Raw genomic sequence first — 144,179 nt, 5'->3', positions numbered from 1 at the left:
CTGTTGCTGCTGTTGGACGTCATGCTGCTGCCGATGTCGGACCTCCGTGCGCCACCAGGTGGGTGGCTAGGGTTGTTTAGTGAACATACAAAGTGTGTATTTCTCTATGAATGGGTGTTGTGTGAGGGTTTGTTTAGCCGGAAAATGAGAACAGCCACCACCACCACCGTTAGGTGGTGGCTGCCGCCAAGCGCCACCGCCGGCCACCATGGTGTGGCTGTGTGTGTGTTAGTTAGTGTGTGTTAGTGAGTGTGTGTGTGTTATTTTGGATAAAAGCCTTGTAATTGTAATTAGCATGGAATAATGAAAATAATAATAGTAACCACCACCGTAAGGTTGTGGGCGCCGTCGTGTGCCGCAGATTGACCACCGCTACCCGAGGTGATAGTGGGTGGTGCCCCACAAGCAAAACCCTAACGGACCTAGCCAAAACCCTAAATGGGCTTAAAGATTAATTTGGGCCTATTGGGCCATCTTTGAGTGGAAACCCTAATTAGGGTTTAGAAAACCCTAATTGTGAGTAATTGGGCCTTAGACTTATCGGACCCACTTTTGGGCTATTGATATTGGATTGTGTAGTAAGCCCAATTTCTCCATATCATTGGTCTAGTAGAGTAAAGGACTTAATGGATTAAGTCCTTAATGGGTTAAGTAAGAAACACTTAACCCTAATCATCATTTTATGTGAAACCCTAGTTTCGCTTGGGCCTTGAGTTGGGCCTTTCGATTGGGTTTTGGTAATTGGTTTATTAATGGGCCATCCAAGAATAATCAAATGGACTAGAGTAATTAGTTGGGCTTTAGGGTAAGGCCCATATGAAGGATTGGGCCCAATTTGGAAAATTGGGCCATTGATGGGCCATAGTTTAGGCCTAGATGGTTGTATGATATTGGGCCCCTAGAATGAGACATGTTGGACTGGACTGAGCAATTGGGCCTTAAGGGAAGTCCATGTAGAGGTTTGGGTCCAAGTTGGAAAATTGGGCCATATGTTGGGCTTTGATCCCTAGTTGACTTTGGGCCTGTGGATTGGGCCTTGGGCTTGGGTAAACCAAGCTAGGGGTAATGTAGTAATTATCCAAAGTATGCATTTATAGTTATGTGTTAGAACCCAATTATTAATTGGGTGTTATTTTGATATTGACAGATCGGGAATCTGTCATCGAGCAGCTATGGTTCTGTCAGCGGGACCTCAACAGTGTGAGGTGAGTTTTCTTCCAGTAGGAACGGGTCTACAGCCACAATGCCGACCCGTTTAGATGTTAGTAGTTCCGGACTTTGGTCTGATGCCGGGGTTAGCCCGATGCAGTTTATATGTTTCCTGACTTTGGTCCGATGTCGGGGTGGTCCCGAGAAGTAATGTGTATGCTTGATGTCTTTGTGATTCATGCATGTTGATGTTATGTGCCTTGTGTTCCGGACTTTGGTCTGATGCAGTAGTTATATGTTTATGTTACAAGTTTGTGTATATGATATGTTCAGTTATTCCGGACTCCGGTCCGATGCAGTGGGCAAGGCCCAAGTTAGTCCGGGCTGCGGTCCGATGCAGTATGTAGTATATGTGTTTATGTTATATGTTATGATTATGTTATGCTATTTTCAGTTAGTTCCGGACTTCGGTCCGATTCAGTGGGCAAGGCCCTAGTTAGTTCCGGACTTCGGTCCGATGCAGTGGGCATGACCCTAGTCAGTTCCGGACTTCGGTCCGATGTAGTGGGCAAGGCCCTAGTTAGTTCTGAACTTCGGTCTGATGCAGTGGGCATGGCCCTAGTTAGTTCCGGACTTCGCTTCGATGCAGTGGGCGAGGCCCAAGTCAGTTCCGGACTTTGGTCTGATGCAGTGGGCAAGGCCCAGTATGTGCTTTATATGTTATTGTATGGTATGTGGTAGTTTGGGGGAGCTCACTAAGCTTTGTGCTTACAGTTTTCAGTTTTGGTTTCAGGTATTTAGTTTTCAAAAGAGGAGCTCGGGAAGATTGCAGTGCACACACCATTTGTTCAGCATGGGATGTTTATACTCTGATATACTTGACATTTGTTATAATATTTTGAGATACATTGCTTATGATTTTTATATGAGGTTTATCGACTATGGTTTTTATTATTAAATTAAACGAAATTTTCAGACTGTGTTTTTGGGATGTTACAAGTTGGTATCAGAGCCTTGGTTTGAGGGATTCGGGCACACTTTCGGGTGTGTCTGAACTCAAACTAAGGAAGTGGTATAAAGTTTTCAAGAGAAAAACCATGTTTACAAAAGGATTATGAGAAAAGAAAACAATTTTAGAAAAAGTATAAAGAAAAGAGTTTTAGAAAAAGCGAAAAGAATTTTGAAAAGAAAAAAAGGGTGTGGTGCATGCAATCAGCCGAGCTCAAGTAAGTACTCCCAAATTACCCATACAAATTCATGTTATGATATGAGTATCAGCTTTATGAGAACTGCATGCTAGATTAGGACTAAGGATCTAGGAAGGATGCCTTATGTGCCTATTGTATGTGTATCAACTTTATAAGAACTGCATGCTAGTTTAGGGCTAACGATCTAGGAAGGATGCCTTATTTGCCTGTTATATGTGTACCAGCTTATTGAGAACTGCATGCTAGTACATATTAGTCAGTATGATAGCCAGAGTAGTATATGCTTGATTATGTGTACTCAATGCCCGAATGCTGCTTGCTTTGTGCTTTTAGGAGTTCTAGTTGTCTTTCACTAACTAGTAAACGAATATGTTAAGTTACATATTGCAAGGACTAAATAATTTCAGAAGGTTAGGTCTAGCTCTATTTAGCAGCTCTTGTTTGAGTCCAACCGTTGTAGGGTAGGATCTCTCATTCGAAGAATTATCTAGTCTGAGTAATATGTAATAGTATTCGCGAGCTAGTTAGGGGAAGAAGGCAGGGACTTCTTATGCAGCTGATGGTGGAGAGTGGGTTGGTGATTACCCTAGGGCAAGCCTAGGATGAGATTAGCATGAGATCAGCAGTATTAGTAGAAGGGACTTGGTGGAGTCGAGGCAGTACTTGAGGAAAGTACGAATAGATGTGGAAGGTAGTATGGGCCCGTACTACTGAAAGCAGAGGATCCGTACTCGAATCAAGGAAGGCTGAGATGAACCCAGGGAACTTGTAGTGTGTGAGATCCCTCGAGTTTGGATGAGTATTGTGATGTTAGTGATGGTATGTTGTTGAGTATAGTGACGCTACGTGGTAGACCAGATGGTAGTTCGGGTGTCGACGAGGGATCGGGCGCGGACTCTGGAGCCGGGCAAATTGATGATCAGATGAGGGAGTTCATTCCATCTGAGAATTTCACGAAATATCATTAACCAGACTCCTATGATCCTCAGTGTGATCAAGGAGGGCACGATAGAGATTTGTGATGAGAGGCCGAGTGCATTTTGCACTGAGATAGCAGTCGTGATTGAGACCCGTACGTTGATGTTTCGGGAGTTCAGAGTTTGTGAGGCTTCAGATTGTCATGGGGGTTAGGGATCCCATTGTTAGCAGCAGATGGTTGGCAGATGTCACCACCACTTTTCATACCAGACGTTGTCTCGAAAGGAGACAAGATCTGACTTACTTCCTGTCTCCTGAGGGATAGAGCACGAGATTGATAGGAAGAGGTTGGTAGTGAGTTGAGTGATGATGTGCTATGTCATGGGATGACTTTTAGACCAGATTTTGGGCAGAGTGTGCCCAGGCGATTGAGGCACAGCAGTTGGTGCAATAGTTGTTAGATCTCCACCAGACGACTGCGACTGTGGCAGAGATCACTGCCAAGTCTCGGGAAGGAGCTTATATGGTACCACAGTATGCAACAGATGAGGAAATGAAGAAGGTAAGTTATCAGAACATACTGTAGAATGATAGCAGGGAGATCGTGAGTATCTCGGGGTGGAAGACCCTGAATGATATGACTTCTAGAGTTTGAGAACGAGATATGGACTTGGAGCACATTGGTAAGAGGGAATTAGATCAGTTGCTTATATTGAGGCGTCTTGGGAGGAGACCGTAGATTTCAGATCAGCTTCTGAGAGGCCAGCGGGGTCAGATTCTGTCACACCCCAAAACCGGAACGGCAGAAACGTTCGGGGGTGGAGGACATCATGTACAGTATCACAACAAAGTATAGTAGTAAACAAGCAACAACATCATCCATTGCATTAATAATATAATTTCATAGAAGTGTGTTCTGTAAAGTTTATAAGACACCAAAAATGTAAATCAAAATAAAAGATGAGTCTTGAACGAGCTCCATCTTCTCAAAACCTGGCATCGGTACCTGTCTACTGATGACCTGAGAATACAAGTTATTTTGAAAGACTTCATCAGCTTTAAAGCTGGTGAGATCATAAGTATTTTAGTGTCATTGTTTGTATGAAAATGTTTGTAAGTGTTTGATGTATAAGTTTGTAAATGTTTGTAGTAAATGTTTGTATCTCCTAGAAAATCCTATATATTTTCTACTAAACGTAGCCTTCTACCAAGGCATCAAATGTCCTGTATGTTTGTTTCTTGTGAAAGAGTGTATTTTCCCGAGCATGACTATCATTAACCAAAAATATAGTTTTACATTACCTTTTATGTGAAAAGATCACCATGTGAATGAAATGGGGAAATAATAAAGTACTGTAGTGTTGTATTATAGTAACTACTGCTGTACTAATTACCTTAAATCAATTGTTATTTAAAGTAACATGTGATATGCCTGTACCATACTACCGACCAAAAACACGACGATGAAAGATGTAAGAAGAAATGACATTTGGCACCCGTAGACTTGCAAGTTCCACTGTAGCGAGCAGCAAGGTGTAGGATAGTCAATCTAGTATAGATCTATACACAAATTCAACGCTCTCCTTCTAGGAGACTTCTGGATACAAAACGAGCTATGACAGGTGATGCCATGCCTCGTTACGTGGCTCACATTTCTGTTGTAATGTTCTTGTATATGTATTGTATGTACTAGTGTAATGTATGTTCTCTCTGTCTAGTATGTTCTGTTCGTTTCTCATCATAGTATGTTATGTTTGTTTCTCCTCATAGTATGTTATGTTTGTTTCTCATCATAGTATATTATGTTTGTTTCTCATCATAGTATTCTCTATCTGTTTCTCGTTATAGTATGTATTGAATCATGTATGAACTGACTCATTGTATGTTTCCTTGTTCTAGTAATAGTATTAGTAACTTCCCAAAACTATACCTATTATAGTTTACTAGTAATGTTGGTTGTATATATGAACATGTTGGTGTACCTTTGCTACTCAAAGGCACCGAACTGAATGAAGGAACTTTTATATCTATACACATACACATAATATATAACTAAGATTCAAAAGACCTTCGGACAAATAACCGATACCCTAAGTCCACAACCAAACAAGGAACAGGAAGCAAGGCGAGCTATCAGTCCTAAGTCCATTCAATCCAACTTATATAACTGTATCTATATAGATATGCATTTGACAAAATATAAGTTTAAAAGAGTTTGAATAGAAAGTATTTTGTAACATCCCAAAATTTAGAAGTATGATTGAAGGACTTAAGTGCAAATTGAAGAAGGTACTCGACGAGTAGGTACACTTACTCGTCGAGTCGGAGCGGGCTCTGGGCGCGAGTTAAGTGACCAACTCACCGAGTCGGCAGCTAGACTCGACGAGTTGGTGCTGAAAAGAGAAAACCCTAATCTTAAGGGTTGCACCCTATTTAAAGGACCATATGTCCTCCCTTCAGCCTCCTTATTGCCCTTGAAAGTCAGTAAACCCTAAACTCGTGTGTGTGAGGCCTTTGGAGGGAGATTGAAGCTTTGGAAGTCGTCTTTTGTGGAAGAAACTTGAAGATCAAAAAGGGCTTGCATCAAGGGAGTGGTGTAGATCCAAAATCTACTTCAGTTTGGGCACATCTTGGAGGTAATAAGCTGTTACCTTCACTCTTTTGCATCTAGATCTATCCATGAAAGAGATTTGGGGCCATTTTGATATGTTTGAGATCTATTTCGGGTTTGGAGTTTAGATCTGAGGTTGCTACTTCAGATCTAGACTTGTGTTGGTCCAGACTGTCATAAAGCATCAGTCAATGAGGTGTTGGTGAAGCCCCTTTGTCTTAAACCCAAGCACTAGAGTGATTTGGACCTTTAACTCCTTGGTTTCACGTAAAGTTTGCAACTTTACGTAGGGGTTATGCCCTAGAAGAGTGGATCTACAGTTTGGAGCCCCTGCATGGTTCGAAAAGCCTCTGTATGGATGAAGGATTGAAGGGACTCGGCGAGTCACAAGGGTGGACTCGGCGAGTCATATGAAGATGGGCATGTACTCGACCAGTGGGAAGAACAACTCTGCGAGTATGTTGAAGATTGCCTTGGACTCGGCGAGTCTGTTCTTGGACTCGGCGAGTCAGGTCGCGGAACCCCAACCTCTTTTGGTTAAGCTTCGGATCAGTGAGTCGGTTGGCGACTCAGTGAGTTGGACAGGATGGAATTCAGAGATCGTTGAACTCGACGAGTCTTGGGGCGACTCGGTGAGTCGAGTCGTGATACAAGAGTTTTCTGAAGTTTGGGAACTCGGCGAGTCAGCGGGTTGACTCGACGAGTAGGGTCAATCAGGAAGATTGACTTTGGCCAGGACTTTGACTTTGACCCACTTGACCTTCAAGGGTATTATGGTAAGTTGGATATTCATGTCATTGGATCTTTGATGGCTCTAGGTGTTGGAGTTTGGGGCAGTGCTTCGGGATTGTGCTTTCGTGGTTCGGTTCGGCAGTTGCAAGGTGAGTTATCCTCACTATACCCAAGGGTCTAAGGCACCAAGGCCGGCCCTTTGATTTGTTATTTGAGTTAGATAGGATAGCTTTATGATGGTATGTTCTGTTAGTTGGCATCCTGGTAGATAGGATGGCTTTATGATGGTATGTTCTGTTAGTTGGCATCCTGATAGATAGGATGGCTATATGATGGTATGCTCTGCAAGATCGGTATTCTGGTAGATTGGATGTGGCTATGCTTAGTGACCTGTAGTTGGTTTGACTGTCTATATGCTGGTAGGAGATTATCTGTTATATGTGCACGCGTTGAGCAATAGTAGAGGGTATTCCATCCCGGTAGGATGATAGGGCCCTAGTATGTTGTTTTGTAGACTGTTATATGGTTATTTGATAGGTGTACATGTTTGTTAGTATGTGGGAATTCCAACACGATGGTTGAGGGCCAGGAGTATTCCATCCCGGTAGGATGATTGGACTCATAGTAGGTGGGCATTCCAACCTGAAGGTTGAGGGCCTGGGGCATTCCATCCCGAGGGATGATTGGACCCATAGTAGTTATTTGTATGTATAGTCGGTGGGCATTCCAACCCGATGGCTGAGGGCCAGGAGTATTTCATCCTGGTAGGATGATTGGACTCATAGTAGGTGGGCATTCCAACCTAAAGGTTGAGGGCCTGGGGTATTCCATTCCGAGGGATGATTGGACCCATAGTAGTTATTTTTATGTATAGGTGTGGGCATTCCAACCCGATGGTTGTGGGCCGAGAGTATTCCATCCCGAGGATGATTGTACTCGTAGTATGCTGGCATTCCAACCCTATGGTTGACGACCTGGGGAATTCCAACCTGCCGGTTGATTGGACCCATAGTATGCTGTTCATTGCTGTATTTGTATGATTATGTGTGTACGGGTATTTTCGGGGAATTCACTAAGCTTTCGAGCTTACGGTTTCAGTTTGTTGTTTCAGGTACATCAGGTGATCGTGGCAAGGCAAAGGCGTGATCGTAGCGCTCCTCATATTTCATGATTTTGTGATTTGGTTCTGGGGATACTCTGATGTTTAAACTATTTTGAAAACAAGTTGTAATAACTTAATGGTTTTTGAATGGGTTAAAATATTTTAAATTGGCGTGAATTTTATGGGTGTTACAAGTTGGTATCAGAGCCTTGGTTTGAGTGAATTGGAGGAACATTCGTGTGAATCCAGTCTCAAATCAAGGAAAGATTTTTAAATGATTTTCAAATGGTTTTCAAAATAAGTAAAGGAGGATGCAGAGGGTACGATCAGCCGGAGCCAGTAAGTAGACCGCAAAATACCATACAGTTAATTGATTTTGTGATATGTTAGAACATCATGCTAGTGCTAGGCTAGGGATCTTCAGGAATTGCATGGTAGAATTGTCTGATTGCATGATGCCTGTTAGCCTAGGGTTTTCCTTATATGAAATTGACATCGTTATTGTAGTTACTTGTGTATGCATCACAGTTGTATATATTTAAGATCTTATAGCCTGAGAATGTTTGATCTGGCCTTATGTTCTGTTCTTATTGAATAGGGCTTAGGGTAGGAATGGATATTCGAAATTCTATAGGGTCCATCGTTATGTATGGCTAGCATACACTAGTGCTGCAGGGGTTGATGGAGGTTTCATGGATGAGTGGGTTGTGTGAGGCCGGGAGGCCAGTATGAGATATTTAGCATTCCTCTAGGAGTGGGGATTTAATGCTCGCTATGTTTATGTATATTGTTAGGGTGTTGTGGTGATACTAGAGACAAATATGGGTAGGTGTGGAAGGTAGTATGGGCCCGTACTACTGAAAGCACAGGACCCATACGCGTAGCAAGGAAGTCACAACCCCTAGGGTTTAGAAGGGAGTTGGTGCCCGGTTATCTAGGCGGATTGTTTGATATCTTCCTATTCTATTTCAGTATGGTGGTTACGAGGCGTGTCGTGACTGGATCCGGATCGGGATCAAGACAGGGTGAGCAGGAGGCCCCACTGGCACCTGAGATTATCGGCCAGGGGGAAACAGTGTTGACAGAGGATCGGGTCAGGGAGATCATCCGTGAGGAGGTGGTCGAGATTGTCCGAGGTCAGATCCCGGAGTTGTTTGGGACTATTAAGTCCGCTATGAGGGAGTACTTCGATGATCATTATGCAGCTCTTACTGAGACGGCTGCCACGACAGCTACAGTGGCTGTAACAGTGGCAGTGGGAGGAGCTGGTCGGGGCTTTCAGTGTCGGGACTTTGATAATACGAAGCCCCCTACCTTTGACGGAGTTCAGGATCCGATTGTTGCAATGAGATGGTTGTCGGACGTGGAGGGATGTTTCTTCACGTGTTCGTGCCCTGCTGAGCAGAGGGTGAGGTGTGCTCTGAACCTTTTGAGGCTCGGGGCGAAGGATTGGTGGAGGTTGACTACAAGATCATATTCTGACGCGCAGCGGGCTGTGGTTACTTGGGATCAGTTCTGAGACATGTTCAGTACCCGTTTTTTTCTGCGGGTTGAGCGGGAGAGATTGGCTCAGGAGTTTTTGGAGCTTAGACAGGATTCAGAGTCGGTGACGGATATCACCAGGATGTTTACAGAAAGGGCGATGTTCTGCCCTGAGTTTGCTTCGGAGCAGGCGCAGATGACCCGGTATCTGAGCTTGCTCAAGAGGGACATCAGACAGTTTGTATCCACGCAGAGATGTGATACTTTGTTGGAGTTGCAGGAGGCCGCCAGGCGACGCGAGTTAGAGATTGAGGTCCAGCTAAGGGAGCAGAGGCAGGCCCCGATGCAGTCGCAGCCTGCGCCAAAACGGATGAGGGCCGCTGATTATCGTCAGGGAAGTCAGAGGAGTCGCACTTGTGGGAAGTGCGGTAAGGTACATGATGGAGTTTGTCGATCTTCTTCTGGGTGTCACAAGTGTGGCAAGGAGGGCCACATAGCCAGGGATTGCAGACAGCAGGCTCCAGCTTCCGGAGTCCGACTTTGTTATCATTGTGATCAGGTGGGCCATATGAAGGCCCAGTGCCCTCTCTTGGCTGCGAGGCCAGTGCAAGTCCCAGCACCAGCCACTTTGAGACTTACTGACGGGGGTCAGGGTCGAGAAGAGCCTCCGAAGGCTCCAGGGCGTGCTTATCAGCTTGTGGCCGAGGAGATTGGGACAGCGCCAGAGGTGACAGCGGGTATGTCTTTTCTTCTAATCTTGTTCATGTTATTATGAGTTCTTTGTTTCCTGCATAAGTTATTAGAGCATAGTAGATGATAGTGAGAAGTTATTATTATGAAATTATAGAGGGGTAGTATCTGGTGATGCATTCAAGAGAGAGGAAGGTCAAGATCCAGAGATTCAGAATCATCAGCGGGACTCGGAGCCCTTGAAGTTCGTTATCTCGGGTTGGGACAATTGAGTCGCGTACCAGCTTCGCCGCCGGTAGACAGTAGCTAGTGTTCTAAGTGGGGGAGAATTGGAAATTCTCGGACGGGGCTTGGTTTGGAAGGAAGTCGCCTGACGCAGTTTGGATGTCGGTTACGGGAAGGGGTGCGATGAGGCGTTCAAGTTATGGTAAGAACCCCATATGTATGGTGGATCTTTGAGCGAGCAGTGAGGATACTGCTATGCTATGACAATCAATGGGGTTGTTCCCAAGTGTCAAAAATGTTGAGGAACATGCGGAAGACTCTTCATGGATTGTAGGTTGTGCAATCAGTTTCTGAGTATATATGTATGTGTTATGGGATAGCGACGTGCTCCGCAAGTGCACGATGTAGAGTGAGGTTCCGACATTTCGGCACCAACTGATGATACGAAGTCATGGTTCAGGTCTCCTTGGAAGAGGAGAAGGTGAGTAGCTCCAGATTGGAGATGTGGACAGAGTAGCTAGAGATAGCGGAGTTGGTAGACTCGGGAGCAGTCTAGACCGGCGCTGAGAACCGTGTGAGGATATTCCAGTCGAAGGTCGTGGACCTGGAGATCACGAGAGTAATGTTCCCTATCATGGTACGTTTGGAGTAGACATGATGTCGAGATTTGGGTGAGTTACACTCGGTTGTGTCGAATCAGAATAGATTGAGGGAGCTGCAAGGTTGGATCCTTGGGCTTCAAGTATGGTTGTAGGCATGGGTTACGTGAGTAGTGGTATTCCAATCTAGGGTATTCCATCATGAGGATGACCGGACCCGATGATTGATTGGACCAGGTATGTTTGGTATTCCAACCCGAGGGTTGATGGGGCCAAACATGCGTGAGAATGCGAGGGTATACCATCCTTGGGATGACTGCACCCGTTATAGGCGTACCTGGTATTCCAGCCCGAGGCTGATTGGGCTAGCACAAATGGTTATGTGATATAGCTGGTTGATTCATGGGAGTTGCTAGAAGCTGAAGGATGTAGTATCATGTCATTGTAAAAAGGGGAATAGATTCGGGTGAGAACAAGATTCGTTCCCTATTGCAGGTTATCCGGGTTATCGCCAATTTTGGGCGGAGGAAAGGTGGACTAGTGTTATAGCAGAGCTGAGTGGATTATTGTGGTGTCTAACTTTCACAAGTCTCGAAGGTGAGTTCATGTCAGGAAGGTGGAAGTATCATCGGGTGATACTGGATTGATGTGTTCTGACATTAAGTAGAAAAGGCCGATGGTCGGCCGGGAGTATTGGCAAGGATACCACGCGAGAAGAAATTATTTTAAAAGGGGTACAGTGGTAGGGTCTGGAAGGACCTGAGTTGATTGGGAAAATCGGAGTCTGCAGTGCAAGAGGAATATTCAGAATCGTACACCGCAGTAAGCTTCGAGGACGAAGCCTAATTTAAGTGGGGGAGAGTTGTACCATCCCAAAATCTAGAAGTATGATTGAAGGACTTAAGTGCAAATTGAAGAAGGTACTCGACGAGTAGGTACGCTTACTCGTCAAGTCGGAGCGGGCTCTGGGCGCGAGTTAAGTGACCAACTCGCCGAGTCGGCAACTAGACTCGACGAGTTGGTGCTGAAAAGAGAAAACCCTAATCTTAAGGGTTGGACCCTATTTAATGGACCATATGTCCTCCCTTCAGCCTCCTTATTGCCCTTGAAAGTCAGTAAACCCTAAACTTGTGTGTGTGAGGCCTTTGGAGGGAGATTGAAGCTTTGGAAGTCGTCTTTTGTGGAAGAAACTTGAAGATCAAAAAGGGCTTGCATCAAGGGAGTGGTGTAGATCCAGAATCTACTTTAGTTTGGGCACATCTTGGAGGTAATAAGTTGTTACCTTCACTCTTTTGCATCTAGATCTATTCATGAAAGAGATTTGGGGCCATTTTGATATGTTTGAGATCTATTTCGGGTTTGGAGTTTAGATCTGAGGTTGCTACTTCAGATCTAGACTTGTGTTGGTCCAGAATGTCATAAAGCATCAGTCAATGAGTCGTTGGTGAAGCCCCTTTGTCTTAAACCCAAGCCCTAGAGTGATTTGGACCTTTAACTCCTTGGTTTCACGTAAAGTTTGCAAATTTACGTAGGGGTTATGCCCTAGAAGAGTGGATCTACAGTTTGGAGCCCCTGCATGGCTCGAAAAGCCTCTGTATGGATGAAGGATTGAAGGGACTCGGCGCGTCACATGGGTGGACTCGGCGAGTCATATGAAGATGGGCATAGACTCGAAGAGTGAGAAGAACAACTCGGCGAGTCTGTTCTTGGACTCGGCGAGTCAGGTCGCGGAACCCCAACCTCTTTTGGTTAAGCTTCAGATCAGTGAGTCGGTTGGCGACTCAGTGAGTTCGACAGGATGGAATTCAGAGATCGTTGAACTCGACGGGTCTTGGGGCGACTTGGCGAGTTGAGTCGTGATACAAGAGTTTTCTGAAGTTTGGGAACTCGGCGAGTCAGCGGGTTGACTCGGTGAGTAGGGTCAATTAGGAAGATTGACTTTGGCCAGGACTTTGACTTTGACCAGTTTAACCTTTAAGGGTATTATGGTAAGTTGGATATTCATGTCATTGGATCTTTGATGGCTCTTGGTGTTGGCATTTGGGGCAGTGCTTCGGGATTGTGATTTTGTGGTTCGGTTCGGCAGTTGCAAGGTGAGTTATCCTCACTATACCCAAGGGTCTAAGGCACCAAGGCCGGCCCTTTGATTTGTTATTTGAGTTAGTTACTGTTGTGATATGTTAGTTGGCATCCTGGTAGATAGGATGGCTTTATGATGGTATGTTCTGTTAGTTGGCATCCTGGTAGATAGGATGGCTTTATGATGGTATATTCTGTTAGTTGGCATCCTGGTAGATAGGATGGTTATATGATGGTATGCTCTGCTAGATCGGTATTCTGGTAGTTTGGATGTGGCTATGCTTAGTGACCTGTAGTTGGTCTGACTGTCTGTATGCTGGTAGGAGATTATCTGTTATATATGCCCACGTTGAGCAGTAGTAGAGGGTATTCCATTCCGGTTGGATGATAGGGCCCTAGTATGTTGTTTTGTAGACTGTTATATGGTTATTTGATAGGTGTACATGTTTGCTAGTATGTGGGCATTCCAACCCGATGGTTGAGGGCCAGGAGTATTCCATCCCGGTAGGATGATTGGACTCATAGTAGGTGGGCATTCCAACCTGAAGGTTGAGGGCCTGGGGTATTCCATCCTGAGGGATGATTGGACCCATAATAGTTATTTGTATGTATAGTAGGTGGGCATTCCAACCCGATGGTTGAGGGCCAGGAGTATTCCATCCCGGTAGGATGATTGGACTCATAGTAGGTGGACATTCCAACCTGAAGGTTGAGGGCCTGGGGTATTCCATCCCGAGGGATGATTGGACCCATAGTAGTTATTTGTATGTATAGGAGTGAGCATTCCAACCCGATGGTTGTGGGCCGAGAGTATTCCATCCCGAGGATGATTGGACTCGTAGTATGTTGGCATTCCAACCCGATGGTTGAGGGTCTGGGGAATTCCAACCTGACGGTTGATTGGACCCATAGTATGCTGTTCATTGCTGTATTTGTATGATTATGTCTGTACGGGTATTTTGGGGGAACTCACTAAGCTTTCGAGCTTACGGTTTCAGTTTGTTGTTTCAGGTACAGTAGGTGATCGTGGCAAGGCAAAGGCGTGATCGTACCGCTCCTCATATTTCATGATTTTGTGATTTAGTTCTGGGGATACTCTGATGTTTAAACTATTTTGAAAACAAGTTGTAATAACTTAATGGTTTTTGAGTGGGTTAAAATGTTTTAAATTGGCATGAATTTTATGGGTGTTACATATTTAACATGTAAAAGTCTTTGATAAAAACATTTTGAAGTAGTTTTGTTTGATAAAACAGCTATTTGAATAGCAAATCCTTTGTTTGATAGTTATTAATCACATGTGATTGATATAATAACTATAATGTTTCAACTTTTATTCCCCCCCATAAAAGCATTTAAAATTATTTAAAAGATAGATTAAGGGGTATGAACTCACCTGTAGTGAGTGGTTTGGATGAACGGATGGTATAGGATGCTAAGTGTCAGAAGAAGACTTGAGCACAACGGATCCTAATGAGCATATATTGGCATATATATGAATATAATTACTCTATATACCACTAATCATGAAAGGAAAACACCCTAGGACTTAGAAAACACTTATATTAAAGTGTTAGAAGCATCAAAAGTCTTTTGAAGTGGGTGTACGGCCGTACAGGGTAGTGTGCGGCCACCTGGTGTGCTGCCCATTGGGTGTGCGGCCAGGTGTGTGCGGTCAGGGAGTGTGCGGCCGCACAATCATAGGGAAAATGGTCAAAAACATGTTTTTAAGGTTATATCTTGTATCCCTTAAGTGTGTTTGATCGTTTGCTAGCATACTAGTTGAGTTTGAGGCCTTAAAGCACTAAAAGAAGGGGTGCACGGCCACATGAATGTGTGCGGCCGCACACTCCTTGAAGATCGAGTTCTGGACTTTTAACAAGGCTCAAATATAGCTAAACACATGCAGGAGTAGGGTACTTACAGTGTATAAGTGTATGAGGGTGTTTGGATCTCAAGTACTTAGTAGGTGTTCTTGGTGTTCTTGGTGTTTTTGAAGAACACTTGAAGATCTAAACAAAAGGAGTAATTTCATGGATGAAATCATGTATTGTTACTTAGGAAGTGTATTGAATCAACTTAACATAAGGAGAAACACTTACCACTTGAAGATCTATAAGAAAATTCGGATGATAGTTGAGAGAGAAGTGTGTTCTTGGATTAGGAGTCTGAAAAGAGTCTAAGGAAGGATGAGTTCTTACCTTATACACTCGCGTGTGCTGCCTGAGGGTGTGTGCGGCCGCACACCCAAGTGTGCGGCCGTACACTCCTAATGTGGGAGTGTTTGGCCACTTTTTGCGTATGGTGAACTTGCGGAACACAAATCCAAACTTCTAACTTGCATCTACTAGGTTTAGAACACCCAAATGACTCAAAACAAAGTTAGAAAATAGCAAAAACGAGTCTAACTTTAATTGATTTGAATAATAGCACTAGATGAAAATTTTGGGTTGTCACATCATCCCTCCGTTAGAGAGAATTTCGTCCCGAAATTAGAGTTTAACAAATAAGCTATATAAACACTAAACGAAAGGATGAGGATATTTCAGTTTCATTCTATCCTCGCGCTCCCAAGTGAATTTAGGTCCTCGATTGGCGTTCCAGCGAACCTTCACTATCGGGATACGACTTTGCTTCGTTTGCTTGACCTCTCGGTCCATGATCTCTACAGGTTCTTCCACGAAGTTGAGGCTCTCGTTGATCTCGATCTCGTCGAGTGAGATTACAAGAGTCTCGTTGGACACACACTTTTTCAAGTTTGAGACGTGGAAAGTAGAATGCACGTTACTAAGCTCGCGGGGTAAATTGAGTTTGTAAGCTACAGGGTCGATTCTGGCGAGAATCTTGAAAGGCCCTACGTATCTTCGATTGAGCTTCCCACACTTTCCGAAGCGTATCAAACCCTTCCAGGGTGAGACTTTCAAAAGAACGCGGTCTCCCACCTGGAATTCCAAAGGTTTCCTTCGTTTGTCTGCGTAGCTTTTCTGTCGGTCTCTAGAGGCTTTCAATCGTTCACGAATCTGAACGATCTTCTCTGTCGTTTCCTGAATGATTTTCGGATCTGTGAGAGTGCTGTCAGGAACTCGTCCTTTAGCTAACTGCGTGTCGCCCACTTCAGCCCAGCACAGAGGGGATATGCACTTACGGCCATAGAGGGCTTCAAATGGAGCAGCCTTTATGCTCGTATGATAACTGGTGTTGTAGGAAAACTTGACAAGGGGCAAATGAGTATCCCATGCCTTTCCAAAGTTGATCAAACAGGCTCGCAACATATCCTCCAAGGTTTGGATAGTCCTCTCACTTTGTCCGTCGGTCTGTGGATGGTAGGCTGTACTCATGTCCAGCCTAGTTCCTAGGGAACTTTGTAGCGACTGCCAGAACCTCGAAGTGAATCTACTATCTCTATCAAAGATAATGGATATGGGAACACCGTGCAGTCGTACAATCTCCCGAATGTAAGTTCTTGTTAGCTTCTCCATCTTGTCTGTTTCTTTGATCGGCAGGAAGTGTGCGGACTTGGTTAACCTGTCTACGATCACCCAAACGGTATCGAGACCACCCGTAGTCTTGGGCAACTTGGTTATGAGTCCATCGTGATCCGCTCCCACTTCCATTCAGGTATCTCCAGTTGCTGGAGTAATCCTGACGGTTTCTGGTATTCGACCTTCACCTTGGCGCAAGTAGGGCATTTACTTACGAAGGTAGCAATCTCTGCTTTCATGTTAGGCCACCAGTATAGCTTTTTATGATCCAGATACATCTTATTTGAACCTGGGTGAACGGAATAACGAGTGTTGTGCGCTTCAGCCATGACCAAGTCTCTGAAACCACCGTGTTTCGGTGTCCAGATCCGATCCATGAGATATAAGGCTCCCCACCCTTGACTTCCAATTTCTTATTTATCCCTCTCAGGGATTCACCCGCCACATTTTCAGGTTTCAAGGATTCGAGCTGAGCTTCCTTGATTTGTGTGGACAAGTGTGAATGGATAGTCTTAGTCAAAGATTTGACTCTACGACCACAGTATTCTTTCCGACTTAGGGCGTCAGCTACTACGTTGGCCTTGCCGGGATGATAACGAATTTCGAATTCATAATCACTGAGTAGCTCGACCCACCGTCGTTGTCTCATGTTGAGCTCCTTCTGGTCGAATATATGTTGTAGGCTTTTGTGGTCTGTAAAGATAGTGCTTTTTGTACCATACAGGTAGTGTCTCCAGATCTTCAGAGCAAACACAACTGCTCTTAGCTCAAGATCCTGTGTGGTGTAGTTGACCTCGTGTGTCTTCAGTTGTCTTGAGGCATAGGCGATGACCTTACCTCGTTGCATTAGAACACATCCGAGCCCTTGATTGGATGGATCGCAGTAGACCACAAAGTCTTCTATTCCTTCTGGAAGGGATAGTATTGGTGCGGTGCATAAGGCTCGTTTCAGCGTTTGGAAATCTTTCTCTTGCTTCTCTTCCCAGTCAAAGGCCACGCCCTTCTGGGTCAAAGTCGTAAGAGGTTTCGCAATTCGCGAGAAGTTCGGAATGAACCTACGATAGTCGCCAGTGAGGCCTAGAAATTGGCGAATTTCTGTAGGCGTCTTTGGTGCTGACCAGTTCTCAATGGCTTTGATTTTGGATGGGTCCACGTGGATTCCTTCTTCGCTAACCACATGCCCTAAGAATTCTACCCTTCAGATCCAAAATTCGCATTTCGAGAACTTCGCATAGAGCTTCTCCGATCGTAATGTTTCCAAGACCTGTCGAAGATGTTGACTATGCTCCTCCTTACTACGAGAGTAGATAAGTATGTCATCGATGAACACGATGACGAACTGATCCAAGTAAGGATGACACACCCTATTCATTAAATCCATGAATATTGCGGGCGCGTTGGTTAATCCGAACGACATCACTACGAATTCGTAGTGTCCATAACGAGTTCGGAAGGCTGTCTTCGGAATATCCTCCCCTAACACTCGTAACTGGTGAGACCCGGATCTCAGGTCTATTTTTGAAAAGAAGTTCGCCCCTTGAAGTTGGTCAAACAAGTCGTCAATGCGAGGTAGAGGGTAACGATTCTTGACGGTTAGTTTGTTGAGCTCCCTGTAGTCGATGCACATACGAAACGATCCGTCTTTCTTCTTGACGAACAAGAGCGGAGCTCCCCATGGTGAGAAGCTCGGTCTTATAAAGCCCTTGCTGAGCAGTTCGTTAAGTTGACCGGATAGTTCTCGTATCTCTGCAGGTGCTAGACGATAGGGCGATTTGGCTACTGGGGTAGCCCCTGGAACTAAGTCGATTCTGAACTCGACTTGACGTTGCGGAGGTAATCCTGGGAGTTCTTCTGGAAAGATGTTGGGAAAATCGCGTACTACTTGGATGTTCTTTATGTCCTTCTTTTCTTGGCTCACATCGACAACATGAGCAAGGAATGCGCGACATTCCTTTCGCAAGAATTTTTGGGCTTGAATGCTCGAGATGAGGCGAAGGTTAGTGCCGGGTTTGTCGCCGTTGATTACCAGAGTTTCGCTAGACGGCAGATTAAGGCGAACTGCCTTTTCATAACACATGATGTCGGCACGATGTAGACTCAACCAATCCATGCCGATAATGACGTCCAAACTTTTAATTGAGACTGGCATGAGGTCGATTGAAAATGAATGGCTATCTAGAGTTAGAGTACATCCTATGTATATACTACTAGTGTTCTCAGTCTTTCCGTTAGCCATTTCTACAGTGAACGGTTCCTTAAGTGCTCGTGATTTTTGCTTAAGTAAGTGAGCAAACTTTTGATTCATGAAACTCCTCTCCGCTCCACTATCAAACAGAATGCATGCATAAGAGTTATCGAGGAGAAACGTACCAGTGACCACGGTGGGGTCAGCAACTGCTTCCTCGTGGCCTATAGCCAAAACTCTTCCTACTCTGCCGGCATTCCCTGCCTTCGGGCAGTTCCTTTTGTAGTTGCCCACCACGCCACAACCGTAGCAAGCTTGGCCCACACCTGCGCCGGGGACTTGGTTGAGCGACCTTGCCGGCGCTTTGCAGAAACGAGCAGTGTGCCCCTTCCTGTTGCAGTTTGAACACTGCATTTCCCGGCAGGCTCCTGTGTGGTGGAAGTTGCATTTGTTGCACTTGGGCAAACTTCCAGCGTACTGCTTTACCGGAGCAGCAGAGGCAGTTGCTATCGCAGCATTAACCGCCACGACGTGCTGCTTCTTGGCAACCTTCTTCTTCTTCTTGTGATCCCAGAACTTCCGCTTGGTATCAGCAGTTTTGGAGGGTTCTGAGATGGCTAGGGTTGTTGTTGTTGACGGGGTACGGACCCCATGGTCAATGAGCCGCTGTGCCAACCGCTTGGCACTATCGAATGTAGTGGGGTTTGAAGCCAAGACATTCCCTTGAAATGGAGGCACCAGCCCCCAGATGTATCTCTCTATTTTCTTTCCCTCCGTGTGAACCATGTTGGGACAGAGGGCCACCAGCTCGCAAAATCTGGCGGTGTAGGAAACTATGTCGAAGCCCTTCATGGTTAGGCTCCATAGTTCTTACTCTAGTTTCTGGATTTCGCCCCTCGGGAAGTATTCTTCAATCATGAGCTCTCTCAGAGCTTCCCAGCCCATGGCATTTTCCACTATTAGAGATAGTGACTTGACATGGCTATTCCACCATTTCAGGGCTTTTGCCTCGAAGGTGCACGCATCAAATTTGACTTTGCTCCCTTCCCGGCATGAGCAGATCTCGAAGATTGACTCTGTCTATTCGAACCATTGCGAGAGGGCAATGACTCCGCCAGTCCCTTTAAAGGGGAGTGGCTTGTAGTTGGTGAAGTCCTTGTAGGAGCACTCTCTCGAGCGCACGGGGGCTTCACCGTGAGTAGAATAAACAGGTGTTCCACCTTCGGTGGCACTTGAAGAATGCTATTGAGCCATGGCTATTGCCACAGCCGCAGCTACTGCAACATTTAGAGCTGCCGTATTGATTTGAGGAGTAGGTGGTGTCGAAGTTACCAGAGGATTGCGTCTCGTTGATCGGCGCGGAGGCATATTTTAACTATAAGTTTACAAAGATGAAGATATTGATAAGCATTTAATAGAGAGAAATGGTGAGAATGACTCATGGACTAACTCTCCATAGCCCAACAACACAATTGAATAGTATGATTGAATGTAGATCTAGTACTAAAAGATGATAGTATTTGGATAATAATTTTCCTGAGATTAGATATCTGTCAATAATACTGGTATTACAGATGTAACAAGTTCAGGAAAAATGACCTAGAAGTAGGTCTTACATCAAACCAATATGGGAAAATTTTGACAGAACTAAGACCAAATCATGACTTAACTGGTCTAAGGTCTTCGTAAAGATAGGAAATTAAACTAGAGTTTTTACATAAACTAAGTTATATCCAAAAGAGAAAGTCGAGGAGACTCTATCTGCGACGAGAACTACTAGAGTGTGTTCTTGATTCTGACAGAAGGCGTTCTATGTCCCTTATGCGCCTTTCGGATCTTACTTGTCGAGCTCGAAGTTTCATGACTTCGGCTTGGGTTGCAGTAAGTTCTCTCTGCAGGGCTGCGTTCTGGTTCTGAGTTCTTGCATGCGTAGACTCCAGCTGGTGAATGCGGACAGTGTTGACTCCAGTGTTGGCGTCAATTTCCACGACTCGGTCGATGGCTGCTCGACCTTGCTCGGTGTTCCGAGCAATCCTACGGACCCGGATGGGCAGGACTCGGTCAGCTAAACCTCCCTCGCTTAGATTGTAAAAGCTTCGGTCCCCATTGTAGGGCATGGGTTGACCCTGTTCCTGACTCCATCTGTTCAAGTTTGTTGCCCACAGAGGTGTGAGTCCTTGAAATGCTGGACGAGGGTTCGGGTTTGGAGCTACTGGGGGTAGGTTGTTAACCTCTGGTTCGGAGTCAGAACCATCAGAAAAGCCTTCAGCATGGTGATCATCCAAAGGGATTGGATGATCATCTTCTGGCTCTTCTCCAAGCCATCCAACATTGCCTTCGTTTGGGAAGTATGGATCTCCGGGGAGATGGAATCCAGCCATGATATCTACGCGAGAAAAGGGGTAATGAAATAATTAATAGTTGTACTAATTAGATAATTATAAGATGATCTTTATCAGTTACTTCAACATTTGCGTAGTGCATAACAGTCATATGTAACCAAGACAGGATAGACCTTCGAATAAGTGACCCTAACTCTAAGCCCACAACCAAACAAGGAACAGGAAGTAAAGCAAAGATCACAGATTCTAAGTCTATGACATCCTAGTTACATATAACCTTAGCGTATCCACTCTGCAACTATTGACATACTAATAAAGACATTTTTTAGTTTGCACATAAGTAATTATAGTAACACAAAATACTCCTATAGTGTTTTAAGTTTTTGTTCTGTTCTAATGTTTTCATTGTAGTATTGTTGGTAAGTTTTTAGACTTGTTGCAACCTCACAACCACTCTTAGGCACATGCTAGTCACTCCTCCGAAAATATAGTTGATCAGGCTATATCCTTCCCAGGTTTCACTATACGTCTCTAAGTCTAATCGTGTTGCCCAACAATCGTAATACTTTTGTTCTGTCCTAGTGACACTGATTTTAGTATGAATGCAGGTATGTATACTTGGTTAAATATTTTATTATTTAAAAGTATAAACTCTTGGTCAGAGTATTTTAATCCCGTTGTGTTTATAGTTTGTATATCTTTTATGGGTTGATATACTTGATTCACTATAAACAATGCTCTGATACCATTCTGTCACACCCCAAAACCGTAACGGCGGAAACGTTCGGGGGTGGAGGACGTCATGTACAGTATCACAACAATGTATAGTAGTAAACAAGCAACAACATCATCCATTGCATTAATAATATAATTTCATACAAGTGTGTTCTGTAAAGTTTATAAGACACCAAAAATGTAAATCAAAATAAAAGATGAGTCTTGAACGAGCTCCATCTTCTCAAAACCTGGCATCGGTACCTGTCTATTGATGACCTAAGAATACAAGTTATTTTGAAAGAGTTTATCAGCTTTAAAGCTGGTGAGATCATAAGTATTTTAGTGTCATTGTTTGTATGAAAATGTTTGTAAGTGTTTGGTGTACAAGTTTGTAAATGTTTGTAGTAAATGTTTGTATCTCCTAGAAAATCCTATATTTTCTACTAAACGTAACCTTCTACCAAGGCATCAAATGTCATGTATGTTTGTTTCTTGTGAAAGAGTGTATTTTCCCAAGCATGACTATCATTAACCAAAAATATAGTTTTACATTACCTTTTATGTGAAAAGATCACAATGTAAATGAAATGGGGAAATAATAAATTACTGTAGTGTTGTATTATAGTAACTACTGCTATACTAATTACCTTAAATCAATTGTTATTTAAAGTTACATGTGATATGCATGTACCATACTACCGACTAAAAACACGACGATGAAAGACGTCGGAAGAAATGACATTTGGCACCCGTAGACTTGCAAGTCCCACTGTAGCGAGCAACAAGTTGTAGGATAGTCAATCCAGTATAGATCTATACACAAATTCAACGCTCTCCTTCTAGGAGACTTCTGGATACAAAACGAGCCATGACAGGTGATGCCATGCCCCGTTACATGGCTCACATTTCTGTTGTAATGTTCTTGTATATGTATTGTATGTACTAGTGTAATGTATGTTCTCTCTGTCTAGTATGTTCTGTTTGTTTCTCATCATAGTATGTTATGTTTGTTTCTCCTTCATAGTATGTTATGTTTGTTTCTCATCATAGTATGTTATGTTTGTTTCTCATCATAGTATGTTATGTTTGTTTCTCATCATAGTATGTTATGTTTGTTTCTCATCATAGTATTCTCTATCTGTTTCTCGTTATAGTATGTATTGACTCATGTATGAACTGACTCATTGTATGTTTCCTTGTTCTAGTAATAGTATTAGTAACTTCCCAAAACTATACCTATTATAGTTTACTAGTAATGTTGGTCGTATATATGAACATGTTGGTGTACCTTTGCTACTCAAAGGCACCGAACTGAATGAAGGAACTTTTATATCTATACACATACACATAATATATAACTAAGATTCAAACGACCTTCGAACAAATAACCGATACCCTAAGTCTACAACCAAACAAGGAACAGGAAGCAAGGCGAGCTATCAGTCCTAAGTCCTTTCAATCCTACTTATATAACTGTATCTATATAGATATGCATTTGACAAAATATAAGTTTAAAAGAGTTTGAATAGAAAGTATTTAACATGTAAAAGTCTTTGATAAAAACATTTTGAAGTAGTTTTGTTTGATAAAACAGTTATTTGAATAGCAAATCCTATGTTTGATAGTTATTAATCACATGTCATTGATATAATAACTATAATGTTTCAACTTGTATTCCCCCCATAAAAGCATTTAAAATCATGTAAAAGATAGATTAAGGGGTATGAACTCACCTGTAGTGAGTGGTTTGGATGAACAGATGGTATAGGATGCTCAGTGTCAAGTGAAGACTTGAGCACAACGGATCCTAATGAGCATATATTGGCGTATATATGAATATAATTAGTCTATATACCACTAATAATGAAAGGAAACACCCTAGGACTTAGAAAACACTTAGATTAAAGTGTTAGAAGCATCAAAAGTCTTCTGAAGTGGGTGTACGGCCGTACAGGGTCGGGTGCGGCCACCTGGTGTGCTGCCCATTGGGTGTACGGCCAGGTGTGTGCGGTCAGGGAGTGTGCGGCCGTACACTCCTAGGGAAAATGGTCAAAAACATGTTTTTAAGGTTATATCTTGTATCCCTTAAGTGTGTTTGATCGTTTGCTAGCATACTAGTTGAGTTTGAGGCCTTAAAGCACTAAAATAAGGGGTGTACGGCCACATGAATGTGTGCAGCCGCACACTCCTTGAAGATCGAGTTTTGGACTTTTAACAAGGCTCAAATATAGCTAAACACATGCAGGAGTAGGGTACTCACAATGTATAAGTGTATGGGGGTGTTTGGAGCTCAAGAAGTTAGTAGGTGTTCTTGGTGTTTTTTAAGAACACTTGAAGATCTATACAAAAGGAGTAATTTCATGGATGAAATCATGTATTGTTAATTAGGAAGTGTATTGAATCAACTTAACATAAGGAGAAACACTTACCACTTGAAGATCTATAAGAAAATTCGGATGATAGTTGAGAGAGAAGTCTGTTCTTGGATTAGGAGTGTGAAAAGAGTCTAAGGAAGGATGAGTTCTTACCTTATACACTCGTGTGTGCTGCTAGGAGGGTGTGTGCGGCCGCACACACAAGTGTGCGGACGTACACTCCTAATGTGGGAGTGTTTGGCCACTTTTTGCGTATGGTGAACTTGCGGAACACAAATCCAAACTTCTAACTTGCATCTACTAGGTTTAGAACACCCAAATGACTCAAAACAAAGCTAGAAAATAGCAAAAACGAGTCTAACTTTAATTGAGTTGAATAATAGCACTAGATGAAAATTTCGGGTTGTCACAGATTCGGTGCAGCAGTTGCGAGAAACTGCACAAGGGAGCCTTTTGTTCCATGGGTTGAGTAAGTGTAACCCTGAGTTATCCTCCGTTTGTGTCTGAATTATATTTTCAAGAGATGTCATATGCTAATTGCATGATGAGAAGCATTAGCGAATAGTGATAGAACAATTCTCGAGATTACAGGATTGGGAAAGTACAACGTCAACTTGGTTTATTCCAAGACTGAGGAGCAGCACGAGAAGCACCTGAGGGAGGTGCTAGAGACTTTGAGGAGGGATAGAATTTTCGCAAGGTTCTCCAATTGTGAGTTTTAGTTGCGCGGGGTGCAATTCCTTGGGCACCCTGTCAACCAGAAGGGTGTACTAGTCGATCAGGCCAAGATAGAGGCCGTGATGCAGTGGGAAAATCCGAGGTCTCCAATTGAGATTCGGAGCTTCCTGGGTCTAGCGGGTTATTACCAGAGATTTATTCAGATTTTTAGAAGTTGTATGATCTTTTGGATTAGCTGGTGTTGAAAACACTAGCAATGGTAAGCGTGGTTTCTAGCAGATTGGTCATGGGTGGTGAGAAGGATTGGGAATTCTTCCAGTTTTGTGTGCTGTAAGGCATTAGCTGAATCAAAGTGGGGGAGAATCATCCAAGGATTCAAAAGTAGGAGCAGTTTTGAAACTGGGATAAGTTTCGCATCCTTGTCAGGAAGAAAGACAGCCCAAGCGGCTATATGGTTTGAGGATAATAGGAGATGGAAGTTTGGAAAAACTTGCCAATAAGGAGATCGCGTTCCCGTAATGTTTGCCAGCAAGCCTTAGGGAATCAGGTTGAGGATTCCAGTCAGGACATGAGTTCAGTTGAGTGCGGGTCAAGCGTGTGTTCGATCCAATATAGTGTTAGAGTGTTGTAAGTCTGCGGGTGTAGCCGTAGCATTCACTAACAGCCAGATATTGTTAGAGTGTTGTAAGTCTACGGGTGTAGCCGTAGCATTCAATAGCAGCCAGATAGTGTTAGAGTGTTGTAAGTCTGCGGATGTAGCCGTAGCATTCACTAGCAGCCAGATAGTATTAGAGTGTTGTAAGTCTGCGGGAGTAGTCGTAGAATTCACTAGCAGTCAGATAGTGATAGAGTGTTGTAAGTCTGCGGGTGTAGCCGTAGCATTCACTAGGTTGGTAGATGGCATGAACGTGTTGTTAGGGCGCGAAAAGAACAGTAGTACCCACCAGTTCGGGTGTAGCAGTGAGGATCTGGAAATCCACGGATTGGATTTCGGAATTACCCAGACGGATTAGACCTAGTTAAGCCAGTGTTAAGACGGTAGAAGCGCCACTATAGTTGTGGGATTAGAAAAGCAATGGACCATGTGAGGTCGTTTGTGATTTAAGGCTACCAATCAGTTATATTAGAAGGCCGTTAGGGTCACAGTGACAAGATAGCTACTAGCAACTAGTTCCAGAGAAGGATTTCGTTCAGAAGTCGTGTGAGGCGACTAAGTATGGTGTCCTTTGGCTCCGCAGTAGGGCTGGAACCCGGTATTTCAGATGACTGACGAATGAATTGGGACCAGGAAGGTCTCGATAGATTTTGGAAAGCAGCCCTGTAGCAGCATAATGTTTCAAGCAGTTCAGTGTCTCACGCAGTTTAGTGTTTCAGGCAGTCAGTGTTTCAGGTAGTTCAGTGTTTCAGGCAGTTAGTGTTTCAGGCAGTTCTGTGTTTTCAGGCAGATCAGTGTTCCAGACAGTTTCGGGTCTCCAGGAGTAATGGTATTTGAGGATCTCATGTTATGGTAAGCGTAATAGATTGCTGAGTAATGCTAAGTCACCCCCCGCGGGGTTCATCTATAATGATTTAGTATGAGTGGTCTGTCGTGGATTCAGACCACCTCGAGACAACATATTTCAGACGGAGTAGATGGGATCTTGTTGCCAGGAATTCGTTCACATGCAGAATTTAGGGCCTTGCGAAGGATGGTCACGGTTACCCTGGGAACGACTAGGGTGTGCTCAGGATGGTGACCATTTTAGTAGAGTGGGTGGGCGTGTAAGGAATGGTAAGGAATCATTTTGAGGACAAAATCTAATTTAAATGGTGGAGAGTTGTAACGCCCCGTTTATTTAAATAAATTAATAAATGTAAGTCTCAGACTAATTTGTGAAGAATTTTAGAAGTTGAGGGTTGAAAGTGTAAGTTCCAGATTAGTATTGTAATTATTTATGAAGGCAAGGGCTAAATGGTAATTAGTGGGACTTATTTTGAAAAGATTTTAGAGGCGAACGGGCTGTTTGGTATGTTTTGGACTTCTTTTGAAGAGATTTTAAATGGCTGGGGGTTAAAGGGTAACTTATGGACATATTTTGTAAGAAAGAGAAGTTGGAAGGGCTAGTTTCGCTATTATGGGAAAGTGTTAAAGGAGGCGGGTATTTAAGGAATCCCGTAACCGTAACCCTAGCTGAAGAGTAGCAGCCGTCACCTTCTATCCCCCCTTATACATCCCATCTCCGACGTCACCTCCTTCTCATCTCCCCAGCCGCCGCCGTTGAAACCCAAGACCACCGTGCTGCTGTTTCTGCTGCCGCCTAAGACAGCAACCGTGGTCCGACGTGCGAGTAAGGAAGATTGGAGCGCAAAGTCGACTGCCGCCTCCTTCTTCGTCGTTCTTCGGATCGTGCAAGTCAGAGCCGACCGCCACCCTTCCACCTGCTGTGTCTACGTCGCAACATCACCATTACTACCCTACTGTCGGGCGTAGTGGGTCGCCGGAATAGCCACCGAGCCGTAACGCCACCAGCCAACATCGGGGCCGCTGTGCCTCTACCCTTCTACGACGGCTGTTAGGTTTGTTATCCGAGGAAGGACCTGCTGGCGTGTGGGTTTTCTGGTGAGGAGTCGTGAACCGGCATGGGCGGCTGCCAAACGCCATGACCGCCGCCGTGCCGCTGTTGCTGCTGTTGGACGTCATGCTGCTGCCGATGACGGACCTCCGTGCACCACCAGGTGGGTAGCTAGGGTTGTTTAGTGAACAGACATAGTGTGTATTTTTCTATGAATGGGTGTTGTGTGAGGGTTTGTTTAGCCGGAAAATGAGAATAGCCACCACCACCACCGTGAGGTGGTGGCTGCCGCCAAGCGCCACCGTCGGCCACCATGGTGTGGCTGCCGCCAAGCGCCACCGCCGGCCACCATGGTGTGGCTGTGTGTGTGTGCGTGTTAGTTAGTGTGTGTTAGTGAGTGTGTGTGTTATTTTGGATAAAAGCCTTGTAATTGTAATTAGCATGGAATAATGAAAATAATAATAGTAACCACCATCGTAAGGTGGTGGCCGCCGCCATGTGCCGCCGATTGACCACCGCTACCCGAGGTGGTAGTGGGTGGTGCCCCACAAGCAAAATCCTAATGGACCTAGCCAAAACCCTAAATGGGCTTAAAGATTAATTTGGGCCTATTGGGCCATGTTTGAGTGGAAACCCTAATTAGGGTTTAGAAAACCCTAATTGTGAGTAATTGAGCCTTAGACTTAGCGGACCCACTTTTGGGCTATTGAGATTGGATTGTGTATTAAGCCCAATTTCTCCATATCATTGATCTAGTAGAGTAAAGGACTTAATGGATTAAGTCCTTAATGGGTTAAGTAAGAAACACTTAACCCTAATCATCATTTTATGTGAAACCCTAGTTTCGCTTGGGCCTAGAGTTGGGCCTTTCGATTGGGTTTTGGTAATTGGTTTATTAATGGGCCATCCAAGAATAATCAAATGGACTAGAGTAATTAGTTGGGCTTTAGGGTAAGGCCCATATGAAGGATTGGGCCCAATTTGGAAAATTGGGCCATTGATGGGCCATAGTTTGGGCCTAGATGGTTGTATGATATTGGGCCCCTAGAATGAGACATGTTGGACTGGACTGAGCAATTGGGCCTTAAGGGAAGTCCATGTAGAGGTTTGGGCCCAAGTTGGAAAATTGGGCCATATGTTGGGCTTTGATCCCTAGTTGACTTTGGGCCTATGGATTGGGCCTTAGGCTTGGTTAAACCAAGCTAGGGGTAATGTAGTAATTATCCAAAGTATGCATTTATAGTTATGTGTTAGAACCCAATTATTAATTGGGTGTTATTTTGATATTGACAGATCGGGAATCTGTCATCGAGCAACTATGGTTCTGTCAGCGGGACTTCAGCAGTGTGAGGTGAGTTTCCTTCCAGTAGGAACGGGTCTAGGGCCACAATGCCAGCCTGTTTAGATGTTAGTAGTTCCGGACTTTGGTCTGATGCCAGGGTTAGCCCGATGCAGTTTATATGTTTCCTGACTTCGGTCCGATGCCGGGGTGGTCCCGAGAAGTAGTGTGTATGCTTGATGTCTTTGTGATTCATGCATGTTTATGTTATGTGCCTTGTGTTCCGAACTTTGGTCCGATGCAGTAGTTATATGTTTATGTTACAAGTTTATGTATATGATATGTTCAGTTATTCCGGACTCCGGTCCGATGCAGTGGGCAAGGCCCAAGTTAGTCCGGGCTGCGGTCCGATGCAGTATGTAGTATATGTGTTTATGTTATATGTTATGATTATGTTATGCTATTTTCAGTTAGTTCCAGACTTCGGTCTCATGCAGTGGGCAAGGCCCTAGTTAGTTCCGGACTTCGGTCAAATGCAGTGGGCATGGCCCTAGTCAGTTCCGGACTTCGGTCCGATGCAGTGGACAAGGCCCTAGTTAGTTCCGGAATTCGGTCCGATGCAGTGGGCATGGCCCTAGTTAGTTCCGGACTTCGGTCCGAAGCAGTAGGCAAGGCCCAAGTCAGTTCCGGACTTTGGTCCGATGCAGTGGACAAGGCCCAGTATGTGCTTTATATGTTATTGTATGGTATGTGGTAGTTTGGGGGAGCTCACTAAGCTTTGTGCTTACAGCTTTCAGTTTTGGTTTCAGGTATTCAGTTTTCAAAAGAGGAGCTCGGGAAGATTGCAGTGCACACAACATTTGTTCAGCCTGAGATGTTTATACTCTGATATACTTGACAGTTGTTATAATATTTTGAGATACATTGCTTATGATTTTTATATGAGGTTTATCGACTATGGTTTTTATTATTAAATTAAACGAAATTTTCAGACTGTGTTTTTGGGATATTAAAGAAATTGTTTACCGGATAAAAAAATGACAAATCTACAATCCACAAACGAACAAATTAAAATACATAATAGCCCCTCACAATAGTAATATTTTTTGAACGCTCACTTCAACTTTATGTAAATGACCTTCAATGTAAATCTTATTCTTCCTGTACCTTGTGATATAATCAGAATCCTCCAAAGTTATCTCAAATTTAGATTTACATATATTAAACTCTGAAAACAAAATCTTACCAATATATTTCTTCCTCAGATATGTTAATTGCAAGTTTTGACTTGTACACTCACGTAATACAATCACAATCAAGTTTATCTTTCTTATTCGAATTTTTTGGAAGGGAAATCACTTCATCTTTTTACTAGACCCTGCACATAAAAAAAAATAAAGTCAACTATTCAATAACATCTAACAAATAAGCTAATAATCAACCATTTTATAACTTCAAACAAATAATCAAATTGCATCAGATTCATAATAATTGCATCAGATCCAATTCGAAGATAAAGTACTTCAAATTACAAATAGAAACTAAAGTACAAAACTAAAAAGCTAAAACATATAGATTTTGCATAACGACTAGGAAAATTTGTATAAACTATGGAGCTTTGTTGCTTAAATAGATGCGTTATGCATAATAGAACACAAATCAACAATGAACACTAAAATATGATTTGCCTGCTAAAACAAACAACATTAAAGAAAATATTCAACAATACATAGCTAAATTACTTGAAATAACAAACAAAACAAATAAATGTTGAACCCTAAATTCAACATCATGCAAATGAATTTCAATGTAAATCTTTTTATTTTTGTAAGTTTTCAACAATTCAAAGTAGTCCAAAGTTGTCAAAAAGTTAGGCATACACAAACTAAAGTAAGAAAACAATATCTTACCAACAAAATGTTTCTTATATAAGTTGTGGTTTTCTGTTCATCTGACTTGCATTCAAAATCATCATCACGATTATCATTTCCACCAAAAATTTAAATTTCCATATGATTCCTTAGAAACAAACCACAATTTATATACTCATTGAGTATATATAGCACTCATTAAGTCTAAAATCATTGATTCTTATCACAACATAAAGTAATGACACAAACACTATTTTAAAATTTAAATATATCTATCATTTTGTCTAAAAAGTTAACTTAAAGAAAAACCATTTATTATTATTATAAAAGAACTACATCAATACTTATCACATAAAAAAATGAAAACAACAAGAAAATCTTTAAGAATTCAAAATTTCCAATGTGTGATTTCTTTGAAAGATTAAATCGAACACTTTGCAAGCATCCTTATATTCAACATCACTTTGATGCTTTTATCAAATTTCTCCATTGAAATATCTTTCATTTATAAACCGAAACATAGATTTAGCTAACAATAATTTTCAACAATTGTCTTTAAACTTAAATAACAACAAAAGATCAAACAAAAATTAAAAAAACAAGTACACTTTTAAAAATAAAATAAGTAGTAAAATCATGTTTACATGATTCCATTAACTTAAAATTGAACAAACAAAGGTTTAACTACTGTTGTCAACTTACAAGTGAACAAAAGGAAGTTAAAAACAGTTAAAATTATGTAACGCTTGGTTTAGGTATTGGTCAGTTTTCAACATTTTATGATTTTTGGGTTGGGACTCGACGAGTTGGGGAGCTCCAACTCGTTGAGTAGAGATGACAATGGACGCGAGATGAAGGATCTACTCGACGAGTTGGAAGGCACCAACTCGACGAGTAGGAGCTGGAAAAGGAAACCCTAATTTTCAGGGTTTTTACGCTATTTAAAGGCCTTAAGCCTCACTTGTAGCCTCCCTTATCACCCCCTTTGTCCAAAGAAACCCTAAATCGTGTCTCATCTCCCATTTTGTGTGTATGTAAGCTTGGAAAGTGATTCTTGGTGCACTTTTGGAAGGAACCTGAAGCTTGAAGAGGTTGGATTGAGTGGAAGGCAGTAGATCCGGGATATCCTACAGTATGGTAACCATTTTAAGGCATAAAGTCGAAACATGGACCTTCCATTGCTTAGATCTCCTTCTATGAAATTTATGGCCATTATTAGCCCAGTTTGGTACTATTCTTGGTATTGAGCATGATATGAAGATATGGCTATAGATCTGGTCATCTCAGGGCCTTTGGGGACTTAAAGTTGCCCACTTTATCAAGTCTTGGCCCTTCTTCATGCTCTAAGTCCTTTGACAAGCTTTGGTTAAGTGTTTTTAGCCTTTAATGTCTTGCATGGATGTAAAGTTAGCAATTTTACGTGGTATCTCAACCCTAGGGGGTTGGATATGAAGTTTGGGACCTTGAATCCCACTGGAAAGGACTGGACACAAAAAGGACTGAAGGAACTCGTCGAGTCCCTTAGTCGACTCGACGAGTCGGGTAGGGTTTACCCGTTTTCGAGGTTCTGAATGAGTGTAATGAAGGGTTATAGTTTGGAATGCATGAACTTTTGGTCCTTTAGTCATTTGATGAGCTCGACGAGTCACTTAGGTGACTCGGTGAGTTGACGAATTACTCAGGTGACTCAACGAGTTGCTAGATGCACTCGACAAGTTGGGTCAACATGGACTGTTGACCTTGACCGTTAACTTTGACTTGACCAGGAGTTGACTAGGGTTGACCATTTAGTATTTTAGGCATTTCTGGTACTGGGCCTTCGCAGATTAGGTCCATTGATGTATTTATGGACATTATAGTATTGGGCTATTGTTTGGGCTTAGGCCTCAATCTTGGATCATACTGGGCCAAGGGTAGAATGGTCATCTTAACCTATGTATGGATTTGGGATTATAGTATGAAACCTAATTGCTAATTGGGTATATTGATTGGTATTGATAGCTCAGGAAGTCGGCAGGGCAACAGCTAAGGATGTCATTCGGGAAGCTTCTACATTCGAGGTGAGTCTCCTCACCATACCAATGGGTCTAAGGCACCAAGGCCGGCCTATTCAGTTAATTGTAGTGTTATTGTGGATTCACTACTGATATATATTATATACATGTATATGTGGATGTGCTCGTATGTTATTGACTAGATATGTGAAGACCCCGGGGGGAGCCCGTGGCAGTTGGTTATTAGTGATGGGTTTAGAGCAAATGAACAATCCCATGCCCTCATGCAAAACCCTAAAGCTTGGATCTAGGTTTCTCTATTGAACATACAACTCATCCAAGACTTGAATACCCTAATCTAGCATACTACAAAACTTGAGATCTATATAAATAACCAAGTAAGAATATTACCTCTTGATTGTAGTATGGAACTTGAATCTTCAAAGCTTACAAGAACCAAGCACCTAAAATGTGATGCCTCTAATGGCTTACAAACACCAAGGCAAGATGATGATGTTTAAGAGAGAGGATGAGAGGCAAGAAATCGGCTCCAAGCTTCCAGGGGATCAAGTGGCCGATTTCCAATGGCTTAGGGGTCCTTTTATACTTGAGCTGCTAGGGTTTTAGCTAAAACCCTAATTGGATAACTTAGGCCTTAAGCAGTCCACAAAACCTTCCAGAATAAGGCCTCCTTGCAGTTCCAGTCCCCTTTATTTAATCAATCTCTATTAGTTACAATAATTAATTCTTAATTAATTATTTAACTAATATTAATTAAATAAATATGATTTCTCTTTTAATATATTATTCTTATAATATATTAATAAACCACAATATCCTCTTTCTTTATAAATCATCATATCCAGTTGCTTTGGTGAAGGCAACACAAAAGGACCATGCACAACCGGGTCAAGTACATACCAAATATAGTTATGGACTTAGACACTAATCCACCAGTCTCCCACTTGGATAAATCTAATAACTAAATTTGCAAGTACGACTTCAGGATCCGATTAGCAAACGTAGCTCTTATAAGCTACTGTCAACTCTGATCTTACCAGTAACCCGTCCTTTAGATAAGGGATCGTATAATCCTCCGTTCTAGATATCGTGCAGACAAATACATGGAACATAGTCATACTTATTGTCCATCAGTTTGTTTATCAATATCTGAACTGTCTGACATAGAAGTTAATTGAACACATCAATTCAGTCCTGACCGGGCCCGACATATAAGTCAAACCAAATCATCGAGGGGCCCAAATATCGGTTTTACCCTCTTAGGATAAAAGGAACAGATAAACTTCGACTTATATGCATTTACCATGCACTCATCAAATCATGCACAACAATGCGTTTTATAACATCAAGTTACTGATGCGTTTATGCATTATCAATGTATAACCAACTTGCAAACAATAAAACCATATATATAGGTTTAAAGACTATATGATATTATCGTCTTGCGATCACTCGTGATAAATTCCATGAAGCGATACCAGCAAGCGTGGGTTTAATCCAATGATCAAATCTTAGTTCATAAGCACACATGAACGTTGTAGAAAAATTTTGCTATGTCTAATACACTTTAGACAGTCTACAAACAATTTCATGACAGTCTTCATTCGTACCTACTTCCAAAGTATGAGCGACTGTGGACTGTTCAAATAATCTTATTATTCAGGAAGTCAAAACATGCAAAGTGAAACAATAGGTAAATGATTAACACAACACAATAACTTTACTTATAAATAATACACCTTTATTTAATCATCAAATGTTAATTATAATTTATCTATTACACGTTTCGAAGCTATCTAATCTAAACTAATATCGTCCTTCAGCCCAATGCTCCTAGCATGCTGCAAGTGCTTAACCCTACTCAGTCCCTTTATAAGGGGATGTGCTAGGTTATCCTTTGACGATACCCTCTTCACTACAAGGAGTCCCTCTTCTACTCGATGTATAATAAAGTGATATTTCCTGTCGATATGTCGAGATCTGCCATGATCCCTCGTTTCCCTGGTCAAGGCAACCGCTCCTTCATTATCGCAAAATATCTCCATAGGATCCTTTATGGCTGGTACAACTCCAAGGTCTCCAATGAAGTTCTTCAACCATTTCGCCTCCTTTGACGCTTCGTTCGCCGCTATATACTCTAATTCGCACGTTGAATCAACTACGGTCTACTGCTTGGAATTTTTCCAAGTCACGGCTCCTCCATTTAGGGTAAAGACGCAGCCTGAATGAGAATGGTAGTTGTCCCGGTCGGTCTGAAAACTGGCGTTACTATACCCTCGCACCCTTAAGTCATCGCTCCCACCGAGGACTAGAAACCATTCCTTGGTCCTCCGAAGGTAGTTAAGAATATTCTTGACTGCGGTCCAATGTGCTCTGCCAGGTTCCCCTGATATCTGCTGACCATGCTTAAAGCGAAGGCCACATCAGGGCGAGTACAAGTCATAGCATACATGATTAAGACAATTGCGGAAGCGTAAGGTATTCGGCTCATCTCTGCTATCTCGGTCTCTGTACTCGGGCTCTGAGTCTTACTCAGGTTGGCTTTACTCTGGATTGGTAACTCCCCTTTTGTTAGAATTCTCCATACTAAAACGTTTTAGTACTTTATCCAAGTAAGTATTCTGACTAAGTCCTATCAGTCTCTTACTCCTATTTCTCACTATCCTTATTCTCATAATCTAGGCAGCCTCTCCGAGGTCCTTCATAGCGAAACACATCCCAAGCCAGGACTTAACTTCCTTCAGGGTCGGGATGTCGTTTCCTATGAGTAGTATGTCATCGACATACAATATGAGGAAGCTAACTATACTCCCACTGGCCTTGACATATACACATGATTCATCCTCGCTTCGTAGGAAGCCAAACTCTTTGATTTTCTTATCGAAACAAAGATTCCATCTGCGAGATGCTTGTTTCAATCCATTAATGGATTTCTCAAGCTTACACACTCTATTAGGATGCTTCACATCGACAAAACCCTTTGGGTGACTCATATAAACATCCTCATCCAACTTCCCATTAAGGAAAGCGGTTTTGACATCCATTTGCCATATTTCATAGTCATGAGATGCAGCAATGCCTAGCATCACCCTAATAGACTTTATCTTCGCAACTGGTGACAAGGTCTCATCATAGTCAACTCCTGGAGTTTAAGTAAAGCCCTTCGCAACCAATAGCACTTTATATGTGTGTACCTTCCCATCCATGTTGGTCTCCATTTGCACCCGACCGTCTTACGACCTGGAACGTTGTCAGCCAAATCCCCGACTTGGTTGTCATACATAGACTGAATCTTGCTGTCCATAGCCTCTTTTCATTTCATAGACTCCAGGCCTGCCATGGCTTCCTTGTAGCTGTTAGGCTCATCCAAATTTATTAGTGTACTGTCACTAATAAACGTATCACCTTCACTTGTTATATGAAAACCATATAACACAAGTGGAACACTAACTCTACTGGAACGTCTAAGAGGTAAGGACTCGTCAATCGGTTCAACAAGAGTTTCCTCCTCGGGTTGAGCGCTAGTGTTAGAGGTTCCTTCATCGTTCGATTATTGAATCTCTTCAAGATCGTTTTGCCTCCCACTGTCTCCTTGGCTTATGAGTTCTCGCTCTTGGAAAATCCCTCTCCTCGCAATGAAGACAACATTGTCACTCGGTCTATAGAAGAGATATCCAAAGGAGATCTGTGGGTAGCCGATGAAAATACGTCGCTCACTACAAGGTTCGAGCTTGTCGTGAGTCTCTCGTCTTACGAAAGCCTCGCAACCCCAAACCTTGATATGTGCCAACGAGGGAGCTTTCCTTGTCCACATCTCGTGAGGTGTTTTGGAAACCTTCTTTGTAGGAACTAGGTTAAGGATATGGGCAGCAGTTTCTAAGTCATACCCCCAGAATGAGATAGGTAGCGAATCACGACTCATCATGGAATGAACCATGTCTAGCAAAGTTCGATTACACCTCTCAGCTACACCATTCAACTGCGGTGTCCTAGGTGGCGTCAATTGCGAAACAATTCCGCATTCCTTGAGGTAGTTGTGGAATTCAAGACTAAGGTACTCTCCACCTCGATTAAATCGAAGCATCTTGATTTTCCTGCCCAACTGATTCTCCACTTCCTGCTTAAACTCTTTGAACTTTTCAAAGGTTTCTGACTTGTGTTTGATTAAGTAGATATAGCCATATCTGTTATAATCATCAGTGAAAGTCACATAGAAGCAGCTCGCATCCCTTGTGGTGGATCTAAAGGGCCCACATACATCCGTATGTATGAGATCCAATAAACCCTCACCCCTTTCACAAGTACCAGTGAAGGGTGACTTGGTCATTTTTCCAAGTAAACAAGACTGGCACACGTCACCATTCCTAAGGTTGAATGACTCCAACACTCCATCCTTTTGGAGTTGGGCTATGCATTTCTTATTGACATGTCCAAGACGACAATGCCACAAGCATGCTTTGTCCAAATCATTGGAAGAATCGATGTACAACACATCATTTCCTAAATTGTTTACAACCATCACAGTTTCATATATTCCATTACAAGGCAATGCTTCAAAATAGAAAACACCATTAAGAAACGCATTAATAGAACCTTTTTCATTTTCAAACGAAAATCTAAATCCTTGTTTATATAAACCATGAAAAGAAATGATGTTTCTTGCCATTTCTAGCGAATAGCAACAATTATTCAACTCTAGTCCTAACCCACTACTAAGCACTAAAGAGTAGACTCCAATCTTGGTGACAGGCGACGATCTTCTGTTTCCTATGACCAGGTTTATCTTCCCAAGCTCCACATCCCTATTTCTTCTTAGGCCCTGCAAATCAAAACTAATGTGAAAACCAAATCCTTTATCAAGAACCCAAGAAATAACATGCGATGAGTTATTAGATTGAATAGTATAAGTACCTGCGTAGGATGGTTTTATCTTTCCATCCTTGATGTCTTGCAGATACTTTGGGTGTCTTCGTTTCCAATGCCCCTTTTTGTGGCAGTCGTAGCACTCTGCATCCTTTGTGTTGGAGGTGGGTGTAGTGGTGCTAACCTTGGTTCCACTAGAAGAGGTGCCATCATGAGACTTTCCCTTATGGTGGCTCTTAGAAGGAGCCTTCCTCTTCTTACCCTTCCCTTGCCCAATAGCCAAGATGTGGGCAGCGGTAGTGGGAGTTGATGCAACAAATTTATCCTTGAGGTTGCTCTCAGCAGTCCTCAATAAGCCTTGAAGCTTGCTCAAGCTGACCTCCTCTTTGTTCATGTGGTAGGTCATGTGAAACTGGTTGAAGCAGGGTGGCAGTGAGTGAAGAATAATATCAATCGCCAGCTCTTCATCGAAGTTAACATTTAACTTCAGCAGGCAGTCGACATATCTCTGCATTTTCTATAGATAAGCAGTGACTGACTCTCCATCTCTCATCTTGGTCATGATCATCGAAGTGATGATCTCGTATCTTTCCTGCCTGGCAATCTGGTGGTACCTGTCCAGTAAATCCTGATGCATCTCATAGGGATAGTAGTCCTCGTAGGTCTTTTGGAGTTCTGCAGTCATAGTCGCGAGCATGATGCAATGGACTTTCGTAGCATCTCGCTCGTGGGCCTCAAAGGCCACAATCTCCTCTGGAGTAGTAGTGTTGACATTCACCTCCTTCAGTTCCTTGTCGAGGACATATTCCTTGTCCTTGTAGCGGATGACCATTCAAATGTTGCAGATCCAATCATTAAAATTGGTCCCATCGAAAATCACACACCCACACAAATTCATGAGTGAGAATGAACCTGAAGAGGTAGAGCCTGAAGCGTTGTTGGTGTTCGAGTTCGACATTTGAAAAGAAAAGAGACAAAGTTTGATTAGATAAGAATCCCCAATTAAACACCCAAATGAGAAATTAGGGCTAGGATCCAAGAACATTATTTGTAATTTATAAGAGGGATGCCGTAATCTAAGCAACAAATAATTTAAAGATAAGTGAATGACGATTCACTAATTTCCACCATGAAAAACGAAAAAGAAATTAAGTTTTAAATGCATTGAAAACTCATAGATATTTTGAGATTCATTGAACTTTTCAATGGCATGTTTAAATATTGATATGCCCTTCAAGTTTGTGACTGGGATACCGAGGATCACAAACAAGGTGTGAATAACCATGTGAATGTACTTGGTGCCCTCGATGTATAGTCACCTAATCAATGTGTCGGTTAGCCACACACGCTCCATTGATCTATGACAAACAACGAGTCACCCTTTGCCACCTTTGCTTAGAGCCAAACTAGTGTGCCAGTTTTCCACACACGCTCCACTAACGTCTTAGCAAGGGTACAAAGTGTAATTCCATGGAATAACATCGAATTCACATTTTTCCTAAAGTAACTAAGAATGAGAATTTTAAAAAACATTTAGTTACTTTGTATAATCATTATACTTTTAATGAGGAATTGGTTTCCCTATCTTACCCGTTCGGCTAACGACCGTCCACTTGTCAAAGGTGCGGTGGGTAAGAGGGGATACCCAATGGCGGTCATTTTACAAGCCGCTTCCTTAAACACCACTTATAGACCAGCTTCGTGAATGAGGCCTACTAACGGTAAGACTAGCATTTATCTTATACATATATAATAATTTATTCTTATAATATTATAATAGTATAGGGTGAATTTTAAACTTGTAAAATTCTAGGGTTTAGAATTTAAATATTTCAAAATTAAAACTTTTAATCCAAATATTCAAATTCAAAACTTGAGGGAAAGTTTTGAAACATTTCAAAACTATCTAGATCAAAATTTAAATAATACAAAATAAACAATTAATTTGGTGATTATCTAATTTTGACCTAATCCAGTTTCATGCAAGATAATTATCAAATAATTCAAATAATTAAGATTTATCAAATAAGGTAATAATTATCTAATTAAATGATCAAAATCTTTTATTTTGACAAACATAATCATCTAGAATCAATAAAATTCGAATTTTATCAATTAGAAACACTTATGGCAATTATCCCAAGTCAAAATAAGCAAAATCCCGAAATTCCCTCTGTCTGACTGCCTGACTCGCCGAGTCCCTTACTGGGCTCGTCGATTTCATCCTACTCAGCGAGTCCTCTTTGGGACTCGACGAGTCTGTCAGAAAGAAGGCCAAAAAATCGAATTCAAGCAATGAACAATCATACAATGCATCAAATACAATAGAAACCAAACCCGACTCTGATACCACTAATGGGTTTAGAGCAAAAGAACAATCGTATGTGCTCATGCAAAACCCTAAAGCTTGGATCTAGGTTTCACTATTGAACATGCAATTCATCCAAGACTTGAATACCCTAATTTAGCAGACTACAAAACTTGAGATCTATATAAATAACCAAGTGAGAATAATACCTCTTGATTGCAGATGGAACTTGAATCTTTAAAGCTTACGAAAACCAAGCACCTCAAATGCGATGCCTTTAATGGCTTACAAACACCAAGGCAAGAGGATGATGTTTAAGAGAGAGGATGAGAGGCAATAAATCGGCTCCAAGCTTCCAAGGGATCAAGTGGCCGATTTCCAATGGCTTAGGGGTCCTTTTATACTTGAGCTGCTAGGGTTTCAGCTAAAACCCTAATTGGATAACTTAGGCCTTAACCAGTCCACAAAACCTTCCAAAATAAGGCCTCCTTGGACGAATTCAAGATGGACTCCACCTTAATTTCGTCCATGCCCTAATCCATAAGGATTCTCAGCCCAAAATCAATTATCTTAAAATTGCAGTTCCAGTCCCCTTTATTTAATCAATCTCTCTTAGTTACAATAATTAATTCTTAATTAATTATTTAACTAATATTAATTAAATAAATATGATTTCTATTTTAATATATTATTCTTATATTATATTAATAAACCACAATATCCTCTTTCTTTATAAAGCATCATGTCCAGTTGCTTTGGTGAAGACAACCCAAAAGGACCATGCACAACCGGGTCAAGTACATACCAAATATAGTTATGGACTTAGACACTAATCCAAAAATTAGGCCATGGGGGGGAGCCCATGGCATACCAGGTAAATACCATGGGCGGAGCCCATGGCAAATAGCTAAGACCATGTGGGGGAGCCCATGACACATAGGTATAAGACCCTGGAAGAAGTCCACGACATCCTCATATGTTTATATATATATATATATATACATATATATATATATATATATATATATATATATATATATATATATATATATGTATATATATATATATATATATATATATATATATATATATATATATATATATATATATATATATATGTGTGTGTGTGTGTGTGTGTGTGTGTGCGTGTTATGTAGTAGGATAGTTATGTTCCGTGATATGTAGTATGCTTGTGACTCTGTGTCATTTACATGGAAGACCCCGGGAGGAGCCCGTGGTAGTTGGATATCAGACCATGGGGGGAACCCATGACATTCCAGGTAAAGACCATGGGGGGGAGCCCATGACACGAAGGTATAAGACCCTGGGGGGAGCCCATGACATCTTGCAGTAAGACCCTAGGAGGAGCCCACGGCATTCCTATATGTTATTATGCATAGCTTACGTGATTGATATGGTTATGTATCTTATATAGCTATTATGTATTATGTGGTTATGTGGTTTGTGTGGGGTATGCTCTGGGGAACTCACTAAGCTTCGTGCTTACAGTTTTGTTTATTGTTTCAGGTATCATCGGTTTGGAAAGGAAGGGCTCGGATTGATCGCAGTGTACACACCCATGTTTTCTGCAATGCATCATTTTGGGATGAACTCTGATAAATGTTTTAATTAACGATGTTTTGGATGTTTTGAATAAACAATATCTAAGTTTTGACTATATTAAAAATGAAATTTTTACCCTCGATTTTTGGGTCGTTACAAGTTGGTATTAGAGCCTTGGTTTGAGGGATTCAGACATACTTCCCGGTGTATCTGAACTCAAACTGAGGATTTGTAAAGTTTTCAAAAGAAAAATGTTTTCATGGAAAAAGTTTTCTAAAACAAGAAAGGGTGTGGTGCATGTAATCAGCCGAGCTCAAGTATGTTTCCCCAGAATACCCATATATGTTATCTGTTATGAATTGGTTTATGAATATGAGAATCACATGCTATTTAGGGTTAGGAGACATGCCTTTATATGTTGTATCAGCTGGTAGACTTGCATACTAGTGTTGATTAGTCAAGGATAGATTGGCCTGATATGTGATAGATGTAGCCTTGGAGATACTGTATGCCATGCTAGAATGAGAATGATTATTGTTATTGATAACTGCTAAGTGTATGTTTTAAAAATTGTATACGGTTAGGATCTTATAGCCTTAGCATGACTGGTTTGGCTCGTTCCTGTTCTGTATACAATTTGCATGCATAAGGCAGCCGACAATGAGGATAGGTGGAGGTGGATATCATGGGTAGTGGTACGAGGAGTGAATTTCTGATGATAGTTTCACAGGTTGGGTAGTACCGTAGGGAGAGCCTAGGATGAGATTAGTGACAGGTGTTACCTGCTTGCGGATTGTACGTGTGGATAGACTGACTTGTCTAGTGTACGCTGGTTAGATTTACCGTTACCTAAATGTTGCTTGCTTTGTGCTTTGTAGGACTCTTATTAATGTGAGCTTGCTACTAAGTGAATATGCTAAGTCACATGTGGCACATGTTGGATAATCTCAGGGTGATGGACTTGACCCTATTGCGCAGCTCTTGTATGAGTTCAACCGTTCTAGGGTTGAGACTTTTACTCGAAGGATTATCTGATATCTGTTGCATGTGGATATATTCATGAGGTAGCTAGTTGACATTAATGGTAATACTTCAGCAGCTGAGGGCAGGGTGAGGTTGGGAACCTACGGGGAGCCTAGGAGGTGCTACGGTAGATGTCGTGTTGCTGTTTAGCAAACATTTAGTATACCAGTGGAGTAAGTGACTTAGAGGATTCAGGAGGATTGCTGAGGAAAGTATGGATAGGTGTGGAAGGTAGTATTGGGCCCGTACTACTGAAAGTACAGGATCCATACTCGAATCGGTGAGAGTCCTGGAGAATCTAAGAAGCGTATAGGAAGGAGAATTCTTGGTTATGCTCTGATAGTGGGGATAGCTTCTTTGCCAAGATGAGGATGAGCACGCATGAGGAAGGACTAGGGTTTGGTCCCGGCTCCGGTGGTGAGCCAGTTAGCGGAACGACTGCCAGGATTTCGAGTTCGCCTTGGACCTCTCGTATCAGGCGACAAGGGTTGATTGTGCGATTTATTGCGCTTTGGGATGAGAGACTATGTTTTGGGATTAGTTTGTAGCCGGTTTAGAGTAGAGGGTACTGCAGCTATTGCAGTTCAGCCGTTGACGATTGAGCTGGTGAGTGTGTCAGGGTGCGGGAGCCCGAATGATATGGATCCTAAATTCGAGGACGGAAGATTGATTAGGAGTACCTCGATGAGATAGGTTCAGGTCAGGTGAATTTAATGGAGAATCTCGGGCGAAGACCCAAGAGTTTGGATCAGATTTTGAGAGGCCCACAAGGTTAGATTCGGTGAAATGCTTGCGGAAACTTCATTATGGAGTTTCGTTCCAGGGGTTTGGATTATCGTTGGGAACGGAAGGAAGTGTTACACCATGTCCTCAGGATGGTCGAGGTAACACATGAGGAAGTGGTCAGGATTCCTTCAGATGTTTGCAGATATGCTATATTCTGCGACTTCAGGTGGATGTCGGGAAATTACACTGCTTTGGAATTGTGACAAGTTAGATCTCGGGTCGGTTCTCTGCTATTTTCTAAGTTAGAAAGGATTGTCAGATGCTATTCTGCATTCTAGGGAATTTTTGAGAAATCTTCAGACGGACATACCTCGTGGAGCGGGCCCCGCGTGTACCGTGATTGTTCTAAGTCTTTGTCGTAGTTTGTTCAGGGGTCTGGATTGCTACAGGTGTAGAAGGTTTGGTCACATCCGCAGGGATTGCCCACATGGGGCAAGCCCGCTATATTTACGTTGTGATCAGGTGGGCGACAAGGAGGTCAACTGTCTAATGATTAGAGAGGAGCAGTGACTGCACCTGATCCAGTTATTTTGGGGAATGACTGACGAACGAGAGGGTAAGGAAGGAGCCCCAAAAAAGAGGGGCCACACTTCGCAGTACCAGACATGGGAGATCGGAACTTCAGCAGGTGAGGGTACGGGGTACATACCCATTTGCCGTCCTTCCAACCTTACCTGTATTTGCAGCGGTAATCTTGCATCAGCGTGACGTGAGCGTGAGGGGGTTGTTATCTCTGTTGGTGGTTGAGTTAATTATATTCAAGAAGGGTTATATTCCATCTGCATACCATGAATCTTTAGTGGAATAGTACGAGGTTGTACCCTTATAAGTAGCAGATTCCTAGTGTTCGAATGTCATCTTGGATAGTCGGGGTTGGATCAAGGGCTTGTACGAGGGAATTATGATTAGTTTTCAGTAGCCTTAGTATTTGTGCTTGGAAGAGTAATCAGGATTGCCGAAGGAAGAGAGAGTCGTTGCTAAGGTTTTGGTTAGACTATCTGTCCGTTGGACTCCAAGATCTGAGCATGATATCACTTTTAAGCGTCCGGAGTCATTGATAGTGTTGGGATTCAAGAAGTGTTAGCTGGTTTTCAGGAGTTGTGCTGTTTTGGGAAGGGTTACTTAGGGTGCACTCGTTGGTAGGCACCGGTCGTCACTAGATTGATCATTGGAACGTAAGAAGGATTGGGAATCCTTCAATTTTCATGTGCCAAGCGGATTTAGTTGAATCTAAGTCGGCAGGTGTAGCAGTAGCATTCACAAGGTTGTCGGATACTGTTGGAAGTGTTTTAAGTCTGCGGGTGTAGCTGTAGCATTCACAAGGTTGTCAGATAGTGTTGGAAGTTTTGTAAGTCTGTAGGTGTAGCCGTAGCATTCACGGATCCATTCAGATGATTTAGGCCAGGGAAGGCCAGTTTGCAAGGTTGTGGGTAGGCCGCAACTTAATTACAATCAGGACCAGAAGGATTGTTTGATCAGTTATCCGTGGGCGAGCCCGAATGGTAATGTGAATTTTTGTTGGAACCGGTAGAGATTGTTGAGCCAAGGGTTGGATCTTGAGTTGCAGGATCATGTGGAGGAGTAGTGCATGTCACAGTAGGGCTACGACTGAGTAGCCATGATATTTGATCTCTTGGGAACCTGGTGGTTGGACCGGGTGCGAGACTGGTAGTCTCGGGGACCGGCTAAAGGTATTTATTAATCGATCAAGTAAGGGATGTTAGAAATTATGGTGCATTATGCGAATGCAGATTCGTGGATCTCGAGGTAGGAGTGAAGTATCGATTCGTTTTGGGAAAGATCCCAAATTGGAGTTCGTGAGTGTGTAGTACAGGATTTTGTTTCAGTAAGATGAGATTTGGAAGCATCTATATGCTTAGGACATCAAATGCAGGATTCCAGGGTAATGAAGGGGTTTGGTTCGATGGTAGCTTAAGCCACCGTGATGTGTTTCAGGCTGGTTCTATCTGTAATAGAGCCATGACATGTTGGAATCAAGAAACAGAAGATTGAAGGATACCGAGAATGAGGTAAGGCTACCGTTATTCTGGTAGCGCACACGTTTGCATTGAATTCAGTGGTGACAGGTGGTCAGGTTATGATGATTGGATGTGTTAGAAAGATTGATGGAGCCATGAGTGGAGGTATAGCTAGGATAGTTATTTCTAGACGAGGTCTCCTTTGGAGGTTGCGTGGGGCGAGTGTGAGGTTGCTAGTTGGCTCAGCAACCACACAGGAATCCGGTATTTCGAATATAGGCGTTCGACTCCCGAGTATGGTAAGTGAATCCAGTCAGTTAGTAATGTCGAGATAATCAGGATCGGAGAGAGCCTTGTGTGGTTGAGTCCTTTTTGCCTTATTAAACGGTCATGGAATGATCGTGGTTACGACTGTGTCCCTCGGGATGTTGGGTGTCGGTATTCGTTGGGTTCAGAATGGGTTGCTGATTATTGGTAAGAGTTGGATACTCAAGTTTCATCATGGTTGAAGTGCTCTCAAGGCTTCACTCTAAAGGAGTGACACCCGATACAGGAAGCAGGGTTGAAGGCCATGTATAGTGAGTCAATCAGGATTTGGCCTTGATAGGGAAAGGGGCGCATCATGAAAGATTGCGGAGGAAGCATTATCCAAACTTTTGCATCAGCAGACTTCGAGGACGAATTCTAGTTCAAGTGGTGGAGATTTGTAACGCTTGGTTTAGTTATTGGTCTGTTTTCAACATTTTTAGAGTTTTGGGTTGGGACTCGACGAGTTGGGGAGCTCCAACTCTCCGAGTAGAGATCACATTGGACGCGGGATGAAGGATCTACTCAACGAGTTGGAAGGCACCAAATCGACGAGTAGGAGCTGGAAAGGGAACCCCTAATTTTTAGGGTTTGTACCCTATTTAAAGGACTTAAGCCTCACTTGTAGCCTCCCTTATCACTCCCTTTGTCCAGAGAAACCCTAAATCGTGTCTCATCTCCCATTTTGTGTGTATGTGAGCTTGGAAAGTGATTCTTGGTGCTCTTTTGGATGAAACTTGAAGCTTGAAGAGGTTGGATTGAGTGGAAGGCAGTAGATCCGGGATTTCCTTCAGTATGGCAACCATTTTAAGGTATAAAGTCGAAACCTTGACCTTCCATTTCTTAGATCTCCTTCTATGAAAGCTTATGGCCATTATTAGCCTAGTTGGTACCATTCTTTGTTTTGAGCATGATATGAAGATATGGCTTAAGATCTGGTCATCTCAGGGCCTTTGGGGACTTAAAGTTGCCAACTTTATCAAGTATTGGCCCTCCTTCATGCTCTAAGTCCTTTGAAAAGCTTTGATTAAGTGTTTTTAGCCTTTAATGCCTTCCATGGATGTAAAGTTAGCAACTTTACATGGTATCTCAACCCTAGGGGGTTGGATCTGAAGTTTGGGACCTTGGATCCCACTGGAAATGACTGGACACAAAAAGGATTGAAGGAACTCGTCACGTCCCTTAGTTGACTCGATGAGTTGGGTAGGGTTTACCCGTTTTCGAGATTCTGAATGAGTGGAGTGAAGGATTAGGGTTTTGGCCTGCATGAACTTTTGGTCCTCTAGTCATTTGATGAGCTTGACGAGTCACTTAGGTGACTCGGCGAGTTGACTCGGGATTCAGTGGAATGGACTCGGGAGTAACTCGACGAGTTACATATGTAACTTGGCGAGTTGACGAATTACTCAGGTGACTCGATGAGTTGCTAGATGCACTCGACGAGTTGGGTCAACATGGACTGTCGACCTTGACCGTTGACTTTGACTTGACCAGGAGTTGACTAGGGTTGAGCATTCAGATTGGGCCTTCGCGGATCAGGTCCATTGATGGATTTATGGACATTATAGTGTTGGGCTTTTGTTTAGTCTTGGGCCCGAGTCTTGGATCATACTGGGCCAAGGGTAGATAGGTCATCTTACCCCATGTATGGATTAGGGATTATAGTATGAAAGCCAATTGCGAATTGGGTATATTGATTGGTATTGATAGCTCGGGAAGTCGGCGGGGTAGCAGCTAAGGATGTCATTCGGGAAGCTTCTACATTCGAGGTGAGTCTCCTCACCATACCAATGGGTCTAAGGCACTAAGGCTGTCCCATTCAGTTAGTTGTAGTGTTATTGTGGATTCATTACTGATATGTCTGATATGCATGTATATGTGGATGTGCTAGTATGTTATTGACTAGAGATGTGAAGACCCCGGGGGATCCCGTGGCACTTGGTTATTTGACCATGGGGGGAGCCCATGGCATACCAGGTAAAGACCATGGGGTGAGCCCACGACAAATAGCTAAGACCATGTGGGGGAGCCCATGGCACATAGGTATAAGAACCCGGAAGAAGTCCACAACATCCTCATATGTTATATATATATATATATATATATATATATATATATATATATATATATATATATATATATATATGTTATGTAGTAGGATAGTTATGTTCTGTGATATGTAGTATGCTTGTGAGTCTGTGTCATTTACATGGAAGACCGCGGGGGGGAGCCCGTGCGAGTTGGATATCAGACCATGGGGGGAGCCCATGGCATTCCAAGTAAATACCATGTGGAGAGTGTTGGATTAGTGTCTAAGCCCATAACTATAATTGGTATGTACTTGACCCGACTTGGCATGGTCCATTTGGGTTGCACTTTACCGGAACAATTTATATGGATAGTCTTTTGAGAGTAGTATGTTTAGGATTTATATTAATATATTATAAGTTCTAATATATTAATATGGAATCATATTATTTAATTAGTATTAATCAAGAATTAATTTAGAATTAATTTAGTGATAAAAAAGGAACTAATTAAATATGGACTCTTTTGTATATATATATATATATATATATATATATATATATATATATATATATATATATATATATATATATATATATATATATATATATATATATATATGGAATAGGCCAAGTTCATTTAGGTTGGGCTAAGCTTGCATGGATAGTCCATAGTGTGTTTAACCCATGGATCCTATGGAAATGAAAGGTCATGGGTATTAGGGTTTATATGAATGTAACCCTAATCCTCCATACTATATAAAGAGGTCTTTGGCACATGAAATGGCACTAGTGTGTGAGGATACAAAAGTGGGCCGATTTCTAGTGTGCATTCTATTCTCTCAAGCTTTCCAAGGTGTTTTTGGTGATTTGTGATTCCACTTGAGGCTTCCACACTATTGGGGCTAAGCTCTTAAAGGTTCAAGACTTCAAGCTCCGTCAAAAGGTATGTCATTCTACTAGATTCTTGTATTGTATATACTTCTTATTATGCTAGTTAGGATGAAACCTTGGAATATTGAATATTTGCATGTATAATAGAGAAAACATATATCCAAGGTTTATAGGGTTGCATGTACACCATAGGAGTGTTAGAATTCTCTAAACCTATCAGAGAGCCCATGGCACGAAGGTATAATACCCTGGGGGGAGCCCACGACATCCTAGAGTAAGACCCTGGGAGGATCCCACGACATCCCTATATGTTATTATGCATGGCTTGCATGATTGATATGGTTATGTAGCTGATATAGCTATTATGGATTATGTGGTTATGTGGATTGTGTGAGGTATACTCTGGGGAACTCATTAAGCTTCGTGCTTACAATTTTGTTTATTGTTTCAGGTATCATCGGTTTGGAAAGGAAGGGCTCGGATTGATCGTAGTGCATACACCCATGTTTTCCGCAATGAATGATTTTGGAATGAACTCTGATAAATGTTTTAATTAACGATGTTTTGGATGTTTGGAATAAACGATATCTAAGTTTTGACTATATTAAAAATGAAATTTTTACCCTCGATTTTTGGGTCGTTACAAATTAAAATCATTGTTTACCTACTTTAGTAACTTCAAATCTAACCAACCTAAAGCTAAAACACAGAAGAATCAAACATGATTAGGGGAATCTATAAAACAATTTAAAAGTGCACGAATCGATTCATACTTAAATGATAATCGAAAATGGAGAACGAGGATTTTCACAAAACTCGGTGACTATTGAACGAAATTGAAGACAAATAACAAAAAATTCAAATATTAAAGTCAATTTTTGTAGTTTATAGCATGATCCAATGACGATTACAACATCTCAGAAGATTTTTATAGAAAGATGGAAGGAAGAAGAAGGAAGAAATAAGAGGAGAATAAGAGGTGCTCGATTTAGATGAAGTCAGGGGTTTAGATATGAAATTTGACCACTGTACCCTCAAATATTTTGCCCTTAGAAAGAAAAACACAAACATTTTCACTTAATTGCAAAAATGCCACCGCCAATTTAATTAAAAAAATATAATATAATAGCAACAAAAGTAACAAAGATGAATGGAATATACTCGATGGGACACCTGTTTTTCATAATAGTTATTAATACGATAGATGCAACATGTTGATAGGACAAGAGGAATGCAATGTAACACAATACTAAAGAGAATGGTAGATGTAAGTTGATGAAAATAATTTAAGAAAATGAGGGAAATGTACTTTAGGTTTACGACGCGGTTGAGAAGAGATCACGATGTGGTTAAGAAGTAGGTTGCTATACTCAAAAGACTAATTAGAACTCGCGACACGAGCTTAAACATTGTCGCGATGCGGTGACACACTATGATAGAAATACATGGAGAGAACGGATGAAACATGGCGAAAAAAATGAGAATTCTAGTGAAATCGCGACACACTTTTCAGAGGCCACGACGCGGTTTGTGCAATGACACTTATCTTGCATGCTAACACATATGGACATATGGCTGCCTCTAGATAAGCCTTATTGGTTGCGATGTGACCATAAAGGTCTGTGATGTGGTTTTGAGTATGTTGATCAGGAAATTAGAGAAAAGTTCAAGAAAACATTTTACAAAGTTTGTGTCGAGAAGATCGACACTTATGTATGTTAGGACAAATACCGAACAAATTGAGGTATTTAGTTATCTTTTATTATGTCATAGTGTTTACTTTTCGACATGAAGAAGGGTTCTTAGAACCCAAAATAGATATTTGTGTTTATAATACAGAGCTATTATGAACACAATAGTAGGCTTAATGAGTTTAGCTACATAAATTAATATAATTTGTTAAAAGGAAATGTTGAGTCGAACACATAAAATAATTATACCATGTGTTGTGATATTCTAGAGTTTGTGTTATTTGAAAACACATGTGACGAGGGCTCTCATGAGATTTCTAGAGTTGGAATCTCATACATCTTGTGACAACCCGAAATTTCAACCTTGTACAAACCACTCTATCCAATCAAAGTTAGACTCATTCCTACAAACGTTTAGCACTAACTAGAGTCTGTTTGAGCATTCCGAGCTTAGTACATCCAAGGAATAAGTGAATGGAAGTGCTAATAAGAGTTGTAAACCATCAACCTTGCCAAAAACCCTCAAAAGAGGAGTTTACGGCCAAGGGTCATGGGTTTACGGTCGTAAACACATGTTGGCCGTAAACTCCCTCCTATATATACAACCCTTAGTCATTTTTCAGCCATTCTTCACTTTTCCAAGCCTAGAACTCGAATTCTCTCTCAAGGATCTTGAAGTTTTTGCTCCAAATCTTCAAACCGGTAAGTGAATCCTTCCATAAACGAGTTAATACATCTTTTCTCCTTGATTGACCCTTGATTTCATCCATGCAATCTCTTCTTTTGGGTAGATCTTCAAGTGTTCTTCATTTCACCAAGACCACCAAGAACACACACTAGTGTTTTTGGGCTCTAACCACTATCTCAAGCTTCGACTACGTAAGTACACTACCCTTGGCTTGTTATATACTAGAATCATCCTTTAAACACCAAGAAATCATGTACAGAAGGGAGTTTACGGCCAAGGCAATCTCCCTTGGCATTAAACCCTAATGTTGGGTGCATATGGCCCCTAACTCCTTCCTAAGGCTTGGTCTTTAGCCTAGAACCCTTCCTGGAAACTTGTAGGACCATAAAACACACGAAATGGATCAAGATGACATGATTTTACTGCCGTAAACACCATGGGCCGTAAACCCATGGGCCGTAAACACCATGGTCCGTAAACCCATGGGCCGTAAACTCATGGGCCTTACCATTTGGGCCGTAAACTCTAATGTGAGGCCCTACAACCCCTAGATGCAACCCTATGTGCTTCTCACACTTGAATCAAAGTGTTTTCCATGTGCTAGGGTGTCCTTACTTGCTTAATTAGTTGTCTAAACACTAATTAGATACATATATGTGTCATTATATGTTAAATAGGATCCATGTGTGTGCTCAAGTCTTCACTTGACACTTAGCATCCTACCCAACACTTCAATCCAAACCACTCACTGCAGGTGAGTTCATACCCCTTAATTAACCTTTTAAATGATTTTAAATGCTTTTATGGGGGGGGGGGAATACAAGTTGAAACATTCTAGTTATTGCATTAATCACATGTGATTAATGACTAGAACAAACAGAAAGATTTATTATTACTTTCAAGTTGCTATCAAACTTATGGATTTCAAGCATTTCAAAACCTTTTATTAAACTATATTAGATTCTAAAACTGTTTCCAAACCCCTTTTAAACTTACATAATTGTCAAACAACATTACTATTTAACTATAACAGGTATAGTTAAGGGATTACTACTCACTATTACCATTACAACGACACATACAAGATTCAGTATAGTTACGAGTCTTTACATACATAATATAACGAGAAACAACACATACTATACACTATACAAGATTACTTACTATACACTATACAAGAGATCACATTATATACTATACAAGAGTACATATTATACATCAGCAACAGAGAAAATATTACTACACTATGGTTTACTACACAAACATTTGAATACTATAAATAGAATGTGCCATACTACTTCTCGATACGACACTTCATTGTGGTATCACTTTGTAACCAGAGGCTCCTGGAGGGAGAGCGGGCATTGTGTGTATAGATCTATACGGGACAGACACTCCCACACCCCGACTGCTAGCTACAGTCCCAGCCGATAAGGCCAAGGGGTGACAGAATGTTACCTCACTACATATGACACCGGAGGGTCATCAGTTATTCAGCCGTCGATCAGCATGGTTACATACGAGTTCACATTCAAACCTTTAATTAACTAACTAAGAATTAAAGGTAAACGAACTCCCCGAGGTGTATTGTACATTTAATACTACATGGAGTCTGCATTTTAATCACATTTAGCCGGCAGCGATACTGTTGGGGTAAAACATTATTTTCCCCTATTACATTTACTTTGTAATCATCTCGCATCAGTGAGGCCTTAAAACTATATCTTCATAATGATAGTTTCACTGGGGAAAACTCTTACACTACAAAAGAACAAACATACAAACAGTCGGGTCTTGGTAGAAGGCTACAATTCAGTAGAAAATATAGGATTTTCTAGAGAGTTCCACTATTTACAAACATTTACAGACAGTTATGAACATTTACACTACGTTATTACAAATATTTTTATACAAGCGATGACACTAAATACTTATGAACTCACCAGTGTTATGCTGATAAACTCTTTCAAAATAACTTGTATTGTCAGGTCATCAGTAGACAGGTACCGATGAAGCTTTTGAGAAGATGGAGCACATACAAGACTCATCTTTTATTTTGATCATTCATTTTTGGTGTCTTACAAACTATACAGAACACGCTTGTATTAAAATTATTCTATTAATGCAATGGATGTTGTGGCTTGTTTACTATTATGCTTTGTTGTGATACTGTACATGACGTCCTCCACTCCAGAACGTTTCCGCCGTTCCGGTTTTGGGGTGTGACACATCTAATATATGCCGTGTGAGTAACCCTACCCTTCTCTAGATGATTGATATGTAGATACATGATATTTTTGTGTATGCTTAGAGTAGAGTATAATATATGAACTATTATTTATTAATATCGTACAAGTTGAGTATTTGTTGTATTACTTTATTATTATTACGAGTGAATAGAATTACCAAAAAAGTTATATTACTTTATTATTATTACGAGTGAATAGAATTACCAAAAAAGAGTATTAAAGGATTCGTTAATAAGCGACTAAGATACACACACGCACACACACATACACATATATATATATATATATATATATATATATATATATATATATATATATATATATATATATATATATATAACAATAAGTGTTCAGGACCGAGTGTTATGAAGATATATAATAGAGAATTGCTATAAAGGATAATGAGTTAGCATAATTGAGATTTAAAGAGTAGAGTAGAGGGAGAGAGAGAGAGTATAAGTGTAAAGAGAGTGCATGTGTAAAGAGAGAATATAAGTATAGCGATAGAGAGAGGTATATACAGTGTGAGTATATATATATATATATATATATATATATATATATATATATATATATATATATATATATATATATATATATATATATATATATAAAGAGAGAGAGAGAGAGTATGAGTGTAGAGATAGATAGATAGATAGAGAGTGTAAGTATAAAAAGAGTGCGAGTATATAGATAGAGAGATAAATAGAGTGTGAGTAAAGAGATACAGAGATAGAGAGAGATTATAAGTATAGAGATAAAGTGAGAAAGAGAGTATGCAAGTGTGTGTGTGTATATATATATATATATATATATATATATATATATATATATATATATATATATATATATATGTATATACAGAGAGAGAGAGAGAGTAAGAGTACAAAGAAAGAGGGATTGAGAACATGAGTATATAGGGTGTGCAATATCCCAAAACCCATTGTAAAATTTTCAATTTTAAAAGACGTTTTCATAAAAACCATAAGTCATCCAATTCGTTGTATCAAAACATAATTATAAAATCAGAGTATCAAATAACATCTATCAAACATAAATCCACAGGATGATGTGTACAATCATGCCTTTGCCTTCCCCCAATCCTCTTAAGTACCTGAAAACTATAAGCCAAAGCTTAGTGAGTTCCCCCAAAATACCCCACACGACAATACACAAACAAATGCATGCGCACATGAGCCTACAGTCCGACTGGACCATCTCGCAAGGCCTATAGTACAGCTGGACCGTTTTCTTGAGCCTACAACATATATCTTCACCGCTCTCTTGAGCCTACAACATATATCTTCACCGCTCTCTTGAGCCTACATCGCATGGATGGACCGCTCGCCTTGGGCCTATGTAACGCACACGTTCCAGGCTAAACATTAGTTTAATGATGTAGTAGTGTGGGTCAACAATTGTAACATATTTTGAAGTAATAAAGAAGAAATATTTGAGTATTATGTGATTTATGTGATTTATGTGCAACATATGTTCTTATAACGACATAATAAAATAAAAATAAAAATATGCGTCAAAAATAAAATAATAGATAGACCCAATATCGATGAAGAAATTCGAAGTAGTCGTAACAAGGATTCCGGGGATATAAAGAATGCCGAAATCCGACATATAACGAAGAAGTTATGACCCGTCGAAGTTTTACGACAAAACCGGCACGACGCCGCATATCGTAAAAAGTGAATTTTTGGTAAACTACTTTTTAACCTTAGCGATCAAAACGAAAGTCATAGTATACATTAAACCGAGAACGTGCATAAAAAGAACGTCCAAATCTGACTTCGTTTGAGGAAGTTATGATTTTTCTAAGATTTAGCCTAGGAGTGCACAACCCGGAAATCGAACTTTAGATCATTCGATTTTTAGCCGACACAACCTAAATGAAAATTGAAGATCTCATTAAAAGGAGTTCAACGATATAAATACAGTCGAAAACGGATGTCGGATGACAAAGTTATGAATTTTTAACGGACTTTAACTCTCTAAGCCTGTTAAAATATAACTTTATAAATAAATTAAAAATTATCCGACGGAGTCTAATCGAAAGTTGTAGATCACATCACTAGCTACGCGTGGATATAAAGAACGTCAAAAATGAACCTCGTATGCGAAAGTTACAGAATTTAGATGATAATTAATTTTGGGGTTAAGTTCTGGAGGTGACACGTGGCACCATCTTAGCCACAACTTCCTCCCCATGCCTTACCACCATATGGTGACACTTGGCACCCCAAAACGTCGTGTAGGGCTCAGAACACTCCGTGTTGGTCAGTTTCCCAACCTATAAATAGAGGTGCAAATCTCCCATTTTCTTCACACCTTTCCAATTCTCTTTTCCCAATTACTCCCAAACCTTCTAAGTTTTTTCCTAGCACTTCCTGTGTGTTAGAGGTGAATCCCGGAGTGCTAGAAGGCTCCAAAAAGAAGAGCTTTCAACTCAGAAGTTCTGCCCACGCAGAGCCCTGTTCCTCGCTAAACCCTCTTGTAAGTGTGTTTTGCTTACCCTACTTTAAGTATAACTTATGTTTAAATTCGTTATCGTTATTATGAACCTATAAACAAGATTTATCAGTGATTCAAAGTCGTTATACTGATTGATCTACTTACGGGGATGATGTATAGGCTGTGATTTTATGAGGTGTTTAAAGTGGGATTTCCAAACAGTATACTTCGTATACCAAACGGACCCTACCTCCGATATGATCCTACATGGTTGTCCCTTACTTGATAGATCAAGAAAGTAGACTTTGAGTTAATGATGAATCTAGACTAATAATTAGTCTCAATAAATATTAGACTAAAATCTAGTAATAATGATACTATGTTTCGTCAAAGGAAAAGACGATTGTTAGAAGCGAAGCGCTGCCCGAATGTCGAGTCATAACTTTAACAAGTGAGTGCATAGTTACTTTCATCTTATACATAGATATGAAGTATTTAATATAAATTACGTGCTATACGTGTATATTATCTGTGTTCTTGATATCTATGATGGATGAACGATGTATACATGTTTTTACTTGATTTAAACTGTATATGTATTTTATACCTATCAATATGTTGGGGAAAGATGGGTAGATGAAATAGACGATGAATGATGAAATAAAATGACGAGAGGCCTCGATGTTGAAAGCTGACCCACTCACCTAGCGGAGTATAGATGACGACCACAGACTATTCTAGATAGTCTAGTGGAACGCTAGCAGGCTCACAACCTGTAGGTGTTTGTGAACGATGTGTTCACCCGGTGTACTCTATCCCCTCATGGTTGCCTTACTGACATATATTGCTGATGAATCCATTAAGCATTATTGTCTTCCCGATGATGATCCTTAGGATAGGTCTCTTAAATTAGATGCTTTAGGGATAGAAAGTGAGGATAACGGGAATGGGTAATCGGATTGAATGATTTGATGAAATTAAAGAACTTAATTATTGTGGGTTGAAAACCCTATCTGCTCACCAGGCTCCCAAGCCTGACCCACTCAGTTTCTTGAATTATAGGTAGTGGCTAAAAAGCATAGGAATGATGATCTGATGAGAGATCGATGGATTATAGGCCATTAGAATAATAGATGTTTGTAAGTCCTGTACTATTTCTGTTTATGCTTATGTACTGTATTGACAATGACATCCCAAAGTTTTTAATATATTTAAACTCATTTCTTCGGAAATGCTTTGATAAAATCTTTATCATATTTTTTGGAACAAATTCCGCAACATTATTCTTCAAAAGGATACTCTGATTTTTTATTTGAATAAAGCATAAACAAATCAGTCTTTTCTGGCCGTGAAATTGGGGATGACACAACCTATAATATCAACTAGTCCACCCCCGGTATCTTACCTTCATCACAGAACAAGACCGCCTCAACCCAACCACAATATCTCACATATGCATATAACAACAAACAATAACCAAGAAACACATGTAATCATAACAGATCTACTGAACTAACAGATTACTACAACAAAATAACATCCCAGACACAAGGATACATACTGCAATATAAAAGTATATTGATAAAACTCACCTCATAGGCTAGCAAACAACAACACAACTCTCACGAAACAAAGACGGGTGCCACAAGCGACCTATACAAAAGTTAGAGGTATATCCTCAATATATAGTATAAAAACCCTCAGGTTGACCAAAAGTTAACTTGGTAAAAAAGTCAATAGTTAACGGTCAAAGTTAATAGTAAAAACCAACTCAGTTCGCCACCATGTTGTGGCCAAGCATCTGCTATGATATGGCAGCTTCACGACAAAACAATCGCGAGAAAACCCCTTCACCATGACGTGGGGACCATGTCGCAATGTCATGCGAACTGCTCTTGTACAACTTAATGGATTAAGTTCTTAACCCGTTAAGCTATTCACTTATCTCTTCCAAAAGACTTCCTTACACCCAAATATCTTATAAAAATCCTTACTTTATGGACATGGATGGAAAATGCATATCTTGAACCCTAGCTAGGTCAAAGATGGAGAAAATGAGGTCAAAACCTCATCTATGGGACCAAAACTATACAAAACTTCGGATCTGAAACATGCAACCACAAATGGTCCTCAAGGATCCATAAAACTGCCAACTTTATGGAATCCGTCCACTCAAACAACCTTAAACATGATGAAAAGTGAATATAAGCTTAGATCTAGAAGGATGGGGCATAAAGGTAGGAGCTTCAGGACTTACAAGAGTCCAAAATGTATGTAAGAAGGAGGTGAGGATATTTTCTTGTTGAATCTAAGCACCAAGGACACCTTCTTCTTCTTCAAAATCACAAAAGCCACCAAAAAGCTTCAAGAGGCCAACAATGGAGGCTAGGGTTGCTTTTAGGTCAAAAAGGAGGTAATGATGGCTGAGGGTGAGCAAACCCTTGTTGGATTAATGTCTAAGTCCATAACTATAATTGGTAAGACTTGACCCGACACGGCATGGTCCATTTGGGTTGCATGGCATCGGGACAATTGGATAGACAAGATGAGGAAAAAGGATACTATTGATTTATATTAATATATTATAAGTTCTAATATATTAATATATAATCATATTATTTAATTATTATTGATCAAGAATTAATCTATAATTAATTAAGTGATCAAAAGGAACTAATTAAATATGGACTCTAAGATATATGTGTGTGATGGGCCAAGTTCATTTAGGTTGGGCTAAGCTTTCATGGATAGTCCATGGAGTGTTTAACCCATGGATCATATGAAATGAAAGGTCATGGGTATTAGGGTTTAACCCTAATCTCCACACTATATAAATATGTCCTTGGTTGGTGAAATTGGGACTAGTGTGTGTACACAAAAGGGCAAGGCTGATTTCACTAGAGAGAACCAAAGTATCCTTATTCTCAAGGTTATTCCAAGTGTTCATGGCGTTGTGTGAACCATTTGAGGTGTCACACTTGGGGCACTAGGCACTCAAGCTTCATGAAGACAAGTTACATAAAAAAAGGTATGTATTATATCTATTTTATTACCCAAGTATATGATATTTGTATGCTAGTATAGGGTAATATCTTGGAAACTTCATATTTGCATGTATAATAGAGAAAACATAGATCCAAGGTATTTAGGGTTGTATGTGCACCATAGGATGTTGTAGTATACTAAAACCCAACAGTGCTATCAGAGCCATGGGTTGTTTTCTGTTATATTCATGCAAATGTTTGATTTTCAAAGTTGAAAAAGAAAAAAAAAAAACATTAAGTTTGTCAAATTTTAAGATAATTACTTGTTTTGTGAAAAACTAATTATTTGTAAAATTTGAATCATTTTCTATATGAGTTGAATTAGGTGAAATTTAGTAAAAGATAAAATGATATGATTATTTTATTAGTTTTAAAAGTTTGATCTAAATGTTTTAAGGAGTTACAAATTTTGTCATAAAATTTGCGAGCTCAAAAGTTTTTTTTTAAATTTGTGATCTTATGTGTTTTGAAACCTCCATAAGTTATGGATATGAAAAGGTTTTAAAAAAAATTGATTCAAAGTTTTATGGAGTTACAAAATTTGGTGCTAATGTTTTAAAGAATTCCATAACTTATTCTTAAGTTATGGAAAATGAAAAGTTTCATCATAAAACAAGTATTTAACTCCATAGGTTATGGATTACCAAAAGTTCTATGTTTCCTTGATTTATGAGTTAGTTTAGATTAATGGAATTTTTTTTTTTGTGTTTTAGTTGTTTTCAATCCTAATTAATCTAAAAGTTGTTCATAAAATGTGTTTTTTTGTAACTTGTCCTCAAGTTATATGAAAAGTCATATTTATGAATCTTAAAAACTCATAAATATGCCTTAGGTTACAAAAAAAATGAAGAGTCTTTTCTTATAAATAGTTTTTATGGCTCCATAACTTGTCATCAAGTTATGGATGTCCAAGAGTCTCTTCATTAAAAGTTTTAAAGCTTTACTTAAAACTCATAAGTTATGAAAATCCAAGAGTTTTGAATAGTTTCAAAACTTGCCCTCAAGTTTTGGAATTTGAAAAGTTTTCTCTAATGAATACTTTAATTCCAAGTTAAGCCCTTAGAATTTTAAAAGTTAAAATTCAACCCTTATACTTTATAATATTATAAGTTAATAATATATATATATATATATATATATATATATATATATATATATAAAAGAGCAAGTCAATCTTACCATTAGTAGGCCTCATTCACGAAGCCGGTCTATAAGGGGGGTATAAGGTTGTTGCCTATAAAATGGCAGCTTAATGGGTGTCCACTCTCACCCACCGCTTCCTTGACTGGTGGAGGGTCGTTAGCCGAACGGGTAGGACAAGGACTATAATTCTCCCTTCATTAAAAGTATTAATGATAAATACTAAGTAACTAAACCTTTTATTAATTCCCAATCTTAGTTACTTAGGAAAATGTGAATAAGGTGCTAATCCATGAAATTACACTTTGCACTTTGTTTAAACCGTTAGTGGAGCGTGTGTGGTTAACCGGCACACTAACCTGGATTTAACAAGGTAGGCAAAGGGTATCTTAATATTTATCATAGTATCGGTGGAGCTCGTGTGGTTAACCGGCACATCGATTGAGGGGTAACTATTAAGGATACCAAGTATATTTGCATGGTTACTTCACACCTTGTTTTGTGATCCTCGGCATCCCAGTCACAAAACCTGAAGGGAACACTCGAGATTGAAACATGCCATTGAAAAGTTCAATGAATCTCAAAAGATCTAGGAGTTTCAAATCCAATTAAAACTTAATTATATTTTGTTTTTCATGGTGGAAATTGGTAAATCGTCATTTACCTACCTTCAACTATTTTATAACTCGGATTACGGCATCCCTCTTCCAGTTATAAATAGGTTGTTGGATCCTAGCCTTAATATTTCATATTGGGTGTTATATTAAGGACTTTAGATCAACTATATTGAATATCTCCCAAAAGATGTCTAGTTCAGACATCTATGATCTTCCCAAATCTCTTGGAAGTTCAATGAAGGGCCAAAAGTGTAAATAAAAGAAGGGACTCGACGAGTAGGTCCGCTTACTCGCCGAGTCGGAGCGGGATTTTGTCGCAGGTTTAAGTGGCCAACTCGCCGAGTCGGCGGCTAGGACTCGACAAGTTGGTGCTGAAGAGAGAAAACCCTAATCTTAGGGTTTGCACCCTATATAAAGAACATTATATCCTTCCCTCAGCCCCCTTGCTACCCTGAGAGTTCTAGCAAACCCTAGTTCGTATGAAACACCATTGATTGAGGAGATTGGAGCTTGGAAGAAGATTTTGGTGTAAAAGGCTTGAGGAATTAGAGGCTAGCATCAAGGGGCTTGTGTAGATCTGGAATCTACATTAGTTTGGGCACATCTCAGAGGTAAGAAGCCTTTATCCTAAGCTATTTCCTTTTTGGATTCATCCATGGTGATTGATTTGGGGTCCCTTAGCTTGTTTGAGATCTATTTTGGGTTTAGAGGCTAGATTTGAGGTTGCAACTTCGGATCTAGGTTAGTTTTGAGCTATGAGAGCATAAAGCATCATCCTTTGGGTTTGTTTGAAAGGATCCTTGTCTCAAACCCAAGCCCTAGAGTGATTTGGACCTTTAAACCTTTGGTTTCACGTAAAGTTTGCAACTTTATGTGAGGGTTAGATTGTAGAAGGGTGGATCTATGGATTGGAACCCATGCATGGCTCGAAAAGCCTCTGAATGGATTGAGAACTGGAGAGACTCGGCGAGTCACATGGGTGTACTCGACGAGTTGTATGAACATGTGCATGGACTCGGCGAGTTGAAAGAACAACTCGGCGAGTCTGTTGAAGATTGTCTTGGACTCGGCGAGTCTGTTCTGGACTCGGTGAGTCTGGCTGCAGAACCCCAATCTTTCTGGTTAAACCTCGAAGCGGTGAGTCGGGAGGTGACTCGGTGAGATGAGCAGGATGGGACTCGGAGATCGTTGGACTCGACGAGTCTTGGGGTGACTCGGCGAGTTGAGTCGTGTTCTAAGAGTTTTCAGAGCATAAAGACTCGACGAGTCAACGGGTTGACTCGGCGAGTAGAGTCAGTTATGAAGGTTGACTTTGACTGAGGACTTTGACTTTGACCAAGAGTTGACCAGTTTGATTTCCAAGGGTACTTTGGTAATATTGGTATTTATGGAATTGGTTCTTTGGTAGTCTTCTGTGGTGAAGATCGTGTCGGTGGTCGGAGCAGCTTGGTCTTATCTTTTCAGTCGGCAATTGCAGGTGAGTTATCCTCACTATATCGACAGGGTCTACGGCACCAAGGCCGGCCCTTTATCGGATGGAAATGCGGGTATTGTTTGTTATGTTATTGCTTTGCTAGATCTGCATCCTGGTATTTAGGATGTTGTTATGTTAGTGACCTGGTTAAGGTTGGTACCCGGGATATAGGGTAATGATATGCTAGTGACCGGTTAGGTCGGAATCCTGGTTAGGATGTTGATATTCTATGTGATCTGTTAGACTGTTTGTCTGGTTAAGGATTGTTATGTGATTAGTTGTTTTATGTGCACATGGTTGTTTGACGGGGGTTGGGTTGAGGCGGGTCCTGCTTTGTGTTGTAGGCCAACATACCCAGGGCGGACCGGATATTACGAAGGCCCAACGAGCGGTTCGGATAGGCTAAAGGCCCCAAGAGGGCGGACCAGACGTGCCGAGGCTCGGAGAGTGGACCAGGCCGACTGAAGGCCTGGTGTGGGCGGACCGGTCATACTGTAGATTTAGAGAGTGGACGAGGTGGATTGAAGGCCCGGTGCGGGCGAACCAATCACACTGTAGACTCGATGTGCATGGCTAGACTCGGAGGGTGGACCAGGTGGACTGAAGGCCTGGTGCGGGCGGACCAGTCACACAGTAGACCTGATGTGCATGGATGTTCTATTTGTGATATGTTATGAGTATGTTTATGTGTGGTTGGTATTTTGGGGGTAACTCACTAAGCTTTCGGGCTTACAGTTCAATGTATTGTTTCAGGTACTTCAGGAGATCGTGGCAAGGCGAAGGCGTGATCGTACCGCTCCTCATGTTTTTTGATTTATGTGATGTGGTTCTGGGGGATACTCTGATGTTTAAACTATTTTGAAAACAAGGTGTATGAACTTAATGGTTTTTGAATGAAATAAAATGTTTTAATTGGCTCAAATTTTATGGGTGTTACAGTGTTTACGGCCGTAAACCTATTTACGACCAAGTCTTTTCCCCTATATATAGGAAGTGTCTGAGTCTGTTAGTTGTTGGTGATGGTCCTTTGTGTTTACGGTCATTGTGTCCAAGTTTTACTAGACGTTTTTCTGATATAAACGTGTGCAAGATTTGGTTTAATCTTCTTCTACTCCATTCTTATCTTGTTTGATTGTTAGATTGTTTGATCACTGGTTAAGATCCTATTTCTAGGACCTTAAAATTGGTATCAGAGCAAATCCGGTGTCAAATCATCTTTCAATCATGTTCTCGGTCAAAGGAGCTTAGTTTCATCACTGTTCGAGACTTTATTTGGTGTTTTAGTGGCAAAAGGGGATCAGATCTGCTCAAAATTCGTGTTTTCATCAAGATCTGGGCATTTACGGTCAAGAGTTTACGGCCGTAAACTCCTATTCATGGCCGTAATCTAGCAATCTTCAGTGACCGTAAACAGTGTATCTTCAATAACCGTAATCAGGAAATCTTCAAAGACCGTAAAATCCCCAATCGTGAACTCAACCGTAAACTCCTCAACTGTGAACTCAACCGTAAACTCCTCAACCGTGAACTCAACCGGAAACCCTGACCGAAAACCTCAACCGTAAACAGACAATATTGACCGGAAACTTCAACCGATAATCTGACCGTAAACTCCTGTTTACGGCCATAATCGTGTGACCGCAAACTTTTGTTTAACATTTTTGTTTATTTTTCAAATCTTTTAAAAAAAATGGATTCTCAAGGCCAAGCAATTCATCAAGAATTGGATTCAATAATGGGAACAACCACTTGCATTCCACGCTTGCTATCTGCAGAAGGGTTCCCGGACTGGAAATACCGGATCGAGAAATACATTAAGATGAAAGACTTTAAGGTTTGGCGAAGCATTTTAAGAGGACCAATTTGTATCACCACATCACTCGAAGATGAAACAGTCGTTGACAAGAAAATTGAAAACTACACCGATGCTGACTTTGAAAAAATTGAAGAGCAAGAAAAGGCACTGGCTATACTCACAAGGATTTAGAGAATACACTTCAGCCAAGGCATTGTGGGAAGCTCTAATTCAGGTCTATGAGGGTAATGAAGATATGAAACAGATTCGCCAAGACATATTAAGACAAAAATTCAATATGTTTAATTGTGTTCTTGGAGAAACTCTAGAAGCCCAGTTGCAGCGTTTTACCACACTCACCACTGAAATGAGTTCAGCTGGGATTTACGTGACTAAGTCAGAGGTAAACAAAAAAGCTGCTGAATTCACTTCCTAAGGCATGGGATATGAACATGGTTGTCATCAAGAAGACGAAAGATCTCAATCCTCTAAGTCTTGCTTAAACTATGGCAATCATTAAAGCCTGTGATCTTGATGATAAGCAAAGAGAGATCAATCATGTGAATTCCTACTCGACTGCAAATCTTGGGATTTCTTCAAATAATGCTTTTTCATCGTTTACCTCCTCTACAAGTCAAGCTTTTGCCGTTCAACAACCTCATAATCAAACCTTTGTTGCTCCATCAGGTGCACCATTTATTGCTTCATTATCTATGTTTAATCCACAAAGTCAGTCTTTTGTTGTTCCACAAGTCGTTTCCTCCTCCAAAGCACCAGTTATAGTTCCTGCTTCCAATCCCAAAGAAAGCGATGAAAACTTAGCTCTTGCCACTGGACTTGTCAATTGCTACATTTCATTTGTAGCTGGAGAGCTTCCACCTCAACTCTCATTTGCTGATCTAGATCAAATTCATCCAGAAGATGTGGAAGAAATGGATATTACTTGGCAGATAGCAATGGCAGTGATAAGGACAAAGCAATTTGCAAAGAAGACGGGAAAGAACAACTGGGGGATGAATGCTGACAAGAAGGTATGGTTTAACAAGGGAAAGTTGTGTTTTACAATTGCCACGAGCCAGGTCATTTTGCTCGTGAGTTTCCAAAGCCAGACAGAAGGGAAAGCAGTGATAGAACAATGGTTCCAGTGGGAAATAGTCGTGGAAGTGCTGCTATCAATAGTGAGACTGCTAATCTGGCAATGGTAGCTCAGTCATTTGACTGGGAGGATCAAATTCAGGCCCTGAAAATGCTCATTTTGCCCTGATCAATGACCTTGCTGAAAAGGAAGCTGAAGTTGACCCAGACGCAGAAATGATGGACATCCAATTTGCATTTATGGTCCAAACTACGCCAGAGCCTGCAAAACCGGAGGTTAGTGAAAATGGTTGTTCTTAATCTTGCATTAAAACTATCAAATTTTTGCATGACTAAATCGAGTTGATTAAAAGAGAAAACGAGGACCTAAAATACGAAGGCTATCAACTCAGAAAAGGACAAAAACCATTAAAAGAAAAATTAGAAGCCAAAACAAATGATTTTAGGAAACTGCAAGAAGATTACAGCAACAAGTGTGAAAATTATGATCACATTAAAAACAAACTTGTTGTTGTAACCAAAGAACCTGACACATTGAAAATTCGTTTTGAAAATGCTGATTTTAATTTTAAAAAATTCGATGGGTCAAGTGAATTGGTTGCAAAAATAATTGAAGAAAAAATGCAGTGGAGAGACCAAAAAAAAGTAGGTATAGGATATGAGAGAGTCCCTCCTCCTTTTAATCATTCATACTATGTTACTCCTTTAACAAAAGAAGAGATCGACAGAGAACCTTATATGGTTTATGGCAAACCTGCTGCTGAACAGGCTACAGGACCTAGTGCTAGGGTTTTGGATACTAACATTTCTACTTCAAATGCAGACGTGTCAGTAAACCAAGGAAAGCAAGGGGATGAGAATTTTGAGTCTAATAATTTAGGTGGTGTTTGTTTTTTGTCTGCAGATCTGTGTGGCCTCTTCTGTCTGCGCGCGCAGACCACGCGCAGACATTAGCCTTCGCAGACTGTTTGTTTTTTTGAAGACTGCATACCAAAAAATGTATGCGCACCCTCTTCTTGGCGCAGATGTGGACCAGAGTCTTCTAACATCTTCAGACATCTTCTAGCCTAAAAAAACACATATATCTTTATGTTTTTAAAGTATTTTTTAATTAATATTTTTTCCAACTTTATTAATGATAAACAATTTGAAAAAAAAATTACAAAACTTAAAAAATTACAAATTTATAAATAAATATTTATTAGAATAATAGTCGTTGAAGTTGTTTATATAAATATGAAAAAAAAAATCATAATATAAATTCTTATATTTTCTTGCCAAATTTTGTAAAACATTATTTAATACAGTATCGTCAATTTGTCGAGAAAATATTTATAGTACGTTTTTAATGGATTTAATTGAAAAAATCTAAGTTTATTTCCATGCATTTATGTATCAAATTCTTTGATTCTAAATTATAATGTTTAGTAATAACTTTGCAACCAAAGTTGTTGGTTTTTATCAAATATATACGTTAATTCATACTATTTTTATTTTTATTTTTTATACGATAATACATAAAAGTTGATCTAGATTTGTTAATTATTTATAACAAAGTCATAAAAATATTAAAAAATTACTTTGAAGTTTAAAAAAATCAGTTTCTTTAGATTTCAGTTTATTTTAGTAGCCCGTAGATGTTAAAAAAACAAACAGTCTTCTTTTCTCAGACTACAGACGTTTGGTCCACCTTTTCTACTGCAGATGTTTACAGATGTGGTCCGCAGACTGCAGACATATTGCCTCAGAAAAAACAAACAGCACCTTAGTGTCTAAGTTTGGTGTACCCATTTGTGATGAGTTTGTGTCTGATGTTAAACCTGATGTTTTTACTTGTGAGAAAATGATGTCAAACTTAAATGCTTCTGATGTTTCTGATGATGTTTTTGTAAAATCCACTGAATCTGGTGCTAACACATCCACTTCACCAAGCACACAACATGGTTCACCCTCATCAATCACACAATCTGATTCTTGCACATGTTCTTGTGGGAAAAGTATGGGTGTCAGTAAAGAAAGTAAATTAGAGAAAGGCAGTACCAGTTACAATAATAATAAGCAAATTTATTTAAACTGTGGTACTGCCGGTCACATCGCTAGGAATTGTCCTAATAGGGCATTCATGCATTTTTCGTCTCAAAGAGGAGAGAACGAATCTCGAGGAAGGTCGTTAACTAGAAACTCCTCGAGATCTCGCCCTCGAGATGATGATTGGAAGGCTAATCAAAACAAGAAAAGGGCAGTTTTCCAAAAGAACAAACAAATTTTCAATAATAAAGTCACAAATAGTTTGCCCAAATCGAACAAGGCTAAGCCATGGTCGGTTTCGTCAAAAAGCAGATCTGGATCTTCAAGCACTTCTGGTAGAAAATCCAAATGCTCAAAGCAAACGGGAAATAAATTTTTTTCAAAATCACATGTGAGTTTTCAAAAACCTAAATACCAGTGGGTGCCCAAATTAACCTCGAACCAATCATTATCATCCTCTCAGAGTATTTTAAATAATGATTCAAAATCAAATGGTTCAAAAGATAAATTTGTGATCGTAAAGGGTCAACCCAGGAAAGTAATGACCTGGGTTCCCAAATCTAAATGATCCCGCTCATTTTGCAGGGACAGTTACAGAGGAATGTCGTCATACCTTGGTATGTCGACAGCGGCTGCTCTCGGCATATGACAGGAGACATCTCCCAATTGAACGACATTCAGGGGATTCGTTTGCTTTGCATGCGGAGAAGGTGGAAAAATCACTCAGAGAGGAACTGTGACAAATAGAGTGCTGAGTTTCGAGAACGTCAACTATGCTCCTGAGTTAAAGCACAGCTTGTTGAGCGTCTCTCAGATTTGCGACGAGGGTTATTCAATGCATTTTACTAATAAAGAGTGTCTGATCTTAAAGCCAGGCATTGTCATCCCGGATGAGTGGAGAGCTTAAGGGTATGAAACCCAAGGTGTTCTAGAGAGAGAAACTAGAGATAAGAGCTAGTGTGTGTGAACTATGTGTGTGGAGCATCATTCTATTCATTGAATACGTCATAGATTCACTTATTCTTCTTCTCCTTCTCTTCTATTTTGATCTGGCGTCTTCCATTTGATTGAGATTTCGCACCATTAAACGGATTTGATTGACACACAAGCAGATTGGGGGCTTACAAGTGGTATCAGAGCCAACGGTGAACCGTTTGGACAGGGTATGTAAGGAAATGTTTACCAGTTTTCTTTTGGGCTGAGGCGATCAAAACTGCTTGCTATGTTCAGAATCGTGTTTTGATCAACAAAGCCCAGACGAAGACTCCGTACGAAATTCTATATGGTCACAAGCCATCTGTCAGCCATTTCCGCGTATTTGGCTGCCCTTGTACCCTTCTTCACCTGGAGTCCAAGCCGAAGTTCAATGCCAAAGCTGATGACTGCTATTTTGTGGGGTATGCTGCTCGCACTGCGTACAGGGTCTACAACAAAAGAACAAAGCAAATTGTAGAATCCTTCGATGTGAGCTGGTTGGAGGAGAATGAAACGGATGCTACAGTGGGTCCTGATTGGCTGTTGGATTACACATCTTTGTTCAAATCGTTCAAGGTGTGTTCAGATAGTTTATCTGGTTCTACTTCTGGTTTGATGACTGTACCTGAAGATGAAGACGAAGAAGTTGTTTACAGACCGCCGATAGTGTCTTCTACAATTCCTACGGTGGATTCACCTGTTCCAATTAATTTTCCAGAATCTCCAAGTCATCAACATGCTCCAAATGCTGATGTAAGTCCTCTTACTCCTGATGAAAGAGAGTTCATGTCCCGAGATGCTTCCGCTGTTACTCAAACTTTTATGGAACTTCTCTTTCCTGAGCAAATTGCAAATGAGTTTGTGGCAGATCCTACTAATGAGACAGGTTCGTCTGAAGTGGATCATTCGGCAAATGATGGAATTATCAACATTCACAATCTTCCTGTTTCACTCAATGACATTAGCCAGGAGATACCTTCATGCATTCAACGCGATCATCCGATCGACAATGTCATTGGCCAACTGGGTGATGGTGTTAGAACAAGAAGCCAGAGTGGAGATGTGAATACATGTCTCTATTCTTGCTTTATCTCTCAAATAGAGCCAAAGAACGTTGAAATGGCTTTGAATGAGCCCAGCTGGGTAGATGCTATGCACGAAGAGTTAAATTTATTTGAAAAACTTGGGGTTTGGACGCTGGTTGAACTTCCTAAGGGCAAAAAGTCTCTTGACACACGCTGGGTATACCGTAATAAGTAGGATGATTCCGGAGTCATAGTGCGCAATAAGGCGAGATTGGTGGTTCGTGGGTTTAGACAGATCGAGGGTCTTGACTACACCGAGGTTTATGCTCCGGTGGCTCGCTTCGAGGCTATATGTATCTTCCTTGCATACGCTTCCTACATGAACTTCACTGTTTATCAGATGGATGTCAAGACAACCTTATTGTATGGAAAAGTGAAGGAAGAAATCTACGTTGATCAACCCCCTTGGTTTGTTAACTCGAAGTTTCCCAATCATGTGTACAAGTTGAACAAGGCGTTGTATGGGTTACATCAAGCACCTCGAGCGTGGTATGCAACTCTCACAAAGCACTTGCTCGAACATGGATATTCTCGCGGCACTATCGATCAAACTTTGTTCATCAAGCATGTGGGTAATGATCATATTCTAGTGTAGATCTATGTTGACAACATTATCTTCGGGTCTACAAATCCACAGTTTTGCATAGAGTTCGAAGAAGTGATGAAAAAGAGGTTCGAGATGAGTTCGTTAGGCGAAATAACCATGTTTTTGGGGCTTCAGGTCCAACAAAGATCAACTGGAATCCTGCTCCATCAAGCAAAGTATGTGGAGGATATACTTGAGAAGTTCGGGTTTCAAGACGCAAAACCTGCTTTGACGCCAATGGCCGAGAGACCCCTGCTGACTCCAGATACTGATGGCGAATCCGTAGATCAAACTCACTACAAATCAATGATCGGTTCGTTGATGTATCTAACTGCAAGCCGACCATACATCATGTTTGCAGTTTGTCAATGCGCACGGTATCAGGCTAATCCTAAACTATCACATCTTATTGCTGTCAAAAGAATCTTTCGCTACCTCAAAGGCAGCCCAAAATTGGGTCTTTGGTATCCGATAAATTCTGAATTTGATTTATATGCATTTGCTGACAGTAATTATGGAGGCTGTGAGCTTGACAGGAAATCTACGTCCGGAGGGTGTCAATTCCTTGGTGACCGGATAGTGTCTTGGCAGTGCAAGAAACAACACATCGTCTCAACCTCAACAGCAGAAGTGGAATATGTTGCTGCCTCTGCTTGTTGCTCTCAAGTTATATGGATCCAACATCAGCTGTTGGATTACGGTTTGAATTATTTAGAAACCCCTATATTTTGTGATAATGAGGCTGCAATTCAAATTGCCAAAAATCCAGTCCAACACTCAAAAACCAAACACACTGACATCAAAATTCATTTCATCAGAGATTGTTATGAGCGTTCGCTCATTCGGCTTGAAAAGTTTCCTACTGCTAATAATGTAGCAGATCTGTTCACAAAGTTGTTTAACAAAGCTCGATTCGATGTGCTTGTGAGCTTTTTGAAAATGCTACGTTTTGAGGACTAATTTTTGCTTTAGGTTAGTTTAAATTTGCGCATTTTAATTTCATTCTCACCCATGCACAAATTTAGGGGGAGAAATAAACAAAAACAAAACAAAAATTAGAAAATTAAAAATCCAAAAATAGTGTTATTTCTGTTTTATTTTCAGAAAATATTCCAAAAACATTAGAAAATCAGAAAATCAAAAATATGTTGCTGACAGTTTCTGTTTGTAGGTGATGTGCAGGGAAGTGATATAATCATGTGATAACAGACAATCTAAATCTGTGTAAGGTGCCAAAGTTGAATTGCCTAAGCTCTTTGTTCGATGCGCCGGTAGGCACGAAAGTTTTAAAATGGACTTAACTAGGATGAGATGAACTTAAGGAATCTAGAGACCTGATAAATCTTGACCTAGATAGTTCCATTTGGTCTGAGAATACGATGCTTGGGTGGGTTGAGCAAAGAGATATACATGAGATCTGCGGACACATTAAATGATTTGTATCTAGAACTGTGGATTAACTTTTCCTCGATGTGCGGACTTTTTCCTTAATTCCGGCATTGACGGGGCAGCTGGGGAATTCCCATAAATTAGGTCTGTAGAAAATTATTTTCTTTCTTTCTATCTGTTAGTCATATGTTGCTTCCTCTGCTGATTGGAAGAGATCCGACCTGGAATGCAACATATGCATCTCTATCTCTCTGCATCTTCTTCTATGCTATTCTTCCTACCTGTTAGCCATATGCTGTCTCCTTTGCGTGATTAACAATCCGACCTGGTACACAGCATATGCAACCTTCTACTTCTTAATCCCTCCAAACTCTAGTTAGTCATATGTTTCACTCTCTGCGTCATTGGAAGAGATCCGACCTGAGTGTACAACATATGCATTCTAAATCTAACTTCTTCCTTAATAATTGTCTGATCATCTGAAGTAAGGAGTATTCTGGAAGACCTTGATTATTGGGGTATATCAGGAAGAGGGAAACACGGTCTAATACAATAAAAATTGAACTTTATAGGTTGTCTGTAAATCTCGCTGCTCAATTTAGGTGGACAACAATACCTTTGGTCGTCGTCAGCTGAATGGTCTTTTAGGAATATTATCTATGTTCATAAGATCTAATGACTTGTCACTTATAGTGTGTACAAAAATTTATCAAAACCTTTCGTGTTTAAGTGGACCACAATACCGGCGATCAACCAGACATGGACATGAAGACAGAAGTATCGATAATTGGATTAAGGTTGTCTAACAACTTTGATCACAATATCACAAAATTATTATTAGTATTAGAAAGAGGTGAAATTAGTTTAAATTCCAGTTAAATTTTAATTTCATTTCAATTTTACTTTTATTTTTATTTTTATTTTTATTTTTATTTTTTATTTTTATTTTTATTTTTATTTTTATTTTCTTATTTTATTTTTATCCTCAAAATGTTTTATTTTCTTTTTGGGTATTGGACTTTATTTTTCCAAGCCTTTATGAGTTGCAGCCCAATTTTTTGTACAGGGTATATAAGGAAATGTGTACAGCCGGAAACCATTTTACTCCTCATTTTCTTATTCTCGGCCGCAAACTCCAAAATTCTCTCTCTCTCTAAATTTTTTTTTCATGAAATTGATCTGTTAACTTTGAAGGTACACGGATTCCGATCAAGGATATGTTATTTTCACATCAAATCAACGTGTTTTGTGGGTTTAATCGGTGGAAAATCATTATCGGCGTTTACGGCCATGAGTTTACGGCCAGCCGTTTACGGCCGGCATTCACGACCATGAGTTTACGACCAGTCGTTTAAGGCCGGGGTTCACGACCATGAGTTTACGGCCATAAACTCCTCCTTGACCGTAAACCCATTTTTGGTCAACTTGATTTTGACTTTTCAATCTTTGGTTCATCTAAAAGCCTAATTAAATTGTAAAATGAGAAAAACATCAATTTTAAATGATTTAATAAATTGTTTTCTCACTTGGCTTGTTTCAGTGCAGATTGAAATGCCAAAACTCAAATTCGCTGACAGTCACAACCTGGCTATTCTCTTGGCTGATCCTTCTGCTGCTCACGGAGAATTCAAATCAATGATGCATGGACTGCGAGAATGTTGCATGTCTACTGCTCTGACTGTTAATCCAACAATCTATGAAGGCTTGATCAAGGAATTCTGGAGGACAACAGATGTGAAGAAAGGAAGTGATGGATCTGTTATTGTTGAAGCTACAGTCAAAAATTGCAAAATCATCATCACAGAACAGTTCATCAGGGATGTTCTCAAAATTGACGATCAATCAACCTTCCCCTCGGAGATCGAGATATCTCAAGTTGAAGAATTTCTTATCAAAATGGGATATGAAGGTGTTTTCCCTCCAACTTTGAAAAAGTTGCAGCCACCGTTCTGGAGGTTCTTAGCTCATGTCTTTGTGAGCTGCATATTCGAAAGAAAATCTGGTGCAGATGAAATTTCTCTGAGAAACACTGGTGCCATCATCTCTCTGGCTGCGGGACTGAACTACAAAATCTCCAAGTTTATTCTCGATGAACTGATTGCAAACATCAAAGGAAAGACTAGGGACAAGTTCTTGTTGTACCCTAGGTTTATTCAAGTGTTTATTAATGAACAATTTCCCGAAATGGCTAAAGTTGGAGAAACCCTCGACATGAAGTCTCTTGGGCCGAACACCGTCGGGTTAATGAAGCAAAACCAAAAGCGAAAAATTACTTTTCAAGGAAAGTATCCCTTAGTGAAGTTTGGCTTGTTTGCCGATTCATGGGAGGCATCTGAGTCTCATGTATCATCTGACCACGTGACCTCTGAAGATGATATCTTTTCTGAAGATGATGTTATTCCGGTTTCCGATCATGAAGATGATGAAGCTACACCTGCTGCTATTGTGGCTGAAGAGCATGACTTGCATTCTGTAAATGTTGAGAGTGATTACAACAAGGGAATGACACAGGATGCGACAGAGAACGAAGGAAATGATGCTGATTCTTTTAATGATTTGGATATTACAGGTTTTGACAAGGATTATATTTCCTTGAATCTTGGAGGCAATGTTAATTACTTGTCCAATGAAGACCTTGACACGTTTTTTGACACTATCCGTGATGTTGCTCATCCAGCAACGGAGGTAAGGGATTCAGAAGACGTTCTTGAAACAACGCCTCCTACTCCAAATGAATTGGGCTGACACTTCAACTCCTACGGAGACAACTTCAAGGATTCCTCCCCTTGAGGATGTTATTCCTACTATTGAGCCAACAGTGAGTGAACCGTTGACGACTCAGACCTCCTCGCCTACATTGAAGAGGAGAAGACTTGATCCAAGACCGGGAGTATTTGTTCCAGAACTATCTCAAGGCCTTCCGACTCAACCAATAACTACTTCTTTTGCTACTTCACCTACTCCATCCCATGAATGACCGAGCACCTTTTATGAAGCTGGTGGTTCATTAGTTCCCTCGGGATCATCTCCTATTAGGCCTTATAATGATGTTGCCTCTAAGAGGCTTGCTCTACATCTGGCCCACGAATAAAGCTCAGTGCCTTCCTCCCGATCTAAGGGAATTTTTATTGAGGAAGGCCACTCAGGAGAGGATGATCCCACCAATCTTGGACTTCAAAAGGAGATTAGCGTGCTTAACCAGAATAATATTGAACTTGATATCCGTGTGGCTTATCTTGAAGCTGAAAAGGCCCAACTTAAAATTCATGTTGCAGATCTTGATGTGGATAAAACTCTGAAATCTCAGCAAATTTCTGATCTGCAAACCCATCTGGGATCCTTAACTGCAAGTTACTTTGACCTGAAGAAGAAACTGGCAGAGGAATTTGGTGACAAGTTCAAGTCATCAGTTGAACAATTCAATGCTGGCCAGTCATCTCAAGATCCTCCTGTTGACCCGCCCACTCAAAGAAGAACTCGGATCGTTGATCGCTTTGAAAAGGAACCAGTTCAAGCGCCCAACGTTGATGCATTAAAACGTGCCAAATTAGCAGCATCCGACAAGAAAAAGAAACTACTATTCAAAAAGAGATCAGATCAAAACACTCCTGAAGGTCAACCACAAATCACTGTCACTGATCTTGAAAAGAGAAAATTTGGGCACATGTACGGTGATAGAACATGATTTATGTCATGGGGCTTTCATGACAGGCTAAACATGTGGATAGTGAGACGCAAAAGCAAAAATGTGGAGTATTACAATGAATTCCATGATTTCAGTTCATGGACAAGGGTTGATCTTTCTGAATTATCAAATGCTCCATTTGTAAATCCATCAGGTGATCCACGGGCAACTCACTTCAAGCTATTCTTGGAGGACCAAGTAAAGAAGGGATTTCCTGGCATGAAGACAGCTGAGTCTTTCATTAAAAGTTTCCCCAAAGTACTGGATCCCAAGACAAATGAGCTCTTCCAGACTGTCATGTGGCCGCCAACCAATCAAGTTAGACAAATTCCAGTGCTGCAGACCTTCAGTGATGGATCTCTTGCAAACATGCTTTAATGGGTCTATGATGAAACCACTGCGACTGCTATCATTAAGTTCCAAGATGGTTGCTTTCACTTGTTCGACAAAAAGGACCTACTTCAATTTGGAAAGTGGGATATTCATCATTTGGCCCTATATCAGATCAAGGTGGTTGAAGAGATTTTCGAGTCTCCTGCTAAAGAGTACACAACAATGGTTGCCGAGATTATTGGAAAATAGATGTGGGAAGGGGAAATGGGAAGGTCCGATGTGCTTATAATTGAAAAGGATTGAGTCACGGCTAGCCTCAAACCAAGGGGGATATTGAAGGGTCTAGTTTATGGTTTGGGCTAGGCTAATGGATGTATAGGTCTTATTGTGTTTTGAGTCTTGTAATTGAAGTGTTTTGGTGAGTTTACGGCCATAGTGTGTTTACGACCGTAAACAGGTTTACGGCCATAAACCTGTTTACGGCCAAGTCTTTTCCCCTATATATAGGAAGTGTCTGAGTATGTTAGTTGTTGTTGATGGTCCTTTGTGTTGTGTCCAAGTTGTACTAGACGTTTTTCTGATATAAACGTGTGCAAGATTTGGTTTAATCTTCTTCTACTCCATTCTTATCTTGTTTGATTGTTAGATTAGTTGATCACTGGTTAACATGAAGTTTCTAGGACCTTACATAAAGGATCTCACAATCATAATCCTTGGCCATGTAAAGCCACCTTTGTTTCCTTATATTCAGATTTGGCTGGTGCATAAGATATCTCAAACTCTTGTGATCTGTGTAAATAGTACAATGGAGCTCATAAAGGTAATGTCGCCAAATCTTGAGGGCAAACACCACTGCGCCTAACCCTAAATCATGTGTGGGATACCTAGCCTGGTGAGGCTTCAACTATCTAGAAGCGTAGGCAATAACCCTACCCCGCTGCACGAGCACTGCCCCCAAATCAGTGATCAAAGCGTCATACTACACCACAAAACCCTCAAATCCCTCAGGAAGGGTCAAAATCGGGGCCTCACATAGCTTTTGCCTCAGAATCTCAACTGTCGCCTGCTGCTCCGACCCGCAGTGAAAGTCTACACTCTTCATTGTCAAGCGGGTAAGAGGAACAACAATCTTGGAGAAATCCCGAATAAACCTCCTGTAGTAACCTACTAGCCCAAGAAAAGTTCAGATATCAAATGGAGGCTTCAGGATCTCCCTCCGCATAACCGCCTTGATCTTGTCCGGATCAACCAAAATCCCATTCTGATTGACGTGGTGTCCTAAGAACTGGACCTCTCGTAATCAAAACTCACACTTGGAGAACTTGGCATACAACCTCTCCTTCCTCAACACTACAAGTAACTCCTGCAACTTATCCTCATGTTGTTCTCATGTCTTGTAGTAGAACAGAATATCATCAATAAACACAATAACCGACCGATCAAGCATCGAACTACATAGCCTATTCATCAGATCCATGAAAATTGCACGTTCATTGCGGAGCACAAATGGGATCACCACGAACTCACAACGACCATAACGAGTTCGTAAAACCGTCTTCTCGATATCTTCCTATCTGACTCTCATCTGGTGGTATCCTAACCTCAAATTAATCTTGGAAAACCAAGATGCACCCTATAGCTGATCGAAAAGGTCATCAATCCTCGGAAATCGATAACGGTTCTTCACTATCATCTTATTCAACACCTGGTAATCAACTGATATCCTATAAGAACCATCCTTCTTTTTTGACGAAAAGGATAGGCGCTCCCCAAAGCGAGCTACTCGGCTGAATGCAGTTCTTGCCCAACAGCTCCTTAAGCTGAGAGGACAAATCCCGCATCTCAAGTGCTGTGAGGCACTACAACTGTTGGATTAGGTGTCTAATCCCATAACTATAATTGTTATGTACTCGACCCGAGAGTAGCATGGTCCATTTGGGTTGCATTCACCAGAACAATCTGATAGGATGAATATTTGACAAAGAGGTTATTTATGATTTATTAATATATTATAAGTATAATATATTAATTGTGAAATCATATTATTTAATTAGTATTGATCAAGAATTAATTTGGAATTAATTTAGTGATCAAAAGAGACTAATTAAATTAACGGGGACTGATTATGTAAATCAGTGATATATATATATATATATATATATATATATATATATATATATATATATATATATATATATTGTTTGGGCTATTGATCCATGTTGGGATAAGTTTGTGTAAGTATCCATGAAGAGTTAGCCCACATGAGATATGAATCATAACCTAAGTGTATGGATTAGGGTTTACCCATGACTCTTGGAATCCTACACTATATATAAGTTATCCCTTAGCCAAAATCGATTTCCCTAAGTATTCTAAGATCTATTACCAATTTTAGTGTGCTCCATACTCTCTCTCAAAGTCCTCCTTTGTTCATGGTGTTTGTGAACCATTTGAGGCATCACACTTGAGGTGCTAAGCTCTTGAAGGCCTAAACTGTAAGCTACAATAAAGAGGTATTCTTCTAAATTGATTTTATGATTCATGTACCAGAATTGTATGCTAGTTGTAGGCTTCATGCTTTTGAATTTTATTTCATGTATAACTAGAGAAAACTTAGATCCAAAGCTATTAGGGTTGTATGTGCACCATAGGAGTGTTATAGTACACAAAACCCAACAGTGGTATCAGAGCCAGGTTAGTTTTCTATTATATAGTTGCATTGTTCATTGTTCAAAGTTGAAGCAAACTGAAAAAGGCCTTCTGCCAGGCTGAACTCGCCGAGTCCATAGATGAACTCGACGAGTCCAAACCCTGGCTCGACGAGTCCAAACCCTGGTTCGACGAGTTTGCACTGGCAGATGACAAATTTTCGGGTTTTTTTGGCCTATTTTGGATTAGGATCACTACCACAAACTTTTTTGTATCATAAAATCTGTTTTTTTCTGATACTTGTAAATTGTTGATTTGATATTATCTTGCTTTATGAGTTTAGTTAGATCAATCTTGAATTATATGATATTTTTATTTGTTGAAATTGATCTAAATGTTTTTAATGACTTCTATAAATTGTCGTCAAGTTATGGAACATGAAAAGTCTCATCCATTAAAAAAACATTAAACTCATAAGTTATGGAAATGAATGGTTTTGAAAAGTTTCAAAACTTGCTCTCAAGTTTTGGAATTTGAAAAGTTTAATTAAAAAGTTTTAATTTGACATATTGAATTCTAAAACATCTAGTTATTGAAAGGTTTCAAAAGATGCAACTCTTGGCTTCATAACTTAAAAATTAATTAAATAGTTTTAATTTTGAATTTTTAATAACCTAGATGCTTTGAATAGTTCAATTACACCTTATGGACTTTATTAAATTGATTAAAGTGTTTAATTAAAAGAGAATTAATAATTCCATTATGACATGGTTTAAGTTTAATTAAATTAAGAGTATAATTTATTAATAGATTAAACCATCTAGTATTTTAAAAGTTTAAAATACACCATTATACTACATAAAATTAAAAGTTTCATATATTATATATGTATAAGTAAAAGGTCAGTCTTACCGTTAGTAGGCCTCATTCATGAAGCCGGTCTATAAGGGGGTATAAGGTTACTGCCTATAAAATGGTGGTTTAATGGGTGTCCACTCTCACCCACCTCTTCTTTGACTGGTGGAGGGTCGTTAGCCGAACGGGTAGGATAGGACATTAATTCTCATTAATATTATAATGAAATACCAAGTAACTAAACACTTATAAATTCCCAATCTTAGTTACTTAGCAAAAATGTGAATTTGGTGCTAACCCATGAAATTGCACTTTGTACCTTGTTAAGTCGTTAGTGGAGCGTGTGTGGTTAACCGACACACTAATTTGGGATTGACAATATGTGGCAAAGGGTAGTTTGGTGTTAATCATGGACCAATGGAGCGTGTGTGGTTAACCGACACATTGATTGGATGATTTGTAACATTAAGTGTACCAAGCTAATTTGCATGGTTATTCACACCTTGTTTGTGATCCTCGGCATCCCAGTCAAAAACTTGAAGGCCATAATCGAGATTTAAACATGCCGTTGAAAAGTTCAATGAATCTCAAAGAATCTAGAAATTTCAATTCATTTAAAACCTAAAATTCATTTTCGTTTTTCATTGTGGAAATTGGTAAATCGCCATTTACCTACCTTCAAATATTTTCCAATTGGATTATGGCATCCCTCTTCCGAATTGTAAAATATTGCGTTGAGTCCTAGACTTACTATTTCATGTTGGGTGTTATATTAAGGACTTAAATCAACTAACTTGAATTTCTCCCATGTAGATGTGTAGTTCAAACAACTATGGTCTTCCCGAATCTTTTGGAAAAGCTTTCCACATGAAGATGATAGTCTTCAATATCATACATCACTTCCTCCACCTCTTCCAATAATTCTCCCTAACCCACAAGTTCAAAGACTTGAAAAGTTCAAGGCCACTCAAGCCCTATTGGCTAGCAAACACCAAGATGGAAGGTCTGTGTGTGCACATGTCTTGGAGATGAAGTCACACATTGACAGGCTGGGAATGTTAGGAGTCGTTGTGTCGAGGAAGTTGGTTGTTGACTTGGTTCTTAAATCACTTCCTAAGTGATATAGTGAGTTCATTAAAGATTACTATATGACAGACCGCGACATGTCCCTTATCGATATTACCTATTTGCTAATTGTTGCTGAATCAACAATGATTTGGCGCATTCGTAATGCAAATTTGATTGGAAGATCTACTTCCCAAACTTCCATGGACATTGAAAATGGAAACATTGGAAGTCCATAAAAGATTTCTCTTTCCAAGGGAAAGGGAAAGGCTAAGTCTGAGATTGTCCCATGTACCATTCCAAAAGAGTCTGTTTGTTTCTATTGCCAAGAGAAGGGGCATTGGTTTCGAAGCCGCCCTGACTACCTGAGAGATCTAAGATATGGTAAAGACAAAATGTATGACTCTGCTTCAGGTAAGTTCACTATCTAACTCTATTAATTTCCTATTTGGAGATTGTTAATACATGATGTAATGTAATTACATTTTGATGTTTTGTAGGATCGAAGAAAAGAAAGGAAGCTTAAAGGAAGAGTAAGCTGATTCTGATCGTGAAGAGATGGATTTCGATCGCATGGTTCGATGATCAGAATTTTGAGCCGCTGCTTACGAGTAATGATAGATTGCTTAGAAATATATAGCAACATAGTTTTCATTTCTAATTGCACTGTAAGGACAAATTTATCCACATTTTATAAATAAAGATAAATTTTGAGTTTTAGCTTGTTTTATATTTCCTTGCAATGACATTTGTGAAAATTGGTGTTTATATATTGTTAGCACTATTGACTTGATTCTTTCGTTTGTGGTAGTGTCATAATTTACCAAATAAGGAAAGATTCTCATCACCCAAGTTTCAACTGGACAGAAACTTGAAATCATGCAACTTGTATTGTATGATGAATGAGAACTTTCATCTTTGGGAAATTAAAACTAATTCCTTGTTCACATGTATATGTGAGTCGAGTGAAGGACTAGGGGATCAGATACACTTGGTTGTGCGCTGGTCAGGTCCACTACAAAGAACGATAAGACTATTCGTCATGATTTACTAAAGTTTAGTAAATATGGTTATGCTTACATGATTAAGTATAATTCTGAGTCATTGGAAAAGTTTCAATGTATAGCAGAACGAATAAGAAGAATAAATTAGGCAGAAAGATAAAAGTTTCTCCAATCTGAAAGGAAGGGAGAGTACTTTAGTATCGTGTTTTGTGATCATCCTTATGATTATGGAACCATATCACAATTGATCCTCTAAGGACAACTTAGTGAACTTGTATGGCTAAGAAGAGGAATCGTGAATTGTTGAAATGCTTAAATCAATTAAGGTGAGTCATACTTTGTTCCAAAATCAAGTTTTAGAGTTATACTCTAAGATTGTTCCTTGAGTGACATATCTTAAGTAGGTTTATTACACATTCAAATTGGTAGCTATGATGTTTTGGCTAAAACAAAGACCAACTAAGACCAATTATATGAAGTACTTATCTTGATAAGAATCCGCACTAACTCTTGAATATTTTTTTGTCAAGTAATGTTTCTTGACAAAGAGAGTCTTATATATTAAGAGGTCGGTGAGAGTCTTAAGGATCTTGAAACTTTCAAGAACTAATCAAGAGTAAACATATTGTTAATTACTAGCACATGACTTGAGGTTTGTAACCTAACGTGTTGACATATTTTTATTTTTTGTGCCCTTTCCAGTTGGTTGAATATGCATGTGAGTTCTATGAGTTCTCAATTGTATGCATAAGGAAAATCACCTTGATCAGTGAAAGTTCACTAATCAGTAAGGGTAAGCTGCTTAAAAACTTGGAAGGAATGGTAGGCCCTTGGGCTGCTAGGTCAAGAAATTAAGATTGAAAAAGTGCAGTCCATATGAGTTTGGATTTGGCACTAACCTTGTCTTTTGATTATGGTTATGACAAATTCACATGGATAGGAACACATACACCATAAAATCTAAGTGTCATAAGGTTTCTCTCCAATTCATGAAAATGATTGTGAGGAAAGTGCTTTCACAAAGTAGATTTTAAGGAGATAGCATTTGTGATATTTGCATTCTCAAATTTGAGAATTATTGTTGTAAGTTCTAAAATTGTTTAGACACACATGTGAGCTATCTAAGGAAAGGTGTATGAGTTTGAGAAGATAAAGTCTTATCGAAGCATCTTGTACCAGATATCTGAATTTTGGTAAGAAAGTCAACAAGTATTGATTTCTAGAAGTCCAATTTATTTCTGGGTACATGTCAAAGCTAGTGGGAGCATAAGTGTTATGCTATTAAGATAAGAATTATAATTCTAGTGGGAGCATAATTATTATGGTAAGTGTTGCGAGTTAGTAATGTTAATTATAGAAAACAAAGGTTTCAATTCGCGAAGTTGCAGGGTTTGAAAAGATGTTTTCCTATAATTAAGGGAGAGAAACTTATACTTCATTTCAATTCTAAAAGTTTAGATTGAGATTTCAATCAAATTTAGTCAAGGACATATATGAATGTTATGTTGAAAAGATTCGACATAAGGAAATTCTATATATGGAAATGTTATAGAAAGAGACTGGTAAAGTATCTGGTCTGTATATAAGACATTATGAATCGTGTCCCATATGTTTCAGATATAGGATCGATTGCATGTGCTATAATATTATCATGTTCTAATTTTCCAAATGCCTAGGGCATTAAGAGGGAAAAGGACTAGAATCGGATATGACAAAAGTTATTAAACAACTATCAAGGATTTTATTAAGAATGATTGGTTGCTTGTGGAGAGTTGGAAGTATAGGAATGGATGGACCATATTGATATAATTCTGAATAGATAGGATTCTATTAAGATTAGATAGTCATATGGCAATTATGGAAAAGTTTCCATAATGGGAGTTGGATATCAAGAATCTATGAGTAAGTTAGAAACTTTTATGCAATAAGGATGTTCAAAGGAATGTGCTTTGAATGTGAGACTTTGTATCTATGGAATTGTTTTGTAACAATCTCCAATGGAAAGTTTTGTAATTGGAAAAGTCTCTTGACTTGTGTACAGAGTCATTACAAAAGGATCACTGCATATAAGCTTAGAATCTAACAGATTATAGTAAGTGACACGAACTTGGTATTCTCACACTTACGATAAGGATTCGGAATTGTGAAATGAGTGTCATTGGAAATGTTTACAATTGATCTATTTCACAAAGTAAGGACCATAGCTAAACATAGTGTGCATGCTTGGAGCATGGGATGACTATTGTTTCAATTCAAGTATTAAGTTGATTAATCGAAACATTATACAATGAATAATGTGTAATCAATATGGTGATTAAATAAAAGGTGTTTTATTTATATTCAAAAGTTTTGAGACCATATTGGATTCGATTATTCTTGTGTTTCACTTTGCATGTTTTGACTTCCCAAATAACTAGGTTATTCAAACTATACACAATCGATCATACTTTGGAAGTAGGTATTGAAGCTAGACTGTCATGAATCCGTCTGTAGATTGTCTAAAGTGTTATACATAGCACAAGTTTGTTGCGGTATTCATGAGTAATCCTGTAATAAGATTTGAGTATTGGATTAAACCCATGCTCATCTGAATCACTTCATGGATTTTATCACGAGTGATTGTGAGACGATAATATCTTATATTCTTGAAACGCAGAGATATGAGTTGCAGTTTACAAGTCGGTTGCACATTGATAATATGAAAACGCACCAGTAACTTGGTGTTATAAAAGATATTTTTCTGTGTGATTTGATGAGTATATAGAGCAAGCATATGAGTCGAAGTTTATCCGTTCCTTTTACCCTAAGAGGGATAAAAGCGATATATGTGGGCCCCTCGTTGATTTCGTGATGACAACCCTAAGCGCTTGGCCAAGCCTGCACTGATTTGATTTGTTCAATTAGTCGATCATCATAAATCAGAAATCGGGAAACACACATGAACAGAGATGATGATTATAATCCATGTCTCAGTTCATACAATATCTAGAATGGAGGAATATATGATCCCTTATCTAATGGACGCGTCATTGACTAGGTCAGAGTTCGACATCGGCTTTTAATAGCTACGATTGCTAGTCGGGATTTTGGAGTCGTACTTGCAACAATAGTTATTAGCCTTATCCAAGTGGGAGACTGCTGGATTAGCTGTCTAAGCCGATAGTTGTAATTGGTATGTACTCGACCCGAGAGTAGCATGCTCCATTTGGGTTGCCTTCGCCAGAACAATCTGATAGGATGGATATTTAAGAAAGATGTTATTTATGATTTATTAATATATTACAACTATAATATATTAATTGTGAAATCATATTATTTAATTAGTATTGATCAAAAATTAATTTGAAATTAATTTAATGATCAAAAGAGTAATTAAATTAACAGGGACTGATTATGTAAATCGGTGATATATATATTGTTTGGGCTATTGATCCACGTTGGGCAAAGTTTGTGTAAGTATCCATGAAGAGTTAGCCCACATGAGATATGGATCATAACCTAAGTGAATGGATTAGGGTTTACCCATGACTCTTGGAATCCTACACTATATATGAGTTATCCCTTAGCCAAAATCGGTTGCCCTAAGTATTCTAAGAGCTATAACCGATTTTAGTGTGCTCCATACTCTCTCTCAAAGTCCTCCTTTGTTCATGGTGTTTGTGAACCAAATGAGGCATCACACTTGAGGTGCTAATCTCTTGAAGGAGAAAACTACAAGCTACAATGAAGAGGTATTCTTCTAACTTGATTTTATGATTCATGTACCAAAATTGGATGCTAGTTGTAGGTTTCATGCTTTGGAATTTTATTGCATGTATAACTAGAGAAAACTTAGATCTAAAGCTATTAGGGTTGTATGTGCACCATAGGAGTGTTATAGTACACTACACCCAACAACACGCCTTAGCAATCAGAGCCGCACCAGGGATCAGATCGATCCTGAATTCCACCTGCCTCACAAGACGCACACCTGGTAAATTTTCTGGGAAGACATATGGAAACTCAATAACCACTGGCACATCATAAAATGACTTATTCCCTTCAACCCGAGTGTCTAGTACATATGCCTAATAACTTATACATCCATGCTGAAGATGCTGCCTAACCCTGGTAGCAGAACAAAAAGCCCAACCAAACCTGGTACCCTCTCCATAAATGGTCAGTTCTCACCCACTTAGGGTTCGAACCACTATTATCTGCCTCTTGCAAACAAGCATAGCTCCAAATCTTCTGAGCCAGTCCATCCCCACAATCATGCACACATTCCCCAGAGGGATGTGAATCAGATCAATCTGGCAAGGTACCCTGAATATATCCAAGATACAGTAACGGAAGATGCTCAAAGAAAAAACCTTGTGTTCATTGGCGGTGGAAACTTGCAACGGACACTTCAACTCCCCAAGAGCCATACCGAGACTCTTATCAAAGGACTTAAATACAAAGGGCCGACTCGCAACCGAGTCAAAAAGCACTAGAGCAGGTAATGAATTCACTAAAAAGGCACGTAACCTAAACATAAATATAATCACACAAAAAATAACTTGACAAAATTATAAATGAATACATACCAGTAACGACATCGGGTGCCGCCCATGCCTCCTGTGCAGTCAACTGAAAGGCTTGACCTCTGGTCTTCGGGGCATCAGTCCTCCGGTGATGGATATCTATGATCCAAAGAGTTGTAGGGTCCAGTACCTGCACAAGTGTGGCAATTGATAAAGTTGATCCTAAATCGCTGATCGCAACAAGTATGAAAGACTTATAAAGCAATAGTTAGAAAAATGTAATATTTCGGGCTCCAAAACGTAAGAAAAACTAGTCCAAACATATAAAAACTTTAAAAATAAGTGCGCAAGAAGTTGCGTCGATTCATATAAAGATTAATATAGCCCGAGAGTACGCGTCACCACATTTCTAAAAATATAAATTTCATAAAAATCTGACTCCATAGGAATTAGATATAATTTTTATAAAACATAAAAATCAGTTGCGATAAAAAGTTGTAACGTTAAAAATCTACGAAGAGAACGGATGACGTTTGGATAAAGTCACCAAGAGGATAATCGTACGACTTCTCAGAACAAGAAATAAGAGACAAAGAAGGTCAAAAATGTAGTCCGTACGAGAGAGATATGATTTTTTCAAAATCATTCAGGATTATAAAAATATAGGCTAAAAATAAAGTCGAAATTAGCCAATACAACCTAAAGGAAAGTTGTAGTATTTGACGATAGCTACGCATATAAAGAAAAATGAAAACAAAATTCATATGAAGGAGATACTAATTTCAAATAAACGTTTTCATGCGCGCGTCATGCGTGACGCACACTTCGCTGAGATACGGGAAACGTAGGCGAACAAGAGAGTGACACGTATCCAATGTTGGATGGAGCCAACGTGCATATGCACTCCGCGTATATGAAGTTGCGCCGCATGCACACCAAAACCGGGCACTATAAAAAAAGACCCTTGATGGAGAATAATGCCCATATCCATAACAAGCCCAATAATATTACTATAAATAGAAGTGTCCTTTTAGGTTACATGCAAGAAAAAAATAAAGCAGAACTGAAAAGATATTTATTTTAGGGACTTGTTTTGTTAATTGATTAATAAATTAATTAATTAAGTAGAAAACATGGAGAATATGGAATATTCTAGAATGGTTTGATTCTTGGATAATTACAAAAAGCCCAGATAACTACTAATAGATTTGGTTATTATCTTTAGGGTTTGAAACCACCTCCCTATATATAATGGGGTCTAATCACGGTTTTGGATGGATGAAAACTTAGCCTTCTTACCCCAAAAGTCAGAACCCATAGGAAAACCCTAGAAAACCCGAAGCCTTGATCTCACGATATGACAGCTTTTCTGTCACGTCGTGACGATGAACAATATCAACATTTTTTAGCTTGTTTCGTGGTGGTTTGTTGAGATCTGTTGTCGTTTTGCGTCTTGGGTACGATTACAAGAGAGGAACTCTACTTTGGGTTCTCTAGTCCAATTAACTGGCTCGTCAAAAAAAGGATTCTACGAGTAAGTAAAAATTATGTTTTTCGTTCCATTGAGTTCTAAATATGTTGCATAGATTAGTTGAGTTTAGATCCGTTTCTTTCGAGTGTTAGATCAGATTTGTTTATCATTTCCTCTGCGTTTTTTGTTTGATCTAATGAACCTCAAAACCCATTGATAAATTTTCCTTGATTGAAATTGAATTTCGTAATGCATAAAAATTAACGGTTAAGGCGTTTTGCCTTTTCGCCACGACGTGACTGGTCCTCCATCACGTTGTGGTATCTTCCTAGATCACGATTGACTTCGTCGCGATGAAGTGATAATCTCATGTTCACGTCGTGACTGGCTGCTGAAAACTGAAAATAATAATTTAATAAAATCATGTATTTTCTTTGTGTCATGACGTCACAGATCTTTCCCCACGTCATGAAACCTAAAGTTCCGGATTCTTTGAAATTTGTTTTTTATTTTTGGTTGCTCATCGTTTTCAATCTTAACACATACAAACTAGCCTTTATACTAAAAGATAAAGTTACATTTAGTTTAATCATAAGATTAATTAAAAGTCAAATGATTAGAACTCATATAATATAATTATTGACTTTTTAGTCAATAGAATTAAAAGACATATAACACACACACACACACACACACATATATATATATATATATATATATATATATATATATATATATATATATATATATATATATACTTAGTAAAATAGTATTTATATGTATAACATTAAAATAAACATCAGTTCTCGCATGTTTCTTAAATATGCATTGTTAGTGTTACCTCGACTAGGCTCATCTACTTTTTTGTTATAGGGGAGGTTTAAGGAAGGTCTCTTTGATTCCTAATGAGGTCAGCTTGTATGAGGCATTTATTGCTCCCCGCCCTCACTGCCTTCTTGCGTTATGAAGTAGAGTTACCGAAAAGGTTTAATAGAACTTTTTTGCAAAGTTAAAAGTATTAACTTAATAAGTAATAAAAATATATTGTTTTATATTAATAATGTGAATCTTATGCTTCCCATGGAAACTACACCTTGTCGTATATTCTTATTGGTGTTATGCGAGAGTGGTTTACCGACACGTCAAATAAGAATATTATCGAAGTAAGGTATATGGTAATCGAGATTTTCAAGTGTTACTTGAGCCGAATATCATATAGCTTCGCATTGTCGATTCACCATTTGGATTCATGATCCTCGGCTAATCCAGTTGTGAATGCTAAATGAGCATAAGAAGAGAATAACATGCTATTGACACAATGTCAATAAATCTTTTTTTTGAGGCAACGCCTGCAGCAAATGCATTAAAAAGAAATTGTAGAACAAATACAATACAAGTTAGAAGGAAAGGACGACTAGCAAAGAGTTAGTCCAGTTGTTGGACCCCAAACCGCGACATAAGTAAGAAAATTACAAAGAAAAATACTGATACTCATAAAGCCCACAAGCCATAAGATTAGACCGTCGGGAATAAACCACGACCCCTTAGCCAAATTAAGTACCATGACCATTTTCATTGATTGGCGGCCAATTGCTAGGCCTAGGAATTTTCCATCTTTTGTACACCTCTTCCATAGGAGCCGACCATTTGAAAGGAAGACCACAAAACCGAGTTTTCAGAGAGTTGAGAACTTGATTCAGCAGTTTTGCTTGGGAAGCAGTGTTTCCATTGTGATGGCAAGAGTTCCTTTCTCTCCAAATGAAATAGATCGTGGCAGGCAAAGCAAGTTTCTCAATTTCTGCTTGTATGTGATTGCTTTGAAGGCGGGGAATTTGGTACTCGATTATTTGTTTCAACCTGAAATCCGGGAATTGGATATTACACATATCACACACTTTAGTACAAACCTCATGCGAATACTGACATTCAAAGAATAAGTGGGTCGTCGAGTCAGGCACCATCTTACAAAACATACACTTGAGGTTCGCCGAGTTTTGCCATATTTGCATTCGTTCCTGTGTCATCAATCTATCATGAATGGCAAGCCAAACAATGAAAGCATGGCTTGGAATGTTGAGCTTAAACCAAACCACCTTATACCAAGGAACGACCGAGCTAGCTATCCTGATATCCTTCCATACTTGAGTAGGGGAAAACTCAACACTCTTTCCCTCCAAGTCCCGCCAATAAAGCCCATCATCTTTATTTATTTCGAGATTAGGAAGACCCTGGAGTTGGATATTAGGGAACCAAACTCCCCATTCCCAAGGCCACCCTGAGCTATGATTACTACAAAACTGGTGCACCGTGAGGTCGTTGGGCTGCCCATGAAGATTTCTTTCATCTTTCGTTATGATATTGATCAATGGGAGCATACTAGACCACGAAAAACCTTCAAGATCCTTGCTTTTAACCTCCCAAAAGGTTTGTTTTCTAAGATGATGGATTTTAACCCAATCAACCTATAGAGAGTTTATTGCAGTAAAAAGTCTCCAAATTTGACGGGAAAGAAGAGCTTCATTCCAAGTCTGTAAGTTACGTATTCCCAATCCTCCTTCTTCTTTAGGTCGACACACCATTTTCCACGCAATCTTAGCGCTTCCTTTCTTTAAGTCGCCACCATTCCATAAGAAACCCTTAAAGACTTTTTCTAAGTCTTTTATAGTTGTTTTCGGAAGGAGAAGAACCGAGCACCAGTAAACCTGTAGGGATTGGAGCACAGAATTTATCAGTTGAAGTCTACCATCAAATGACAGAGCTCTATGCTTCCAGTTCTGAATTCATGATTTAACTTCCTCCACCAGTTTGTTGTAGTGTTTCACAAGCATTCTAGTCCCAATCAAAGGAATACCAAGATAACGAACATGGAGTTTTGCTTCCTCAAAACCCAAAATATTCGAGATTTGGGCTTTTAAAGCATCATTGATCTTGCCATAAAAAATCGAGCTTTTTTGAGGGTTAGGGGTCAAGCCCTATATTACTTGAAACTCCTTTAAAGAATCTTTGACCACCTGGATTGCTTGAATGGTCCCATGGCTGAAGATTAACAGATTATCTGCAAAACAAAGATGGGTTAGTTTTTGCTTCTCGCACCTCCAGTGATACTTGTGCTTCGGTTCTGTTGTATACGCCTTGTCTTGGCCCCCTTTTCCCCATGAAATACCCTTTATTTTCTCCATTAATGCTGATAGAGTAAGAAGTGGTCGAAACACACTTCATTATCCATTGGATTATTCTATGGTGAAAGCCGAAACCCCATAGAGTTTGCTCCAGAAAATTCCAGTTCATCGTATCATACGCTTTTTGAATATCCACTTTAAGAGCACATCTGGGGCTGCCATGTTTACGGGTGTAACCACGCATCAGTTCTTGAGACAGAAGGATGTTATCAGTTATATTTCTTCTCGGGATGAAGGCAGATTGGTTCACATCAACCAGTTTATGGAGAGACGGAGCAATCTTGGTCACGATGATTTTTGTAATGCATTTATAAATGACATTGCAACAAGATATAGGGCGAAAGTCCTTCATAGTATTAGGAACTTCCACCTTAGGGAGCAGGGCCAAGATCGTATGGTTGACAGCCTGTAAAAGCTGACCATTGAGGAAAAATTCTTTTACTGCTTTGCTCACTTCAGTGCCCACAATGTGCCAGGCCTTTTTAAAGAAGGTAAAAGTATACCCATCGGGACCTGGAGCTTTGTCGTTCCCTATATCGAATAAGGACTGTCTGATTTCCTCATCTTCAATTGGCTTAATCATCTAGTTTGCATCCTCATTCGTTAAAGTATTTCTGAAAAGGTCATTAGGAGATATTATAGGTTCGACAACTCTAGCCTTTCCAAGGAAATCAGAGAAGTGTGCAATGGCAATATCAGCGACCTTATCAACTCCATGCACCACACCTTCACCATCCATGATGGAGTTAATCTTATTTCTACTTTGTCTTTCTTTGATGACTTTGTGGTAAAATTTGGTATTCCTGTCTCCTTCTTTGAGCCAAATAAGTTTCGCTTTTTGTCTAAGGAGACTTTCTTCTTCACATAAGGCTTTAGTGAACTCTTCCATGTACACCGCATGTTCCAAACTAATCTCTTCATTCTCTGGATCACGATCAAGCTCAGTTCTCAAAGCTTCCACCTTGCAAGATGGGTTTCCCAGTTGTTGACCAAGCTTAAGTATGGGGGGTTTGAGCTCCTTTAGTTTTTGAAAAACCGAGTACATGGTGTGACCTTCAACCCTATTGTCGCAAATTGCTTCAACAGTATCATGAAATTTGGGATGATTGGTAATATTATTAACAAACTTGAAATCATAATATTTTTTCGGTTTGCCAATAGGAAAGCTTATAAGAGCAGGGGAGTGCTCTGAAATACCATACAGTTTGTACATAACATGAAGTATGGGAAACATAGATAAGATATTGGTATTACCCATAGTTCTATCAAGTTTCCTTAGGAGCCCACCACTCCCACGAGGATTCTGGTTCCAGGTATAGTAGAGGCCCGTGGCGTTAATATCAGCTATATTGATATCATCAATACATCGCTGGTACTCAGTCATTAAACAATCATAAGAGCTTGATATTGTAGATTCACTTGGTTTAAGAACATGGTTAAAGTCACCCGCAATTAACCATGGCTGGTCTTTGACCAGTGAGTGATGAATACTTAAGCAGTCCCAGAGTCTTCTTCTATCTCTGTAGTCATTTTCAGCATAAACGAAGGATATGAAGAAGGTGTGGTTAGAGTTTTTAGGATGAACTCTACAGTGCACAATTTGATCATAGCTATGAATAACATAAACATCCCAAACTCCTGAATCCCAGCCAATAGCAATTCTAGTACCTCTACTACATAAGCTAGCATTCGAGCACCATTTCCAACTACTTTTCATCCTCTGGTAGATTTTGTTAATACGAGAAATATGAACTCTAGTTTCCAAGAGAGCACACATCGAGACCCCATTTCTATCCATCATTGACACCACTTTTTGTTGAGTAGAGGAGTTACACAATCCTCTAACATTCCAAACCATGGATTTCATCATTGAGAAGTTGGATTGATTTTGACAACATTCACCATGATTGCCTCATGATTTACCCGTTGTGTGTGTTCTACTATTTTTCCTCCCATACGGTTCTCATGTGTTTCATCCCTTTGAATCTCGGTATCATCATCAGGTACAAGAGAAGCAAACATGTTTGTACTATGGAGTTTCTCCATCATGTCACAGTCATTCTCCAAGACTTCTGATTCCACTTCATTCTCAGTAGGTTCGATATTCATCCCGTCTTCATAAGTAACATTATTTACTAGTTTGAAACCATTTGTGCCCTCTTCGGATGCCACTGATTTATCTTGTTCTGATACTGGTTCGTTCCTGCTCTCGGTATTATTCTCCAAATTGGATGCCATGTGTTGAGTATCATTTTCTTTAGGATTAGGGTTGTTATTAACAGCTTTTTGTGGCCCTCTGCTTCTTCCTCTTGTTCTGTCTGTGTTTCTTTTTCTTTTAGTGACCAATATGAATCCATCTGTGTCAGCTTTAGCACCAAAGATTGGAGTGGGAATACTTGTTGTGGCTTGTGTAGCTATATGATTCTCCTTGATTTGTAGAGGGAATATGCTTTTGGAGTGGTCATAAACTTTGCATTTGTCACATTTTGTTGGAACCCAGGAGTATTCTAATTGTAACGAGTGGTTGACTCCAGTTTTAGTAGTCAGGTCCCATGTTTGAACTTCTATGTATTCCTCTCACGGTTTGTTAGCTGAGATTTCAATAAGAACCCTAGCATAGGCACATCTCCCCTTACCTTCCACGAACATATCTTTAGTGTAAGTATCCATGTCTAAGGGAATTCCGATTCTACTAGCAATTCTCCCTATCCCTTCCACACTCCATGCTTCAAGAGGAATGTCATGGATTTTGACCCATACATGTACTTTGTCATGTTTAGCTTTAGTTAGACAAGTGCCCGGTTGAAATCTTTGAATGAAGATTGGGATTTCCTTAATCATCCAGTAGTCACTTTGTAGAACATTCATCATTCCATGCTCAGTGTTGAACTTGAATAAGTAGAAGCCCTTTCCATTTCCTTTTATATCAGTAATCCATGTCTAAGGGAATTCCGATTCTACTAGCAATTCTCCCTATCCCTTCCACACTCCATGCTTCAAGAGGAATGTCATGGATTTTGACCCATACATGTACTTTGTCATGTTTAGCTTTAGTTAGACAAGTGCCCGGTTGAAATCTTTGAATGAAGATTGGGATTTCTTTAATCATCCAGTGGTCACTTTGTAGAACATTCATCATTCCATGCTCAGTGTTGAACTTGAATAAGTAGAAGCCCTTTCCATTTCCTTTTATATCAGTAATACCACATGCTGCCCACTTCTCTTTCACATGATCTCGCACTATATTGAACGAGGGGTTTGCTCCTATAAAATAACCAAATAACGTGTTGGCATGCTTTTCTTTTGCTTGTTCACATAGTTGTATCGGAATTACCACAGGGCTCGTATCATTTTCACTCGATGAGGGTGGGAAGTATTGTGGTTTTGCTTTCGATCTTCGAGATACAGTGGATGTAACATTAGCATAGGATCGATAGTTTTTGTAAAGGTTGGGGTCATGGTGGTTTGTTGTAAGCATAAGACTGGTCTGTGTATTTGGGTGGGAGATGTTATCAGTATTGGTGGCGGGTTTAGCATGGGTTACTGCATCCTTTATGATCCCACTATAGAGTAGGTTTCCTGTGTTCATTGAGTTTATAGGGTCTAACTCAAACCATATTCCATCTGAAGCTTCATTATCATTCATGACTGTTGATTGGGTAGTGTTTAACGGGCACTTATGATTAGGATTAGCCATAAAAGGAGCATGTGTTACCTGTTGTTCAATAGAGCAGGGTACAATTCCAGGTTTCATTGGGGGATGTATTTGTGGTGTAGTTTTATTTCTTGTATCTGTTTCATTGTCGGCTTGTAAGGATGGTTCAGGGTTCTTAAGCAATCCTCTGGAATCAAGTATTTCAATCAACGAGGGGGTAATATTGTTTGTTTCTTGGTTTCCATTGTTGTGGTACACTCTGGCAGACACGACGGGTCATTGGTCTCGTGCATGTGGACTTGTCGATCGTCTTTTTCGTTGCATCATAGAAGTTTTTGGGATTCACGATGATAGTTGAACGTTTGGGTCCGGAGGTTTCCTTGGTTGCAGAACTTTCCTTGATGGCGGTTCAGCCGGCATAGGATTGTCGAAGGTTGAACAAAATGAATGGAAACGAAGGTCGGCTACGGCGGCGGTAGAGAGAAAAACCCTTCAATGTCAATAAATCTTGAAATATCTAGGAATATGATAAAGATTGAGATTGGTAATTTTTTTGTCTACCGAGATAGCTTCTTGGTGTGATTTTCAGAAAATACACTTCTCATCCTGGAGTAAAATATGGATCCTAGCTTTGTGTGAAATAATTTGGTAATTAGGTAATTATTCATTAAGGATCAATAAAACAAACTAGGTCTAATCAATAATTGAATGATGTCTTAAAAGTATCCACTAAATGTTTAGCTATAAAGCCTTTAAAAGGACAAGCTATAAGGGTTGATCAATCTTGTTCGTGCTTTGAGAATAGTTCTCTTAATTGAAAAGAAAGATCATGTAAAAACCCATTCTTTTGAGTCAACAAGAGTCAATGAAATGCCCACTAGTTCAATTAAAGCTTGCATTAGATCAAACTAAGAGTTACATCTATTCATATCTAAGTTTAATAATTAGCTTAATTCATATTACATCATAGTATAATTATGATTATTCCAAAGATTCTTACATGAAAGCTATACCCTTGAAATCATGTAAAAGCTTAAAACAAGTCAATTGTGTACTAGTGCAAGTTAAAGGGGTTAAACTTAACATTTAAAGGAACTTGTGACATATATTAATGTGTGTGAATATATATATATATACATATATATATATGTATATATATATATATATATATATGTATATATATTGAAATCGGTTTTTGGAATCAAATTAAAGTGCCAAAACCGAACACCCCTTTAAGAAAAGAAAGTCAAAACCGAATTCACATATTAAAGTGCCAAAACCGATTACTTTGTTCTCCTTGACTTGAAACCGAATTCATTGAGTACTTTGACCAAGAAACCAAATTCCCTTCATTTTATCCCACTTTAGGAGCGAACACAAGGGAAATTCGGTCATGAAGGACCGAATTCACAAAGATAAGGACCAAAAACTTCAATGGTGATCTCTTAGACACACTTTCCTAAGCTTACACTGCCTTACAAGTTCCTTCATACTTAAGGAACAAATGAATACATTTAACACTTACAGTAAACAAACTTCAATTCATATGCTCTCAAGTATCATCCCAGTTGAACTTCAAACACTCAAGAACACAACGTACATCTGCATACATATTTTCCTTCACTATTAGTAAGTATTGTCTTATAAAGTATTGATTTGTTATAATAGTTTACTTAATATTTGATTATCAATCAACATTACGTATATAATATTATTAGGATACGTTTGTGAACACGTATACTATACCGCGAATCGTCACCACCACCTCGTTATCACCCAAGAACACACATACTAGGTAAGTTCATACCCCTGCATTTTTTACTATTTTTACTGTTTTAGGGGGGGGGGGGTTACAAGTTTAACACAAGAATATTGTGTTTACAATCAAATGATTTCTAAATATTTCTAAAACGATTTTTAAACTACTGAAACTCTTTTAAATATTGACAAACTTTTTTAAAGGTTTTATAAACTATTTTTAAATTTATATTTTGCCAAAATCATATTTATATAAAAATTTATATAAATAAGATTTAAAGGGCTTAGGACTAATAATTCGTTTTATTTCCCTTTTCCTTGTTTGAATGTGAGCTCAGGGTAGAATTATTTGTCCGAATGTCGTTTCAATTTTAATTATATATATATATATATATATATATATATATATATATATATATATATATATATATATATATATATATATATATATATATATATGCATATAAACGTTAATTCAATCAGATTCATATACCCTTTGTAACATGTCGAGTAAAGGGGATACTTTCATGAATATTACATATCAAACAGAAAACATATATTAATTTTAATAGGTATAATTTAAGGAACTCTCAAACTATTTTCACGAACTAGTTATACAAATTTTAACAGATTACACTTGTACAAATACTTTACATTCAAGAATACTAGAGAAAGATCATACTATCAGTTTATCATTTGTTTAAAAATGACTTTTAGTCATTTGTTATATATACGTAATCATCAATATGCTTTTTGTGAGACAATGTTTAGTTGCTTATTCATCTAGGCAATACAGTTAAAGTCTTGATATTATAACCAGAATCTACGGTTAGAGAGGGAGACAAATGTGTATAGATCTATACGGGATTGACAATCCCGCACTCCGACTGTTAGCTACAGCCATGCATGCATTCCTATGAATGACAAATGCCGTTAACAGTTCTGACGTCTACAAAGCATCATAGCAGGCCAACTAGTCATAGTATTGTTATAATAACTCACCAAAAAGATATCAACAAATACGATTAGTATATAATTAATTAAACCAAAGAGTACGAATACAAAGTACTGGTTTTACAATAATACGATTTACAGTATTACATTACAATTAAAGCTGGTAGAGCCAAGCATATTCATTTTTACAGTATTTTCATAGAGTACAATTACAAAACTTGGAAAAACATAAACAATACAGAAAACATTCTTTTTAGGATTTTATCGTATTAAAAGTACTTATCAGTTATTAGAAAATATAGGATTTTCTGAAACAATAAACATGGTTACTATTTCAAGAAACAAACAGAAAACTTTTAAACATAAATACTTATGCACTCACTCAACTTAAATGTTGATACTCTATTTTCAAAACACTTGTATTCTCAGGAAATCAGTAGACAGGTACATTCCCGGAATTTTTGAGAAGACGGAGCAGTATAGAGTCATGTCTTCTATCTTTTGTTATAATACTTTTGAAGTCATATATAAAATGACTTGAAAACATATGTAAAACTTATACATTTTAATGCAATGTTTGTTGTCCTTTGATTACTCTAATGCATGTGTTGTGATACTTAACATGATGTCATCCACCCCTGGACGTTTCCGCCGTTCCGGTTTGGGGGTGTGACAGATCAAATATACTTAGTACATCTGTAGCATTTATGCTATATAATTCTATCAAGATAGAATTGACTATGGAAACATAATCAACTCGTTAACCTATGCATATAATCAACTGATTCTGATTTGATATGAGAAACTTGGAAAGATCCATCTTCGTAAATGTTAAGTGTAAAAATTGAAGCAATATATAATTCCATTGTGTTGGGAGTTGACTATGGTAACATAACCAACTAAGCTAACTAGTGCATATTGTAAAATGATTCTAATATGATCTATATGGAAAGATCCATTATGGAACAACATTGCATGTTGAGCACCTTTGGAATTAACATGGAAAAGTAGAGAGACTCCAAGATTAAAAGAAGTGAGTGCATTGGTAAGATCGAAGAAACATGGAATTTCAATTATTGGAATTGGCTATGGTCTGGTGAGTCTAACTTAGCATGGACAACTTGAAAAGATCCATCGTGTAGTTGCATAACATGTTGAGAACCCTTTAGGACTAACATTATTTAGCATAGAACTCAAAGTTTCAAATGCTCCTATGGTTAGCTGTCATGAAAGAAGTGTCAAGAAGAAGAAAGCCAATTGTCCTTATGCAAAATGATGTTTTTAGTTGGTGTATCCAACCACAACATCAAATACAAGAACAATATGTAGGCCCATTCTGAGACGTATTCTGATAGACTAAATTGGTTTTCTAAGAGAAGGACTAAGTAAAACACAAATGCCCAAAGTAATCTTATGTAGACTAAAACCTAAAGAAGAGTTGATTCATCATCGGTAACAAGGAACCATAATAATTTTAAAGGATCAAGAGTTAACTCGTTCTTCAAAGTTTTTAGTCTATAATTAGAATAATAACACCATTGGTATGTTACTTTAAATCCTTGAGTGTTTCACTAAAGGATGAGTACTGACATTTACTAGAATCTGCAGTGACCAAAAGGAAGTAATAGACTATAATATAAAGAACTGATCAAGGACATCGATATGAGTTCCTTTACTGTCCTTAGGATCATAAGATCCATCGTTCTCTTAAATGTTAAGTATATGGGTATTATGATTGAAGTGTTAGATTAATGTGTCTAAGCTAATAACTAAATTGATATATTCTGGAATTAGAAGCAAATTCCTTTTTGGATTGCCCTCCTAATTTATAACTGACTAAAATAGCTTTTGGAGAGAGAGACTGATTAGTTAATTTATTTTATTAATAAATTAATTAGAAATTGAAAGAAATGTTTTATTAATATATTATATGATTAATATATTAATTTGAAATAGTAATTTTAATTAAGAATTAATCAGATTAATTTCGAGTTAATTAGAATTAATTGAAAGTGTCGGGGCTAAGCTGTAATTGTTCAATAGTTGAACAAGAGGGAATTCCAAAATCTTCCTAGCTTTGAACAATTTTAGGGTCGAAGATTAGTGAATAGATCAAATTAGGGTTTATGGAAATTAAATCCTATGGCTTAAATTTTTTGTAAAAGGGTAGGGTTCTTGAAACCCTAACCTCCACCTCGTATTTTCGAAATTTATAGGTATCCCTTACGGTTTCTAGTTTCCTTTAGTACATTTTTAAATTCCTTAAAATTTGGATAATTAAAAACCTAGTAACCCTAAAGCTTTTTTCAAAAATTAGAAGAATATTTGGGATTATGATTGAATTTTAATTATTCCATTAATTATAATTACTTAATTCCTAATAATTTAAATTTGAATTATTTTAGTAAATTTTTAATTGACGATAGTTATTTAAAACCTTAATGATTTAAATTAATTTAATTTGTTAATTAAAGGTTAATTGGTAAATCATTAGTTGGTTACATTTAATTAATTAAATGTTAATTTTGAAAATTAATTTTAAACGAAGTGTTTTTGAAAAGTTTTAGAATACAACTTATACTATATATGATTAAATGTTTAATATACTATATGTATAAGAAAATGTTAGTCAAAGCAATAGTAGGCCTCATTCAATAAGCAATAATCTAAGTAGGGTATAAGGAAACGACCTATAAACGACCGTTGAATGGGTGTCCACTCTCACCCACCGCTCCTTTGTATGGTGGAGGGTCGCTAGCTATACGAGTTTGATAGGACATAACCTCTAAAAGTATGATGTTATAAAGTAAAATGCCCTACTATAGTTACTTTAGGAAAAAATGTGAATAGTACGCTAATCCATGAAAACACACATCACTCTTTATTAGTCGTTAGTGTAGTGTGCATGGTTTACCAACACACTAATTTGAGACTATAAAGTTAAGTGATGGAAAAATCAAAAAATTATCATTAGTGATGGAGCATGGGTGGTTTTCCAGCACATCAATTCAAGATGATAAATGACGTCGATGTTGTCAAGTGGGTTTACATGGTTATTCACATCTTATTTGTGATCCTCGACATCCTAGTCACAAATTGAAGAGCATAATCCAAGATTAAACATGCCATTGCAAAGATTCAATGAATCTCAATTTACCTAGGAATTTCATATTAGACTGAAATTAGTAAATTTTTATTACCTACCTTGATAAATTTGCAATTAGATTACGACATCCCTTTTCTTTATTGTGAATTGTATTTTGGATCCTAGCCTTGATTATTTATTTTGGGTTATAATATTAAGGATTTATATCACTAACTAAAACTATGTCTCATATATAGATGTCTGGAACCAGTGATGTCGCTACTACTTAAACTACCACTCCCCAAAGCTCTAACTTCACTATTCTCTTGATTTTGTCAAAAGAGAAGCTCACTTGTCTAAACTATATGGACTGGATGATAAATCTGAAGATGACTCTTCAATACGAGAACAAGGAATATATTCTCGAAAAGCCTCTTGTTGAAATAGATGAATCCACTGCTACCTCTGAAGAAATACCTACTTTCAACACACATTCTAGTGACGCCACAAAGGTCGCTTGAATCACGGTTGCCACCATGACGCCAGAAATCCAAACGTTCTATGAGGACTATTGGACATATGAGATGTGCCTCGACCTTGCTAGAATGTCCCACAAGAAGGCTAGGCAAGAGCACTATGAAGTGGTTAAGTCTCTCATGGCATGCAAGTTGAAGGAAGGATAATCTGTTTGCGCTCACGTACAAAAGAATGCAAATATACGTGGAGCGTTTGGAAAAACTTAATGTGTTGTTTAAGGAAGAGTTAGCCATTGATGTAGTCCTTAACTCTTTGACTCCTAGTTATGATAAGTTCATATTGACTTATCATTTAAACAATACAAAGACGACATTAAACAAAACTCCACAACTTGTTGCAGACTGCTGAACCAGGGATGAAAAAGAATCAAGTCCCTTCTGCTACAAGTGCTCATGTCCTGGCCATTGGATCTGGAAAAGGAAAAAAAAGAAATGCTCCTTCATAATCCAACTGGAAAGGGAAGGCCCATGCTGGAAGGTCTAGTAGTGGGTCCAAGTCGAAGCCCAACTTTGATGTTCCTGCTGTTTGTAACCCAAAGGAGGCTATTTGCTTTCATTGTGGTGAAAAGGGTCATTAAAGAAGAAGTTGCCCCAAATACTTGCACGACTTGAAAGATGGAAAGATCAAGGCATACAGTTCAAGTATTTACACTACTCAAATCAGTAACACACAAATTTCTCATTCTTGAGTCCTTGACACAGGATGTGGCTTCCACATTTGTTCTGATTTGTAGGGGTTAAGAGAAAATGAGGAAATGAAGCATCGAAGCTTGAACCTAATCAAGGGCAATAGGCGTACTTCATATGTTACCAAGATCGGGACTTATGTTCTTATGCTTAGTAGAGGTGTTAGGATAGATTTATTAAATTTTTGTTATTCGTCGGATATGACACGGAACATTATCTCATTTCATGCATTTTTCGGACAATGTTTTAGATATTCATTTAATAATGATATTGGATCTATTTCTGCTTATAAAAATGGTGTTTTTGTGTTTGAAGCTTTACCTTGTAATGATGTGTATGGAACTGTGATTTGTGTTGATAAGCTAGGCAATAATATGTTTCATATTGATGTGTCTAATTGTGTAGACAAGTCATGTTTGTGGCATTGTCGCCGTGGGCATATAAACAAGAAACGCATCGCCCAACTCCAAAAAGATGGAGTGTTGGAATCATTTTATCTTAGGACAAATGATGAATGCAGATTGATGAATCTGATTCCTTCGGGGGGTTATATTGATTAATAAGGTAATGCTCGTTCGTCTAAAGCCCTGCAGAACCTGAGTAAATAGAAAAACGTCAAACTTTCATCGGGTGCTTATCCCGGAAGAACGCTCCGATGCTTAAGTCAAATGCCAGATATGGGTGATCGTTATTGAATTATGAAGGAGATATGGTTGCCGATAGAATGCCTGTATTCTGTCAATCTAGTCTGCCTATTTACTACCTTTGCATGGGAAAATGGAGATGAGGGCGAGCCGAATAGTTCCCTATATCATCTTCATTAATGCCCCCCGTGCCAAATGTACAAAAGCAGTACTTATGAACTGTCGACAGTCTTGTCATTCTTGTTATCTAAGTTGTACAGAATTATTGGTCCATGACAGGCTGTTTGTGTGTTGTTTCCTATAACTCCTTAACTGAACACTTGTGAATCTTAGTTCACAATGTTTCTCGCAAGTCAAGTGGTTCGGCTTCGTGTTGAATGGTTTAGCACTCCACGATACACCCGTCTGAAATTTATATTAGTGGTTCGGGTTCGGCTCGACCAAACCACTTCTATTCGGAGGTGACATACCTAACTAAGTCCCCTAAGTTCGGATTATTAGTAGTAAAATTTACTTCTCGTTTATCGACATCGGCCTCTAACAGATAAACCTGAGTGTCAAATCAGGTATCAGATTTGACCGTTCCGCCCCCTACGACTCATCATTGCCTATTGTATTATCGTTACCTCGAAATTACTAACCGCCCCTTATTTATCGGGAACAATTGAATTATTTATCAGGCACAATCGAATAACTTTTCTTCAACTCCTTCTTCGATTTTAACTACCCACTCCTCTCTTTGCTTCAAATTCTTGAACTTCTTTGATTTCTTTCTTCATCCCTTTATCATGGTGAAAGACAATCATCCACTCCAGAGAGCCTTTTCTACTTTGACTCAAGGATTATTGGATGAGATTATCAAGTCTATCCACATCGATCCCCAATTCAAACCTATTCTTCCTATGGTGAGGAGTGATTGGGTATATTTTTCTTTGCGCTATGGAGCTATTGAGATATCAGATAAGTTGCCCACCTCTATCAAGAAATGGAAGACCGAGTTCTTCTTTGTAGATGCATCTCCTTTTGGAGTTCCTACGCACTTTGAAAACCTCTTAAACCGGGATCATGACTCCAACCTTGAACTTACTATAGATGATCAATCCACTATAGACTCATTGGTTGCTAATTATGTTAAATGGTCTGATCCTAACGATTCGATTCTCGAACTTGTCGGACTAGAAGGAGTCCTCTATATAGTCGGTAGACCTCTTGCTCCGGCTCTTCGTGGATATCCAACATGCTTTTCGAGTTCCTTCTCCTGAGGCATAATACCCCTATTCCAAGGTTGTTGAGGGGCCTACCACAAGATCCAAAACTCCTGTCGAAGGTGAGGGAGTATTGGACTCTGAATCTAGCATTGATTTCCATGTACAACCCGACTCTGGCGATCCCGTTGTGATCTCGTCGTCTCCCTCCAACAAAAGAAAAAAGAAGGATGATAGGTCTAAAGGTAAACTGCTAATTTTTTCTTTGTCCAAGCCTGCAGGAAAGATAAGAACCTCATCGAAGCGCAAGAGGGATCTTTCTTCATCTGAGGGAGTAATCGTTTCCGAAGTAGAACATGTGGACCCACAAGTTGTGTCCATGAACAAAACGATGAACCCGAAAGACTTGGTTTTACCAAAACGTCTTCGTTCTACTCGCCACACCAAACCTACAAGCCTTCTGGATGCTAATAAGGTGGCTGAAGATCCCTCCTTGAACAATCCTACCATTGCCAAGCCTCCACCGCTCCCAAACACAGATCCTTCCTTACTTCACGACTGTCCAATCAAAAATGACCCTGACCTGGTAACTGCAGTGAGGCTTTATCAGATCCTTCGCTAAGCTTTATGTCGCATCCTTCTTCAAATAATGCTCTGACCGCAGATGACGAACCTTGTGCCGATCCCTAAGACCTTTGGAACCAAGGTTCAGTCGGTGATGTCCTTGCTAAGGAAGGGAACTGGCCAGCCAGCCCTTCACTAAAAACTATTTGGTTCTATTCTTGCAACAACAACTTCCACAACTACAACCCCTGTTATCGAGGTGAATCCTTCTTCCACCATTTCTACCATTCCTGCCACTGATCTTATCGATGTGAATGACTTGATAATTTCTTCCAATGGAGTAACTCTTGATACGATAACCGACGGTGCCTTGGTGACAGGAGTCATGCCCAACAACTCTTCAGTTCCAAAATTTGGTAAGCTACCTTTTCTCTTTATTCCACGTAACTAGTTTTTTTTATATTCCTTACTTCTAACTAGTAATGTTGTTTGTCTAAATTTTATATTTTTCTCTACCAAAGAAGCAAGATACCCCCTCTTCCATGATGTCTTGAGCTTCCTCCACCCCTCCTGCTTGCATTCTTTCATCACTACCTCTTTTGTCAATAAGCCTTCTCTTGGCAAGATGAGCGATGAGTAAGGGATAGACGAGGCTCAAACTTACATCCTTGAGGGTCTTCATTGGATGAACGAAGTATCTTTGCGTAGCAAAGCTCATGCGGCAACTACGACTACCAGAGACATGGAATTTGACTAGCTGTCTGATTGCATGGACAAGCTTTGATCAAGTTATTAGGGTCTATAGCGAGAGAATACATAACTAATGCAGGAGAACATTGAATTAACCTATTCTAACAAACATATGTCACTACACCTAGTTGAATCCGGACGTATTCAGGAAGAGCTTCGCCTTCTGAATCAAGATCTGCAGCTAAAACTTGATGATACGAGCACTCGTGATGCCTCGTCGACCAAAGCTCTAGAAGAGGTGACTCAGTCACTTGCCGGTCTGAAGACTCTTTTCTCAGAGAAAGTATCTGCTCTGGACATTGCTTGTTCGGAAAAATATGTTCGTGCAAGACAATTGGAAGACAAGGTGAGCATTCTACATTCCTCTTTGAGGTAAAAATATGCTCGGATCAATGAGTTGGAGATCCAGAATGCATTATGAAACATCCCAAAATACAGCCTGGAAATTTCGTTTTAAATCAATAATAAAACCATAGTCATCATGCGTCATAGAAAAATCAAAACAATGTATCTCAGAATAATATAACAACTGTCATGTATATCAGAGTATAAACATCCCAGGCTGAACAAATGGTGTGTGCACTGCAATCTTCCCGAGCTCCTCTTTTACAAACTGAGTACCTGAAACCAAAACTGAAAACTGTAAGCACAAAGCTTAGTGAGTCTCCCCAAACTACCACATACCATACAATAACAAATACTGGGCCTTGCCCACTGCATCGGGCCCCGCCCGGCATCGAGCCGAAGTCCGGACTAACTTGGGCCCCGCCCACTGCATCGGGCCCCGCTCGGCATCGGACCGAAGTCTGGAATAACTTGGGCCCCGCCCACTGCATCGAGCCCCGCCCGACATCGGACCGAAGTCCGGAATAACTTGGGCCACGCCCACTGCATCGGACCGAAGTCCGGAATGTACTGAACATAACAAAACATAAAGATATAACATAATCATATATACTGCATCGGGCTTGCCCGGCATCGGACCGAAGCCTTGAACATATAGCACATAACACAAACATGCATGAATCACAAAGACATCAAGCATATATAACTACTTCTCAGGATTTCCCCGGTATCGGACTGAAGTCCGGAACACATAACATATAACATGTAAGCTAAACCACTGCATCGGGCCCCGCCCGACATCGGACCGAAGTCTGGAAACATACAATCTGCATCGGGCAAACCCCGATATCCTACACTACTAAACGGGGCGTCATTGGTGCCTTAGACCCGTTTCTACTGAAGGGAAACTCACCTCACACTGCTGAAGTCCTACTGACAAAACCCTACCTGCTGGATGACAGAGTCCCGAATCTGTCAACATCAAAATAACACCCAATTAATAATTGGGTTCTAACGCATATCCATAAATCCATGCTTGGGGTAAAAGACTACTTTACCCTTTACTTAGCTTGACTCAGTCTCAAGGCCCAATTCAAAGACCCAAAGTCTATCTATGGCTCAAAGCCCAACATATGGCCCAATTTTCCAAATTGGGCCCAACCCTCTACACGGTCTTCCCTCCAACATCTCATAATCATCAAGGCCCAAACTATGGCCTTTCTCTGGGAAAATTGGGCCCAAACCCTCACATGGGTCTTACCCTAGGCCCATTAAATTATTCTAGCCCAATTTCTTGTTCTTGGATGGCCCATTATCATCCTAATCATCAAAGCCCAATAGAAAGCCCAACTCAAGGTCCAAGTGAAACTAGGGTTTCACATAAAATGATAAATAGGGTTAACTGTCTTGTACTTAACCCATTAATGACTCAATCCATTAAGTCCTTTACTCTACTAGATAAATGATTTGGAGTAATTGGGCTTAATATACAATCCAAAGGTGGGTCCCAAAGGTGGGTCCCAATAAGTCCAAGGCCTAAATGCTCACAATTAGGGTTTTCTAAACCCTAATTAGGGTTTCCACTCAAACATGGCCCAATAGGCCCAAAGTTAATCTTCAAGCCCATTAGGGTTTTGCTAGTGGGGCGCTACCCACTACCACCTCGGGTAATGGTGGTTAACGGAGGCTCACGGCGGCGGCCACTACCTTACGGTGGTGGTTTTGTGCTTCTTTTCATTATTCTTTTGTTAATTACAATTACAATGCTTAAACCAAAAATAAAAACACACACACTAACAAAAAAAAAAAAAAAAAGACAACCACCCTAGTGATGGCCGGCGGTGGTAGATGGTGACAGCCACCACCTCACGGTGGTGGTGGAGGCTGATCTTGATTTTCCGGCTAGATAAAAACATTCTAACGAAAGAAATACAGCCACACACACACACACACTACAATAAACACACATTACGCCCTTTGCCCGGAATAGCAACATAGCCACCCACCTCTGGCATATGGCGACGACATCGTCCCGAGATGGCAGCAACAACAGCGACTAAGGGCGGCAGAAGGCGGCGGTAGCCACCATTTCCAATGGTGGTGGTGGTTCCTGCCCAAAGATTGCATAAATTACTTCACACATAATATATATATATATATATATATATATATATATATATATATATATATATATATATATATATATATATACACACACACACACAGCCACCTCCTACGGTGGCTGGTGGTGGCAAAGGGTGACATAAACAGTGGCAGCCACCACCTCATGGTGGTGGCGGTGGGTTTTCCTTGGATTTTCGGGCAGATCTGGATCACACAACAACACAAACACTGACAGCAAAGCAAAAACTCAAACCTACGCCCACACCGCCACCGGCTAGGCGACAATCTTCGCCGGATAGATGAAATAGTGGCCCCACGACCACCGAAGACGGTAACGACGTCTCCGACGTCGATTGCACTGAACACAACGAGAGAGAGGGAAGAAGGTGGGTTATGGGGTGACTTACCGAGCATTTCTGTGGCTTACGACCTACACATGGCGAGCATCACGAGTTTCTACGGCCCTCGGCGGTTCTTCGTTTACCCCTTCACGTCTCCGGCAGTAAGGCGTGTGATGGTGAGGAGCGGCAGCAGCGGGCTTGACTGACCGGAGCACGGATGGAAAAAGAAAAGGGAGGTGGCGGCTGTGGAACCTCATACATGGCGGCTGGATGATAGCTTTAGGGTTCCAATACTCAAAATGAGAGGGAAAATGGGATATGGGGTTAAACCCGTGTCTCATTTCAACTTGTGTCACATTTTCAAAATCAGCCCCTCCTCACAAAATCTTCTTCAACTTAAATCCAATATTTACCCTTTAGCCCCTCATGACAAATTTCTTTCCACCTAGGTACATAATTTACCATTTATACCCTGTCTTCTGAAACACCTTTCAAATCAAGTCCAATAATTACCAAACGCACCCTGACTTCTAAAATCCTTTTCAATTTAAATCCAAAACTTACAATTTTTACCCTTAACTTCTAAAATTGTAACAATTACCCTCGAGACCAACACCTTGCTATATCATTACGGGTTTTAGGGCTACTATTAATTTATTAATTTGCTCATTTATTTATCTAATAAACGGGGTGTTACAACTCTCCCCCACTTAAATTAGATTTCATCCTCGAAATCATTCCTTACCATTCCTTACATGCCTAACCACTCAAGTGACCTGGCCACAATCCTGGGCACACCCTAGCCTTCCCCAGGGTAACCGTGACCATCCTTCACAAGGCCCTAAAATATGCAGATGAACAAATTCCTTGCAAAAAGATCACATTTACTCCGTCAGAAATCTGTTGTCTCGAGATGGTCTGAATCCCTGACAGACCAATCATACTGAATCATTATTGCTGAATCCAGTCCACTTGTTTCTCACCTGCCTACGCATCTCCTGATCACTCAAGGCTCCCACTAGAAAAACAGAATCACAGATCCACTTATCCCTGTGATTCACTTATACTTGGCTAAAAGTCAGATAATCCCGCTGTAAGTGACTTAGTATATCCCAAGCTATCTGTGACTCTAACCATACATGAAATCCGAAAATACAATTACTGCTTGAGACACTTAACTGTCTGAAGCATTGAACTTCGTGAAACACTAAACTGTCTGAAGCAGTATGTTGCGCCCTGGCTGCCTTCCAAAATCTACCAAGACCTCCCTATCTCAAATTGTTCATCAGTCATCTGAAAATACCGGGTTCTAGCCCGGCTGCGGAGCCAAAGGACTCCCTACTTAGTCACTTCACACGACTTCTGAACGAAATCCTTCTCTGGAACTAGCTGCTAGTAGTTATTTTATCACTATGGCCCTAGTGGTCTTCTGATCTAACTGATCGATTCCATAAGTCGGATCCCCACATTACCAATCCAGGGCTAAAAGTGATTGCTTCACGACCAATGGTAGCCTTATATCACAACGACCTTAAATGGTCCATTGCTTCGTTGATCCCATGACTGCAGTGACATGCCGACAGTCTTATCACTAGTTCAACCAGATCTAATCCATCAGGGTAATTCTGATATCCAACTTGTGGATCTCCATATCCTCACAGCTGCACTCGAACTGGTGGGTACTACTATTCCTTCCGCGTCCTAACAACGCGCGTATACTATCTATCAACCAAGTGAACGCTACGGCTACACCCGCGGTCTCAAAACACTCTAATACTATATGGCTGCTAGTGAATGCTACAGCTACACCCGCAGACTTACAACACTTCCTCACACTATCTCATTTGCGGATTACTAATCTGAACACATCTGACGTCGAGCATACACGCGACCTAACATCCAAAACTGAACCCATGTCCTGACTGGAATCCCCAAACTGATTCCCTAAGGCTTGCTAGCAAACATTCCGAGAACGCGATCTCATCTTTGGCAAGTTTTTCCGAACTTCCATCCCACACTATCCTCGAACCATACAGCCACATGGGCTATCTTCCTTTCAGACAAGGATGCAAACTTATCCCAGTTTCAAAACTGCTCCTGCTTCTGAATCCTTGGGCGATTCTTCCCCACTTCGATTCAACTAACATCCCACAACACACAATACTGGTAGGATTCTCAATCCTTCTTACCATCCCATGACCAATCCGCAGGAAACCACGCTTACCATTGCTAGTGTCTCAATACTAGCCAGTCCAAAAGATCACACCACCTCCAAGACCCTGAATAAATCTCCGGTAATAACCTGCTAGACCTAGGAAGCTCCGAATCTCAATTGGAGACCTCGGAATCTCCTACAGCATCACGGCCTCTATCTTGGCCGGGTCGACTAGAATACCCTTCTGATTGACAAGGTGCCCAAAAAAATTGCACCTCCCACAACCAGAACTCACATTTGGATTACCTTGCAAAAAGTCTCTCCCTCCTCAAAGTTTGTAGCACCTCCCTCAGGTGCTTCTCGTGCTGCTCCTCGGTCTTGGAATAAACCAAGATGACGCTGTACCCTCCCAATCCCACAATTTGGGAAATGATCTTTCGCTATCCGCTAATAATTCTCGTTATGCAATTGGCATATCCCATTTCATGGAAGTATAATTCAAACACAACAAAGGATAACCCAGAGTCACACTTACTCAAACCCTTGGAACGAAAGGCTCCCTTGTGTAGTTTCCCGCAAGTGCTGCACCAAATCTGGTCCTGCTGGTCTCTCGAAAGCTAATCCTAAATCTAGGGTCTCCTCCCGAGACCCTTCAATATAAGCAACTGATCTGGTTCCCTCTTACCAATGTGCTCTAAGTCCATATCTCATTCTCAAGCTCTAGAAGTTATATCATTCAGGGTCTTGCACCCCTAGATACTCACGATCTCCCTGCTATCATTCTACAGTATGTTATGATAACTTACCTTCTTCATTTCCTCATCCGCTGCATACCGTGGTACCATATAAGCTCTTTCCCGAGATTTGGCAGTGATCTCTGCCACAGTCTCAGTCGTCTAGTGGAGATCTAACAACTCTTGCGCCAACTGTTGCGCCTCATTCGCCTGGGCACACTCTGCCCAGAATCTGGTCTAAAAGTCATCCCATGACATAACATCAACCGCTTCATCACTCAACTCACTACCAACCTCTTCTTGTCAATCTCGTGCTCTGTCCCTCAGGAGACCGAAAGTAAGTCGGATCTTGTCCCCTTTTCAAGACAACAGCTGGTACTGAAAGCGTTGGCAACATCTGCCAACCATCTGTTGCTAGCAATGGGTTCCCTAACTCCCCTGACAATCTGAAGCTTCATAAACTCTGAATTCCCGAAACATCCATGTACGTGTCCCTATCATGACTGCTATCTCAGTGCAGAATGCACTCGGCCTCTCATCGCAAATCTCTATAATGCCCTCCTTGACCACACTGAGGATCACATGAGTCTCGTCAATGATACTGCACGTAATTCTCAGATGGAATGAACTCCCTCATCTGATCATCGAGCTGCCCGGCTACAGTGTCCGAGCCTGATCCCTCGTCAACACCAGAACTACCATCTGGTCTACTACGTAGCGTCATTATACTTGGTAATATACACTTACTAACATCACAATACTCATCAAAACTCGAGGGATCTCACACACTACAAGTTCCCTGGTCTTATCTCAGCCTTCCTTGATTCGAGTACGGATCCTCTGCTTTCAGTAGTACGGGCACATACTACCTTCCACATCTATCCGTATTTTTCTCAACAACTGCCTTGACTCCACCAAGTCCATTTTACTGCTACTACTCTCATCCTAGGCTTTCCCTAGGTAATCACCAACTCACTCTTCGCCATCAGCTGCATAAGAAGTCCCTGCTTTCTTCCCCTAACTAGCTCGCGAATACTATTACATATTACTCAGACTAGATAATTCTTCGAATGAGAGATCCTACCCTACAACGGTTGGACTCAAACAAGAGCTGCGAAATAGAGCTAAACCTAACCTTCTGAAATTATTTAGTCCTTGCAATATGTAACTTAACATATTCGTTTACTAGTTAGTGAAAGACAACTAGAACTACTAAAAGCACAAAGCAAGCAACATTCGGGCATTGAGTACACATAATCAAGCATATACTACTCTGGCTATCACACTGAATACTCTGTACTAGCATGCAACTCGTAAAGCTGATACACATATATAGCAGGCACACAAGGCATCCTTCCTAGATCCTTAGTCCTATTCTAGCATGCTGTTCTAACAAAGCTGATAATCATAACATAGCATAACTTGTATGGGTAATTTGGGAGTACTTACTTGAGCTCGGCTGATTGCATGCACCACACCCTTTTCACTTTTTCAAAGTTCTTTTTGCCTTTTCTAAAACTCTTTTCTTTATACTTTTTCAAAAATTGTTTTCTTTTCTCAAAATTCTTTTGTAAACATGGTTTTTCTTTTGAAAACTTTATACCACTTCCTTAGTTTGAGTTCAGACACACCCGAAAGTGTGCCCGAATCCCTCAAACCAAGGCTCTGATACTAACTTGAAACATCCCAAAATACAGTCTGAAAATTTCGTTTTAAATCAGTAATAAAACCATAGTCATCATGCGTCATAGAAAAATAACAATAATGTATCTCAGAATAATATAACAACGGTCATGTATATCAGAGTATAAACATCCCAGGCTGAACAAATGGTGTGTGCACTGCAATCTTCCCGAGATCCTCTTTTACAAACTGAGTACCTGAAACCAAAACTGAAAACTGTAAGCACGAAGCTTAGTGAGTCTCCCCAAACTACCACATACCATACAATAACACATACTGGGCCTTGCCCACTGCATCGGGCCCCGCCCGGCATCAGACCGAAGTTCGGACTAACTTGGGCCCCGCCCACTGCATCGGGCCCCGCCCGGCATCGGATCAAAGTCCGGAATAACTTGGGCCCCACCCACTGCATCGGGCCCCGCCGGCATCGGACCGAAGTCCAGAATCACTTGGGCCCTGCCCACTGCATCGGACCGAAGTCCGGAATGTACTGAACATAACAAAACATAAACATATAAAATAATCATATATACTGCATCGAGATTGCCCGACATCGGATCGAAGCCCATAACATATAACACATAACACAAACATGCAAGAATCACAAAGACATCAAGCATATGTCACTACTTCTCAGGATGTCCCCGGTATCGGACCGAATTCCGGAACACATAACATATAACATGTAAGCTAAATCACTGCATCGGGCCCCGCCCGACATCAGACCGAAGTCCGGAAACATACAATCTGCATCGGGCTAACCCCGATATCCTACACTACTAAACGGGCGGGCATTGGTGCCTTAGACCCGTTCCTGCTGAAGGGAAACTCACCTCACACTGCTGAAATCCTGCTGACAAAACCCTAGCTGCTGGATGACAGAGTCCCGAATCTGTCAACATCAAAATTACACCCAATTAATAATTGGGTTCTAACGCATATCCATAAATCCATGCTTGGGTAAAAGACTACTTTACCCTTTACTTAGCTTGACTCAGTCTCAATGCCCAATTCAATGTCCCAAAGTCTATCTATGGCTCAAAGCCCAACATATGGCCCAATTTTCCAAATTGGGCCGAACCCTCTACATTGTCTTCCCTCCAACATCTCATAATCATCAAGGCCCAAACTATGGCCTTTATATGGCCCAATTTTCCAAATTGGGCCCAAACCCTCACATGGGTCTTACCCTAGGCCCATTAAATTATTCTAGCCTAACTGCTTGTTCTTGGATGGCCTATTATCATCCCAATCATCAAAGCCCAATAGAAAGCCCAACTCAAGGTCCAAGTGTAACTAGGGTTTCACATAAAATGATAATTAGGATTAAGTGTTTCTTACTTAACCCATTAAGGACTCAATCCATTAAGTCCTTTACTTTACAAGATAAATGATATGGAGTAATTGGGCTTAATATACAATCTAATCCCAATGGCCCAAAGGTGGGTCCCAATAAGTCCAAGGCCCAAATGCTCACAATTAGGGTTTTCTAAACCCTAATTAGGGTTTCCACTCAAACATGGCCCAATAGGCCCAAAATTAATCTTTAAGCCCATTAGGGTTTTGCTAGTGAGGCACCACCCACTACCACCTCGGGTAGTGGTGGTCAACGGAGGTTCACGGCAGCGGTCACCTCCTTACGGTGGTGGTTTTGTGCTTCTTTTCATTATTCTTTTGTTAATTACAATTACAATGCTTAAACCAAAAATAAACACACATACACTAACTAACACACACACACACAGCCACCCGAGTGATGGCCGACGGTGGTAGATGGTGGCAGCCAGATCTTGATTTTCCAGCTAGACAAAAACATTCTAAAGAAAGAAATACAGCCACACACACACACTACAATAAACACACACTACGCCATTTGCCCGAAATAGCAACACAGCCACCCACCTGTGGCGTATGGCGACGACAGCGTCCCGAGATGCCGGCAACAGGAGCGGCTGAGGGCGGCAGAAGGCGGCGGTAACCTCCATCTCCGACGTCGATGCCACTGAACACAACGAGAGAGAGGGAAGAAGGTGGGTTATGGGGCGACTTATCGAGCGTTTCTGTGGCTTACGACCTACACATGGCGAGCATCACGAGTTTTCTACGGCCCTCGGCGGTTCTTCGTTTACCCCTTGACGTCTCCGGCAGCAGGCGTGTGATGGCGAGGAGCGGCGGCAGCGGGCTTGACTGATCAGAGCACGGACGGAAAAGAAAAGGGAGGTGGCGGCTATGGAACCTCATACATGGCGGCTGGATGATAGCTTTAGGGTTCCGATACTCCAAATGAGAGGGAAAATGGGATACGGGGTTAAACTCGTGTCTCATTTCAACTTCTGTCACATTTTCAAAATCAGCCCCTCCTCACAAAATCTTCTTCAACTTAAATCCAATATTTACCCTTTAGCCCCTCATGACAAATTTCTTTCCACCTAGGTACATAATTTACCATTTATACCCTGTCTTCTGAAACCCCTTTCAAATCAAGTCCAATAATTACCAAACACACCCTGACTTCTGAAATCCTTTTCAATTTAAATTCAAAACTTACAATTTTAACCCTTAACTTCTAAAATTGTAACAATTACCCTCGAGACCAACACCTTGTTATATCATTACGGATTTTAGGGCTACTATTAATTTATTAATTTGCTCATATATTTATCTAATAAACGAGGTGTTACACATTAGCCAAACAGGACGTCATGTTTGATGAAAAAATTTCTCAGCAGCATTCCGTCGATCTGTAGTAGAGGTTAAAGTAGGGGATACCCTTTTTTGTCCGGGCTCTACTTAACTCGGAGGAGTTTGGCCATGCTAGTGCTTCCATGCAAGAGGCTTCCATACAACTTGGCCAACATCAGGCTTGTACTGAAATAGCATCCTAATATCCGAACGTAATGGATGGTCTCATGCTTCCCTTCTCTTTTCCAAACACTAATGATTTAGTTCTCCAACGGTTCACTGAACTTTCCAACTTTGATTTTGTTTTGTTAAAGATGCTCGAAGGAGATGGTGTAGATGCGAGCTTTTGAAGAAGCAGCTGGAAGAGATGGATTCTTCTAACACTGGATCCGACGATTAACTTCATTTTACTCTTTTTTTTTGTAACTGTAGCATTCTATCTATAATGTAACTTTCTTCTTCCTTGAAGCATTTCTTCTGTATTGGATTTATTGTTTTGGTACTTAGTATTGTGACATAAGCTACACATAATAAGTAATAATTACTAAAATTAAACCCTTGATTAGGATAATCTATAGTCGTGCGCGCTGTAGACTATATAATACAAGTTTCATATTAAGGAAAAATAGGAAAAATTAACCGAATTATCTGTAAGTCGTAAAAATAAGTGTGCCAAAACATATATAAATATAATATATTTAATAAGTACACGTCGTCCCGATCTCGAAAATATAAATTTCATACAAATCCGACTCTGTAAAATATAGATATGATTTTTATAAAGATATAAAACTCAGCTGCGCACAAGGAATGTGTAACGTCAAAAGGTACGAAGAGAATGGTTGAATTTTGGGTAAAGTCACCAAAATGAAATTCATAGTATTCTTTAAGATAGGAATTTTGGTAATAGGAACACCAAAATCGGAGTCCGTACGAGTGAGTTATGGGTTTTGCAAAATCATTAAATCTTATAAAAATAAGGGCTAAAAATAAGTTCTAAACTAGCCAATGGAGCCTAAAGGAAAGTTGTAGATATCGACGATAGATTTATGAGGATATAGAGAATGTTGAAAATGGATTCTGTATGAAGAAGTTATGGAATTTACAAAATCTATGTTTTGTGCCCCGTGCCGTGCATGCCAGATGCGCAACGCGCGCTTCTAGAAGGTGAAAACGCGGACCACGGAGAGCCTGAATCATGGCACAAAATGGCTGGGGAGTGGTCACCGTAAAATGCGCAATGTAAACCCCTTTTTCACGCCGTGCACCCTAAAAATGGCTATAAATAGAGGCCAACCCTCATTCCCCTCCACACCTCCAAATTTCTTCAGTCTCGATTTGCTTTCGATTTTATCCCGTTTTCCCTTAGTTTTAGTGTTCGGCGAAGCCCTGCAACACCCCTGAATACTTAGCTAGTTGTACCCTTCGAATAGAAGTTCCCGAGTCAGCGTTCTACCGACTTAGATTCCGGTTTTCATCAAGAATCTTTGTAAGTTAATCTACATGCTCTTTCTTTCAGTGTAACTTATATTTATAGTCATAAGATGTTGTTATGAACCAATAAATATGATTTATCAGTAAATCCATGTCGTTATACTGATTGATCTACTTATGGGAGAGGTGTCTAGAATATTCACGTTGACTTGATTATTGGATTCCAGAAAAGCTATTATGCCAAAATGATCATACCTCCCAACTGTCCTGCCTGACTAATCCTTACTTGAAACTAGACTAAGAGTTAGTGTGATACATTTAGGTCATTGAAAGTGCTATGGCGAGGTTCTGCCCAAATTCTGAGGCATCCACTTTTATCATGTGAGTGCATACTTACTTTCAAACTTACACATATATACAAGTATTCTAATTGCTTAAATGCTATGTGCGCTAGTTTTGTTGTGTTTAATGTATTTATACAATATGATATGATTGTTACCTGATATAATCAGATATTATACTTAATAATATAATCGGCTTGTAAAGGGTGGTCCGTAATAATAAATAAGAGGCTGTGATAGGGATGTGTAAGTTAGTGGTTATGATAGGTTATATGAGAGTTGTGCAAAGTAGTAATCCGTGACGGGTCGTGCATATCGAAAGTATTATTATATTGTCGTGGTTGCCGTTTCTATCCAAGTACTATTGTACTGTCGTGCATTTCATGCTTATCCAAGTACTATTGTACTATCGTACCTGCCGTGCCTATCAAAATATTGATGTACTGTCATGCTTACCCAAAATTTTATCATACTACCGACAAAGATCCTTTAGGAAAGATCTCTCGAGATCACCATAATAGGAATAGAAAGTGATGATAACAGGAATGGGGTAATTAGTTTATTTGAATTCTGAAGGATATATAATAAAATATTATAATATTATGGGTTGAAAAATCTATGTGCTCACCAGGTTTCCCAACCTAACCCATTCAGTTTACTTGAATCAAATGTTATTTAATATTGTTGGGTATTAGGTGTTGCGTCATTGGGCTTACAATATTTAGTCCAACATGTACACGGTTTTGGGTATGTCCGGCCGTTTCATTTATTAGGGTTTTTGTATATATAGTGCATGCATGCACCGTAGCTCGTTAAGGATTTTATCTTTTAAGTAATCTTTTGTAAACCCTAATCACGCCTCTACAGTAGAAGTTCTTTGTCGAGCTCTTCTGAGGTTGTGAAGTTTAATCATTCAACACATTTGAATCATTTTTGTGGTCTTATTTACATTCTTTTTTTGAATCTTGTCGATCTCAAAGGATTTATTCCCATCAATTGGTATCAGAGCAGGAGACTGTGTAATCTATACGCATCTCTTCTGTTAAAAGAAGCTACTAGGATTTCCGTTAATATTGGATCCTGCTTAGTCGTCATCTCTCTATTCTTGACGCTGTGATCTCAATATTACCCTAAATTTTTACACGTCTGATTCTTAAACCGGTTGCAAGGATCTTGTCAAAATGTCGCACGACGAATCTTAGATCAATTTCATCAACAGTATTGGGTCAACAACAAGGATTCCCATCCTCTTTCCCAACGAATATGAAGTCTTGACACTTCACTTTGAAGACTATGTTCTAGGGTTAGAAGACAATGGTTATTTGATCTGGCAAGCTATCACTGTTGGAGCTTTCATTCACTCTGGAACAAAAAGGGAGATTAAAACTCAATCTAATCTTAATCATCTTCTTCTTGAAATCAAGGATGTTCCTAATGATGAGAAAGAAAAACTGCAGAGCAACATCAAAGCAATGAGAATCATCAGATTCACATTGCAGGCCGATACATTCCGTCTTGTTAGTTCTTGTGACACTGCCAAAGCCATATGGGATAGGCTTAAAGAACTTTACTCAACATATGAAGATCTAGAGCATTCTACTCAAACGCTATGGCTCTCTAAATCTGGTGCTTTTGCGCAAAAGGCTGAAGAAAATCTTAGTCAAATGTTTAATCGGTACAATCATCTTTTGAGTAGGATGACAAAACATGGCATTGGACGTGAAATTATCGAGCAGAAGGTAACATTTATGAATGGATTAAGATCTGAATGGATGACGGTGGTATCAATGGTGAAAGCTCATGAGCAGTTCCGAATTTACACCTTAGTAAAACCGGTAGGTATTCTGAAGTCACATGAAAGCGAAGTGACTAAAGAAACGAAAGTTGAGTCTAGCATGGGTACATTGGCTCTGGTTGCAAAGGGAAAGCAAACTGCTGAGGATGAAGTTGAAACTAATCTTTCTGATACTGAGCTTTCAAATGAATAGTTCGCTCTAATGGTATCTAATCCCAGGAGATTCGCAAAGAAGAAGTTTCCCTCCAAAAACTGAAAATAGCAGGGAAGCTATAGTTCAGAAAAAGCGAAGGAGGAGAAAGTGAATAGCTTCCAGAAGGAAGAAGAAAAGAAAGAAAAATTGCTTGCAGGTGATTCAGGCTATGACTGCAACTATTGTCATGGAAAGAATCATTTCGCTAAAGAGTGCATGTTGAGGCGATTAAATGAGAAAAAATAGGGAGAAGATGATGAGGCCTACTATCTTCACAAGCTTGAGGAAATCAAACAAAAAAAGAAAGCTGATAAGTCTATGCCTGCTTTGATTGTGCAGGGTACTAATGATGATGATGAGTTCGGTGGAGTGGAGGTATGGTCCACTGATTTAGAGGATGAAGAAGTTAGAAGACCCACTCATGGTAAGAGCTTTGTGGCGAATGAAAAAGATTCACATATGGGCGGAAGGTGTTTTGTGGTGAAAAATGACGTCTCACAAATGCGAGGATATGCAACAGATGGAGGACAAGAAGAAGCGAATGGAAGAAAGGATGATAGCTGCTTCGCTAAGAAGCCAATTCTTGCTCAAATCAGCGAATGTGATCAGTTGATTAATAAGGTACATTCCATTCTTGAATCTCTTAATGTTCCTATATCTAATTACGAAATTGAGTTAAATGATTTAAAATTCACCTTTTCAAGTATAAGTGAAAGTTTAAAACAAAGTCACCTAACAAACTCTAACATAACCGATCAAATCAGCAGGGTGTCATCAAAAAGTGAGGAACGAAGGATGTGGATAGAGAATACAGAGTATGAGCTTTCTAGGTCTAGGGATGAGTCTATTTATTTACAGCAAGACAATTTAAAGGTTTTAAAACAACGTAACATCTTTTGTTTGATTGCTAAGAGGCTTTATTTTAATATCACTCAATTGCATTTGGATTGTGAAATTGGCAAGAAAATTCATAAAATGATCTTGCCATTTTTAAAATTAAAGGAAGATGAAATTGATGATGATTGTTATCAATGTGAATCCATCGCCTCATCAGACGAAACCTCAGAGGCTTATAAAATTGGACTTGACAGAATTGAATCATATATTCAGTCCAAGAACCACAAGGACATGCTGAGACAGATACTCGACGAAAATGACAGGTTAAAGATCAAAACCGAAACTGTACAGAAATTTGATTCATAGTGTTCGAAATTGAGTTCAGACAATAAATTAGATGTTGAAAATGTTTCTGAATTCGGTGAGGACAATGAAATGAGTGAAATATCTGTAGAAGATGAGGTTGACTGCTCGCAGTTCCTTAAAAACGAACCTGAAAAAGGGAAGGCCCTCGTTTCAGAAAATTCGGTTGAATTCGCACGACATTATCAAAATAATCCAAAGGTTCTAAAGGAAGTTGCGACTATCTTTCAAAAGGTCCAAACGACACCTAACCAAGTTTTTGCAGTCAATGGAGTGTCTAAAGGTCAATCAGTTGAACTAACATCCTTAGTCGAAACTGATAATGCTGATCAGTGTGATGAGCACTTCTGGCCCACCCCGATTGACAATGCAGACGAAACATTAGGTCTATCTGAGAAGACCTCTTGGAGAGTTAAAGGGAGGTACGTTGCTCAACCTTTAAACAAAGTTAACACCACCTATGAAAAGGGAAGTTCAAGTGGAACCAAAACCAATCTCACCAGTAACTCCACGGTTCAAGAAAACACTCTTGTGCGAAAATCAAGGGCAAGAGTGAATGTTTACAAATCTGCTGAACAGTTTGCATCACAAAAACGTCAACGAAACACAAGATACAACAAAAATCTACAGAAACGAAAGCAGTTTTGGAAGTCAAGAAATCCAAACTACATTCACCATGAAAAGCGTTTCAATCCTCAAACGAACGTTGAATCAAATGCTAATTCTAAAAGCCAAAAGTTCTCTTCAAACACGAATCCAAAAGGCTTCTCAGCTCATAAGTCTCACAGCCCTCAGGATCAAAGACATACAATTCATCATGGATTCTCTGTTTCCAAACAATCCTATCCTTCAAACCATAAGTCATCTCCCAAAACCCCCTTCGTTTCCAAATCTGGAGCTTCACACTCTTCTACCTCCTCGCGACACGATAAAGGGAAGGCAAAGATTGTTTCAGAGTCCCTCACTCCTTTTAGATCTAAGGAGGAAGAGCGAAAGTTTGTTAAAAATAAAATTAAAAAAAAAACAAATGAACATGAAAGAAGTGAACAAGAAAGATAATCGTATCAAAGTTTTCACAATAAAGAAGAAAGACCAAACCACCTTAATAAAACAAACTTTTATGGTAGATCTCTCTATTGCTTATCTTGTTGTTGTAAAAGGCTCACAAGGACACTGAATCGTATATCGACAGTGGCTGTTCGCGCCACATAACAGGAAGAAAATAGGAGTTGTGAGAATACAGGGAACTGAAGGATGGTGGTCTCGTGAAGTTTGGCAACAATGCACTTGGGGAAATCAAAGGGTATGGCATGATAACGAATGACGAATTCTCTATTAGGAAAATGGCATATGTTGAAGGACTACAACACAACTTAATAAGTGTTTTACAGTTGGTGGTTGGTACTGGGTTGAAGGTCTCGTTTGACGATGAAGGATCTGAAATTATTGAAAAGAAGTCTAAAACAGTGCTGCTTAAATCAAAACGCAAAGGCGAGATGTAACCATTGAATATCAATCTGATACGAGGGAAGCCTTCTATTTGTCTACTCACTAAAGTTGCTTTAGACGATAGTTGGTTGTGGCATAGGAGACTTTCGCACCTCAACTTCAAAGATATCAACAAGCTAGTTCTTGGTGATCATGTGCGAGGTCTTCCCATCTTGAAATATGACAAGGATCATCTCTGCGCTGCCTGCAAAATGGGGAAGCAAAGCAGGAAAAGTCATCCAACTATAGTGAACACGTAGGTTCATGAGCCACTCGAACTACTTCACATCGATCTTTGTGGCCCATCTCCAATCAAAATTATCGGCGGTAACAAATATATTCTCGTTATTGTAGATGATTTTCACGTTTCACTTGGGTGTTCTTTCTTCAGCAGAAATCTGAAGCAACTCATAAGCTCCAAGACTTTATCAAGCATATTGAGTTACAGCTGCGGAAGGTGGTTCGCAATGTTCGATGCGATAATGGCATGGAATTTAAGAACCAAGTGTTCGATGCTTTTCTCACTGATAAGGGAGTATCTTACAAATTTTCTGCTCCCTATACTCCACAACAAAATGGGGTCGTAGAAAGACGAAACCGTTCGTTGTGCGAAGCAGACAGGACCATTCTTTCGTTCGCATCACTACCTCTTTACTTCTGGGCTGATGTCGTTTCCACCGCTTGCTTCACACAAAACAAATCGCTTCTCAATAAAAGATTCACTATCACTCCTTATGAAATTATCAATAAGCGAAAACCTATTATGTTATGTTCGATGACAGTTACTTAAAGAAGATACAAGCGAATGATAATCAAGCTGAAGAGATCTTTCCTAAAACGAACCAAGTGACCATTCCATCGGCCAATCTTTATGAAGAATTCATGCTTTTATTTGACGAACCTGAGAAGGCCATCACTTCTGAAGCAAAGGCAACTGATAATAAGGTTGAGCAACAGGAGAAGATCATTGATGATGCTGAAAAAGACATGCACTTTAAGCCATCAACAATGAACATGCCTCAAGACCCGAGCACTTTATTCTAGGGGGAGAACTCTAATTCCAATGCAAGTCCTCAGGGGGAGCAACCTACTCCACAAGAAACGAACACTCCATCACCGGAGGAGGGTTACACTTCGTCTCTTTCTTTAGATCCTCCCATTTATTCGAATGACTCTCTTCCCACAGTGTCTCTTGAACCTCCACTCACAGGAGATATTTCAATTCCTGAAGAAGAGGACCACTCGTCATTCGAGGGGGAGAATAACGATGCGAATGACGATTCAGATGTTCAATCTGAATTGGAAGAAGTGAATGCTGAACTAGATCCATCTTATGATCCCAATTACCGTCCACTAACAAAATGGATCAAATATCATCCAACAACACAAGTGATCGGTGAATCATCTGCAGGAGTTCTTACAAGATCTCAAATATAAGCGAAACAGACTGCTCTATTCTCTCAAGTGGAATACTGCATGTTTAATTCGTTCGTCTCTAATATTGAACCTAAAACTGTCAATACTTCTCTTGATCACTCTGATTGGGTACAAGCAATGCAGGACGAGCTCAATGAGTTCGAAAGAAATAAGGTTTGGAGATTGATTCCCAGTCCAAAGGATGCATCTGTGGTTGGTCTGAAATGTGTGTTTCGCAACAAAATGGACAAAGAAGGCAATGTCATAAGGAACAAAGCAAGACTCGTGGTTAAGGGATACTGTCAGGAAGAAGGCATCGAATATGAAGAAACCTTCACTCCTGTTGCAAGGTTGGAATCCGTTCGCATCTTCTTGGCATATGCAGCGCACAAGAACTTCGAAGCATTTCAAATGGATGTTAAGTGTGCTTTCTTAAATGGAGAACTAGAAGAAACCTTATATGTGGAACAACCGCCATGTTTTGTGAATGAGAAGTACCCCGATCACTGCTATATATTGGAAAAAGCGATCTATGTTCTAAAGCAGGTTCCAAGAGCCTGGTATGAAATGTTGGATTAATGTCTAAGTCCATAACTATAATTGGTAAGACTTGACCCGACCCGGCATGGTCCATTTGGGTTGCATGGCATCATGCATTTGGATAGACTATAATGAGAGAAATAACACTTAAGGTTGGTTAATATATTATAAGTTCTAATATATTAATAAGGTTATTTAATTAGTATTGATCAAGAATTAATTTGGAATTAATTAAGTGATCAAAAGGAGACTAATTAGATATATGGGTTGATTGTGTAAATCATTCATTCTTATATATGTGGGCTTGTGATCCAAGATTCCTTATGTTGGACTAAGTCCATGGGGTGACCCATGGATACTCCATGGAGGTTAAAATCCATGGAGCATAAGGAATGGGTAAAGTTATGAGTTACATGGTGTAACCCTAATAGCCACCATATAAAAGAATCCCATGGCTCAAGAAATCGTGCACTAATGTGTGAGTGTGAGGGCTAGACGATTTCAAGGAGTGTTCAAGTTTCTCTCAAGTTATTCCAAGTGTATTTGGTGTTGTGTGAACCATTTGAGGTGTCACACTTGGGGCACTAGGCACTCAAGCTTCATGAAGACATTCTACATCAAAGAGGTATGTATTCTATCTTGTTATATTTATTATTTTGTATGCTAGATTAGGATAATACCTTGGATGTTCATAATTGTATGTATAATAGAGAAAACATAGATCCAAGGTATTTAGGGTTGCATGTACACTTAGGAGTGTTAGAATGCTCATAACCCAACAGTGGTATCAGAGCCTAGGCTTGTTTTCTTGTTATACATGCAAAAGTAGCTGAAAAATCGAGTTGGATATATATATTCGATTGTTTTGGCTGGAATTGGACTAGGAACATTACCCTAAGATGTTTTTGGACTTATAAACTTGTTTTTGATGTGGTAATGTTCATGCTAATCCAATTTCTAAGATAATTGTCATAATTTCAAGATTTGTATTAGTTTGTATGTTCATGCTAATTTCTTGAAGATTGATGATTTGAATTATCTTGTTCATATGAGTTTATTAGATTAATAGAAAAGTTAATTGATTATGTGTTTTCAATCCATTTTAATCTAAGAGTTGATTCTAAAATGTGTTTTTGTAACTTGTCCTCAAGTTATATGAAAAGTCACATTTAAGTTTCATAAAACTCATAAAAAGTTGGCAATGGTTACAAAAATGAAGAGTCTTGTCCTCATTAAATGGTTTTATGACTCCATAACTTGTCCTCAAGTTATGGAGGTTCAAGAGTCACTTCATTAAATGATAAAATGTGTAACCTTAATTAGTTCCATAAGTTACAAAAATAAAGAAAAGTTACATTCTTTTATTAGTTTAAAGTCTTCCATAACTTGTCCTCAAGTTATGGAACTTGAAGAGTTTTTTTTTTAATTAAAACTACTTTAAACACATAAGTTATGGAATTAATTAGTTTTGAATATTTTCAAAAACTTGCCCTCAATTTTTGGAATTTGTAAAGTTTTCCCCATGAATACTTTAATTCCAAGTTAGCCCTTAGAATTTTAAAAGTTAAAATTCAACCCTTATACTTTATAGTATTATAAGTTAATAATAAATATATGTATAAGAGCAAGTCAGTCTTACCGTTAGTAGGCCTCATTCACAAAGCCGGTCTATAAGGGGGGTATAAGGTTACTGTCTATAAAATGACAGTTTAATGGGTGTCCACTCTCACCCACCGCTTCCTTGACTGGTGGAGGGTCGTTAGCCGAACGGGTAGGACAAGGACTATAATTCTCCTTTCATTAAAAGTATTAATGATAAATACTAAGTAACTAAACTCTTATTAATACCCAATCTTAGTTACTTAGGAAAATGTGAATTTGGTGCTAACCCATGAAATTACACTTTGCACTTTGCTTAAGTCGTTAGTGGAGCGTGTGTGGTTAACCGACACACTAACCTGGACTTAACAAGGTAGGCAAAGGGTAACTTAATATTTATAATAGTATCGGTGGAGCGTGTGTGGTTAACCAGCACACCGATTAAGGGGTAAATATTAAGGGTACCAAGTATATTTGCATGGTTATTCACACCTTGTTTTGTGATCCTCGGCATCCTAGTCACAAAACCTGAAGGGCACACTCGAGATTGAAACATGCCTTTGAACAGTTCAATGAATCTCAAAGATCTAGGACTTTCAAATCCAATTAAAACCTAATAAATTATTTCGTTTTTCATGGTGGAAATTAGTGAATCGTCATTCACCTACCTTCAAATATTTTATAGCTTGGATTACGGCATCCCTCTTCTAAGTTATAAAATAGTTTGTTGGGTCCTAGCCTTAATATTTCATATTGGGTGTCATATTAAGGACTTTAAATCAACTATCTTGAATATCTCCCAAAAAGATGTCTGGTCTAGACATTTATGATCTTCCCAAATCTCTTGAAACAAGCTTTCCTAAATGAAGATGATGTCCCATGGATATCATACTTCTTTCACCTCCTCCAATTATTCTCCCTAACCCACAAGTTCCTAAAAAGTTTAAGGTCACTCAAGCCCTATTGGCAAGGCAAGGTCTAGGTTTGATCACATCTTGGAGATGTAGTCACATATTGACAAGCCGGGAGAGTTGGGTTTCAAAGTCTTGAGAAAGTTGGTGGCTCAACTACTTTCTAAGTCACATAGTGAGTTCTTTTGGGAATCCTATGAAACAGACTAAGACAAGACCCTTAATGATCTTATCTATTTGCTAAGATCAACTTCCTAAAACGCTATGGACATTGACAATGATGACATTGAATATCCAGTAAAGCTCTCTCTTCCCAATGGAAAGGGATCGGCCATAGTCAACTCGGTTGACCTAATGGTAAAGAGAGAGGCGAAGTCTGGGATAGTCCCATTATCAAGGGTCCATAGGTAACTATTGCCAAACGAAGGGGCATTGGTTACGAAGCTGCCAAATTTACCTAAGGATGTTAAAGTCAATAAGTTTGGCTCTACTTCAGGTAAAGTCCATTGTCTAACTCTATTAAGTACATGCTGATTCTGATCGCGAAGATGGATTTCAATCGTATGGTTCGGTGATCAGAATTTTGGGCTTTTACTTAAGAGTTATGATATTTATATTGCTTAGGAATAGATAACAACAAGGTTTTCATATGGATTGTAAGGATAAGTTTTTCCGCAAAGTTTTAAAATAAAAGAAAAAGGTTTTGATTTTATTTATTTTAAGTATCCTTACAATGGCATTTGTGAAAGGTTGTTGCTTATAAGATTCCATTGATAGCAATATTGGAAAAATGGATTTGATTCTTTCGGTTGTGGTAGTGTCTAATATTACCAAATAAGGAAAGATTCTCATCACCCAAGGTTCAATTGGACCGAAACTTGGAATCATGCAAGCTGTATAGTATGATGAATGAGAACTTTCAGCTTGGAAAATTAAGACAAATTCCTTATGTGAATAAGGAAAGGACTAAGGGATCAAGTACACATTCTTGTGCACTGGTCAAGTCCACCACAAAAGATCAGGAAGACTATTCGTCATGATTTACTTAAGTTCAGTAAATATGGTTATACTTATAAGTTTAAGTATAAGTCTGTAGCATTGGAGAAGTTTCAATGTGAGACAGAACGAATAAGAAAGATAAAAGTTTCTCAAATCTGAAAAGATGGGAGAGTACTTTAGTATCATGTTTATGATCATCTTAATGATTAAGATACCATATCACAATTGGTCCTCTAAAGTCATCTCTTATGACTAAGAAGAGGAGTCATGAATTGTTGAAATGGTTAAATAAAAAAGATGAGTCATACTTCGTTCCAAAACAATTCTTAGAGTCATACTCCAAGATTGTAACTTGAGTGACATATCTTAAAGAGGGTTTGTTAACACTAGTCAAATGTAAGAGTAAAAGGTTATCTACTCTTGTACATTTGAAATTGGTAAGTTGTGATGTTTTGGATAAAATAGAGACCAACTTAGGCTAATTGTGTAAAGTGTTAGTCTTGATAAAGAATCCGCACTATCTCTTGAATATTTGACAAGGGAGTCTTATATGTCAAGAGGACAGTGGGAGTCTTAAAGCTCTTGAAAGTTTCAAGACTTAATCAAGAATAAAACCTAAAGTCCTTCACTAGCACACGACTTGAGGTTTATAACCTATCGTGTTGAAATTTTTGTGCCTATTCAAGTTGGCTTTGCATAGGAGTTCTGAGAGTTCTCAATTGGTTGCACAACTACTTGGAAGCAATGGCAGGCACCTGAGCTGCCAAATGGCAAGAATTTAAGATTGCACAAGTTTAATCAATATGAGTTTGGATTTGTCACTAACCTTGTCTTGTGATTATGGTTTTGACAAATTCACATGGATAAGAACACATACACTATTAAATCTAAGTGTCATAAGGTTTCTCTCCGATTCATGAAAATGATGGTGAGGAAACACTTTCACTAAGTAGATTTTAGCTAGATAGCAATTGTGATATTTGCATTCTCAAAGTCGTTAGTGGAGCGTGTGTGGTTTACCGGCACACTAACATGGACTTGTGAGAAGTGGCAAAGGTCTAAACAATTGATACTATGATTACGACATCCCTTTTCATAGTTCTAAAATTGTTTAGACACACATGTGAGCTATCTAAGAGAGGTGTATGATTTTGATAAAGTTTTATCAAAACAATCTAGTATCAGAAATCTGAACTTTGGTAAGAAAGTCAGCTGATTTCTGAGTACATGTCAAAGCTAGTGGGAGCATAAGTGTTATGCTAATAATCATCATGTTAGTGGGAGCATGATAATTATGACAAAGGTTGCAAGTTAGCAATGTTAATTATAGAAAACAAAAGTCTCAATTCGTGAGGTTGCAGGGGTTGAAAAAGTTGTTTTGCTATAATTAAGGGAGAGAAAATTATACTTCATTTCAATTCTAAAAGCTTAGATTAAGATTTTAATCGTATTTAATCAAGGATATATATATGAATTTCATGTTGGAATGGCTCAACATAAGGAAATTCTATATATGGGTCCATTATTTGCGTTCTAAAATTCGATTATGATTACGGAATCCCTTTTCATAATCTGAATTTTGAGAACTTGGCAAATTGAAATGGAAATATTATAGAAAAAGACTGGTTTAGTCTTTATGTGAGACATCATGAATCGTGTCCCATATGCTTCGGATATAGGATCGATTACATGTGCTATATTCATCCTTTCTAAAATTTTCCAAATGCCTGGGGCATTATGAAGGGAAAAGGTCTAGAATTGGATATGACTAAAATGATTAAGCAATTATTGAGGACAATCTAAGGTTTACCAAAGATTGGTTGCTCAAGGACAGTTGGAAGTATAATGTTAATTCTGGAAGGACCATATTGACATAATCTGTAAGGAGGCAACTCTTGTTCAGAAGTGATAGTCAAAATGGAATATGGAAATGTTTCAAAGTTAGAAATTAGTCAATCTGTGTAAGATTAGGAAACTTAATGAAAGAAGGATGTTTCCAAGGAGCTGATCTCCTTTGGAATGCTCTGTAATGATTGTTGTCAAGTCTTTCTGACTTCGTGCATAATCATTAAGAGGATCAATGCATATAAGTTTAGAATCTAACAGATTTCAGTAAATGGCATGAATTTGGAATTCTTGCATTTGCAGTAAGGATTTGGGACTGTGAAAAGAGGATCATTCGAGTGATGTTCAATTGATCTATTTTACATAGTGTACATGCTTGGAGCATGGGACAACTATTGTTTTAAATTCAAGTATAAAGTTGATAAAACCGAAACAATGAATAATGAGTAATCAGTATGGTGATAAATAAAAGTGTTTATTTATATTCATAGGGTTTGATACCATATTTGATTCATTTATTCTTGTGTTTCACTTTGCATGTTTTGACTTCCAAAATAACTAAGTCGCTCTTCCTGAATGATTAAGTTATTCAAACCATCCACAGTCGGTCATATGTTGGAAGTAGATATGAATCAAGACTGTCATGGGTTGGTTTGTAGAGGTCCAAGTTGGTGGACAAAGTGGTGCTACAACACTCATGAGTGCTCATAAGTTCTGAGTATTGGATTCAACCCGCGCTCATTTGAATCACTTCATGGATTTTATCACGAGTGATCATGAGACGATAATATCTTATATTCTTCAAACCTAGAGATATGAGTTGTTACTATGAGTTGGTTATACATTGATTGCACGAAAACACATTGGTAACTCGATGTTATAAAACGTGCCTTTGTGTATGATTCAACAAGTAGTAGAACAAGCCATATGAGTCGAAGTTTATCCATTCATTTTACCTTCGGGATAAAAGCGATATATGTGGGCCCCTCGATGATTTAAAGATGATACATGTGAGTGCTTGGCTAAGCCAGGACTGATTTGATTTGTTCAATCAGTCAGTCATCATGAATCGGAAATCGGGAAACAACAAATGGACAGAGAGAATGATTGATAATCCATGTCTCAGTCCATATGATATCTAGAATGGAGGAATATATGATCCCTTATCTAATGGACAAGTCATTGACAAAGGTCAGAGTTCGACAGAAGCTTTTGAGAGCTACGATTGCTGATCGGTTCCTGAAGTCATACGCAATAATAGTTTTAGACTTATCCAAGTGGGAGACTGTTGGATTAATGTCTAAGTCCATAACTATAATTGGTAAGACTTGACCCGACCTGGCATGGTCCATTTGGGTTGCATGGCATCATGCATTTGGATAGACTATAATGAGAGAAATAACACTTAAGGTTGGTTAATATATTATAAGTTCTAATATATTAATAAGGTTATTTAATTAGTATTGATCAAGAATTAATTTGGAATTAATTAAGTGATCAAAAGGAGACTAATTAAATATATGGGTTGATTGTGTAAATCATTCATTCTTATATATGTGGGCTTGTGATCCAAGATTCCTTATGTTGGACTAAGTCCATGGGGTGACCCATGGATACTCCATGGAGGTTAAAAGCCATGAAGCACAAGGAATGGGTAAAGTTATGAGTTACATGGTGTAACCCTAATAGCCACCATATAAAAGAATCCCATGGCTCAAGAAATCGTGCACTAATGTGTGAGTGTGAGGGCTAGACGATTTCAAGGAGTGTTCAAGTTTCTCTCAAGTTATTCCAAGTGTATTTGGTGTTGTGTGAACCATTTGAGGTGTCACACTTGGGGCACTAGGCACTCAAGCTTCATGAAGCCATTCTACATCAAAGAGGTATGTATTCTATCTTGTTATATTTATTATTTTGTATGCTAGATTAGGATAATACCTTGGATGTTCATAATTGTATGTATAATAGAGAAAACATAGATCCAAGGTATTTAGGGTTGCATGTACACTTAGGAGTGTTAGAATGCTCATAACCCAACATGGAACTCTTACTCGCTTCCTTAAAATATCCAAATTTAAAGAAGGTTCGGTTGACCCAACCTTCTTTCGCAAGAAAGAGGGTGACCACTTAATGATCGTCCAAATTTATGTTGATGACATGATCTTTGGCTTTACGAATCGTAGCTTAACAGCTGAATTCAGAAAGTTGAATTCAGAAAGTTGAACGGAAGGCATTTTCATAAATCAAGAAGCATACACGAAGACCTTATTGGCCAAGTTTGGCATGATGGGAGACTCCAAAGTGAAGGTTCCAATTGTGTTCAGAACGAAACTAACACCATCTCTGGAAAAGTCGGTTGGTGATATGACTCTTTATCGCTAATTGATAGGATCTCTAATGTTTTTCCGTTTCTTATTGTGCTAGGTTTCAAGATAATCCACGTGAACCTCATATGCTGGCAGTCAAGAATATCTTTAGATATCTGAAACGAACCACTTCACTCGGTATATGGTATTCTGCGAAATCAGGTTTCTTCGTCCAAGCGTTTTCAGATGCTGATCTTGGAGGATGTGGGTTAGACAGAAAAAGTACAACTGGGGGATGCCAATTTCTTGATGGCAAGCTTGTCATCTGGCAGTCCAAAAAGCAAACATGCGTCTCGTTGTGAACAGCCGCAGCTGAGTACATTGTTGTTGCATCTTGTACTTCTCAAGTTATATAGATTCAGAGTCAATTATGAGACTATGGCCTGAACATGAAGCGAATCCCACTTTACGACTCCAAAAGCACAATTCATATCTGTTACAACCCAGTGCAACACTCAAAGACGAAACACATAGCACTGAGGTATCATTTAATCAAGGATCATGTAGAAGACGGCAACGTTGAGATTCATTTCGTTCGATCCGCAGACCAATTGGCTGACATATTCACGAAAGCGTTTCCGGAAGCATCCTTTAATATAATACTCCAAGGACTGGGAATGATGGAAGCTGAGTCAGTTCCAAAACCACTTTCGCCTACGAAGTAGCCCTTTAGCTTTCGGGTTACCTGTTTGCTTTCGCTTTTAATCTTTTTGACAAGCGAAATAGAACGAATGCTCGCTCTATTTCGTTTTCTGATTTTTTCGGTTAACGAACTGAGACGAACGAACACTCATGGTCTGATCCTTTGGTATATTTTCTATATTAGGCTTTCTCGTTTCGTTTTATCTTTTCCTAAAACTTTCAAAAATACATAAAAAATTAATTTGTTTATGTTTTTCCCTTCCAAATTTAAAATCCAAAAGTATTTTATTATTGTTTTGTTCTCTTTCTCTTTCAGATATTATCAAAATCCAAAAGTAATTTCTTTTCTTATTTGATATTTCTTTTAACTCTTTGAGTAACTCTGCAGGTTAAATTGCAAAAACGAGTGATAGGGCAGGTATAATTTCCATATCTTTGTACTAGTTGAGGGTCCCTAGAAGCATGCTGCTGCATGTTGACCAAAGCCTCAACAGACTCCATGTGAAGCCTTAATGAACCAAATCTACCCTTCGTTTCTTCCAAATTAGGCTGTTAAACTCACATTAGTTACGAACTACCTTACTATTCTCATCTTGAGTTAAGAGTTATCTGCTTGGTCCTATTTGCATAGCAGAGGTACATTTACTTCTCTGGAGCCACCTTCACTTTTCTCCATTTGCCTTCATACTCATAAACGTAACCCTTGAGACTCTCGGTTATACCACTGAGGTTTATGGTTATACAAACATCTGAGTTAATGATCTTGGCTTCGTTCACCACGAACTAGGTGAAACCCAATATCCAACACACATAAATGAATTGACGATGAACGATTACACAGTTCTAGCTCTCACCATGGAATTGACATAACTCAACATTTGTGGATTGTACCACAAAATCTCTTTTATTTTTGCGTGATCTTTATGAATTGTTCTAAAAACCAAGACTTTGCTACCCATCAGATCCAGTTTTATTTTTTTTAGATTTCTAAAATGATCCAGTCACTGAAATAATATCAAACCTACTTGGGGTTATGGCTACACCGGTCACACAAGTACTTCATCCAACTTTCATTCTTATGTTAAGTTTCGTAGTTTGGGTTGAAGATTAAACCACCTTTTCAAGCCTAACTCCAAAATATGTCATTCATTGTTTCTTAACAAACAAATGATCGTACTTCAATGGGAAATCACACAGACACTTCTTAGTCTCTCTTGACTTAGAAGGAAGAGATTCGTGCCCGAGATCCACAGTTTCATGTCTTTATTGACATCACTTCAATCCCACAGTTCTAATTTGCTTTACTTCTTTATCTTTGGCACACTCTTGCACGAAGATCTTTATGATTTTCCAAAAGTTTTGTTCGTGACATTTTTGGAATTTTTCAGTTTCGCAGTTTCGTTAATACATGCTCTTATGAAGGTTGTTTCTCACAAGTAATAGGTGATCATATCTTTAAAAGAAATCAAGGAATATGCAAAGTTTGGGATTAAAGTTGCTGACGCGACACTTGAAGATAAGATTTTCAAAATAAAGGCGCGTGGAATTTTAAACAATTCCATTCCTCACGCCGCATGATGTCATCTGACACCCTATCAGCCGCTACAGTTGTCACATCCCACTTTTCCAGTCGCCAAATCAGGGATCGTCACGCAATCGTCGTTTGGTTTCTTCTCACGCTATAAAAGGGTTTTCAATCCACGATTAAATCTTTACCACTCTCAAAGATTTTACGAAACCTAAAAGGCGATTTTTTCACAACTGTTCATCATCTTCACCAATGGCTGACTCTTCCTCAATTCAAGAACAACCTACTTAGTCATCTCTTCTCACAATCAAACAGAATCAAAATTCGGTTCTCGATTTGGCTCCATTCAAATACGACGCATACATGTTGTCGATCGTCGAATGTTTGAAGTACTCGCTGTTGTTCACTGCCCTAACCAAGTTCGAAAGTGTTTCGATGTCGCTGATGTCAAAACCTTATTCTTCAGCATCCTATGTCAAGGAGGAGGAATGGATAACCTTTGAGATTCTTGACAAGAAGACTTCCTGTCACAACTAGCATTTTCAGCTAGGAGATTCAATTTCCATGTAAACATCAGCTGTTGTATAACTTGTACTCTAAGTGAATATCATGCAATGCTAACATGAAATCATCCATTTGAATCCAAACTCCTGATTGAAGTTCAAAACCTAATACAATACATCTCATATGTTCAACTATGGATTGAAAACCCTAAAAATCACAGTTCAAGTTTATTATGGACTAGGATCCTCTTATTGGGCCCAATGAACCAATAAACTTTCAATTTGACTACTTTGGGCCTAGAACCCTATTTGGGCTCTAATTGGACCCACATCCATGAAATTAAGGTATTTTGGGTCATATGGGCCTATAATGATTCATCATATCTCTAGTGGGCCATAATGGGCCATAATTAGTTTCATAAGCCCTAATTGGCCGTAAACTACATCCTTGGGCTTCATTGGGCCGTGAACCCTCATAAGGGCCCAATAGGCCGAAATATATTCATGTTGGGCCTCATAAAATCGGACTAAGTCAAGGGAGGGCCCAAACCATTTCATTTCCTTTTTCCTTACCCCTCTCTCGGCCCAACAACAAAAAAGGGGGAAAAGTAAATGGGAGGGAAATGGGGTGACAACTCATCTTTGCCTAATGGATATCCATGCAAGGTTTGCATGTATCTAGACAAACATCAACTCACTCTCCTCAAAAGTCAACATTTTCTCTTCTCTCTTATCTCTCACTCTTTCTCTCGGCCTCTCTCTCACTCTCCAACCTCTCTCAAAATTCAAACTCAACAGTTTTTCTCTCAACCATCCGACACTCTTCCACTCTTCTTCTCTTAAGAAATTCGTGAGTCTTAAGAGAGTTATCAAGAGAATCACTTCAAGCTTCACATTGTGGTAAGATATTACAAACCCAAGTTGATATACTTCATTTTTAAACTCAATCACTCGTCTTACACACATGTTTTTCGTGAATCATGATTCCTATGTAACACCCATAAAATTCAAGCCAATTTAAAACATTTTAACCCATTCAAAAACCATTAAGTTATTACAACTTGTTTTCAAAATAGTTTAAACATCAGAGTATCCCCAGAACCAAATCACAAAATCATGAAATATGAGGAGCGGTACGATCACGCCTTTGCCTTGCCACGATCACCTGATGTACCTGAAACAATAAACTGAAACCGTAAGCTCGAAAGCTTAGTGAGTTCCCCCAAAATACCCGTACACACACAACCAAAACAATACAACAATGAATAGCATACTATGGGTCCAATCAACCGTCAGGTTGGAATACCCCAGGCCCTCAACCATCGGGTTGGAATGCCAACATGCTACGAGTCCAATCATCCTCGGGATGGAATACTCTCGGTCCACAACCATTGGGTTGGAATGCCCACACACCTATACATACAATATCTACTATGGGTCCAATCATCCCTTGGGATGGAATACCCCAGGCCCTCAACCATCAGGTTGGAATGCCCACCTACTATGAGTCCAATCATCCGACCGGGATGGAATACTCTTGGCCCTCACCCTTCGGGTTGGAATGCCCACATACTAGCAAACATGTGCACCTATCAAATAACCATATAACAGTCTACAAGACAACATACTAGGGCCCTATCATCCTATCGGGATGGAATACCCTCTACTATTGCTCAACACGTGCACATATAACAAGTAATCTCCTACCAGCATACAGACAGCCAGACCAACTACAGATCACTAAGCATAGCCACATCCAATCTACCAAAATACCGATCTAACAGAGCATACCATCACATAGCCATCCTATCTACCAGGATGCCAACTAACATATCACAGCAGTAACTATCTCAAATAACAAATCAAAGGGCCGGCCTTGGTGCCTTAGACCCTTGGGTATAGTGAGGATAACTCACCTAACATCTGCCGAACCGAACCACGAAAGCACAATCCCGAAGCACTATAGCCATAAATGATTCATTGACATGAATATCCAAATTACCATAATACCCTTGAAGGTCAAACTGGTCAAAGCAAAGTCCTGGCCAAAGTCAACCTTCCTGATTGACCCTACTCGCCGAGTCAACCCGCTGACTCGCCTAGTTCCTAAACTCAGAGAACTCCCATATCACGAATCGACTCGCCGAGTCACCCCATGACTCGTCGAGTTCGACATTCTCTGAGTCCTATCATGTCCAACTCACTGAGTCACCACTCAACTCACTGATCTGAGTCTTAACCAGAAGAGGTTGGGGTTTTGCGTCCTGGCTCGCCGAGTCCAAGAACAGACTCGCCGAGTCCACGGCCATCTTCAACAGACTCGCCGAGTTGTTCCTCCAACTCGTCGAGTTCATGCCTATCTTCATATGACTCGCCGAGTCCACCCAAGTGACTCGTCGAGTCTCTTCAGTCCTTTATTCATACAGAGGCTTTTTGAGTCATGCAGGGGCTCCAAACTTTAGATCCACTCTTCTAGGGCATGACTCTCACGTAAAGTTGCAAACTTTACGTGGAAACAAAGAGCAATAGGCCCAAATCAATCTAGGGCAAAGGTTTAGGACAAGGATGCTTCACCAACAAACCAAGGGCTGATACTTTGTGAGTTTCTGGACCAAGACAAGACTAGATCTGAAGTAGCAACCTTAGTTCTAGACCCCTAACCCGAAATAGATCCTTAACATGCCAAAATGGCCCCAAATCTCATTATTGAATAGATATAAATGCAATAGAGTCAAGGTAATAGCTTGTTACCTCCAAAATGTGCCCAAGCTGAAGTAGATTCTGGATCTACATCAATCCCTTGATGCTAGCCTCCTGATCTTCAAGCTCCCTTCTCAATATTTCTCCTCCAAAGCGCAAATCTCTTTAACAATGGAAGCTCACATGATTTTTAGGGTTTACTGACTCTCAAGGGCAATAAGGAGGCTGAAGGGAGGACATATGGTCCTTTAAATAGGGTGCAACACTTAAGATTAGGGTTTTCTCTTTTCATCACCAACTCGTCAAGTCCAGCTGTCGACTCGACGAGTTGGTCACTTAACTCGCGACCAGAACCCGCTCCGACTCGACGAGTAAGCATACCTACTAGTCGAGTACCTTCTTCAATTTACACTTAAGTCCTTCAATCATACTTCTAAATTTTGGGATGTTCCAACTCTCTCCCACTTAAATTAGGCTTCGACCTCGAAGCCTGCTGCAGTATACGATTCTGAATATACCTCTTGCACTGCAGATTCCGATTTCCCAATCAACTCAGGTCCTTCCAGACCCTACCATTGTACCCCTTTTAAAATAACTTCTTCTCGTGTGGTATCCTTGCCAATACTCCCGGCCGACCGCCGGCCTTTTCTACTTAATGTCAGAACACATCAATCCAATATCACCCGCTGATACTGTCACCTTCCTGACATGAACACACCTTCGAGACTTGCGAAAGTTAGACACCACAATAATCCACTGAGCTCTGCTATAACACTAATCCACCTTTCCTCCGCCCAAAATTGGCGATAACCCGGATAACCTGCAATAGGGAACGAATCCAGTTCCCATCGCGAATCGATTCCCTTTTTACAATGACAGGATACTGCATCCTTCAGCTTCTAGCAACTCCCATGAATCAACCAGCTATATCACATAACCATTCGTACCTAGCCCAATCAGCATGGGGCTGGAATACCAGGTACGCCTATAACGGGTCAAGTCATCCCAAGGATGGTATACCCTCGCATTCTCACACATGTTTAGCCCAATCAACCCTCGGGTTGGAATACCAAACATACCAGGTCCAATCAATCATAGGGTCCGGTCATCCTCATGATGGAATACCCTAGATTGGAATACCAGTACTCACATAACCCCTGCCTACAACCATACTTGAAGCCCAAGGATCCAACCTTGCAGCTCCCTCAATCTACTCTGATACGACACAACCGAGTGTACTCATCCAAATCTCGACATCACGTCTACTCCAAACGTACCATGACAGGGAACATTACTCTCGCGATATCTAGGCCCACGACCTACGAGTGGTATATCTTCACACGATTCTCAGCGACGGTCTAGACTGCTCCCGAGTCTATAAACTCCGCTATCTCTAGCTCCCCTGTCCAAATCTCTAACCCGGAGCTACTCACCTTCTCCTCTTCCAAGGAGACGTGAACCATGACTTCGCATCATCAATCGGTGCCGAAATGTCGGAACCTCACTCTACATCGTCCACATGTGGAGCACGTCGCTATCCCATAACACGTATATATATACTCAGATACTGATTGCATAACCTACAATCGATAAAGAGTCTTCCGCATGCTCCTCAACATTTTCGACACTTGGGAACAACCCCATTAATTGTCATAGCATAGCAGTATCCTCACTGCTCGCTCAAAGATCCACCATACATACAGGGTTCTTACCATAACTGGAACGCCTCATTGTACCCCTTCCCGTAATCGACATCCAATCTGCGTCAGGCGACTTCCTTCCAAACCACGCCCCATCCGAGAATTTCCGATTCTCCCCGACTTAGAGCACTAACTACTATCTACCGGCGACGAAGCTGGTACGCGACTCAATTGTCCCAATCCGAGACAACGAACTTCAAGGGCTCCAAGTTCCCGCTGATGATTCCGAATCTCTGGATCATGTCCTTCCTCTCTCTTGAATGCACCACCAGATACTACCCCTCTATAATTTCTCAATAATAACCTCTCACTATCATCTACTATGCTCTAATAACTTATGCATGAAACAAACAACTCATAATAACATGAACAAGATATAGAAGAAAAGACATACCGGCTGTCACCTCTGGCGCTGTCCCGATCTCTTCGGCCACAAGCTGATAAGCACGCCCTGGAGCCTTCGGAGGCTCTGCTCGACCCTGACCCCCGTCAGTAAGTCTCAAAGTAGCTGGTGTTGGGACCTGCACTGGCCTGGCAGCCAAGAGAGGACATTGGGCCTTCATATGGCCCACCTGATCATAATGATAACAAAGTCGGACTCCGGCAGCTGGAGCCTGCTACTTGCAATCCCTGGCTATGTGGCCCTCCTTGCCACACTTGTGGCACCCAAAAGAAGATCGAAAAACTCCATCATGTACCTTACCGCACTTCCCACAAATGCGACTCCTCTGACTTTCCTGACGATAATCAACAGCCCTCATCTGTTTCGGCGCAGGTTGCGACTGCACCGGGGCATGCCTCTGTTCTCTCAGCTGGAGCTCAATCTCTAACTCGCGCCGCCTGGCAGCCTCCTGCAACTCCAACAAATTATCACATCTCTGTGTGGACACAAACTGTCTGATGTCCCTTTTAAGAATGCTCATATACCGGGTCATCTGAGCTTGCTCCGAAGCAAACTCAAGGCAGAACATCGCCCTCTCCGTAAACATCCTGGTGATCTTCGTCACCGACTCTGAATCCTGTCTAAGCTCCAAAAACTCCTGAGCCAATCTCTCCTGCTCTACCCGCGGAACATAACGAGTACTAAACATATCCCAAAACTGATTCCAAGTCACCACAGCTCGCTACGCATTAGAGTATGATCTCGTAGTCAACCTCCACCAATCCTTCACCCCGAGCCTCAAAAGGTTCAGAGCACACCTCACCCTCTGCTCAACAGGGCACAAACACGTGAATAAACATCCCTCTACATCCGACAACCATCTCATAGCAACGATCGGATCCTGAACCCTGTCGAAGGTAAGGGGCTTCGTATTATCGAAGTCCCGGTACTGGAAGCCCCGACCGGCTCCTCCCCCTGCCGCTGTTACAGCCGCGTCAGCCGTCTCTGTAAGAGCTGCATAACGATCATCGAAGTACTCCCTCATAGCGGACTTAATAGTCCCAAACAACTCCTGGATCTGACCCGGACAATCTCGACCACCTCCTCGCGGATGATCTCCCTGACCCGTTCCTCTGTCAACACTGGCTCCCCCTGGCCGATAATCTCAGGTGCCACTGGGGCCTCCTGCTCACCCTGTCCCGATCCCAATCCGGATCCAGCCACGACACGCCTCGTAACCACCATACTGAAAATAGAAGAGGAAGATATCAGACAATCCGCCTAGATAATCGGGAACCAACTCCCTTCTAAACCCTAGGGGTTGTGACTTCCTTGCTACGCGTATGGGTCCTGTGCTTTCAGTAGTACGGGCCCATACTACCTTCCACACCTACCTATATTTGTCTCAAGTATCACCACAACACCCTAACAATATACATAACATCACGAACGCCAGATCCTCACTCCTAGAGGAAAGCTAACTGTCTCACGACTGACCTCCCGATCCCACACAACTCACCCATCCATGAAACTTCCACCAACCCTGCAGCACTAGTATATGCTAGCCATACATAACGTTGGACCCTATAGACTTTCTAATACCCAATCCTACCCTAAGCTCCCAATCAAACAAGAACAGAACACAAGGCCAAATCAAACATTCTCAAGCTATAAGATCTTAATTATGTATAGCCGTGATGCATACACTAAGCAACTGCAGTAATGATGTCAATCTCATAAAAAGGAAACCCTAGGCTAGCAGGCATCATGTAATCATGCAATTCTATCATGCAATTCCTGAAGATCCCTAGCCTAGCACTAGCATGATGTTCTAACATATCACATAATCAAATAACTGTATGGTATTTTGGGGTCTACTTACTGGCTCCGGTTGATCGTACACCTTGCAATCCTCCTTTACTTGATTTGAGACTGGATTCACACGGGTGTTCCTCCAATTCACTCAAACCAAGGCTCCGATACCAACTTGTAACACCCATAAAATTCAAGCCAATTTAAAACATTTTAACCCATTCAAAAACCATTAAGTTATTACAACTTGTTTTCAAAATAGTTTAAACATCAGAGTATCCCCAGAACCAATATCTACTATGGGTCCAATATCTACTATGGGTCCAATCATCCCTCGGGATAGAATACCCCAGGCCCTCAACCATCAGGTTGGAATGCCCACCTACTATGAGTCCACTCATCCTACTGGGATGGAATACTCCTAGCCCTCATCCATCGGGTTGGAATGCCCACATACTAGCAAACATGTGCACCTATCAAATAACCATATAACAATCTACAAGACAACATACTAGGGCCCTATCATCCTACCGGGATGGAATACCCTCTACTATTGCTCAACACGTGCACATATAACAGGTAATCTCCTACCAGAATACAAACAGTCAGACCAACTACAGGTCACTAAGCATAGCCACATCCAATCTACCAGAATACCGATCTAATAGAGCATAACATCACATAGCCATCCTATCTACCAGGATGCCAACTAACATATCACAGCAGTAACTATCTCAAATAACAAATCAAAGGGCCGGCCTTGGTGCCTTAGACCCTTGGGTATAGTGAGGATAACTCACCTAACAACTGCCAAACCGAACCACGAAAGCACAATCCCGAAGCACTGCCCCAAACTCCAACACCTATAGCCACAAATGATTTATTGACATGAATATCCAAATTACCATAATACCCTTGAAGGTCAAACTGGTCAAAGTCAAAGTCCTGGCCAAAGTCAACCTTCCTGATTGACCCTACTCGCCGAGTCAACCCGCTGACTCGCCGAGTTCCTAAACTCAGAGAACTCCCATATCACGACTCGACTCGCCGAGTCACCCCATGACTCGTCGAGTTCGACATTCTCTGAGTCCTATCATGTCCAACTCACTGAGTCACCACTCAACTCACTGATCTGAGTCTTAACCAGAAGAGGTTGGGGTTTTGCGTCCTGACTCGCCGAGTCCAAGAACAGACTCGCCGAGTCCACGACAATCTCCAACAGACTCGCCAAGTTGTTCCTCCAACTCGTCGAGTTCATGCCTATCTCCATATGACTCGCCGAGTCGACCCAAGTGACTCGTCGAGTCTCTTCAGTCCTTTATTCATACAGAGGCTTTTCGAGTCATGCAGGGGCTCCAAACTGTAGATCCACTCTTCTAGGGCATGACTCTCACGTAAAGTTGCAAACTTTACGTGGAAACAAAGAGCTATAGGCCCAAATCAATCTAGGGCCAAGGTTTAGGACAAGTATGCTTCACCAACAAACCAAGGGCTGATACTTTATGAGTTTCTGGACCAAGACAAGTCTAGATCTGAAGTAGCAACCTCACATCTAGACCCCTAACCCGAAATAGATCCTTAACATGCCAAAATGGCCCCAAATCTCATTCTTGAATAGATATAAATGCAATAAAGTCAAGGTAACAGCTTGTTACATCCAAAATGTGCCCAAGCTGAAGTAGATTCTGGATCTACACCAATCCCTTGATGCTAGCCTCTTGATCTTCAAGCTCCCTTCTCAATATTCCTCCTCCAAAGGTCAAATCTCTTTAACAATGGAAGCTCACACAATTTTTAGGGTTTATCGACTCTCAAGGGAAATAAGGAGGCTGAAGGGAGGACATATGGTCCTTTGAATAGGGTGCAACCCTTAAGATTAGGGTTTTCTCTTTTCAGCACCAACTCGTCGAGTCCAACCGTCGACTCGGCGATTTGGTCACTTAACTCGCGACCAGAACCCACTCCGACTCGACGAGTAAGCATACCTACTCGTCGAGTACCTTCTTCAATTTACACTTAAGTCCTTCAATCATACTTCTAAATTTTGGGATGTTACATCCTAGAACCATCTAAGTTCGAAAATCTCCTCCAGAGCACATCTAGGGCCGAGATCTCATCCATTCTTCATCAAAAACCGAAAACATCAAAGAAAAGTGAGTTCATACCCCCTATTTTCGATTTTTACTTTATTTTGGGGGAGAATACAAGTTGTTTTGTGTAGATTTATGTTTGTATGTATGATTTTGTATGTTTTCTTTAGTTACGTATGTGTTTATGTGTTGAAAACTTCATGAACTAAAAGATCTACTAAAAGATGATGATATTAGCATGACATAACACTTATTTCAACATATCTCACAAGAAAAAGGTTTAAAATACATCAAGTGCACTTGAATCTAAGAAAAACTTCATGAAAGGGGCTAAAAATGACAAAAGTGACAAAATATGGGTTGTTTATGTAACTCTCGGCTAGTAAGGGGTTCAAAAGGAAAATTTTTGCTAAATAATGGCTAATCTCGACTTTTGAAACTTTATAGGGACCAAAAATGTAAATATTTTCATAAGTGGGCCTTATTTGGGCTTCTCGCGGTTTTGGGCCCAAAAATTGTAACTTTTGGTATTTTGTGGGTTAAATTGTCATTTTCAAAAAAGTTGTGTCAAAAATGTAAATTTTTAATAAAAAGGATCAAAGTTGCGAAATTATGAACATTTGGGCCAAAAAGATGAAATTTCCTATAAATGGGCCGAAAATCTATATTTTCACAAAAATCAAGCCAAAAATGAAATTTTTGACAAAAATGAGTTAAAAATGTTATTTTTACAAAAACTAGCTTTATAATACAAGTTTTGTCCAAAATAGGGCCTAAAATATTATTTTTACTAAAATTAGGCCTTATGTAACATCCCAATTTTCAAGTCCAAAAATTTCTTTTTAATTAGCTGACTCATAAAAACATTCATAAGAAAATACTGTGAAAACACATCATCTCATAAAACTATGTATCATGTCTGAAAACCCAAGTCATAAAATAATAACATATCAGAGTACAATCCCAGAAATCTCCATGCGGAAATCATGTGTGTGTGTGTGTGATGCGATGCTACGCCGCCGGCTCCTTCCCCTTAGACGAAGAGGTACCTGAAACCAAAACCGAAACCGTAAGCACAAAGCTTAGTGAGTTCCCCCATCATACCACATACCATACAACATCCTCGGTATCTTTCAACCGATAATCATCATCGGTATCTTTCAACCGGTAATCATCATCGGTATTGTTGAATCATAAAAAGTGACCCTCTTGAACTTCAGCTACCGCAGCCAACAAGCTACCGCAGTCAAACTTCTCCATCAACAACCGGAGTCTCTACCTACCGCAGTCACTTAACTAGATTACTTTACTTGTCTTTTATTGTAACACTCTCTATTGTCCAGTATGCCTTGCATGGCTACTCTTAGAGAGGTAATCTAGTGTACATCGTGAGTCTCTATAAATAGAGTTCATTCTCTTTGTATTAAAACACACTTACATGCATCTATCTATTCTAAATACACTTCTCTGAAGTTATCTTTTCTATCTCTCTATCTAATTACGCATCACCTCTTACTCTCAAATCTTAGTAGAATACAACTGATTATAACCTCTCTTCGGAGCAAGTCTTCTGTGACTTAATCACTAAGTTTGATCCTCCTTATTTACTTGGTTTGAATGCATTCCTTGTTATGAATCAACTTACGTGTATACTTGATATAACAATTGTTGTCATTTCTATTTCTTTACTTTCCGCAACTAACTCTCTAACTATCTAACTCTAACTTATTAATATTATTGTTGAGCTTTTAGATCCTTCGAGATTAACTATTTCGTAATATACTTGTTCTAACGTTTGTTCAAGTGTGTCTCTAAGTTTTTCTCTCAACAATTGGTATCAGAGCCATAGTGGTTGCTTCTTGAAAACGGAACTCTGATTTTCAAAAGGCCTTCTATACCACTAAAGCTCATTTCTTAAAAAAAAATTCAAAAATGGAACAATCGTTATCTCTGAATGTTTCCAACAGTGTTGGTGGTTCTAACCGAGCCCCAATACTGGTAGCAAATGAATATCATCACTGGTCACAAAGAATGGAAAGATACTTACGGAGACTTGGTAGAGATGTATGGCGATCCATAGAAGAAGGACCACATGTCCTAGTTCTTACACCAGTCCAAACTGACGGTGCTACAACCAGACTAGGAGGAGGACAACCAGTCATCAGCCGTCCCACCAAGGATGATCTCGATAAAATGGAAAATGATGTTGTTGCTTTTTATGAAATCTCCTGTGGAGTTGCTCCTGACAACTTCGATATTATCATAAATTGCAAATCAGCAAAAGAGATCTGGGAAGTTCTCAAGAATCTGTACGAAGGCTCAGAACAAGCACAAGACTAGAAGCTTACTATCGCACTCAATGAGTTCAACAACTTCAAAGCTCATACCGGCGAAAGTTTGGAAGACTCCTTCAAAAGGTTCAACCTGATAGTCACCAAGTTATCCAATGCGGGCACCATCCGCAGTAACCATGAAACAAATCTTCAGTTTCTTAATGGTTTGGGAAGACATTGGACTACGGCTAAGATGATAGTCCAGGGCGATAGAAAGATTCACTCTTTGTGACTCTACAAGCTCTATGGAGAGCTGCAAGCACAAGAATCCAGCGTACTCAAAGACTGTGCTGACTTCGGAGGACCACTTGCTCTCATAGCACAAGCCCCACCGCAGTCACTCTACTCTCCCTCGTATGACACTCCACCGCAGTCATAAGAAGCTGACTCAGAGTATGACGATGAAGAAGAATTTCAGAAGGCTATTGCTCTGGTTAGCCAACAGTTCAACCGTCTACCACCTCCTTCCTTCCCCAAGAATCAACAGTTCAACAAACCTCCATTCAACCGTAACTTCAGTTCCCAGAATAACCATCCTCGATATTCCAAAAGTTCTCATCCACGACCACAATCTCAAAATAATCAACCAAAGGAGGTACCGCAGTCCACCCCAACCACTGACTCCGGTACTACCTCTGAAGACAAGACTGATGTCGTGATTTGTCACAAATGCAACAAAGAGAATCACTTTGCAAGAGATTGTAAGGCCAATGTAGTAAAAGATAGAGCATTCTACCTTAGAATGGCTCAAGAGTTGGAAGATAAGGAAAAGGCAAGGGCATACGTAGCCCATGTCAAAAGAGACCATCAAGTTTGGTCATCCGGAGACGAAGATGAAGCCATCAGCAGTGTGAAAGGAAAAGGGAAAATCTGCATGCTGGCAACTGCGGATGATGATGAGTCTACAAAGCTGGAAAAGAACTACTGCTACATGGCAAAGGATGGAACTCTAAGCATCGTCGAACAGGTAAAACTCATGATCCAAACTCTAAACTATACCATGCATGACTGTCAACCATACATAGATGATCTTAATGACACTTGTGCTGCCGTCCTTACAGACTATAACAAAGCCATAGATGAGAAGAACATTGCGTCCCAAGAAATGTTCCATGTGAGAGGACGCCTGGATAACAAAAGACTCAAAATGGCTATGTTAGAAAAAGACTTAGAGTTAGAGAAATATGCAAGAATGTTGAGTGAAACACAATTAGAGATAGATTTGAACCAGAAAGATTTAGCTCAGAGTGAAATTGTACGCTTAAATCTTTTAATCGAAAAGTTGTTCAATGAAAGTGAAGCTATTGAAAATTTGGTAAATAATGGCACCGTGGACAATACATACAATTCGGGTT

At 39.8% G+C, this 144,179-nt stretch overlaps 1 protein-coding gene across 1 annotated transcript; it reads right to left on the bottom strand.

Moving 5' to 3' along the window:
- Nucleotides 1–89,688: 89,688 nt before the first annotated feature.
- On the bottom strand, nucleotides 89,689–90,972 carry LOC145112839 (uncharacterized). The gene has a single exon (XM_079048964.1). It carries the CDS (start codon nucleotides 90,970–90,972, stop codon nucleotides 89,689–89,691), a length of 1,284 nt encoding a protein of 427 aa, XP_078905090.1.
- Between the last annotated feature and the right edge of the window lie 53,207 nt (nucleotides 90,973–144,179).

The sequence above is a fragment of the Lactuca virosa genome, chromosome 5, assembly GCF_052849685.1.
Source record: "Lactuca virosa cultivar CGN04683 chromosome 5, Lactuca_virosa_CGN04683_v6, whole genome shotgun sequence".
Taxonomy (NCBI): Eukaryota; Viridiplantae; Streptophyta; class Magnoliopsida; order Asterales; family Asteraceae; genus Lactuca; species Lactuca virosa.
The sequence above is the reverse complement of the archived record's forward strand: the minus strand, read 5'-3'. Positions and strand labels throughout refer to the sequence as shown.

Coding starts and splice junctions, on each gene's coding strand:
- LOC145112839 (XM_079048964.1), bottom strand. CDS start 90,972: ATGAAATCCATGGTTTGGAATGTTAGAGGATTGTGTAACTCCTCTACT.